The 129,505-nt window shown below is 38.1% G+C and overlaps 6 protein-coding genes and 1 long non-coding RNA gene across 7 annotated transcripts; 3 read left to right on the top strand and 4 right to left on the bottom strand.

Moving 5' to 3' along the window:
* Positions 1–7,881: 7,881 nt before the first annotated feature.
* LOC130555350 (uncharacterized) lies at positions 7,882–9,190 on the bottom strand. Its single transcript, XM_057335471.1, has 2 exons — positions 8,908–9,190; positions 7,882–8,810 (listed from the first exon to the last, which is right to left on the bottom strand). Exons 1-2 carry the CDS (start codon positions 9,188–9,190, stop codon positions 8,353–8,355), a joined length of 741 nt encoding a protein of 246 aa, XP_057191454.1. The 3' UTR covers positions 7,882–8,352.
* Positions 9,191–9,289: 99 nt separating this feature from the next.
* Positions 9,290–30,785, top strand: si:ch1073-416j23.1 (rac GTPase-activating protein 1). The gene is made up of 18 exons (XM_057336816.1): positions 9,290–9,532; positions 10,009–10,151; positions 10,492–10,638; positions 11,193–11,395; positions 11,723–11,859; positions 11,959–12,031; positions 12,169–12,225; positions 18,053–18,151; positions 23,705–23,846; positions 23,918–24,063; positions 25,233–25,394; positions 25,474–25,569; positions 26,010–26,208; positions 27,335–27,440; positions 27,510–27,642; positions 27,725–27,851; positions 30,211–30,322; positions 30,413–30,785. The coding sequence occupies exons 3-18, from the start codon at positions 10,551–10,553 to the stop codon at positions 30,465–30,467; spliced, it is 1,935 nt and encodes a 644-aa protein (XP_057192799.1). The 5' UTR covers positions 9,290–9,532; positions 10,009–10,151; positions 10,492–10,550; the 3' UTR covers positions 30,468–30,785.
* A 193-nt stretch (positions 30,786–30,978) lies between these two features.
* Positions 30,979–38,263, bottom strand: gmppaa (GDP-mannose pyrophosphorylase Aa). Its single transcript, XM_057336931.1, has 12 exons — positions 38,013–38,263; positions 37,642–37,739; positions 37,435–37,538; positions 36,889–37,081; positions 36,723–36,782; positions 36,147–36,277; positions 33,992–34,126; positions 33,719–33,816; positions 33,260–33,306; positions 31,942–32,034; positions 31,667–31,835; positions 30,979–31,580 (listed from the first exon to the last, which is right to left on the bottom strand). The coding sequence occupies exons 1-12, from the start codon at positions 38,050–38,052 to the stop codon at positions 31,480–31,482; spliced, it is 1,269 nt and encodes a 422-aa protein (XP_057192914.1). The 5' UTR covers positions 38,053–38,263; the 3' UTR covers positions 30,979–31,479.
* Positions 38,264–41,290: 3,027 nt separating this feature from the next.
* LOC130555757 (protein lifeguard 3) lies at positions 41,291–45,465 on the top strand. The gene is made up of 12 exons (XM_057336212.1): positions 41,291–41,412; positions 41,764–42,020; positions 42,236–42,306; positions 42,775–42,839; positions 42,943–42,996; positions 43,106–43,156; positions 43,585–43,624; positions 43,998–44,035; positions 44,186–44,273; positions 44,650–44,745; positions 44,850–44,903; positions 44,994–45,465. The coding sequence occupies exons 2-12, from the start codon at positions 41,774–41,776 to the stop codon at positions 45,138–45,140; spliced, it is 951 nt and encodes a 316-aa protein (XP_057192195.1). The 5' UTR covers positions 41,291–41,412; positions 41,764–41,773; the 3' UTR covers positions 45,141–45,465.
* A 2,553-nt stretch (positions 45,466–48,018) lies between these two features.
* dars1 (aspartyl-tRNA synthetase 1) lies at positions 48,019–94,415 on the bottom strand. Its single transcript, XM_057335760.1, has 18 exons — positions 94,265–94,415; positions 91,644–91,746; positions 86,004–86,033; positions 85,841–85,898; positions 81,127–81,219; positions 76,711–76,813; positions 67,073–67,175; positions 66,775–66,855; positions 64,994–65,053; positions 62,140–62,251; positions 59,925–60,059; positions 58,258–58,405; positions 52,446–52,592; positions 52,320–52,362; positions 49,200–49,280; positions 49,000–49,111; positions 48,616–48,687; positions 48,019–48,496 (listed from the first exon to the last, which is right to left on the bottom strand). Exons 1-18 carry the CDS (start codon positions 94,285–94,287, stop codon positions 48,405–48,407), a joined length of 1,596 nt encoding a protein of 531 aa, XP_057191743.1. The 5' UTR covers positions 94,288–94,415; the 3' UTR covers positions 48,019–48,404.
* A 2,644-nt stretch (positions 94,416–97,059) lies between these two features.
* cxcr4b (chemokine (C-X-C motif), receptor 4b) lies at positions 97,060–99,137 on the bottom strand. The gene is made up of 2 exons (XM_057336026.1): positions 99,022–99,137; positions 97,060–98,595 (listed from the first exon to the last, which is right to left on the bottom strand). The coding sequence occupies exons 1-2, from the start codon at positions 99,034–99,036 to the stop codon at positions 97,543–97,545; spliced, it is 1,068 nt and encodes a 355-aa protein (XP_057192009.1). The 5' UTR covers positions 99,037–99,137; the 3' UTR covers positions 97,060–97,542.
* An 80-nt stretch (positions 99,138–99,217) lies between these two features.
* LOC130556108 (uncharacterized) lies at positions 99,218–109,676 on the top strand. The gene is made up of 5 exons (XR_008963182.1): positions 99,218–99,279; positions 101,766–101,833; positions 105,557–105,604; positions 106,981–107,122; positions 109,217–109,676. It is a non-coding gene; the product is annotated as an uncharacterized LOC130556108 (long non-coding RNA).
* Positions 109,677–129,505: the final 19,829 nt, after the last annotated feature.

The following is a 129,505-nucleotide window of genomic DNA, read 5'->3' as shown; positions in this document are numbered from 1 at the left end:
GGCTTTATAGGTAATAAGCAAGATTTTAAAGTTAACGCGATGCTTTATAGGTAACCAGTGCAAGGTTGACAGAACCGGGCTAATATGTTCATACTTTTTTGTACGTGTAAGAACTCGAGCTGCCGCGTTTTGGACCAATTGGAGTTTTTGTAATAAGCCTGCAGGGCAACCACCTAACAGTGCATTACAGTAGTCTAGTCTTGATGTCATGAATGCATGAATTAACTTCTCTGCATCTGACATTGACAGCATATGACGTAGTTTAGATATATTCTTAAGATGGAAAAACGCAATTTTACAGGTGTTGGCGACGTGGCTCTCAAATGACAGATTACTATCGAATAGAACGCCAAGATTCTTTGCTGACGACGAGGGTTTTATGGAACATCCGTCAATAGTTAAACAGTATTCTTGGTTGTTACTTATAGCAGTTTTCGGTCCAATAAGTAACACTTCTGTTTTGTCCGAGTTCAGTGATAAAAAGTTGTTACTCATCCAGTTTTTTATATCGACTATGCATTCCAATATTCGATGGAACTGCTGTGTTTCATGAGGCTTCGAGGAAATATAAAGTTGAGTATTGTGAGCGATAGCTCGGGCAGCTGGAGGCATAAGAATGTCCAAGACAAAGTAAGTCCCGTTTCAAAGTAGGCTTTAATCCAAGCAGTGCAAGAATCCAAGATGAGAACAAAACAAACACGTGAAAGGAAAAAAAAAACTTCAAAGTAAAATAAAATAAACATATTTGCAAACCCATACCTGGAGTAAGCATTTATGAGCTGTAAATTAACATGGAGGCAATCGCCCCAACCATGCGATCAAACATGAGTCCACACTGACTAGCATACCACTGACTAGCACACAACTGCACTCCCAACCATGCTGCATCTAGCAGCCATTTTCAACCCAAGGCCACGCCCCCTGGAATGTACCATTTAGCAGGTAAGAAAACAAATTACATGTGCACTAAATGATTGAATGAATGAATAATGAATAATGGTGGATAATGCCATACATAAACTCAAAACCTGCAAACGCTAATGCTATAACTACTTGCCAAACATTAACACAATATACACTTTCATTACACTCCACACAATTCACATTTAAACATACAATATTCCACATCTCCTTACAATATTGTATGTAAATGTATGTGAGAATGAATCAGTGTGCATAGTTCATGTATAGTCACGGGGCCTCTCCGTGACAAGTATCATCAGCATAACAGTGAAAGCTAACTCCGTGTCGCTTTATTATATCTCCTAGAGGTAGCATGTATAATGCGAAGAGCAGAGGCCCTAAGACTGAGCCCTGTGGTACACCGTACTGGACTTGCGATTTGCGTGACACTTCATTGTTTATTGCTACAAATTGAAAATGGTCGGATAAATAAGATTTAAACCATTTCAAAGCTATTCCTTTAATGCCGACGTAATTTTCGAGTCTATGTAGGAGTGTGCTGTGGTCAATGGTGTCGAATTCAGCACTAAGGTCTAGCAGCACCAATAGCAGATCATTTGTAACTCTGATCAAAGCAGTCTCTGTACTGTGACATGCTCTAAATCCAGACTGGAATTCTTCATTGATGTCATTCCTTTGGAGGAAGGAGCATAATTGAGTTGAAATTACTTTTTCCAGAACTTTAGATATGAAAGGCAGATTCGATATAACGTCTTGGTTATGGATGTAACCTCAGTTCCCTTATGGAGGGAACGAGACGTTGTGTCGAGCCGACAGATGGGGTTAGCTCTTGAGAACCTATCAACTTCTGACTAGTTTAGAAAAGGCCAATGAAATTGGCAAATGAAATCTGCATGCCGGGCTCCGCCCCCGGATATCCGGGTATAAAAGGGACACGGCGTGCTGCATTCATTCACTTTTTGGTCTGAGGAGCCTGAGCATCCCTCGACCGCTGCGGCGGGCGGCCAGCATTGTGGCAAGAAGGACACAATGTCTCGTTCCCTCCATCAGGGAACTGAGGTTACATCTGTAACCAAGACGTTCCCTTTCTGTTGGTCTCTCGATGTTGTGTCGAGCCGACAGATGGGGTTCCTATGGAAAACGCCACAGCGCTGTGCCGCGTCACAATCTCTAGCAGAGCGACACTGGCTGGCCTGGGCGAGTCAGACGTGAGCGCTAGCGCAAAATTGTTACCGTCCAGTGGAGAGGTAGGGGGTCCCAGAGCTTTTGAAGAAAAGGTGGGAAGCCCCTGCCACTGGCCGTCACGGGCGGAGGCCTTGATTCTCTAACAGCAAGAAGCCGCCCGGCACCGCAAGGGCCACTGGGTAAGCATTATTCTCCCCTGGGGGGAAAATGCTACAGAGACCACTACCTACCGTAGGGAGGAATTAGTGGAGACACCAACATGGTCTCACCATCAGGGGAGAACTTATGGGAAAATGTGCGGACTGAAGGAGTTAACCGCAAGGTGGAAGTCCAGCTAGGGAGGTCATGGGTTGCCAAGGTGGGAACCATTCATGAGGATACATCAGACGGAACCGTTCGATGGGGGGGTTACCACGTCTGGGACACTAGGTCCAGTTAGAGCTATGTGGTAGATAACTCAACTGCTCCCCGGCCTAAGGGGGCAGGTCTGCTCTGCTCAGCCCGGGCCCCCAGAAAGTGCTTAGTGATGCATGGAATGCCTGTTCTTTACCCAGTGGGGAAAGAAGGGAGGCGGAATTAGCGCACTGAGGGTTGGGGTGCAGTGTGCAAGGGGCACGCAGTGTCGGGGCGATGGATGGGCCCCCGCATGCGCTGGCATATCAACTGCCTGGAGTCGTTGGCTGTGCTACTTGCACTGAAGAGGCTACAACCTCTCGCGCAGGACAATTAAGTGCTGGTCCGGTCGGACAGCACAACTGCCATAGCGTATATCAACCACAGGGTGGCATTCACACACGGCAGTTAACACGACTCGCCCGACGCCTCCTCCTGTGGAGTCAGCAGGTGATCCGCTCCCTGCGAGCCACACATATCCCAGGCGACCTGAACCAGACAGCTAACGTGCTCTCTCGTCAGTTGACGCCTCGCGGAGAGTGGCGACTCCACCCCCGCGCAGTCCAGCTCATTTGGGTGCAGTTTGGGCAGGCTCAGGTAGTCCTGTTCGCCTCCCTGGACACCACCCATTACCCGCTATGATGCTCCCTGTCCGAGGCCCCCCTCGGCATGGATACTCTAGCGCACAGCTGACCGCGGGACAAGCTGAAGTACGCCTTCCCCCCAGTGAGCCTCATTGCACAGACCCTGTGCAAGGTCAGGGAAGAGGAGCATCAAGTGTTACTAGTTGTGCCGTACTGGCCCAACCGGACTTGGTTCTCAGAGCTAATGCTCTTGGCGACAACTCCCCCCTGGCCGATCCCCCTGACGAAGGACCTGCTTTCCCAGGGGAAGGGTACGTTATGGCATCCCAGGCCAAACCTCTGGAACTTCCATGTCTGGACGGGATGAGGAGATCCTGAGTGGCCTAACCCCTGCGGTGGTTGAGACCATCACTCAGGCTAGGGCCCCGGCCACTACGCGGCTATACGCCTATAAGTGGCGCCTCTTCTCATCCTGGTGCTCTTCTCGAAGAGAAGACCCGCGGAGTTGCTCGATCGTTAACATGCTGTCCTTTCCTCAAGAGAGACGGGAGAGTAATCTCTCCCCTTCCACACTGAAAGTGTATGTAGCCACCATTGCCGCTCATCACGACCCAGTAGCTGGAAAGTCCCTGGGACAGCATGACCTGGTCTTTAGGTCCCGAAGGAGCGCGAGAAGGCTACCGCCTTGTCCGCGCTCCGTACCCTCTTGTGACCTTCATGTGGTCCCTCAAGAGGCCCCCCTTCGAGCCCCTCGGAGATGCCGCTCTTTCTCACCTCACGATGAAGACGGCTCTCCTGATGGCGCTCACCTCCAAGAGGGTAGGGACCTACAAGCATTCCCTGTGTCCACAGATTGCCTAGAACTCGGGTCCGATGATTCTCACGTTATCCTGAGACCCCGGCCCGGCTAAGTGCCCAAAGTTCCCGCCACGGACCCCTAGAGACCAGGGGAGGTCTAGGCTCCCCACCGGGGAGGAAGACCCAACCCCATCCGTGTTGGGTCCAGTACGTGCGCTGTGCCTCTACTGGACCGCACGCAGAGCTTCAGAAGCTCTGAGCAGCTCTTTGTCTGTTTTGGAGGTCAGCAGAAGGGGAGGGCTGTCTCCAAATAGAGACTGGCACACTGGATCGTGGAGGCCGTCGCCACGGCGTACTGATCCCAAGATCGCCCGTGGCCATTGGCAGTGAGAGCACACTCCACCCGGGGTGTAACCTCCTCGTGGGCACTGGCTCAGGACACCTCTCTGGCAGACATTTGCAGAGCTGCGGGTTGGGCTACGCCCAACACCTGCACGAGGTTCTACAACATCCGCGTAGAACCGGTATCAGCCCGCGTCCTGCATGGCAACATGTAGGACCGGCAGCCGGTGAAGAACAGGCATTCCATCACTAACACCTTCCTGGGGGCAGGCTGGGCAGAGCAGCCCTGCCCCCTTAGGCCGGGTAACAGCTGAGTTATCTACCACATAGCTCTAACCGGACCTAGTGCTCCAGACATGGTAACCTACCCATCGGGCGGTTCCGTCTGATGTATCCTCATGATTGGTTCCCACCTTGGTAACCCATGACCTTCCCTAGGTGGACCTCCACCTTGTGGTAAACTACTTCAGTCCGCACATTTTTTTCCCATGAGTTCTCCCCTGACGGTGTGACCATGCTGGTGTCTCCACTAAACTCCTCCCTACGGTAGGAAGTGGTCTCTGTAGCGCGTTTCCTCAGTGAGGAAATAGCGCTTACCCAGTGGCCTTACGATGCCGGGCGGCTTCTCGCTGTTAGAGAAACAAGGCCTCTGCCTGTGACGGCCGGTGGCAGGGGCTTCCGACCTTTCAAGGAAAGCTCTGGGACCCCCTACCTCTCCACTGGATGGCCACAATTTCGCGCTGGCGCTCACGTCTGACATGCCTAGGCCAGTCAGCGTCGCCTCGCTAGAGACTGTGACGCGGCACAGAGCCGAGGCATTTTCCAGAGGAACTCCATCTGTCGGTTCGACACAACGTTGAGAGACCGACAGAAAGGGAACGTCTTGGTTACGGATGTAACCTCTGTTCCCTGATGGAGGGAACGAGACGTTGTGTCCTTCATGCCACAACGCTGGCTGCCCACCGCCACGGTCGAGGGATGCTCAGGCTCCACAGCCCAAAAGGTGAATGAATTAGTGATGGGTCGTTCATGAACGATTTGTTCTTTTTGAACGAATCTTTAAAATGACTCGGGAGTAACGACTGTCTCAACAAGTGATTCGTTCATTTTGTGTTGACTGCGTATGTGCAACATTGTACCAGAAACAGTAATGAAGTTCGTCTCTCGAGTCATCAGGTCCGAGTCCTTTCGTTCTTTTATACCGGAAAGAGAAATGATTAGTTCGTCTCTAGAGTCATCGGGTCCGAGTCCTTATACCGGAAAGAGAAATGATTAGTTCGTCTCTCGAGTCATCGGGTCCGGGCCCTTTTGTTCTTTTGTCAAATGGTAGCTCCGCAGGCAAACCTGCAGCCTGTACCGGAGTCTTTGAGTCCGAGTCTTTAACGTTACGTGACGACTTCCTGGATCATCAGTCAAATGCATGATGTACGTGTTATATGTTGTATTATAGCAAGAAATATAAAATGATCAAAAGATATGCGCAATAAACATCTTCTCTAAAACGTACCGTTCTGTTCTTTTTTCTGTCAGTATATTCATAAATGTTTCTTGTGGATTTCTGCATGTGTTTTTAATTTATCTTAATAACTAACTATTTTGCATAAGAACTGTGCTGGCAAAATATAAACATAAGCAACACTAGTAAAGTCAGTGTTTATGTCTAATGCATATATTACACATGTGATCTAAATAATTGCACATTTAAATGATTTCAATAGCCTATTATTATATACTTTGCAAACTGCATGAGACTTTTTAGTAAAAAACAACAACCTGTAAACCTTATTGCATACCTGGTGACCCAAAATTGTTAATGAATTATAAATACATAACTTTACAGAAATGCTGTCAGGAAATAATTAAATAACTGTTTCTCATAACTTGTCCCTAACTACAATATAAGTTATTTCTTATTATATATCTGATCAAAACTAGCATAAATAAACGTTATGGGGTAATTTGGCTATTAACATGCAACATTGATTTAACTCTGCTCAGATGAACGAAATGAACGAAATGACTCGTTCATTTTGCTGAATGAGATTCAAACATCCGAATCGCAAAAATGACTCGAACTTCCCATCACTAGAATGAATGCGCACGCCGTCTTCCTTTTATACCCGGATATCCGGGGGCGGAGTCCGGCAGGCAAATTTCATTCGCCAATTTCATTGGCCTTTTCAAAATAGTCAGAAGTTGATAGGTTCTCAAGGGCGAACCCCCATCTGTCGGTTAGACACAACGTCTCGTTCCCTCCATCAGGGACATAGTTGCCAAGTCCGCTTATAGTACGCGACCTTGGGCTTCTTTTTCTGTGAAGTCGCGTTAAAAAATCACTTGTTGCGGGTTGCGGGTTTTGGGGCTTATTTTAAAAAATATGGTTGCTTGTTCTGAACCTGACAAGCAGCTTTGTTTCTTTACATCTATGGTCGCTATTTTGTTCAATCCATTAACACTGTCTGCTCGACGGTAGGCTTTTTGTACTACATGCGGCTGAGCATAACATCACAGCACCGCGAGAGCTATTTGAAAGCATACAGAGACTGTACCGACAGAGACGTCTACTGTCGGATCACTCTCGCGGTACTATGATGTCACGCGCCGATTGGTCTGCGCGGCGCCGCAGGAGGTCACACAACATAGAGAAGCCAAGAATGCTACAGTGGTCTCTTCACGTAATCTTCGGCGCGCTTTGGGTAATCGGAGGTAAATATACCAAACAGATGAAATATTCACTTAAAGATAAAAAGCATTTTATAACCGGGCTACATCGTTAAAAATGTTAAAAGTGTAGATCTGCGCGTTTGGCTACACAGCGTTATTCAAGCCTAAGCACGTGTGAATAGCGTAATTTGTCCTCAAACACCGCCTCCTTTCCCCTACCAACTAAACTAAATGTATTAAATCTGTCACGATTAGAATGAAATGTGAAAATGAACGAAAAGTGTTCAGATCTGATCACGGTGCAGCAAAGGTGGAGAGGGAGGGATGACCCTATTTATTAGGCTATAAGGTAAACATCAAACATTTTTATTGTATTAAATAAATGTATTGATCATTGCAGAATATAATTTAAAAAAGTATACATCAAATGCATATAGTTCAGTTTTACTTTATTATAAATGTGTGGCTGTTAGAGCTACTTAAGTGGTCATTATATCTTCTCATTTTCCATCTCTCCAGGCCTATACTGCTCACATCAGAGATTTGCAATTAATTTTTGTAAAATAATTTGTTTGCGTTTTTCAAACAGGGTAGTGTCAGTTTAAAATGACCCAGGCTCGTTCATTAATAATAAATAATTGATAATAAATTACATTGATGATCATGAATAATGTTGGGCTTGTTTTGGGCTTGTTTTTGGAGCTTGTTGCTTATTTGTCTTGCAAAAGTTGGCAACACTGAAGGGAACATAGGTTACATCCGTACATCCGTGAAGGATTCATTCATATTTACACAGCACCACCAAACAGGCTAACTGACATATAGCTATTTATATTATCCAAATCAGAAAGATGATTATTAAACAAATGCGGAAATGTAAATAAATATTAATAATATAAAAATATAATATTAACATTATTATTTGTTTAAATGTTTGGAACTAATGGAAACTGTGAGGCAACAAAACATGATAGGATTACATAATTTTTATTTGCATAGCACTTTTCACCATATGTATTGTTTAAAGCAACTTTACAGAATCATACCTTGATTAAAGTTCCCAGTAAGGAAAAAAACTCTTAAGAACTGATGACAGTCAACCATGTTCACCAATAGAAAACTTATGTTTAAACCTAGGTACTAAATCACCAAACATCCTTGATTATAAACACATATTTCATATTCAATCAAAAGATTATTGAGATTTTTCATTTCACGCTAATAAGACCCATTATTTATATTTTTTGATGCTAATTCAAACGCTATGTAAAGCTACCTGGAACCTATGAACATGGATTACAAATGTACTTCCTCCATAAACACTATGATGATAATTTTACAAGATTAAAAATGGACTACGTTCCTTTTTTAGTATCTCCCATCATAGACTACCATGTTTTTTACTAGCTAAAACAACATTACACCAGGATATATTTGTGGTACTTTTAACATACATGGGAACCTAAGGAATGTTTACTGGATCAACCGGATATAAAGGATTAAGGTATATTGGGGATTTGTAGCAGACAGGACGCTTTTTCTCACAGCATTTTGCACTTTTCCATTTGAATTCATCTTCACGAACCAATGACAATGAAGCACAAAGGCCCATAAAACTGTCCAGTGGCTGCCCATCAGCCCAATGAAAGAAATCTGATGATGGTGATGGTAATGATGTTGTTGATGGTGTTTGCCTTTGCCAGTACCAGTCTGTAGTCATAAAACTAGGACGTAGTCCAATCCAAGCCTCCTCATCCTCTGTTGTGTTAACCGTATTGGCCAAATTCATCTGAATGTCTTCACTTGTAAGACAGGCAAGTTGTTTTTGAAGACTCGTGCAGGGGGCCAGGGCCTCAGCCCAACTAAGACGATCATTTCCGACTTCAATCTGTCCAGGAATCACCACACAGCCAAACTCACCTGAATGCATGAATAAATAAAAAATTAACCATCACAATGATGTGCTTGACAATTTATCAATTTAAGTCTGCATTTGAATTTAACAAACAAAAATTACCTGGTTGATCATTTATAGGTATAGCTGGTCCTCCATAAACTGCCGTGCCAGTGTTTTCCAGTATATAAACGGCAATCTTTGAGCTTGAATGCCAGATAAAGGTCGATGGGTTTGTTAAAGGTATTATAGCTGAAGAGTATTTTGTGCCGGTAATCACAGTCCACTTAGCGAATGTAATATTGTCGTATTGTTTGTGTACATTATTTCTGCTGCCAGTTTCAGCTATCACTAAGGCGCTCTTGATGTCTGAATACAACTGTAGCAGATAGCAGCCAGCAAACATGTTTTCTGGGATCAATTCAATAAAAAGATCTGGACTGATATGTGTATGTAACTTTAGAGACGGTCCCTACATTCACGAATATCGAACGTCCAACGTCAAACCAACTTTATCCCAGTTCTCAAAACTACCGTTAGCTCTCTATAACTTGGTGCAGACAAATAGAACAGCACTTCATTCACGAATGACATTTAATCGTGATCGTTTTCTAAAGTATGCCACCGTTGGTGTGAAGTGCTTTCGTTTTGCTGGAGGTAAACAACTAACTTAGTTAACAGTGTGACGAGGGGTGAACGCAGACAAAACGTTTTACAGTGGATGGGAAAGGCTCCCGCATCATATTATGTAAGCTGCATTTATAACAAAGAATGGCAAAGATGCAGATGTCATATTAATGCACACACCTTTATCCCAACTCTGTGCCGCTGCTGTGAACGCAGCCTGCCGCCGTTTTCATAATAAGAGTTTTAAAGAGGTTTATAAAGTGATCTCGAATTCCTGTACAAATTACATAATTACTCACAATTGTTAGGGGAGCTGAGCTAGCACTTTAGGGTGGCTAAAGCCCACCTAAAAATGGCCTAGCAACGCCACAAAAGTTAGTGGTAAATACACATTGAAACTTAAATAACCCCGCCCTGATATTTAATAAAGTAAAAAATACATTTAAATGCTGTTAAAATCGTTTTTAAAAATGTTAGATACAGGCTATCATACCGTAACGTTACGGTCCCTCAGTTTAATAAAATCGTACCTTTGCTCAGATGACACACGAAACCAAGGCCTTGAGTTGATATAACGTTATGTTTTTCTATTTTTAGAGTTGCTGTCTCCAAAGATGAATGAGTCGGTGAAGGGCTGATGATTTGAGCTGTCAGTGTGCGATAAACACAACGTAAAGTGTTCGATTTCGTCCACCGAAGCTGCGCAGATTTATCGGCGCATGACATCAAAGCACCGCGAGGTAAAATTGCCTTTATTATTCCTAATCGCTCTCGCGGTACTTGATGTCATGTTCCGATTGTCCTGCGCAGCGTCGCATAAAGTTGAACACACCTGTAGTTTATTACTGTAACGCGAACCTGGCCTCGTGTATCACCAGTGGTAAATACTCCGATATTTCACAAGATTATTCATAAACTAGTTTCGTGAGTATTGTACTTCCTTTGACTAGAAGTTGCAGGCTTTACATGATTTATACTTGCCAGTTTCCAAATCGGCTATTTTTGTAAAGGCGTAACAGCTTTGAACGCGTCTCAGTTTTTATAACTGTACATACACAAGCAGACATTTAATGTGTGCAGTTACATCCGTGTAACCCGTGACGCATTAAAAGCGGTTTGATGCGGGATTGTCAGCTGGCATGATCATGGGGGATCAGTTTGTCAGAGAAGTCTTCAGCCTGTGTTTGCAAAGGCTTGCCATAGAAGAAGCTACAAGCTGTGAACTCGGTAAGATTATATTACTTTTATGTACGTGTTGTCGTTTAAATGATAAAAGCAGCAGTGTGCACTTGAACATAGGCTACCTGTCCAACACATTCTGTCTGCTTCTTTAACAATCTGTGGTTAATCTAAATATATCACTAGTTCACAACAAGCCTTAAAAGCTGCAGATGTTTACAAATGCTCAAATTTACTATCCCAAGTAACCTTCAGAAATTACCTCACTAAAAGTGCTTAAAATTAATGTTTAAGTTTCAAATAAGTGGGTTTTGAATAGTTCACCCTAAAAACTTAAATCAAATATTTTAGTGTCGGGTAATAAACACAGTATTCTCATTTGGTAAAGCGTTTGTACAAGGCTACCATATTGATCCACTTTTTATCTTTAGGCCTTTTAACAGCTTTGTTCTAAAATGTGAATAATAATTCCAGAATTATTAAAAACTACCGAATAAGCAGCATTTGCCTTTTGATGCTCTTTATTTTGATCTGCATTTCATGGCTCTGTATGAAGTCATTCTATAAAGGCTTTGACATGCTGCCTTATTTAAATCTACAAGAGTTCATTGAAGTGGTGAAGAACTTTGAGGCTGTCCGGAAAAAATGGCTGCATGCAGAGCTGGAACTGAAGAAACACAAAGAGCTCCTGGTGAAGTCAGATGTGGCTCGATCCGCTCTGGAGGTCAAACTCAAACACGCTCGAAACCAGCTGGACGTGGAGATCAAGAAACGGTACAAAGCAGAAGCGGACTACCAGTGCCTGGTCAGTAAATTACCCTGTTTTTACGCTAACTTTTATTAGCAAACAGCAGTCCAGCAAACTTTGACTACGCGGACATGTTAAGATGTCAATCACTTGGATGTGCCTTCTAAAGTTGAGACTTCCTAAGTGCGGACTTGAAGGAGAACTTCAAGCCAAGAGTTAAGGTTTCCAGTGTGGACAGGGCCACTGTATTTCACGTATATGCGTTCGGTCGTTCACATGGTGTTCATAAAACAGAATTGCTCTGTGGTTTATTGACCATCCAAGTGACAGCTGTGTTAATGAGGGCACTTAGCATGTCTTTTCTCTCATTAATTTATGTGACAGGAGCGGCAGATGCAGTTGATATGTGACGTGCTTGTGCATGACAGCAAATCAAGTGCCTGTCTCAATGATGAACAGAGGTCAATGCTGACCAGCTTCAGTCACAAAGGAACCAGCGTCCCACAGCCCAGAGGAAAACGGTAACCGGACGTGCTACATCCTCTTTCTGTACCACACAACCACTGATTTGTGTCTTTTTTCCCATGATGCAATGCTATTTCCAATAATGTTTTTATCAGGTTATCTGTGATTGATGAATCCTCCTTCCTGTCTCATTCTGACATCAGTTATGACAGAACCGATGATGATTTGGTGAAGTATCACTTTCGTTAATTTTTATTCATGAAATATGATTACTGTTGGATTTTAAAGTGCACATGCATGAAAAGTCATTGAAGTACGTTCAGAACAATTTATTCTAAAAATCATCTTTTTACTGTGATTTCAAGGATTTGGACAGCACTGCATTTGTTAAGCCTCTCAAGTCAAGGGCTCGTGAGAGAAGAGTAGGTAGTACTTGTACTATTTTTTCGCATACTTTCTGGTTTGTGTGTCTTTCTAAAAGCGTTTTATGTTAAAATATGGTGCAACACTTATTTAGTATGTGTTTTTGCTTTGTGGTTGCACCTCCTCTATTTGATGGTCGAGCAGCTTTTCTTTAAAATATTTTTTTGTACGTTCAGGGCTCTAGAGTGCGACCTAATTTCTCAATGGTGCGACTAAAAAAAATCTGAGGTCGCACTGGTGTGACCAGCCGTTCGAGGGAAAAAAAGTCTCTGCGAAAGTCTCCCTGTGGTTCAACAACAGACACATTAGGCCCATATCGTGGTCTAAACCAATCAGAGATAGTGAAGGGCGGACCCCCCTCTGATTGGCCGTGGTCCAGACCTGTAGTGTGTGTACGTTTGAAAATGCTGTGCTGCATTCAGACAGAGAGAGGTATGGAAGCCCGTTTCCGCCAGGGTTGGGAATTTTTTTAGATTTTATAAGTCATTATTATGACTTCGTATCTCATAATAATGAGAAACTAAGTCGAAATTTCGACTTAGTAACTCATAATAATGACTTAGTAACTCATAATAATGACTTAGTAACTCATAATAATGACTTAGTATCTCATAATAATGACTTAGTATCTCATAATAATGAGAAACTAAGTCGAAATTTCAACTTAGTAACTCATAATAATGACTTACTAACTCATAATAATGACTTAGTATCTCATAATAATGACTTAGTATCTCATTATAATGAGAAACTAAGTCGAAATTTCGACTTAGTAACTCATAATAATGACTTAGTAACTCATAATAATGACTTAGTATCTCATAATAATGACTTAGTATCTCATAATAATGAGAAACTAAGTCGAAATTTCGACTTAGTAACTCATAATAATGACTTAGTAACTCATAATAATGACTTAGTATCTCATAATAATGACTTAGTATCTCATAATTTTCGAATTAATAACTCATAATAATGAGTAACTTATAATGACTTAGTATCTCATAATAATGACTTAGTATCTCATAATAATGACTTAGTAACTCATAATAATGACTTAGTAGTCTCATAATAATGACTTAGTAACTTCATAATAATGACTTAGTAACTCATAATAATGAACTCAATGCTAGTATCTCATAATAATGAGAAACTAAGTCGAAATTTCGACTTAGTAACTCATAATAATGAGAAACTAAGTCAAATTGACTTAGGAGTTACTAAGTCGAAATATCTGACTTAAATCCTATTCGCACAGGATTAGTATTATCTGGGGACCTCTGGTCATTTGTAATAATCGCAGAGATTGTCTGTGATCTTAATCCCGTGCGAAAGGCCATGTCTGTAATTTGTCAAGTAAACCCCCACAAATTACCTACCATATTTTGACGAACACCGAGGTCCTGTGATAATATTAGTCCAGTGCGAATCGGCATATGCGATTTGAAATTTTGAACAAGATTTGGCGGGATCGTATCTCATTTTTTCAAGGTTTCTGTGCGCCTTTTCAGTCATCTTTCGCAAAGAATGGAAGCTGCGTTGGAGTGTTTTCACAGTATTTTGGGTGCTGGGTTATGTCGCTACATACCAGACAACAATAATATGGCAGAGAGAAAATATTCACTGTAAAAAAACATGACAGGATCAGAAGAGCGAAACAAAAAAGAAGGAATATATGGAAATGGATGACATGCATGGCAGCATGCGGTAAGGAACATTCTTCTGTTTACATACAACACCTACAACGACAAGACTTTCAAGTAGGGTGTCAACGGTAACGCGTTAACGCATGCGATTAATTATTTCAAATTAACGCGTGAAAAATATTTAACGCAATTAACGCAGCATCCGTTTGTTTTGACATCCTTTGTCTAGCGTTAATTATGTAATCACGCTCTTATTCGCGCGATTTGAAACAGTTGCTTTGACATGTTCAATGAAGATAGACAGCTTCTAAACTGTGGGACGCGGCAAAACGCAACGCGAGGTCCAGCTGGTGTGTACACAATTAATTCAATTCAATTTTATTTATATAGCGCTTTTCACAATGTGCATTGTTCCAAAGCAGCTTTACAGGAGCAAATAAGAAAACACAGAAAGGTAAAACACAGCACAGTGCATGGTGTTTATAGACCAAGCAAGATCATTATAATAAATAATATCGAATAAATAAATAAATGCAGTCTCCCGGTGAGCAAGCCAACACTGCACTGCTCTGCTGTGGCGAGGAACCCAAACTCCAATGCTGAATAATGGAGGAAAAAAAACCTCGGGAGAAACCAGGCTCAGCCGGGAGGGCCAGATCTCCTCTGACGTGTCATAGCTGCACTCAGTGACCCCGACCAAAGCCACCGAGCAACGTCCACGAAGAACAGGGAGAGCCCACGAGCCGCGACCCAGGAAGCCCCACCCGCCGAAACCGTGCAGGTCCAACCCGGTCCCATTCCGTGGTCAACAACAGACAACAGAGGGACAACCAGGGAAAAGTAGTAATGGCATAATTAACTTTATTCCTCTGTTGTCCGACATCGACCACAAAACAAGACCAACCAGACCAGACCCACACAGTCCCAACAAATGAAACGCCCCGAACTACAACCAACAAGCCCCCCCCACTCCCTACAACACCCACCCAGCTACCTCCAATCAAAGTCACTGAGTGCAGCCATAACTTCAAACTGCTGTCGTGTGATGTAAGTTTAGCATTAAATACCAAGTATTGTAAATTTAGCATTTATGTGACAGGTAGTGCGTCTTTGCTCTCGGTTTAGCCCGTTGTACAGTAACGGGCTAAAGGCTGCGTCGGTGAATCTCTGTCAGACAGCGCATCCGTGTTGAGCTCTCTTTCGTACCATGTTTAGAAAGAGGGAAGCGCCTTCACGTCATTTCCGGGAGATAAGTCAGTAAATTCGAGTAAAATCACAGAGTTCACTTATCCAGTGCGAATGCGCAACATGATCACAGACAATCTCTGCAATTATTACAAATGACCAGAGGTCCCCAGATAATACTAATCCCGTGCGAATAGGGCTTTAGTTTCTCATTATTATGAGTTACTAAGTCATTATTATGAGTTACGAAGTCATTATTATGAGTTACGAAGTCATTATTATGAGTTACTAAGTCGAAATTTCGACTTAGTTTCTCATTATTATGATACTAAGTCATTATTATGAGATACTAAGTCATTATTATGAGATACTAAGTCATTATTATGAGTTACTGAGTCGAAATTTCGACTTAGTTTCTCATTATTTTGAGATAATAAGTCATAATAATGACTTATAAAATCTAAAAAAAATTCCCAACCCTGGTGGAAACGGGCTTCCATAGAGAGGTGAGTAGCCTAGGCACGTCAGATAAACCGAGTGGATGTAGCCGCGGATGATGAGAGAAGATGAAAAGAACGATTGACAACTTTTTCGTTAAGAATGTTAAGCCTGATCGGCCTGATCCGTCCGAAAATCATAACCAATGCTCTGACACGCTAGACTGCGACTAAATGGTCTCATTTTGCGACAATTTTTCCTTCCAGTGCGACAAGTTTTTCTTAATGGTCGAACCGGTGCGACTGTCAAACTGATCAATATATAATTTTTGCGTATTATAAGTTTAATGCGCAGAAATGTTATATTGCGCAAGCTGCGCATTCAGTCCATAGTTGCCAAGTCCGCTTATAATACGCGACCTTGGGCTTCTTTTTCTGTCAAGTCGCGTTAAAAAATCACTTGTTGTGGGTTTTGGGGCTTATTTTAAAAAATATGGTTGCTTGTTCTGAACCTGACAAGCAACTTTGTTTCTTTACATCTATGGTCGCTGTTTTGTTCAATCCATTAACACTGTCTGCTCGAAGGTAGGCTTTTTGTACTACATGCGGCAGAGTATAACATCACAGCACTGCGAGAGCTATTTGAAAGCATACAGAGACGTCTACTGTCGTATCACTCTCGCGGTACTATGATGTCACGCGCCGATTGGTCTGCACGGCGCCGCAGGAGGTCACACAACATACAGAAGCCAAGAATGTTACAGTGGTTTCTTCACGTAATCATCGGCGCACTTTGGGTAATCGGAGGTAAATATACTAAACAGATGAACTATTCACTTAAAGATAAAGATCATTTTATAACCGGGCTACATCATTAAAAATGTTAAAAGTGTAGATCTGCGCGTTTGGCTACACAGCGTTATTCAAGCCTAAGCACGTGTGAATAGCGTAATTTGTCCTCAAACACACCACCTCCTTTCCTCTACCAACTAAACTAAATGTATTACATCTGTCACGATTAGAATGAAATGTGAAAATGAACGAAACGTTCAGATCTGATCACGGTGCAGCAAAGGGGTAGGGAGGGATGACCCTATTTATTAGGCTATAAGGTAAACATCAAACATTTTTATTGTATTACTATTAACTACAACTTTTGCCTCAATAAACTCCTAATTACTGTTTATGAGGTAGTTTAGGTATGTTTAGGTATTGGGTAGGATTAAGTGATGTAGAGTAAGGCAATGCAGAATAAAGCATTAATATGTGCTATACACATACGCTACTAATATACAACCAATATGCATGTTAATAAGCAAGTAGTTAATTATGAATTTGTGTACCTTAATATAAAGTGTAACCTGTTACAAAAGTTGTAGTTAATAGTTAGTGAGAATTGCTCAAAAGTCGCTCAAGAGTTCCATGGCTAATTTTAGCACCATGAACATTCTCCAGTAGAGTAAGAATTTCACGATTTGCAAGGCCATGTCTGAAATATTGCTCTGTGTCTAAAATCTGTGAATCACCACAATTCTGATCAAGCAGACTGCACATAAAACAAGGACATACGATCAAAAGCACATAGCAGCATAGCAGACATGTGCAGATTAAGCCAATATTACGAGAAAGTCAGTATGAGAAAGTTTCTCAAAATAATGATTTAGTAAGTCAAAATTTAGACTCAATATCTCATTTTTATGAGATAGTAACTCATAATAATGAGAAACTAAGTCGAAATTTCGACTTAGTAACTCATAATAATGAGAAACTAAGTCGAAATTTCGACTTAGTTTCTCATTATTATGAGTTACTAAGTCGAAATTTCTATGAAAAATGAATATATTAACAAGAAACCTTGTAAAGGTATTCAGTTTGTATTCAACTGTTTGTTTTCCCAACCAAACAGTTGGGAAACAAAACACGTGTTCCAGTATATTGCGCGAGCTCTTAAAGGGGCAGCAGCATAATAAAGATCTGTGTTTATAATGTTCATCAAACAACAACGGACGGTCCCAAAAACACTCACTGATATTAACGGAATTGTGTTCTCTCATAGGAGTCGTTCACAACAAATAAAGGAAGAAAGTAGCTTTAAGAAAGATGTGCTTTAAATATGGTAAAGTGTTGAAAGAGAGTTTACATATACAATAAAAATAATTCAATCATAAACAATGATTTATTAATGTATTAAACACATTTTAATGAAGTCTTTTTTCTTACCTCACCCCATGACTCTTAAAAGAACTTTGTTGACCAGATTGTTAGTTAATCATTTACAAGTCAATATTGCCTATATGGACAGCAATTTTAAAAAAAGTGAACTTGTAAAACTGTGGTGTTAAATGCGATGCGGTCGAAAATTTGGGTGCACCTAACTTTTGTGCTGGTGCACCTAAGAAAAAAAGTTAGGCGCACCAGTGCAAAAAGTTAGTCTAGAGCCCTGACGTTAAAAGCGTTTTATGACCATTTCTCTTATAGATTTATTCTGAAACATCTCTATCTCTATTAAGTGTTATGTTTTGTCTATTTACCATTAGCCTCACTTTATCTCTGTTTAGCGTTCATCAATGGGCCCATGTGTTGGTCCTCCGATGCAGAAACGGGGAAGAGTCAGCAGCCGTTCAGGAGATCTTTTGGGATCAAGACCGTTGGAGAAGGTAGGCAGAAATGTATTATTGCTGCTTTTTATTTGTTGTAGCAGTGTGATTTAAAGGACATTTTGTTGTCAAAACCAAAGAATCGTATATAGACCACTTCGAAAAATGTAAGCAATGCTGATCCAACGCTAAGAACTTCCTGTTTAAGTTTTTAACATTACACAAACGTTTGAACAGAATACAACCAACAGATCATTTATAACCGAATCAAAATGTTACTATCGACCAGGGCCGGCTCTGGGCAGGGGTGGGCTGAGCCCACCTAAACGCCTGTCTTGCCTACCCAATGAGAATAAAAAAATTACACCAATAATTGCAGTATTTTCTATTGGCTGAACGCAACGTCACTCTTCACTCACAGTGCGGTTTTAGTTTGTAACAGAGAAGCATGCTACAGATGGAAGCAAAATACTGGCACACTATTTTAGGCACACTGCACGCTTGCTTTGAGTTTATTATAAACAGCATGTACTGTAAAATTAACTGTGCAGTAATATCAGATTAATTTACTATAATGGGAGTTTTTGCGGTCTTATTTTGTGAAGGAGAAGCAGATTCCACACGATGCGTCACGCAAGTGGTAACATTAACAAACCGCTATTATTTGCTTGCAATATTTAGGCTAGATTTTAACCTGTCGACCGTCAGGAATGACTGAAAGCTCCATCTTCCGAAGCTCCCGCTTCAGAAATCTGTCTCTCCATCTCAAACACCCCAAATAATGCTGCAGGTGGTAGCGAAACACTGAGCAAAAGAGTTTAGTTTAGGCGCACTGCACGCTCACGGACCTCATAAACAACAGCAGATTCAAAGTTCAATCTGCAGTGTAATCAGATTCATTCATTATTTAAAACGGGAGTTTATTGCAAAATTACACAGAAGTCAGTGATCGTTCAGTGATGGGGAATGTTCTTAGCCCGCTTTCTTTATAGGCTTTATGTCCAGTTTACATAACCGCTTTATTAATGCGTAAAACATAAATAAAATGAAACGCACACAATTACTATATAAAGGGCAATAATCAACAACAATTATTTTAATTCTGTAATGAATGCCTGTTTTTATATTTATAACATCATAAACCATTTAAATCCTGCATGTATTGCAGTGTTTGTTGAATTCCAACAAAATAAAACCTCAAGAGTGACAACAGCAATATGAAAGACTGAGAGCATGATAATAAGCTCATTTTAAAAATCAGGGTTATATTTCATGAAACCTTATTTTTTACTTTTTCTAATACATGTACAAGCATTAGTTTTGTGTTGTTTAAAACTAAATATTAACTTGGTTTTTTTTGCGATGTTTCAGCATAAGAAACGCAGATCATCTTTTCTATTGTTTTAACCTGATTTCTCCAAATGTTGTCAGAAGTTCACAGAAATAAACAAAAGCGATAATTTTACTAAAACACATTCTTATCAGAAAAAAATAAAAAATACTTTTGAAATGGTCTCTTAATTTTTCTGCGGCTATATATGTGTGGTTGGGGTATATGCCCACCCAGGATATTTGCTAGCCCACCCTTCTGCACCTGGCAGGAATCGGGCCTGCTATCGACTAACTTAAGAATTTATATGTGAGATTTAAAAATTTAAGTAAATAAAAAATTACCATTCCAAATGTTCATTTAATCAGCATTTCTAGATGTATTGTGGCCATTCCAGTCCAATGTCTGTTGAATTTCAACAAAATCAAACCTCAGAAGTGACAAAGTCATCAAACAGCAATGTGAAAGACTTGACAGCATGACAAGACACGTGAAAACTGATAAAAATCGAGGTTAACACATAAAAATAATTTTTGAACTTTTCCATAAATACATGTACAAATATTACTGTTGTATTGCTTAAAAGTAAAAATGAACTTGGTATGTCAGGTCTGACAAAATACAGAGCATATTTTCTGTTATTTTGACCTGTTTCTCCAGTTTTCATTTTCTGCAAATAAAACAATATTTTTATTAGATTATTAAATTTGGGATATATATTGTGTGTAGTTCACAGAATGAAACAGAAATTATCATTATACCTAAACACATACCTATAAATAGTAAATTCAGAAAAACTAAAAATAATTTTGAAATGGTCTCCTAATTTTTTTCGCGGTTATATATATACAGTATACACTCACCTAAAGGATTATTAGGAACACCATACTAATACGGTGTTTGACCCCCTTTCGCCTTCAGAACTGCCTTAATTCTACGTGGCATTGATTCAACAAGGTGCTGAAAGCATTCTTTAGAAATGTTGGCCCATATTGATAGGATAGCATCTTGCAGTTGATGGAGATTTGTGGGATGCACATCCAGGGCACGAAGCTCCCGTTCCACCACATCCCAAAGATGTTCTATCGGGTTGAGATCTGGTGACTGTGGGGGCCATTCTAGTACAGTGAACTCATTGTCATGTTCAAGAAACCAATTTGAAATGATTCGAGCTTTGTGACATGGTGCATTATCCTGCTGGAAGTAGCCATTAGAGGATGGGTACATGGTGGTCATAAAGGGATGGACATGGTCAGAAACAATGCTCAGGTAGGCCGTGGCATTTAAACGATGCCCAATTGGCACTAAGGGGCCTAAAGTGTGCCAAGAAAACATCCCCCACACCATTACACCACCACCACCAGCCTGCACAGTGGTAACAAGGCATGATGGATCCATGTTCTCATTCTGTTTACGCCAAATTCTGACTCTACCATTTGAATGTCTCAACAGAAATCGAGACTCATCAGACCAGGCAACATTTTTCCAGTCTTCAACTGTCCAATTTTGGTGAGCTCGTGCAAATTGTAGCCTCTTTTTCCTATTTGTAGTGGAGATGAGTGGTACCCGGTGGGGTCTTCTGCTGTTGTAGCCCATCTGCCTCAAGGTTGTGCGTGTTGTGGCTTCACAAATGCTTTGCTGCATACCTCGGTTGTAACGAGTGGTTATTTCAGTCAAAGTTGCTCTTCTATCAGCTTGAATCAGTCGGCCCATTCTCCTCTGACCTCTAGCATCAACAAGGCATTTTCGCCCACAGGACTGCCGCATACTGGATGTTTTTCCCTTTTCACACCATTCTTTGTAAACCCTAGAAATGGTTGTGCGTGAAAATCCCAGTAACTGAGCAGATTGTGAAATACTCAGACCGGCCCGTCTGGCACCAACAACCATGCCACGCTCAAAATTGCTTAAATCACCTTTCTTTCCCATTCTGACATTCAGTTTGGAGTTCAGGAGATTGTCTTGACCAGGACCACACCCCTAAATGCATTGAAGCAACTGCCATGTGATTGGTTGATTAGATAATTGCATTAATGAGAAATTGAACAGGTGTTCCTAATAATCCTTTAGGTGAGTGTATATCGTCCATGGGTCAAAGACGAAAAAGGGGTTGAGCATAAAAACAATAAGTGTAATACTGCTTTAAATGGTTGTTGTTCCAAAAAAATGAAAAAGGTTTCTGTTTAATTTAATTGCATTTTTGTTTTTCTGAAGAAAAAATAAATATATACATTTTCCCTGATTTACAGAAGATGCCCACTAAAATGTCATTCAGTGTAACAATCTTGTCAGGCATATTTACAACAAAAATCAATTTATGACATATTAAAAGACTAATTACTTTCACCCCAAATGCTAATTAGTTGTAATTTTACATTTTTTTAAATTTGCAACTATCCTAGGTTTTGCCCATTTGTCAATAAGAATTTTTTACTCTTTAAAGCACATAAAATGTAATATGCTCCCTTATTCTTTTATATATTTTAATGTACAAGTCAGAATAAGCATGTTGTTTGAATTTGTACATAAATATTGTGTTACACTGAATGACAATGTAACATTATTTCAACCAAATTTTGACATTTTATTCTCCAAAAACTTAGTTGAAACCATAAAGTAGACATTTTACTTACATTTAATGTGCTTTTATGGAATAAATCACTTTGTACATTTTCTTTTGATGGGATTTGACAAATACAGGTGCTGGTCATATAATTAGAATATCATCAAAAAGTTGATTTATTTCACTAATTCCATTCAAAAAGTGAAACTTGTATATTATATTCATTCATTACACACAGACTGATATATTTCAAATGTTTATTTCTTTTAATTTGATGATTATAACTGACAACTAATGAAAATCCCAAATTCAGTATCTCTGCTTGACCAACTTTATGGAGATGCAGATTTCATTTTCCAACAGGACTTGGCACCTGCACACAGTGCCAAAGCTACCAGTACTGGTTTAAGGACCATGGTATCCCTGTTCTTAATTGGCCAGCAAACTCGCCTGACCTTAACCCCATAGAAATCTATGGGTTGAAGAGGAAGATGCGATATGCCAGACCCAACAATGCAGAAGAGCTGAAGGCCACTATCAGAGCAACCTGGGCTCTCATAACACCTGAGCAGTGCCACAGACTGATCGACTCCATGCCACGCCGCATTGCTGCAGTAATTCAGGCAAAAGGAGCCCCAACTAAGTATTGAGTGCTGTACATGCTCATACTTTTCATGTTCATACTTTTCAGTTGGCCAAGATTTCTAAAAATCCTTTCTTTGTATTGGTCTTAAGTAATATTCTAATTTTCTGAGATACTGAATTTGGGATTTTCATTAGTTGTCAGTTATAATCATCAAATTAAAAGAAATAAATATTTGAAATATATCAGTCTGTGTGTAATGAATGAATATAATATACAAGTTTCACTTTTTGAATGGAATTAGTGAAATAAATCAACTTTTTGATGATGTTCTAATTATATGACCAGCACCTGTATACATACACGCACACACCATTATACATATACACATAATGTTGTTGTAAAGGTACAATTTTTTTCAAATGATGTCGTTTGTATTGGTATTGTAGATTCATGTAGTGTGTTTTTTTTCTTTCCTGTCCAGACTACAAACAAATAAACGGGTTTGAATTGGAATATTTTTCTATTTTCCTGCCTGTCTGAGCAAGCCTTTCGAGTCGTTGTTCATTTCACAGTCTGTTAGGTGTTTAAAATCTTCTGCACTCTTGGAAAAAGCAGCTTTTGTCATTTATCACTGAATGAAACATCTCCTGGTTGGTTTATATCTTAGAATTGCTCAGAATATGAACAGACTATTGATGGCAATATAGTCAACAGTAAGCTAAATTTAAGGGACGTGCTGTGTAATGTTAAACTTCTCCTTCAATTTTTGTCTTTCTGTTGTTTGGGGGATCATATTCTGTCTGTTAGGGTGTCATTTCTCATCAATTCGTCTGTTCATCAGTCCCTCAGCCGGCTGCTTGCCATCGTGTTGGCCCGCCCACCATGCTGCTTAGATGAGAACCGCAGTAGACCATGTCTTGACTGTCTCCATCCATAAGACTTGAATCACTCCCACTCAGCTGGCTCTGTTTTCTAAGAGAGAAACTAAGCTATTTGGCACTTTGAGAAAACTCCATTTGTCCTCATTGCTAGGAACATGGACACAAGCTAGATCGTCATGTGGGTCTTGTAGGATGATTGGATTCAAATGGATTTTATGTGTGTTTATCTGTGTGTCTCTGTGAATGCGGTTAGGAAATCGAGACGACCATCGTGAAGGCGTCTGTCACCACTCCAGAGAGCGGAGGTCAGATTCACATGGTAATAGACATAACCCAGGAGACTCCAGAATATCCATCCAGAGCTCTCAGAAATGCACATTTTCCATCTGTTGCTGGTAAAAACCTTAGAGGCCACATTTTTTAATGACTTCTTCCCTTCCCAAACTAACTAGAATCTTCCATTCAGAGCAAACGTCCGTGTGGGCACCTAGTGAAGCAACAGAAACTGAGACGATTGTTGAAATGGAGGTGACCACCCCAGAGCCCGGACTCCTTCAGGACTTCACACCCACTGTGGATAAGACTCTCCAGCATGTGTTCCAACAAAAAACAGTAGGATATCATCCAACGGTGCTTCACAATATGTTTTGAATGAAGCTGTAGATGTAAATGGTTCAATGAAGTGAATCAGAAGTGAAATCTTAATGATCATTTGTGAAATGTGGATTATTCGGTTAAGTGAACCAGAAGTCAAATATGGATGATTCAGTAAAGTGAATCAGTGAAATGTGGATGGCCGTTTAAATCCATCCACATTCTTCGAATGTTCACTTAATTGAATCATTCATATTTTACAAGTATGACTGAAGATTCACTTAATTGAATCATCCGTATTTCACTAATGATTCACTGATGAATCAATTAATGAAATCATCCACATTTTACTAATAATTCACTTAGCCAAATTATCCCCATTTAACTAATGATTCACTTAATTGAGTCATACACATGTGAATTATCAGCAATTCATTATTCACATTTTAATCATCCATATTTGACTTCCGATTCACTTAGCTGAAATATTGTCCGTTTCTCAAACGGAAGGCTTCATCTGTTACTAGAAAAATGTGAATGATTCAATTATATGAATCGGAGGTGAAATGTGGATGATTCAATTACAAATTTCACTGGTGTTTCTGCCTGGTGTGATTCAAGGATTCTTAATTTTTTCACATATATCGATCTTGTAGTGGATATATTATGGAAAATTATTTATTCACCCTCATGTTGTTCACAGCATGTATATGACTCTTTCTTCGGTGGAACATATAAGAAGATATTTTGAGAAAAGTATTTTCCTAGAAAAAAGTCTTTTTTTGGTTTTTGTCCATACATTGGAAGTCAATGGGGGTCAGTGTTGTTGGTTTCCAACGTTCTTTTGTATTCTGTAGAAGAAAGAAACTCATACAGGTGATTGTGAGAAAATAAAAGAATTTGAGGGAGTGGAATCTTTATTGGATCAGCAAAGTTTTTCTATGCAAAATGCTTTTTACAATCATTTACACTGCCTTAAGGGCAAAAAACATGATCGTTACTAAATCATGAATCACTAAATTATGTAAAATGAGAGTGGGAAATGGCCATGCATAAATCAATTCTTTGTGAAATTTTTACACTATTGTTTTAACATTTATACCGTGACAACATTTATAATAGAGGAAATTAAAATGAACGCCTTAAGAGGAAACCTGCATGAAATATCAATATGTTGTGTTTTCAAGGTGATTCGTCCTGAGACATGCACACCGTGTGGAAAGAGGATTCGCTTTGGGAAGATTGCAGTGAAATGCAGAGACTGTCGAGTGGTGAGCCACCCTGATTGTAAACATCTGTTTGTTGAGAAGTGTTGCCCTACAGCACATGGTTCAGCTCAGCCCAATGAGGTATTCACCTTTCATACTGCGCGTCCACATGTACTCTAGAGTTTAAGTGACTAAAATGCCTTTCTTTGGGTTTTTTCAGGATACGTTAGAGAGTTTCGCTCCCGCCACACGTCCACGGATTCCCTCTCTGATAGTTCAGTGTGTTCATGAAATTGAGAGAAGAGGACTTGAAGAGGTGTCTTTGTTTTTTAATAACTAATATCTTAATAATCACACAATATATATCTAAACAGGAATACGCTGATCAAACCGAAAGCACAGGCCCATAATTTGTTTAGTAACTGTGTGATGCATAATGCTCACAAAACAGCAAAGAAATTCTCAAACCTATAAGCGCTCATCTTATTGGCTGATTTTAATATATTGTACCTAAAGTTTCTACATTCTACATGCATGTTTAAGCGGACGGTTCATGGCCTGTTTTTCCACAGTCAAAGTTCTGGATACACATGACTACATTTCGGGGGTCATTTTCAGTCAATGGCTTTATTATGTCAAGAAAATTTAGGAAACATTTTTTCTCCACATTACTACATTCAAACTTTTCAATGCATATAGTTGATTTATAAAAGCATTTTACTAATATTATGTTATGGCTCACTGGTGTGTATATAGAAAGGTATTTACAGAGTTCCAGGAAGTGAACGGATTGTGAAGGAACTGAGGGAGAAGTTTATGTGTGGGAAAAGTCCATTGATGCTCCACAAGGTAGAAGAGATTCATGCTGTCTGCGGACTCCTTAAAGACTTCCTGAGGAAACTAAAGGAGCCGCTCGTAACATTTAAGCTTCACAGGAGATTTATGGAAGCTGCAGGTTTGTTAGTGTCAAATGGTATGGAAATGGTTTTGAAACTGTAATTTTATGCAAACTAAAACAAAAGTTTTACGGCAAAACACGTTATATTCCAAGTCATGTAATACAATGGTTGTGTACAAGCTGAAATTGAAGTCATTGTTCAGTGTAAATCTTTTCTGACGCACTAGTTCTCCAATCCAATTTTGCCTAAACATCTTCAAGCGGATGCACTATCTATTACAAAGCCGCATATGGCAACCCAATGGCGTCTGGCCTCATTGGTCGGCAAAGAAATGTTCACTGCAGTTAAAACCCTGACATTTATGAGATGAAGTCAATCAGTCTGTTCCAGTATACTGTCTGAACTGAGATTCCAGTGTTTACCCTCTAACCCTTTCCACCATCAGGAGACACAAATCATCAGCAATGTCATTCATGGTCCATGCTTGACTTTCAAAACTTTGTATGCTTTGAGGAGTATATCAAAGGGGGCTTGTCTTTTATAAAGATAGATTATACAAAATGCTCACAATTTAGCAGAGGGTGGGTACTACAGCCAGCATATAATGCTTGCCAGGGGCATCGGGACGTATGCTATAGCCTCATTCATTTAGGGCGGATGGTTATTTCCCATTACTTGTGATATAGTTGACAAGTCCCTGATGACTCGGAAACAATCAATGTCGAACGTTATCTCCCAAACCAGCGGTTGTTTCGTTCAGCATTTTAATTTCAGCCGCTGAATGAAGGGTAAGTGGTAGATTTAGGAGCCGTCAGGGTGGTCCTGCTATTATTCCTGAAGTTGTTTTCCATCCCTCATAGATTCCGCATGACTCCGGGGTAAAGTACCTCCCTTTTAAATTATAAATTGGTTTGGATGTCATAGGGAGAGGCATATTGTCTCATTTTCTTGGCCACGAATGGCTGCAGCATGCAAATTAGAGAAGCTTCTTTATAACACACCTGCTTTTACAGGTGATTGCGCACCTGCTTTGTTCCCTACGTAGTGTATCCTTAGAGGAAGGTTGATAAAGTGCTTTAATTCACTTATAATATCTGTTATATTGCACTTAAATAAAGAGCGTAATTGAATCTAATATCACTGCCGACTCTGACACACAAGTTCTCTCTCTCTCTCTCACAGAGATGGCAGACGAAGACAAAAGCACAGAAATGTTGTTACAGGCCATCAAAGAGCTGCCGCAGCCCAACAAGGACACGCTGGCCTTCCTCGTGCTGCATCTGCAAAGGTAGAATTTAAGCTTTTGTGGATTTCTGCAGTTCTGAATATATGTTTCAATAATGTTGGTTTGTTTCAGAGTTGTGCTGAGTCCGCTGTGTCACATGGATCAGAATAATTTGGCTAGAGTGTTCGGGCCCACCATCATCGGACACGGGCTGCTTGAACCCTCTCCCATGACCATTATGAGAGACACGAACACTCAACCTAAAGTAAGCTTAGAAAGTAAATCGGGATGTGATGATGTGTGTTTATTTTGAGAATATTAACAAAATGTTCTCTGACTTGAAATAGGTAGTGGCACGGATGCTGTCCTTCCCCTCAGATTTTTGGGAAGGTGTTCTAGCTGAGGACAAAGATCCAGTCATCCCTCCTGTGGTGGATTCGCATATCAGCAGTGCTGGTCCCAGCACAAGCAAAGGTATATGTATCAGTTGTTATGTTGCTTAGTTGTTGTTTTTTCAACAATGTGTTTATTAACTCTATTACAAATTTTAAAAAATTAAAAAACAACAACCATTTGTTAAGGAAATAAATTATACCCCCAAAAAAATCTCAAAGTCGGACTTCCATTTTGGCATTTTAGCTCAGACAATGAATATACTACATACTTATCAGTGAAATAATGTCCAAGTAATTTATAAATGGCTCCCATACTTTATGAAAGAAGTCCGTCTTAGAGTGAATTATACATGTAAGGTATTCCAGCGTGTTCATGGAACTGGAATACTTTTTTCCATCCTTTGACAGAGGGATGTTTATCACTGTTCCACTGCAACAGAATATTCTTTCATGCTGTGAAAGTCATAATATTGAACAGCCTTTTGTTGACCACAGAGCATACATTATCACTAGACATGCCTAGTAACAGTGTCAGGGGGTCCATTTCCAGGTTAATAATTAGTATCTTTTGCATTTCACATATTCCAATAATTCTGTATCAGGCGGCATGACCATAAACAGTGAGTCAGAGTACCGATTTCAGTCTTACATTTCAGACAAAAGGGGGATAGGGATTTATTGAAAGCATGCCTACGATTGGGAGATATGTGTGATCATAGTATTTTCAGCTGTATTGTTTTCATACAATTACGGATTGATATTGATTTAGCATTTTCCCATACTTCGTCCCAGACCTCCTCATCGATTGGAACTAACAACTCCTTCTCTCATAGTTTTCGAATTCTCTGTGTGTCTATGCCAGTTTGATCGGATAAGTAATGATAGAAAAGACTAATTGAGGCTCTCACTGATGTTTGAAAAAGTAATTTCTCAACTTGGGATATTTCAAAATGGCCTTTTAATGTTGTACTGTTTTGAATATAGTGCCTAATTTGCATATTTTTAAGAAAAATCGGACTTTGGAAGTTTATATTTATCCGTAATTTGTTGGAATGACATTGTTACCATCCATAAACGGGTCTCTCAGCCTTAGCACACCTTTATTAAACCAGGACCTAAAATTTGCATCCATCAAACGTGAAACTGAACTCTCCCCTAAAACTGGGGAGAATACTGAGGTGGTCCTAGATCTACCTTCCAAACATCTCACCAGACACCATGCCCTAAGTGTGTTTAGAGTAATAAACACTTTTTTTTCTCGATTAGAGTTTTGGGTTCCTTTCCACCGTTTGCATACTGTTTTTTTGCACCATTTGCCTGGCCGGGGAGCTGCTTTAGAATTAGAATTTTAAGGTTTTACTTATAATATTGCATATAGGAATTTATAGTCCGTTATATTTGACCTGTGCTTCTCTCTCCTTTATCTTCAATGTGTGCTTTCACTGTGCGTGCGTGTCTGTGTGTGTGCGTACTTGTCTGTGTACGTGTGTGTGTGTCTATGTCTGTGTGTTAGTACGTGTGCATATTGTGTGTGTGGAGAGTGTTTTGTATGTGGGTATGTCTGTCTTCTGTGTTTTCACCTTTTTCTTGTTTTTACAGGTACAACTTTAATTGTTTTGCTTATAGCCAGTATGTCTCATGTACAGCTGCTTTGTAACAATGAAAATTGTAAAAAAGTGCTATATAAATAAAGTTGAGTTGAGTTAATAGGATTAACACAGTTTTCTTTAATAACTTCAAAACTTCTAAAGAACAGCAGATCTTGTAGTGGGTATTTGGACAAGCTTGTTTCAATCTCTAACCATACAGAAGCAACATCTTCAGTTATCCAATCGGAAATAAACCTCAGATGGGCACACAGATGGTATATCCTAATATTAGGTATAGGTCCAAACCCCCCTTTGATCCTGGTAACTGTAAAATTGACATCTTAATCCTTGGCCGCCTTTTGCTCCATATGAAAGAGCCTAACCAACTATTTAAATCTTTCAGAACCTTTTTAGAAAAAACAACTGGAATCATCTGAATAGGGTATAGCAACCTTGTTGCTTAGTTGTTGATGGAGAAACATCTGTATACGTTTATACTGCTTACTAATTCACTTTAATAAAAAGTTGTATTTGTTAACAATTAGTTTAATGCATTTGCTAACATTTAACAATGAACAATACTTCTACAGCATTTATTAATCCTAGTTCATGTTAATTTCAGCATTTACTAATACATTTTTTAATCTGCTAACATTAGTTAATGCACCATGAACTAACATGAATAATTGTATTGACATCAACTAATTAATTTTTTTTATAAATGCTGAAAAGTTATATTTCTCATTGCTTGTTCGTGTTGGTAAATGCATTAATACAGTATTGTAAAGTGTTACTAATTCATGAATATTATAATATAATATTTATTCACTGTTTTCTGCTCTCTCTCAGATAAGATCTTCAAACCTCTGACTTCTCCTGAGTTGAGTAAATACAGTAAAACTACATCTAATGGCTCAATCAAGGGTCGAATCAAGCATTTTGGTGCCGCTTTTAATAACCCGTAAGCTGTTATATTTCTATGTTATATTTCATTTTATCGACCTCGAGTATATTATAGAACTGTTTTGAATAAACACCCTTTCCTTTACAGAAGCAAACCAAGAAATGAACCAGGAAAAAAGAAATTCTTCACATCCCCCAAATGATTTATTGTGCGTGGAGGGTCGTTGCACAGGGACATTTTGTTTTGGTATCTTGAAAGTCTTTTCTACCACTGGTAATAAAGCACTGTAGCACTTTAAAAATCCTACATATATAAAATAACAAAAAAAAATACTGTAAATAGTCTGTCCAGAGAGAATCATGAAGAGACTACACGTTTTGTTTTCTATTTATAAGTATCAAAATTGTCCACGGGTGAATGATGCATTAATATACCAATAAACAATGAATTCATGTTTTGTCTATGAATTTTGCATAATAACCAACTCACAACTTCGCTAAAGTTTGTTTTACGATTTAAATGCGTCTCTGAAAACATGGTTTATATTTTAACCTGTCACAGGTTCATCTGTGCATCTGTTCAGTGCATCTTTATAATAATGAAAATGTCAAGGATATAATTGAATTGTTGATGTGTATCTCTAAAATTAAGAAAAAACGAATAATCTTGCACTGTAGCTATTTAACCATAAATACAAATGTCAAGAACCTCTACAAGGACAGCAGTAAATGTGACCAAAATATAATTTATTGCAGATGTCTGACTATTACACTTTGCTCATACAAAGAGCAGTCGCAAATGCATTAATTATTCATAATAATTACACTATTCCATTCAGATTTTACCATTTGTCTTACCATTTTTTTCTTTACAAGAAATGTTAAATGCTTTAAGAAAATGGGAACAAGCGTGTATATAATGGCTGTTCTGAAATCCCATTTCGATGACATAAGAAATGGCAGAACAAAATCAATACCAATCCCATTTGAGTGGCAGTGTAACAAAAAATGCATTGTTTTTCTGTAGAGGAACTTTTTTGGCATTGTTTTTTATCCCGGCTTGAGGATATAACATCATACAGCATCACACTATAGCATATAGCAGTACAGCTATAAATTACACTCAATCTGGCCAGTAATAATAATAATATTTATTGTACTCTACAATAAACCAGAGGAAAAATAAAATAAAATTAGGCTCGCCATATAATCACACTACAGTATGATCTGGTTTTTGAAGCTTCTGTTGAGGTCTTTGTGTGGCAGGACGATCGAGTTGAGTATGATGACCTCGGATGGGATATTTACATTACAGCCTGAGGTGAAAGTAAACCATCACGTTTGAAAAAATGTGCACTGAATCTGTACTAGTACCACATATTTATCATAATGCTAAACTTACCTAGAATTGTAATGGAGGGTGTTAATTTTCCATCTCTGAAGAGCGTCTCGCTATCGATTTTGGCATACGGGTCATTAGGATTGGGGTCACTAGGGGTTCCTTCCACTCTCGACCATTTGCCAATGGTGCTGTCCCATCCCACAATACTGTTCAACACACAGCTATGATCCTACAGGAGACACAAAGTACACGACTTTGTTTCAAACTCTAATGATTTCAAATAAAAGATAAACAAGCCATAGAGAGTGACCGCTGGTTTACACACACAAACTCACCTGTAAAGTAGCACCATGGAGGATGATGGATTCTCTCACACGAACTCCAGCGCCGATTGTTACTCCTGTTCCTATAGACACGTTTGGACCTAACTGAGAGAAAGAATAACAGCGCAAATTAAACAAATTATAAGCCAAATGCTAGAACACATCATTGGTCCAAACATTTATGCACACACCAAATATAAATGCATATCGGCATCATTAGATTTGCTAAATAAAATAAAAATTATTATGTTTGAAACAGAGAATCTGTGCAACCTTTTACAGTTTTTCTCGATTGCTAACACACAATTCATGGAACAATTCACCATTTTCTGACAACTATAAACACATTCTCAGAACAATACACTAACTTGTGCAAACCCCACGCAAAAACAGCCTCATTTTGCAAAGGTTTAACCATGTTCTCATTCAGAAAACACACACACAATATAATGAACTGAAGTGTCAAGATGTAAACTCAAATAGCACACATTTATGCATCAGTAAACATTCAGTGGCAAAACTGATGACACACCAATCAGAATCTCAGGATAATATCAATAGGAGCTCATCCTAGAATCATCTACTGGGCTTTATACTACTTACAGGAAACATACAGTATAATTACAGTACACACTTTATATGAGAGAAATTTCACTATTCTGTATCCAGTAAACTGTAGCACGTGTACACCCTTTTTTACCTGTCCTGTATTTTTGCAGAAAATAAGGAATACTTTTACGAAATTGGGCCAAAGGTGCAGAGGATGCCATATTTCTTTATATTGCCTCCTATTGACAAATCGCTTCACTGTATTGTTTCCTTTATCTTCTCTGTAAGTCACCTGAATGCCTGGCATGACCAGTTTATATTGTTCTTCCTTTTTTCCTAAAGCTCATTCTTGCACTTTGCTCTATGTGCACTCTTTTATGTTGTATATTCTAATAAACACTAAGCTGTCAAATTATTCTTGAATCCCAATAAGAGGTATTAGAAACAGTGTTTTGAATTGATCTCACCAGTGTCTAAGACTATATTGCAGTGTGGGTGATTTTGAGGGCTTGTGTGTCATGTCTGCAGGAAAAGTTTGGTTTTCAGCCAGTTTGAATGGTTTTGAGAAGAGAGCTTCATTTTGACCCGAAAATAGGATGTTTGGGGAATTGGGTGAGACGTTATGGATTTGTGTTTACTGTTTTGAGAATACGAGGCATAATTTCAAGAAATGTGTTTATGCAATCGAGAAAAACTGTAACATCACCTTTGACCATATTAATAGTGATTTTTCTTTCAACCAGGAATGCATGGGAATGTCACCTTGAAAAATGTAACTTACCACAGCAGTAGGGTTGATGTTGGCAGTTGGATGTATATAAACATTTCCTAAAATTCAAACAAAAGGACATTAAAAAGGCCTCGTATAGCTTTTCAAACATACAGCTGTGGAAAAAATTAAGAGACCATTTCAAAAGACCAAAAATACTGCAAAGAAAACAAGTTCATGTTCACTTTTAAGCAATACAACTGTTATATTTGTACTTATTTAGGAAATGTTCAAAATTGTTTTTTATGTGATAACCTTGATTTCGATCAGTTTTCATGTGTCTTGTCATGCTGTCAGTCTTTCACAGTGCTGTTGGATGACTATGTACCTCCTGAAGTTTGATTTAGTTGAAATTCCACAGACACTGGACTGGAATGGCTGCAATACATCTAGTAATGCTGACTGAATGAACACTTGGAATGGTCTCTCTTTTTTCCGTGGCTGTATTTTATATTTCTATCAGATGTTTACCCCTGATGTTTGGTCCTCCATCTTCATTCACAGCTAACCTCTCTGGATGAGTTTTATGGTACTGGTTAAGATACAAGCGGCTTGCATAGATCGCAGATCTGTACGAAAGGTAAAAACCTTTTTCTGTAAGATCGGCTTGCTTTCATAATAATTCATCAACATTCACTGACCTAATAACTCAACTGGAACAACACATGCACAATAAAACCAGAAGACAAGCTGTACAATGATCAGTGAATAAGGATAATAGTAACGAATAAATCAGAAACTAACCCTGCAGATTTAATTTGACTCCAGAAGCGGTCTGTTTTGTACACGTATAACTTGCTCTGGCCTGCCAGTGCAGTGAAGATGTCCTGCTCCAAGCGGATCACCTCTGCCCGATGCCAACCATTGGACTGCTCCTCTCTGAGCAGAGTACACAACCAGACAATCAGGAATAGATTCAATTCTCCCAACAGTGCAATGGAGACATAAGACAGACACTATGACAGACATACACATTTAGGTAAGATCAATAGAAAATGTGCTTGGGAAGGTAGATGAAGAAGCTGAATTCTAAAGATGCTAAATTCAGGACAACATAAAATTTCAATGACGATACATTGAAAACTTTTGTAATGTGATGATGTCACTAGTGAATCTGACTCAGGAAATAAAACGGTTAAATCAGCAGAGGAGAAATACCAGAAGTCCAAATAATATGAAACTATTACTTCAGAAACTTCAACTATAAACAAAGTTTTCAAAACTGTTGAATGGAATAGAATAGAATAGAATAGGTGGTTTTACCATTGTTTCAGTTTATAAAAGTGTCTAATCATGCTCGATGTCCCACTTGTCTGTCATCACATAACACCATGCTAACACCTGAATCTAGTTTATGAAGCTGATATCAACATCAAACAAGCAGGTCCACTTTTAGGGACGCACCGATCCAATACTCGGGATCGGCGTCGTCGATACGGGACATTTTTGCTAGATTGGGTATCGGACTGACGGGTTCAAACCAAATCTGATCCAGTGCGTTACCCGTGGATGTTACTTGCTTCAAAAAGGACCAACTACCATGAAAGTTCCATGCACTATATTCCAAGGCTTTCTTATGTCATTTGATAGCTTTATCAAGAACAAACCAATAATGACCTCCGCTGGTGCTGTCAATCTCCATTCATCATGCGTGTGTTCGATCACAGTCAGGACGTTACTCTTTCCAAGATGTTCCAATGTTTCCATTATTCTTCATAATCACTAGATAATAGTCTGTGGTTCTGTTTAAAATGCATTTTGCTAGACGGTACTCGCTGAGTGTGTTAGATCAAAGCACTGGAAGCGGTCTGAATGTTGTGCGTTATTCATACTGTACGCAATAACTTGTGCAATAAGCGGATGCATAATGCTGCGTTCAGACCTCCAGAGACTGTGTCGCTGTGTGTCACTTGTCTCTTGCTACGAGGCCGTTAGAAGGCGTTCCTAGAAACATTAATGAACAAACCCTGCAGTAACAGACGAGAGATGTCTGACGTGAGCTCTACTGCTGTACTCCTATTGGTAGTCACTCCCGAAAGTCCCTCATCATTTGCACAAAGATGAGCAAATCTCAACATTGTCGAGTCGCTAGACACTGAAAAGCAGTGCTAGTTGGATCAGGATCGGTATATGCCGATTCTCAGAATTCAGGTATCGGAATACGCCCTTTTCACATGACGTCATGCATCTTCCGTTCTGCCATGAAGCAGTGTATCGTTATTTCCGCTAGCACTCCAGTTCATAAGGTGGCGGTTCCGCTAGCGCATCAGAATGGAGTTTACCAAGTCCCTTGCACATCTGCCACAAATACGGCTAGATGATGTAAAACGTCTTGCAGACAAATTTTCGCTTAAGACAAGATCAAAGCTAGAGAAAGGATACAAATTCTTTGTTTAACAGTACCTGTTTGATTATGAAGGTAAGTGTTTTGTTTTCTTTTTCTGTTAGCGAAGGTGCTGGGATAAGTACTTGAATACATGTTCTGTTAGTTTTTTTCACTGTTGTTAAATTCCAGCGCGACGGCAAAACGGAAGTTCTTCTTCTTGTTGTTGTTGGTTGGAAGATGGATTTTATGATACACTGCTTTGCGAAAAGGCGGAAGTTAAGTGACGTCATTGTGAAAAGGGCCTATTGGATAGGTAAAGGGAAAAGTGGTATCAGTGCATCCCTACTTGCTATAAGCATCCATCACACTTGCTTCTCTTGTTCAATATCAGTACCAAACCAGAGCTTCACACCATGTTCAGACTTACCCATCATATGGATATCTGATGACGGAACAGGACGTGAAGGCAGATATGAAGGAAATGTGAGGGGGAAAAACAAATGAAGAGAACCGAGGAAAGAAACTGATGAAGTATGCATGCACTGTACTCAAGCACCGATTTTTGTCACTCACAACAGCATGTCCTGCTGGTTCTTCTGGAAAACTGTTCCAATGTGCTGAAATATCTCCGGTGTAAACAGGTATATTCCACAGTTGATTATGTCACTCACGAATGTGCTGGGCTTCTCGACATAATGCAGGACCTGGAGAATACATCACGCATATTTATTGTACGGTAATGATCAGGCCCAGACCAAATCTGCTGACGTTTCCAGTATTTTCTGCACTGATTTTAAGGGAAACCTGCAGAATGGATTTAAATATGGTAAAATGTGCTAAACTGAGCTAAGTGTACAAGACACTTATTGGTGACTGAATGCATAATTAATAAGCTTAAGGCATTTAATAAACAAACATACGTGGGGTGATCGATGTGCAGACCTATAAATGATGCGTGTTCCAATTCTGCAGAGCTTTCTACAGATTTCTGCGGGCACAGATTGTGTGTGGGCCAAGAAATAATCTAATTTTTTTGCTTTTATTTATTATAAAAAAAATACATACACTGAAAATTAAATTATAGCTACCTGCCTGGCACCGTAGTCAGCAAAGTGTTTAAAATCAAAACATTTTATATGTATCATTTACCTCATCAGTTTGCTCATTTTCAACAATGCAGCCGTAGTTCAGGGACTGCTTTCTGTTGGCCTAAAACATTTAGAATTAGGTTAGTACACAATTGAGAATCCTTTTTTGCGAGTGGCCTAGGCTTAATCTGCATTATAAATTAAAAGTACAAAACACAAGCAAGTACAGTGGTGCCGAGGATGACAAAACTGTAAGTGTCTCCATGCTCCTTTTGAAAGTCCAACATTTCTGGCAGAGGAAACTCAGAGCAGACGTCTGCATTCATGACATAAAACGCTTCTGGACCCCCTGACAGGATCTGATCTCTAAAGTGATAGATTCCTCCTCCAGTGCCCAGAGCAGCGTATTCCTGGAGATATCTGGAAAAGTCATGAAAATACAGTAGGTATTAATATCAAACAATAAATGCACCTCTAGTCATTATATAATTTAAATTATATATAAACATTTACTGATTTTTATCATTTATATTTTTCTTAAGTGCATGTATGTGTATGAGTTAATAAATACAAAAATAATATGCACAGTACACAGACATGTATGTGTATCTGGGTGCGATTCATCGTTTAACAGCCCTTCAACCTTTTTAAAGAATAAAAATAAACAGTAGGTACTCAAGTATTTTTTTTTAACAAACAGGAATCAGTAGTTATGCAATGATATACAAATACATCATAAGCAGCTTAAATATTGTATGGGTATACTGACTTACCGTAATGATATTTTGAAATCTTGCTGGGCACATGACAAAAATCTGTTTAGCTCTTCATTGGGCTGATAAAAGCCGATGAGTAAGATCTCCTTCATATTCGGGAGCTATAGGAAAACAATCAAACATTCAAATATTTCATATTAACCAAGTGCACAACTTCCCATCAGTATGTCATTCATCATCTGTGTGTGATCTGAACATCTTCACCTTAGAACACGCTTCAATGTGATGCTGCAGCATTGGCACTCCAGCCACCGGAAACAGAGGTTTGGGCACCTCAAAGGACAGAGGACGAAACCTGGTACCTGTATGAGAAGCAGAAAAACACAAGACTCATTTATATAATATATAAACTGTTATATTATAGACTGCTATAAAACACACACGTGCGTAAAAGTCACACAATATCTAATACTACTTAGATCTCCCATTATACAGACTTCCATATAACGTTATACACAGATTCCTTATGGGAGATTGTGAGGTGAGCTCTAACATAATGCACACTATATAACGTTAGTACCAGTTGAACTGTATCCATCTGTTCCACCGTAATAATGTAAGAGTCATTTACTCACCCTTTTGAGGACCTCCGATAAGAATGACAGCCTTCAGCATTTTTATTCGATCCACACGATAATTTTACATCAAACCTATCGTGTCATGTAAACAGACTAATGACAGTAAACAAGCTGCTTTAGTGAATCGCTTTAACGCATAAATACTCTCACATTTTTGTATGTAACATGAGAAATATTACAAAACATTAATACATTTCAAGTTCACATTAACAGCAGTAAAAAATCAGCGAAAGTGTGTGTTAAGGAAGTGCTAGGATGGATGAACAATTTCAAAATATAGGTCCTTTAAGGTTTTTGTGAACAATATTAAAGTCATTAAAGAAAAAAATTAAAAACCATTCTAATAACGCATTAAATAGTATAAACATCTTAAACAGTCCAACATTTACGAACTGAAGTGCGTTATTAATAATAAACTTTTATCTTGTAGCCTGTATGATGACACAGTCTATAAAAAACATGTCAACTGCTCTTGTTCCATATTATTAGGTATGTTCTTTGTATTTGGACATAAACACAAACAAGGTTAGTGAGTTTGTAAATGCCTGTAAATGTTTTACAGTGAGTTTCACAATGGACAGCACGTGTTACCAGTGACTAGAAATGCACACTGACTGACAATAATCTCAATCACCAAAGTATGCTTGAATACAGCTGTTTGAAGAATCCTCAGAAATTATTTAGTGGCAAAAGACAATTATACACATTAAAGTGAATGGCGAAGCTGCGGTTTCTGGGTAAAAACACAATAACGTGTTCATTTCTCAATTAATTTCAATACTTTACTGTTTACGTGGAGTACAGAAAGTTTTGGCTCCAGTTATCGATGGTTATACTTGAAACATTGTCATATGGAATTGTTAAAACTCAAGCTTGTCAAGCATTCATTAACGCCGTGTCTACACCGGCCGCGACCAAAACAGTGTGTCTTTACTATATTACTAATATGCTGCTATTACATACTATTTATAATGGAGGGTTATATGTTGTACTATATCACAAACTTGTTTTACTGCTGTATGCATATTATCTTTGAAAATGTCTAAAATTATGACAAAAAAAGCAAGTGAAAACCTTATTTATTTTTAGATATTATGTTAATTAAATGATATTACCGTTTTGTTTGATGATTCAAATAAAACTCAGAAATAATCTCCATGTCTGTATTTTATTTTCGACTGTTACATGTGTTGTTTTGTTATGTTGCTTGTATGGTAATAATATCCATAACAAATCACTGAACATGCTGCTATCTAGTGGATTCTCCTGAATAACAGGCACAATTACTTTATATTCCACAATTCCATATGACAACAATTAAGTTTAAAGTCTAACTATCGAGATATTAAACAACTAGTTACATGGTAAATTTGTACTCTATGTAGATCATAAACCATTGAAATGTGTTTAGAAATGTAAACGCGATTGTGCTTTAAATGGCCAAAAAACTCAGCTCTCCCATTCACTTCTATGGATTTAGTGGGCTTTTGCCCTCACTAATATAGCGGCGTCGTTGACGTATCCGGGCAGCGGAGCAAAGCTTTGAATGCGACGTCTATGTATTATATGTCTACGGACTAAACCAGTTTTATTCATATTCTTCCAGGCAAAGAAGGATATTGAGACTGGCAAGAGCCGCCTCTAACTCATCTGTACTTATCCTACTGGATCTATCTGCTGCCTTTGACACCGTTAACCACCACATACTCCTGTCGACCCTCAAGGCTATGGGTGTCTCTGGAGTGGTGCTACAATGGTTCAGGTCTTACCTCACAGGTAGGTCATTTAGAGTATCCTGGAGAGGAGAGGTCTCTGAGTCCCAACATCTCGACACAGGGGTGCCTCAGGGCTCAGTGCTTGGTCCATTGCTATTTTCTATATACATGCCATCCCTAGGCTCTGTCATTCAGAAACATGGCTTTTCCTATCACTGCTATGCGGATGATGCACAACTCCACCTGTCATTTCACCCCAAAAAGGTAAAAAAATCTCTCTCACGTACCTTCTCAGGATTGGTTCCACATTTATGGAATGATCTGCCCGCTGCTACAAGATCAGCAGATTCTGTAGCCATCTTTAAGAATCACCTGACTGATCAGTTCTGACTTCTATCTCTTTTCTATCTCTTTTCTACTCTTAGCTCTGTATACTGTGGTAGGCTATATGAGACCAGTTTTCTTTTATTGCGCTTATGCTTTTTGTTGTCCTTATGTTGTTGCAATTGCTTCCATTGTTTCCCTCATCTGTAAATCGCTTTGGATGAAAGCGTCTGCTAAATGACTAAATGTAAATGTAAATGTATTCTGGGTTTTACTGAAGCTCAGAGGCAGAAGAAATTTACTTATCTTGCTAGTAGCCTACACCTGGGAATGTGATGATTGTCGCTGTTCAAATCAATCATAGTTTTTATTGTCCTGTATGAAACCAACAATAGAATATATAAACCTCAAATATGAAAACCTACACATTCGGAAAAAAGCACAGTCATGAATGATTCTAAACTCGGGAAAGATGGTTAAGCTGTTAAGACCCCAGGCAAAAATTTGTAGAGTATGTTTACCAACATTCAGTCCACATTTTATGATTCTAAACTTTGGAAAGATGGTTAAGCTGTTAAAACAAAAATTTGTACAGTATGTTTACAATGTTCAAATACAGCATAATTTACATGCTTATTAGTTATAAGGAAATAAAAAACAAAATTTTACCATTTACAGTTGTTAAGCTGTTAAATTAAACACATAAAGAAAACAACTATCACACTGTTGTCAGGTATAGGCCTATCAGAAATATTATTGATTGATGTTCAAATAAACTGCCATGTTAGATGCTGTGTCCGGTATACTGTCATGAGGAGGGACTTCACTTATACATCATAAGAGCATTCAGAGATGTGAGAATGGAGCAGTTTCTGACTCCTGCAGGACTCTGATAAGCAGGTCTTCTACAGGGCATTACAGACTCAATGCCTTCATGCATCTGCAGAATTATAAGAGGGTGGGATAGGTTAATCTGCGTTTTGTGTTTTAGCGCCATCTCTTGGTTGACTGGTCCTACAACAAGACAATATACTAATTATAACTAACGGGTACTTCGCATAACACCGTGTGAAAAGAACACATCTGCTCGGTCCAAGAAGGGAAAGGGGCACGGTTATGGTAACGCAAGGCGGTATTTTGGTAGAACAAACACAGTTGAGTGCAGAGCAGACACTACAAACTGAAGACGCAGCTCCTCCTACTTCAGTTCATTTACAACTCACGTTGCTAAGTTCCGGCCAATCAGACTGCACGTCACTGCACCCATCTGATGTGTTATTCATGGTGTTATCTACCTAGACAACATCGAGAAGTTATTCGGCACTTTAATTCCGTATTTTCAAGAGACAGCTAAAGTGGTAAGAGAAGTTTTTTGTTATCATTAATATACAATAATATTTATCATGCTTATGTAAGGCAAAATATTCCAAAATATATCGCTTAACAATAATTAATAGAATATATTATTATTGCGTTAAATGAACATATTTATGAATGTTGTTGTGTAACCTTCCTTATGTTCATAAATAAAAAATACGTTATTTAAACGTTTCTGTCAGTTCTACAAGTTATCAGGTTATGATGACAGGAGTGTATCACATAAAAAACACATTTTTATACACGCATCTGTGAATCTAAATTTGAGATCTTGTTGTTATACTTATAAACTTATAAAACAGTTTGTTAACATATATGGCCTGGGTTTCCAGGACCATTACAATGTTAAAGGCAGATCTCCCTCCAAGTTATGAAGAGTCCAGGCAGCAGTCAAATGGCCAACAGCAACACGGAAACTACCCACACCCTCCCTATGGATATCCAGCCCAGCCAGGGGTGTACACGGGCCCGGGACAGCCTGGCATACACCCTCAGGCTGGGCTGTGGCAAGGTCCAGGATATTCCTCGTCAGCAATGCCAACTGCCATGCCCTCTTTCATAACACCAGGAATGTTTTCATCCAACCCCAGTAAGTCTCAGTAGTTGTGTGACTCCTATAAACTTATACCGCTCAAACTGTGCATTTTTTTCTTTTGTTTGTCTGATTCTTATACAGAAATCACTTCAAATTGTGCACTTGTATGTGTGGCAGAGATACTTTTTGCGACCACTGTATATACGACATATATCATTAAAGGAGCTGATGATGTTGTTTGTTTTTGCCTATTCATTGTTTGGTTGCAGGAGATGCCGAGGATGTCTCATCAGTTGGCGTATGGGACAGTATGAGGGTTCGACATGCATTTATCAGAAAGGTCAGACTATATATATATTATAGAATATAATCTCTGTGCCCTAAGGGTTTGATCTTAAATAAAAGTCATGACACAATGAGCAGACACATAACACTTTACAATAAGGTTGTATTTGTTAAGAATAGTAAATGCATTAGCTAACATAAAGTAACGATGAGCAATGTAGTTTTTCAGCATTTATTAATCTTTGTTAATGTTAGTTAATATCAATACAATTATTCGTGTTCATGGTGCATTAACTAATGTTGACAGATATAAATTTTGATTTAAAAAATGTATTAATAAATGCTAAAATGAACATGAACTAAGATTAATAAATGCTATAGATGTATCGTTCATTTTTATTTTAGCCAATACAATAACTAACTAATGTTAACAAATACAACCTTATTGTAACGTTATACCACAAACGCTTTATGTAAAGGTTTTATTGTTTCTAACTATACTGTCTGTGTATGTTTGTAACAGGTTTATCTTATTTTAGCTGCTCAACTTTTTGTCACTGCTTCAATCATTGCAGTGTTTGTATTTGTGTAAGTACAATAATGATACACTTCAGTTCACTATAACACTATGTAAATTATATAGATTATGAATATGAATTGAATGAAATGTCTGTGTATTCTTCATTTACAGTGAACCTGTGCGTCTTTTTGTGATCCAAAATCCTGCCATTTATTGGGCGTCATTGTGAGCTATACGCTACACTACACTACTACATTTTAGTCTGATTTACAGTGTTTGTTCATAGTTGTTTGTTTGATTCATATTGAATTAACATTAACATAGTTTTTCACAGCCCTGTGTATCTTATTACTTATCTTGTGCTGGTTTGCTGTGAAGGACCAAGGTGAGTTCAGTTACAGTGCTGTATATCTTCATATGTGACCCTGGACAACAAAACCAGTCTTATGGGTCAGTTTTTTGAAATTGAGATTTTTACACCATCTGAAAGCTGAATAATTAAGCTTTCTATTGATGTATGGGTTGTTAGGTTACAGTATGATAATATCTGGCGGAGATACAACCACTCACAAAAATAGTTTTTATATATTTAGGGTAGGAAATTTACAAAATATCTTCATGGAACATACTAGGATACTTAATATCCTAATGATTTTTGGCATAAAAGGAAAATAGATCATTTTGACCCATACAGTGTATTTTTGACTTTTACTTAAAATGTTCCGCGCTACTTAGGTCTGGTTTTGTGATCCATGCAGGGTCACATATACAGTCACCTTGCCATCTCATAACCTTCTGAAAATCTGTTTTTAGGAGACGTCACCCATGGAATTTAATACTCCTCCTTGTTTTTGTAAGTAATAATTGCAGTTAATATGCTTTCAAAAGATATTTGGATCGGAGTTTCTCTGAAGCAACATGTGTGTATCATTGTCAAGGTCAAAATTCTGACCTCTGCTCCCTTTTTTTGCATTAAAGTAATGTCAGCTTTGGAAATTGTATTTGGAAATTGAGTGTTTTTGCACATTCTTTATTTAATATGCAATGAAATCAAGTACACATGTCTTTGCGGTATTCTACACTTTATTCTTGCATGCTGTTAGAATTTAAAATAATTCTCGATTCAATTCTTTATGATAAACAATTCTGTTCAGTTCAAAAGCATCTATACATTTTGCAAACTACACATTTGAATTTATTTAAGCATGGATTTTTCTTCCCACCAGACCCTTGCCTTATCCTACATGGCAGGAACAATATCAAGGTGAGGTAAGATGTAGGTATAAACACATTTATTATTATAATATCAGTATTAATATTGGCACACTTATCAATAAAGTTGACATACAATTGGTTTAAAACACCTTATGGATGGAGATCTGTATGCATTGTCTCTGTCTGGTATTATTTACAGTTTCTTTGACACCAAAGCAGTGGTCCTGGCTCTTGGGATAACAGCAATAGTGTGTGTAGTCGTCACAATCTTCAGTTTTCAGACGAAGGTAAGACCTGTTGTGTCAGAACCCACAGGCTGTGATGGACCGAGTAGCTATGAATGTGACTTTGTCCCCCATGTAAAATAAAACCATTGTATTTGATTACAATGATCGTCTGTCTCTTTTTAAACATTCATGCCTTACCGGCTTCCTTCAGACAAACCCTTTTGTTTTTTTGTGCGTTGCTTTTTAAGATGGATTTTAGCTGCATTCAAACAGATCTATATCTGTAATATTTTCCTCTCAGTTCACTTATGAAATCTAAATTTATTTTTACATTTATTTAAACAGTTTTGACTTGTAATTACCAAACATTCAATATGTAGGAGCTTTGACAGTTCTATTTGTTGTTGTTGTTGTTGTTTTTTGCTGTTCTGATCAGGTGGATTTTACCTCCTGTACCGGTCTGCTTTGTGCCCTATGTGTGGTTCTCCTGGTGACTGGCATTATAACATCCATTGTACTTTGCTTTAAATATGTAAGTTTGCAAATAAGCAACAAATAGTAAATTACATAAAGTTCGACAGTTAGTTCAAATCAATCTTGTTGTGGCTTGTTTGGCTGTAAATATCCATGTCTCAGGTACCTTGGCTACACATGCTGTATGGTGCTTGCGGGGCAATAGTATTCACCTTGGTGAGTTTACAAAACACTATTTAATGTTGTTTATTCACTTTCTTACAATATTTAATACTTGATATATATTGATTACCTGTGCTTTTATAGTTTTTGGCTTATCACACTCAGCTGCTCGTTGGAAACCGAGCACACACCATCAGCCCTGAGGAATATGTATTTGGAGCTCTTTCCCTCTACGTTGACATCGTCCAGATCTTTATCTTTCTCCTTTCCGTCACAGGAAGTTCAGAGTAAACGCTAGAGGGTTTTTATTTTTTAGAAAATTGTATCTTTCATTGAGCTTTTTTGATCTTTTCCTTCATAATTTCTTTAAAATGGTGTTCATATCCAGTTACATTGATGTCTGTTATTAGAATGTTTTGAGTTGTGTTGTTTTTAAGTTGCATGTTAAAATTGATTGTCACTTTATTAATTTGCCTTTTATTTAAAATGCACTTTATTTTTCACCTGATAATTTGTGATGATGAAACTAATATAAAAGTGTTTACTAAGACACCTGTGATTTTGTAATGTAGCTATTGTTGTTGTTATTTACCTAACAGGAAATAAAATAGAACAAGCTGTCAAAGTTTTCTGTGGAGTGATTTAAATTAAAATGTTGTATTACAATGGTATCGCAAGGGTTGTGTGTGTGATTCGCAGGGAATGCACTTAAAAGGGCCTTGGAAAAAGGTTTTCTGCCAAACACAGGTGTAATCTTAGCTAAATATGCAAAGACAACTATAAGAAAATCATTTTGGATTTAAAAATATAAACACTCTGTACTACCTGCATTGTCCAGCTGATGGCAGACCTGTTCCTTTAGTTTCATATACAACAGGACCCCTGCCATCATGGTGAACTTTTACATTTCACTGACCTAACAAATTAAATCGTTTATTCGGAATGAAACTAAATTTTCTGAATGAAACTAAATTCTGAGTCTGCATTAGCTCCAAACATTTCCAAGTCTGAATGCATTAAAGGCAAAACAATAAATATTGCACTTCTGAAAAAAACACGTAATATTCTCTGGGTTCTTCTGTTATTCAGCCCTGCGGCCCATCTCAGAGCTTCAGATCAGGAAGTGATGCATTCATGAAGAGTTACATTCGCATATTTTACCAATTTAATGGAGTATGAATAGGAATTCTGCTCTCAGTCATTGTGTTTGTTTACATATGAAGAGTTTGGTTCCAAAATGATATAACTCTATTTTTTTTAAATGATATAACTATTTTTTTTACTGTGCATTCCAATTAATATCAATCAAACGGCAGTTGTCTGGTTTGACATAATAACTCAAAAAATACAGATAATTAACACAACAAACAATAAAGATATGATTTTGAATGAGTTATCTCATTTTGGAGCCAAACTCTTCATTGCCACAGGAGTCTGTGTAATCCTGACACATGGAGGGATGTGTGATCGCAAGTGTAAGCACATATAAAACTATATATACAAAATTTGGTTGAGTGATAATGGCTGATGTATCAAAAGTGTAGCTGTTTCAGGGTGTAACACTGATCTCATTTACAGTGACTGAAATGAAAACCGTGTGCTATATATACATGTTAAAGAACTATAGTGGTGATATATGACAGGAAGTGATGTTATAGTGACAACACTGGAAAATCACAGTTTGCTAACACTAATCACATTTACTAACATGCCATTTTATTCAAGATGTTTATAGATACACTATTCAGTATTCTACACTGTTCCACTTTATACTGTACATTTTACATTTATGTTTCATTTTACAGTATTTTTTGAGTCAGTAATGTCAAATTGCAAAAACAAGTTGTATGTAAAATAACGTAATTTTATTTTACAAAACAATTCTACAATTTTGAGTGTCACTTAAGTGTAGTACAGCTGTATATGAATTATGTATTTAGATAAATGTAGTAAGTTTTAAAATTGTCCAATCTATAATAATAATAATAAATAATAATAATTTGTGTCGATGAGGAAACCAATATAAAAGTGAGCATTTAATTATTATGTCCTGTTTTACAAAAGCTTTTTTCATAAATCTTCATAAATTACTATTGGTCACTCTTCATGTTTGTGTGTGGGTCTTGCAAATATTTAACCCATTTCCTGAAAAGTTTTGAAGTTACAAGGTTTCTATCCAGCAGCAACAATATATTTCATTCTATATTTTAAAGGAGTCATATGACACGGCTAAAACGAATATTATCGATTGTTTTGGATGTAATGCAATGTGTATACACGATTTAAGGTTCAAAAACGCTGTATTTTCCACATAACGTGCATGTTTGTATCTCCTCTTTGCACCGCCTCTCTGAGAAACAGATTTTTAACAAAGCTCATCACTCTGAAAAGCGAGGTGTGCTATGATTGGCCATTTAACCAGTGCGTAGTGATTTGTCGAATACTGCAAGCATGTGACGGAAATGTAATGCCTCTTATCATATTTGGAACATCAGGTTCCAAAGCAATTGTACTGACAGGTACGCCCACCTTACTTACGTATACATTTCTGCGGTCTTAGTCAACTCATACCAAGAACTGACATAGATTTGTGGGGGTGTGGTTACACGAGGCGTTTCAGGCAGGTCTGGGTGAGCATTCTCTTTTAGATAGAATGCATTTTTTGTTCCTACACTTTAAGTTTTGCAATTGTATAGTCTTATACATGCATGGGCAACTTATAACACACCAAAGACACAGAAAAACACGTATTCGTGCCATATGACCCCTTTAAAATATAATCTTTTGTGTTCTGCAGAAGAAGGAAAGTCATACAGGTTTGGAATGACTTTAGGGTGATGTACCTTTAAGGTATCATTTATATCTGTAGCACCGATGGTGCAAGATGAGTCTAATAATCTGGATTAACGGTTTGAATGAACAATCATAAAAGTGATAATAGTCATAGCAACCATCACTAATAACACAAAAAGGTTTTTGCGCCATATGACCCCTTTAAAATATCTACCCCCAAAAAAGTACCCTAGCTAAACATGCTGCGTGGTGTTTGTAAAGATATGTAGTAAGTTATTGTATTTATTCACCATATGTGTTAAAACTATCCCATGTATTTTACATGTCTTTTCATAGAATCACATGATCAAACTTTGAAAGGAACAAACACTCGAAAGACGTATATTATTTGAATTTATTGTGGATGTGCTGTTATTTGTGAAAATCTTACAGTTACCTTCTCTAAACCATAGTGTTTCAGGAACACACATCAGTAGAAAAATCTAGACATACGGTGTAATAAATTTGCATTAATCTTCATGTAAGTAAATCATCTGCATCATTTAACACCGATTCCCTTTCCTTTCCTCCTGATTAGATTCCTTTAAAGCCCTGCTGTATCACACACTACTGAGAAGTATTACAAAAGTAGATTAATGTCGTTCAGTTAATCATAGTGGCACTTCCACGTTCTGGCACGTCCAGAAGACTGATAGCTGGTTGTCTAGGTTGTATTGTGTCAGTCTGGATTGGAAACAAGAGGCTGTCCGGGTGCGTCAATCTTCAAGGGGTCAGACGTTTGGGGTCACGGGGGAACATGGAGGTCTGGCGTATGTTATGCAGGCCGAGGTAAAGCATGGTCACTCTCTCCAGACCTATGAGACGGCAGGTATTGATCAGGCACAAGTACTATATATATTTTTAAATGAGAATTTTAATTCTCAAAAACTTGAACTGAATTAATCTGGATTACAGAAAGGTAAATGTGCGTTACCTATGCCACCACCAGCATGAGGAGGGGCGCCATACCGGAAAGAATCAATGTAAGCCTTGATCTTCTCCAGGTCTATAACAAAAATGAAAATGTTAAAACACAGCCACAAATCAATACAGATGTAGTAAACTGTGCCGGGTGATCAGCTCTACTACAAAAACCTGCTGAGCTGAATCAGACATTCTAATTACGCAACAATATTATGCTGTCTTTTAAGATACCTTATTTCTTTTGCCGGTAAGTAAATCCCAGAATGCACTGCAACACGCTCAGTCACATACGTACTTACATTTCTGTTATGATGCCACTGCAAAAGGTAGCTAGACTACAAGGTGCCTCACTAGGTTAAAGAACACAGCTATTGTGTACTGTTGCTATGGTTACCGATGCCATGGTGCATTGCCCTTTCAGTCAGCAGCTGGGCATCGTGGACTCTCTGGGCTCCAGACAGGATCTCTTCTCCTCTCATGAACATGTCATATGAGTTTGAGTATTTCTGCAGGGAGAGTATGTGAAGTGAACAGTGTAACCTCTGAAAAACAATAGGTTTGGTTCAAGTGGCCAAGGTTTTTAATCAAACTTACAGGGTTGTTGGGATCAGGCATGGTGTAGAACGGCCTTACCGCCAAGGGGTATTTATCCAGCACGTAGAAGTCAGTATCATACTAAAAAAACACAATTACAGACAATAACAGACCATGCAGTAACTAACAATGCAGGTAATAATGTTATTATGGTTTATTACACAGCTCATTTGAATGCTTGATTCTGATTGGCCAGTCGCGACATTCCAAGGGTTGTGATTTTCAAATATTTTCAAATAACAACTGCACAAAACTAATAACACCCTGTAACCCGGATGCTGCAAACCCAGAGGGGCAGTTTAATATTACACAAAAATGAATATAAATATGTCTTTTAATAACATACACTCACCTAAAGGATTATTAGGAACACCTGTTCAATTTCTCATTAATGCAATTATCTAATCAACCAATCACATGGCAGTTGCTTCAATGCATTTAGGGGTGTGGTCCTGGTCAAGACAATCTCCTGAACTCCAAACTGAATGTCAGAATGGGAAAGAAAGGTGATTTAAGCAATTTTGAGCGTGGCATGGTTGTTGGTGCCAGACGGGCCGGTCTGAGTATTTCACAATCTGCTCAGTTACTGGGATTTTCACGCACAACCATTTCTAGGGTTTACAAAGAATGGTGTGAAAAGGGAAAAACATCCAGTATGCGGCAGTCCTGTGGGCGAAAATGCCTTGTTGATGCTAGAGGTCAGAGGAGAATGGGCCGACTGATTCAAGCTGATAGAAGAGCAACTTTGACTGAAATAACCACTCGTTACAACCGAGGTATGCAGCAAAGCATTTGTGAAGCCACAACACGCACAACCTTGAGGCAGATGGGCTACAACAGCAGAAGACCCCACCGGGTACCACTCATCTCCACTACAAATAGGAAAAAGAGGCTACAATTTGCACGAGCTCACCAAAATTGGACAGTTGAAGACTGGAAAAATGTTGCCTGGTCTGATGAGTCTCGATTTCTGTTGAGACATTCAAATGGTAGAGTCAGAATTTGGCGTAAACAGAATGAGAACATGGATCCATCATGCCTTGTTACCACTGTGCAGGCTGGTGGTGGTGGTGTAATGGTGTGGGGGATGTTTTCTTGGCACACTTTAGGCCCCTTAGTGCCAATTGGGCATCGTTTAAATGCCACGGCCTACCTGAGCATTGTTTCTGACCATGTCCATCCCTTTATGACCACCATGTACCCATCCTCTAATGGCTACTTCCAGCAGGATAATGCACCATGTCACAAAGCTCGAATCATTTCAAATTGGTTTCTTGAACATGACAATGAGTTCACTGTACTAGAATGGCCCCCACAGTCACCAGATCTCAACCCGATAGAACATCTTTGGGATGTGGTGGAACGGGAGCTTCGTGCCCTGGATGTGCATCCCACAAATCTCCATCAACTGCAAGATGCTATCCTATCAATATGGGCCAACATTTCTAAAGAATGCTTTCAGCACCTTGTTGAATCAATGCCACGTAGAATTAAGGCAGTTCTGAAGGCGAAAGGGGGTCAAACACCGTATTAGTATGGTGTTCCTAATAATCCTTTAGGTGAGTGTATTAACAAAGATTAAAACCAATTGCCGTGTGGACGTTAATTACTTGACGTCGTTTCCAATCTAAACGGCTTTTCCTCGAGAAGGTTGCATTCGGTAAAAATAGCTAATAAAATATTTCAATTCACGTGTTATGTCCAGTTTTTTCTCATGTGGCAAGAGCGTGTAATAAGCATAGGTGGGTAGAGTAGCAAAATCTTTACTCAAGTAAAAGACATACTAAAAGGAGAAATGTTATCAAGTAAAAGAAAGTCACTATTTTAAAATTACTTGAGTAAAAGTAAAAAAGTATGCAATGAAAAAACTACTCAAGTAGTTAGTTACTTAGTTACTTTGTATCTGATTATATAGGCCTACTACATAAAATTAATATTAACGCCAATATTTTAATATTACATTTTAATCAATATTTTTAATTATCATAAGCAGATATCTTTGCAATATACTAGAGAGACTAAAGAATAGACAAACACAGAAGAGACAAGCATTTCTGTAAATTTCATCTAGTCCTGATGTCAATGTAGTTTACACAACTTATTTAGAATAATAGACCATGTCAAACTAAAGCATGAACTAAACTCAGAGCATTTCCTAAGATGATCTAGAACATATGCAGTGCTCTCTAAATGAAATACACATTTTTGAACAAAGCTCGTGTTTTCTCATGTTGTGTCACGTGTGTGTTGTGAAACGCTCTTACTTGTAAACAAACAGTAAACAGTGAACCACATGCCCATCAACACGTTTTCTTCCTTCTGTTCTTCAAATGTATATTTCTGCAAGCCCACGTCTCTGTGTCTGACAGGTAACGCGCATGTTGCTGTGTCTGACGAACAGGTCGCGCGGGTGCGCGCATATGGCGGGCAATTATCATTGCTGGCAAACAATATGACACATTTGCAGTTTTGATTGTATAGATATAGATTCATATCCACTTCATCCAACGCTCTTTGTGTTCTGCGTGTTCTTAAATTTCGCGCTACGAGGAGTGAGTAATCCTGCTTCAGGTGATTCAGATCGTGCTGCGAACTGAACAAATCATTTGAACTGATTCATTAGACTATTCAAATGGTTTTGCCCATTGTTCAATTAATGCTTTCAAAAGAATCGACTCAAAAGAATCGATCACTCGGGAATGCCCGTAAAAAGAGACGACAACCTTGAAATAAACAACGCGTTTTAAAAAGCATATTTTAAAATGAAGGAACGAAGGAACGTCACGCAATGTAAGTTATGTAACGAAGTAAAAGTACAGATTTTCTATTACAAATTTACTCAAGTAAGAGTAAAATTACACACTTTTAATTTTACTTAAAAAGTACATATGTTACTCAAGTAAATGTAACGAAGTAAATGTAGCGCGTTACTACCCACCTCTGGTAATAAGCGAGATAATGTACAAGCAGCCGGCTGTTATCGCGAAATAAGCTTATTTCTGCTATAACAACCGGCTGCCTGTACATTATCCCTTACTTTAAATATTAGATATTGCAAAACAATGCAATTATATACATCCATTCAATCATTGTCTCTTTTTAAAAGATGTTGTTTTTTACCTTCTCCTTTACAAGACGCCCAAGCAGTTTTTCATTGGGTGTGCTGAGGAAAAACAAAATAACTATTTAAGGCATGCAAGTCTGTTGGAGATTTTGTGAAAGGGAGTCACGAGTCTCACGACTGACCTCAAATCATCTTCATCTCCCATTTCCACCCCAGCAGCTTTGAGCATGGCCACTCCTTCCTTATACTCCAGTCTCAGCGTGGGCTCCAGGAACTTGAAGGGCTCACTGGGGTATTGCTTATTCACTGTCTGGATCTCTGTCTGGAACCTGGGGTGTATCAGAATCACAGAGTTAGAATGAAACAGAAGAGATGTCTAGAATGAGAAGAAGTGTCTGGACTGACTAATTAGTAATATTACAGTTATATTACAATATATATCTTGTAGTATCGCAAGTTCTTCTTTTTATATTTTTTCATAATTTTATTTCTATTCCTCTGCACCCTATTTCTTTACTGTTGTTCTTATTTCTCTGATCTTTCTCTACAGCTGATGTTTTTCTGTAAAGTTGCTTTGCAACAATGCAAAACAGAGAATTTTGATAACAAATTATACTGACCATGGCTGCAAGGATGTTTTAGTTTACTAAAATGAAAACTTTGAAAACGTTTCTATTCATTGAAATCACTTTTTCATTGAAAAAAACAAACTAAACAAAAAATTGAAATGTTGCCTTAGAAATAAACTGAAATACGTTTAATGCACTAAAATTATGATAAACCAAATACTAAAATAAAAATTATGCAGCATAGGAAATAAACAAATAAATAATCAAATAACTAAGGCATGTAACAAAACTAACATAAATAATATATTTTTATATCTAAAAATAAAGTCAAATTTAAAACAATAAAACAAAAAACAAAACTAGAATAACTCTGCATGGCTGTCAATATCCAAAAATGGACAGAAAAGCACCATAAATGTACTGTATCATCATAAATGCGCTATATCCCAATTTTCATAAAGTTATACACATGGATTAAAGTGAAAAAATGTCTTCTGACTGAATTTCTTATAAGGTCAAGTCATATTCCTTTAACCGACACTTTATTTAAATAGTCAAGACCAATATAGTGTTTTAAGGGGAGATGTTTTAAATCGCTTTCATATTGCCAGTTTGCGTATTTTAAAAGCTATTTTTAATCTATGAAAACATTATACTTACATTGACAAATAATCAACCATCTACATAACTTCAGGGCATGGTTTTCGGGGCTTGACATTAAGCGTTGTCATGTGGTTGTCCTTCTGACAAGTACATTTGTCATTCACTTGTCCAAGTACAAAAATTAGCCTACTTGTACGAACATAAAAAAAACTTCATATGAAGTGTCAGTATAATTGTTTCGGATTCTGAGTGCTCAAGTTTGCTTCTAAGCGTTTTACCTAGTGTCTGAAGTTGGTTATACTCTCCGTGATTGCTATAGAACAAAGGCAAGCAGTAAATATTATTAGTGGCAGGGCTGTACGTTAACTTTAACATAGCACTGGTGTTACAAGAGGTTTTGTAGCACAGGCCAAACAGTCGTAGCTAGTGTTGCAGTCGAGACACCTAAACCGAGACCAAGACAAGACCAAGGCAGGCCGAGTCAAGACAAAGACTAGTACTCTCTAAAATTCTAAAAGATCCACATTCAATTTATTATTCATTATTACAGAATCATGCGTTCTAAGCGTTCTTATCTATTATTCAGTAGCAAAATATCACGTTTTCAGATCACGTCAGACTTTATAATACAAAGAAACAAGATCTAATACAAGTACCTTTTTTGCAATCACATCTTGGATATTGTGGACCTTTGTATTCATTTTGTTGACAGATTTCTTCTAGGACATTCCCCCATTCATCTGGCACAACAGTCAAGGCTTAACTTAAGCCAGGACTATGCCTTAGTTAAATTAGGATATTAAAGTCACTTTTAATAAAATGCCTTGGATAAAAATACTGCTGGTGTGCATCTTGAGACAAAACAATGGCAACGACATATTTTAAAATATGTCAGGGATATTTATTTCAAGTTAAGACAGCTCAAACTTTTATTTTAGTCTGGGACTAGTCTTAAGCCTTGTGTGTGAAACCGGGCATTAAAGTTTTACATCCAATCACATTAATAATGTTAACACTAAAATCAGACAATGCACCATCATTTTATTGTAATTCCCACAGTTGTGGTCTTGAAAAAAAAACAGAGACCACTAAATCTGAGACCGAGACCAAAGACCGTTGAGACCGAGACAAGACCATCACAAAATGGTTGAGACCGGACTCGAGAGACCAAGACCGGTCTCGAGTACTACAACACTAGTCATAGCACAAGTATAAAACGTCTGTTGTCATCATTAAAAAATGTGCAAGTGCAGTTCATCACATGAATAACTGACAAATGACATTAATGTTACATACAGATGGATAAATTAAGGCCATATATAATCTTTTTGTTTACCTAAATTTGATTTAATATTTCTAAGTAACGTTACTGTGTTTTTAATTTTTTACTATACAATAGTGGTATATTTGTCCACATTACTTACTGTAGTATATTACAGTATTTACTATAGTAAACTGCAGTAAAATTCCTAGATACTAGTGTTTTTTAACTTTATTATAGTATACTATGCATTTACTCTAGTTTATCAATTTACTACAAGGGTACTACAATTTTCCATAGCACATACTATAGTACACTACAGTATTTTTTCGTCTGAGTGTTCAGTTTAACGGGACTTTTATTTTGACGACTTGTCGGAAAGACGGCGCCCGAGTTAATATGTTTTTGACGATAGCTTCACTCAAACAGTACAATGCTGGTAAAATAAACTCTTAGCAACTCTGGAGATGAAGTTCATGTGTTCATATCCTCATATAGTGCAGACGAAGACAAATCCTAGACCAACACTTGTGTAGTATGTTAAATTGTGCACTTCATTCCCTCAGACACACAGCCAGATGACATAATTAAATAACAGGATTCAGTGTCGGCTAGCGATGCGCTATTGATTAATATCACACACAAACAAGCACAACGACAAACGAACTTCACACAAGCACGTAGCTCTGTCTAATGCACATATTCTTATTATTCTATGTCGCACAGTGTTATTTTTTTTTTAATTCTCTCTTCTCTCGAGCCCTGCTTGTGATAGGTAGCAGGATTGAGTCGGTCTCTGGCTCAGTGCCAGTCAAAGCGTAGAATGTTCTAATCACACCGGTGTGATCGTACGTGTCAAAGGGTTAAAATCATGAAAGTGAATTTATGACATTAAGGACAGGCGGGAACCCTGCAATTGACGGAAATCCGTCGTAGACTCGCTGCAATTAACGGAAATCCGTCGTAGCGACGGAGAACTTTAATCCATGTATACAATATGTTTGTTCAAGGAATAATTTTGAGGCAATTTGACTGTATTCATTTTTATTTTTTTTGCTGGACGGTTCCAAGCAACCCTGTTTGTCATTACATAAAAGCTGCGTGTTGCTTCAAAGTATGGAGTACTAAACCTGCAAAAATTATAAATAAATAAATGTATAAATAAATAAATATATAAACGAATAAATGTAATAATATGAAAATAAATAAAGGAATGAATGGTTTAATAAAACAAAATAATTCGTTTTAGCTATTATTGATCTTAGCTTTAACTTTTCATTTTTTAAATTGATTTATTATTTTTTGTGTCCATTTTTTAATTATTTATTATTATTATTATTATTTATTTTTAGATTATTTTATTTATCATTTCCTTTTATTTTTACATTTATTTATTTTTATATTTATTATCGCATGTATGTATTTCCACTTTTATTTATTTATTCTTGAATTTATTCTTACTTTTCTGTGTCTTGTATGATAAATAGATGGGTTGGTCTTGCCTACTATTGGTTCAGCGTAGATTGAAGCGTTTGATCGATTACTCTTGACTTGTTTTGGACTAACGTCACGTCACTCACTGATCGTTTGCTTCGTGTATAACGTTAAGTAACTATGGCGGGCGCACAATTAGCTAGAGAGTTACAGCATTTAGCCAATGAAGTCGATAACCATGCATCAAATGACTATGTGTCATTCAGATTAGATGCACTTATTGATGATTTATTACAGATTGACGGCGAGATAAATGACAAAGTTCTCCCTCGGTTGTTAGCCTCTTTGCAGCACATTCAAAGTCTGTGCGAGTCAGAGGGTGCTATGGTGGCGTTACAGTTCAACTGGTGAAAATCATAAAGCACAAAATGTAATAAGGTTTAACTACACAGATGAGCTTGTAAACCGAAGTCGCAAGCTAACGCTTTGTCAAAGTGATAGTTATAAGCAGCCTTTCGGTTAGAAAAAGCGTAAAGATTTAATGTAACATGATGTAACATAATGTAAATGAATTGAGACATAGTGAACTTAAGTCACAAGTTAACACGGTAGTAATGAGCATCGTTCTTTCACTACAGGGGCCATCAAATGGAAACCATTCCTTCTAAAAAGACGTGGTTACTAAACGGTACTCGTAAACTACATTTCATAAGAGATAAATAACACAGAGGTCACAAGTTAAGACGGGCATATTCCCTTGATTCATCCAGCTGCATATTGTTGTGTGACATCTTGATATTATTGCAAAGATCCGCAGCAGCTAGCATTGCGAAATAGCTTAGTGTGATTGTTACCGTAGTGACACGCTGCCTCGCTTTATTGTATGGGTACGAATCCCGTGTCAAATCGCTTTATTTATTTTTTCACCTCGCTTCAGCCGTTACGGGCGATCATACCAATAATTTGCAATCTTAACAAGAATGTCAAAATCATGTAACAAGAAAGTCTGTGTTTATTAGACATCTTAATATCAAGTCGTCTTGTGCTTTCAGAATCGACGAATCTGCTGAGGTCGTTCATGCACCTCTTTGGCAGAGGACCTGTAACCGGAACTTGGTCACCACCTTAGCACCCCCTGACTCGCACAGATTTTGAAGAACTTTGTCATTTATCTCGCCGTCAATCTGTAATAAAACATCAATAAACGCACCTAATCTAAATGACACACAGTCATTTGATGCATGGTTATCGACTTCATTGGCTAAATGCTGTAACTCTCTAGCTAATTGTGCGCCCGCCATAGTTACTTAACGTTATACACGAAGCAAACGATCAGTGAGTGACGTGACGTTAGTCCAAAACAAGTCAAGAGTAATCGATCAAACGCTTCAATCTACGCTGAACCAATAGTAGGCAAGACCAACCCATCTAATTATCATACAAGACACAGAAAAGTAAGAATAAATTCAAGAATAAATAAATAAAAGTGGAAATAAATACATGCGATAATAAATAAATATAAAAATAAATAAACGTATAAATAAATAAATGTAAAAATAAAAGGAAATGATAAATAAAATAATCTAAAAATAAATAATAATAATAATTAAAAATAATTAAAAATGGACACAAAAAATAATAAATCAATTTAAAAAAGGAAAAGAAAAGTTAAAGCTAAGATCAATAATAGCTAAAACGAATTATTTTGTTTTATCAAACCATTCATTATTTATTTTCATATTATTACATTTATTCGTTTATATATTTATTTATTTATACATTCATTTATTTATAATTTTTGCAGGTTTAGTCCTCCATATCAAAGTTCTCCTTTTGTGTTACCCAGAAAAAAATATCAGCACTTGTGGTATTTCAAAAGGACGTAGGGCTAGAAAATCTTAAACTTGCTGTAATATTCTAACCACTAGATGGCAGTATTTACCCTTCCTATGACATTACAAACAACCGATTGCCCTTCCTTTCACAAGATTAAGTAACGTCAGTCATTCTAGTGAAATTCACGTGACTTCCTTCTAACTCTCATGTGATTTAATAACAAGTAAAACGGAAAATAGGAAATAGGACTACAGCAATAAGAACTGAGGGACAAGCTGTTAGGGTCCTCACCGGTCATGGAGTCCCTTAAAGATCTGAACCATGGTGTCAGTGATGGAGTCCACGACCTCATGGTAATGGTAATTGAAGGCCATCTCTATATCCAGACCCACAAACTCTGTCAAGTGGCGATGAGTGTTGGAATCTTCAGCACGGAACACTAGGAGAAAAACATTAACCAAGGATTTAAGACTAAGCAGTAAATATAGCTTAAACTCGATTCAAATGTTTCTATGATTTCTGTCTGCCAAATCACCAAGAGCACAATCTTTCTATCAGAGAATGTCATGATAGTGGAAAGCTGAAGATACTTGTGATGGTGACTTTACACATGCACCAATACAGCAGCCCAAAGGAGTACAGACACGTATCCTACACCAACCCATTTGTGAATTTCATTCACTGCAAACAAATGATGTTAGACCTTTTCAGAACCAACTACAGCATGTGCATATTGTTACGTTTATATTTAACTTCACTTCACACTTAAGTGGTTCCAAGGTCATTTTAGTTCTTTTATGAAGCCAATTCAAGTAGAGTTCAATTCACTTCCATTCATACACAAGTATCAGAGAGCAGAAACACACGAATACTCATAGAAGTTTCCTCTTCTAGTGTATAAAACACACCAAGTACACATTTCTGAATATTTATGGTTTAGAGCCCAACCATGCCATGTCACGACAATAATTTCGTAACTTGTTTTATATCAGTTTGTTTAAAGTCCCAGTGAAATAAAAAATTACAATGCCTATTTTCTTCATGAAATATTGCAGCGTTTATTGTAAATAGTTTATCAATGTGGGTCATCCTCTTTTTAAAAATCGTGTGGCCCCATAATCTTCAGTTAAAAACTGAAAATGCACTTCCTTCCTTTAATGACTATCCATCTTAGATGAGGTATGTTAGACGGCTTGGGTGGAGCATCCGTTACTCCTCCCCTTCAACTGTCATTCTGCTGCCAGTTCCATTTCAAAATGCAACGGCTGTTTTTATACATCCAATCAAATTGCAGCAACGCAAGCCACGCCCACTATTTTTCTCATTCAAAATTCCATTTCACTCACTTTTAGAAGTAAAAAGTGAAGATACCCGAGTAAAAGAAAGTACTAGATTTGAGATTGCACTTAAGTATAAAAAGGTAAAAATTATTTATGAAATGTAGTGAAGTACAAAGTATGCTATATGCTTTATAATGTAGTATTATATATATTATAATGTGAAGTAACATTGAAACGTGCCATCCAGGCAGACCACAATTTTGGAAATGTCGTCATGGCAACATAAACTTGTCACATGACCTAACCCAGATGTTTAGTAGATGTCACTTGAGTCAAAGGTTAAGGGATAAATCTTAAAAGTACCTTGTGTTTGTTACACATGTCACCGTGGGCTCTTATGAGTTAAGTCTGGTGAACTTTGACGATTTTGTATCTATGCCATTTATGATGTTCTATTAAACCTTCGCTTTTAAAATCAAGCATAACATCACATTCTGTTGCAAATATTCATTTCAATCTAGTCTAGTCTGACTGCTTTAGCTTGACAACCAAAATATTCACACGTCGCATGAAAAATCTTAACACATATGGGGCTGCTGTTGTTTCTGGTGTTATTATTCAGTAGTCAATTCTAGACATGACCTGCAGCTGAGAACAGCAGGTGTTTTTATCCTTTACCTGGACCGACACAGAAGACTTTGTCAAAGTCGGCACAAATGCACATCTGCTTGTAGAGCTGAGGTGACTGGGCCAGGTATGCACTGGTTTTGAAGTAGGAGACTGTGAAGACGTTGGCTCCTCCTTCACTGGCAGCTATTAAAACACAAAGACAAATATAGATATACGCATTGGTCGTGGGTAAGAGGGTAAATGTTGCGGGCAGAGATGCTGATAGAGATTAAAGTTTGCAGAAGTATGGTCAAAATGAACATTATGTTCCAGCAGGGCACGTACAGATGGGTGTGTGCACCGGATGCGGTGTGGTTTTGGTGAAAGAACATAACAAACGAAGATCTGTGGCGGGTGGCGGAACACACGAATGGCGGCAAAGTTCAAATTCTAGACTCGTCACAACGGTGGGTTCTGATTGGCTGACTGAGGGGCAGGGGAAGTGAGAGTAACTGTTTTCCTTAACAGCACAAACCACATAAACACAATAGAGAGGTTTGTTGAGAGATTGTGTAAGAGCGAGATCATCACTGACGTCACCTTGTGTTTAAAATGATTGGTGGACTAAAAAAGAAGCGTATTTAAGTGGCGGTTGAAGCGTTTGAGCGCTGTCATTTTCGCAATGGACCAACAGTGTCCTGTTCATGACAGGCAATGACTTTCAATACTAAAAAGTGCATTTAAAATGTTTATATTTTGTTTGTTATTTCTGTTTTTCTCCATGCAAATATTTGATTGGATTGATTTAAAGGGACATTTCACCCACAAATTCATAATTCATATAGTGTCTATTTGACTCCTCTCCCGTGTTTTTATTTTTCTTGAAGCCTTTAAATCAGAAACAGATAAAAACTTCAATTATATTATAAGGGCTTGGAACAACATATGTCTAAGTACATGATGACAGTTTCCGTTTTTAGGTGAGCTGTCCCTTTAAGTACCGCCAAAGCTTATCAATTTGCACAGTGCTCGAGTCCACTCAATAGATCTAGGCCTAAACTCTCTTCAAAGACAGCTCTGCTCAAGAATTCCACAGGATCCGATAGCATTCAGTGTCCCCACCATCTCGAGAGCTCTAACATGGGCTGTTATCAATGACTGAGGACATATCTTTTTCATAAACACCAGTTTTTCTTAAGCCAATGTTTTGACAGTGTCGCTGTCTCTTTTAGCTCAGAAATGAAAAAGTATCAATCCTTGAAATTGAAATTTTTAGAGACTGAAGGTTTGGAGAAGGAACAATAAACTAAGTTGGACGGCATGAGCAAGAAATCATTCAGGAGGCTCGGCATGTGAGGACACAGATAAGACCCATGCTGCTCTGTCCCGGCCGCCGCGAATACAGATACTGAGAATGAACACGGAGACAAGATCATTGCCTTATGACACCTCACTTGCTTTGTAAGGTTAAATGAAAAGTTCACCCAAAAGATGAAAAGACAGTCTTTATTTACTCACCCTCCCGTTGTTTCACACCAAAACGCATTTATTTTACAGTGGAATGGGAAATATTACAGTGTTTGAGGTAAATATTATACCTACAGAAACGTAAAATCTAAAGACGAGTTAAACAAGAAGAATTCCATGCAACAAATGAAATTCTTACTTAGAATCCAAGCAAAATAAAAAAAATTAAAATCATGTTTTTTAAAAAACAAAATGAGTTTATGCTTAGAACAAGAACATAAATCTAGCAATGGGTTAAGAAAAATAAACTTAAATTAGGTTTTTCATAAAAGTTCAAGTTTATTTATCTTACCCTGTGGGCAGCATTTGTTTTACTTTGCTTTCTAAGTAAATGTATCTTCATTAAAAAATACTATATACAAAACTCATGGAGACATTTATTAAGCAAGTAAACTTGGTCAATTTTGAACTTGTGTTTAAAGAGCAGATTAAAGAGATAGTTCACCCAAAAATGAAAATTCCTACATAATTTATTCACCCTCATGTCGTTCCAAACCTGTTTGACTTTCTTTCTTCTGCAGAACACAAAGAAAAATATGATGGTAACCAAACAACTATGCCCCCCCCCATTGACTTCCATCGTATGGACACAAAACCACAGAGACATTTCTCAAAATATCTTCTTTTGTGTTTCACAAAAAAAACATGAAGGTGATAAAATGATGACAGAATTATTATTATTATTATAGGGTGAACTATCCCTTTAAGCCTGCTCAGATGTTTATCTAAAGGGATGCAAGAGATTAGATGGTCATACCAGAGATGATTTTGGGAGTCTGGATCTCCACAAAGCCTTTGTTGATGAGAGTGTCTCTAAAGAGCTGACAAACACCTGACTGCAGCCGGAAGATCGCTTGGCTGGTTGTGGTCTATAAGAGAAAAAGATGTTAGTAAACATGTTATATAACTTGTTTGCTTGCATGTGACGCGTAGTGGTGGCAGTATATCCCCTGGTCTGATATAACACCTTTCAGTTGCCACACAGTGACAGTTTTTTAGCGGTTTCAGAGAAAACATATTGCTAGATCTTCAAAAACCTTTTTGTGTTATTAGTGATGGTTGCTATGACAACTATCACTATTATGTTTACTCATTCAAACCGTTAATCCAGATTATTAGACTCATCTTGCACCATCGGTGCTACAGATATAAATGATACCTTAAAGGTACATCACCCTCAAGTCATTCCAAACCTGTATGACTTTCCTTCTTCTGCAGAAAACAAAAGATTATATTTTAAAGGGGTCATATGGCGCGAATACGTGTTTTTCTGTGTCTCTCTGTGTTATAAATTGCCCATGCATGTATGAGACATGTAAAATTGCAAAAATTAAAGTGTCGGAACAAAAGATGCATTCTATTTAAAAGCGAATGCTCACCCAGACCTGCCTGAAACGCCTCGTGTAACCACACCCCCACAAATCTACGTCAGTTCGTGGTATGAGTTGACTAAGACCGCGCAAATGTAAACGCAAGTAAGGTGGGCATACCTGTCAGTACAATTGCTTTGGAACCTGATGTTCCAAATATGGTAAGAGTGTTACATTTCCCTCACAAGCTTGCAGTATTCAACCAATCACTACGCACTGGTTAACTGGCCAATCATAGCACACCTCGCTTTTCAGAGTGATGAGCTTTGTCAAAAATCTGCACGTTTCAGAGAGGCAGGGCAACGAGGAGATACAAACATGCACGGTATGTGGAAAATACAGCGTTTTTGAACCTTAAATCGTGTATACACATTGCATTACATCTAAAACAAAATATAATATTCATTTTAGCCATGTCATATCACCACTTTAAAGAACGTTGGTAACCAAACAACACTGGACCTCATTGACTTCTACTGCATGGACACTACAGAGACATTTCTCAAAATACCTTCTTTGTGTTCCACATACGAAAGGGTCACATACAGGTTTTGACTGACATAGGGTGAATAAATGATGACAGAATGTTTTTTTTGGGGGGTGAACCATCCCTTTAAATCCCATGGCTTGTTGAGGAGAGACCCAACATCACCTGTTCACAGCATCATGAAGCCGTCGTGTACATCTGCAAGCACCACTCAAAAACTTCTTCAGAAAATCAAAAAATCAAGTGTTGTAATACAAATGGCCCCAGCAGTCGAATACATTTGGCCATTTCTGAGAGACCGAAATAAATTAGGTCTTCTTCACAGTACCGAAGGGACGGCGTACTTGCAAAATCAATCTCCCGCAACAATCAAACCTCCCGAACGCTCTGGTCTCGAGCACAAAAGCTATTGAAAACGCTGAGTTCTCAGCCCGAATTTCCCATGAATCAGATGACTCCCAGATGACCCGCGTTTCCTCTTTCTTCATGATTCACGAGTGGGCTCACGTCAATCCTTAAGAAACAATCGCCCTCAATATCAATATTTTGAAGCTTGCATTAATTTGATTAGCTTCTGTTTGGACAGATTCGGCTTTGAGCTGTAGAGGAAATTGTTGTGAGAAGACGGCATCACGATTGCGTGGAGTGCTTCGCTAAATATTTCATGTCAGCCATTCTTCATTTTCTGTTTCAACCTCATAACCACATACTAACCCGCTAAAACTACCTAAACGGGGATTTTAGACCTAATAATGAAAGTACGCATTTATCTGTCTTTGAAACACATAGGTGAGTGATACAAAGGCCTTATGTAAGCAACAACTAACTCCTAAACTGACTGGACTTAAAGGTCCATGTACTGTATGCGGCATTTCTGTCAATAGATCCTCCAAAAAATGACACACTGGACCTTTAAAGTCTTTTGTTTTGCTGTCTAAATAAACTCAAACCCAAAAGGAATCAACACACAACGCAATCGTAACATCCCCCATCCCTGCTGATCTCACAAAGTCAATAAATATCAGTCGGTCTACATTCTCACACACATCAAGATAATCAGTTGTGCAGATACGTTGACAGGACCGTGCGTTACTAGCTTACGCGCCTGAGTGCTCGTACAGTTAATATGCAAAGATGTTATCAGCGGAGTGCGTAAACACGCAGGTTTCAGAAGTAGACCTCACACATCTCTCATCGGGGGCGTGGAGAAAGGAGATGCGTGCATCACTTATGTTCTTGAGACTCTGAAACCGAGAGTACACAAGAAGCTGTTGTCCTGTGGTTTGACTCCCCCACCTCGAGCTCTCAGATTTCTGCTTTTACTTTCTGGAACTTCTTAAAGCCGAGCCGTCCGCTCAGAGCGAGGTGCACTGTGACGGCACTGCCAGATTTCAATCTTTCCGGTGGGTGAGAAACAAGGCCCCACAGAACAGTGTGTGTGTGTGTGTGTGTGGGGTGTGTGCCAAAGAAGCCTTTCATTATGAGAGGTGAGACTGGCAATGCAGGAAACCGTTTATTGCTTCACTGTTTGCTGAAATGATAGTGTGGTGGCAGACCAGGTTTAGAGGTTTGGCAAAAAATCTCCTCGACCATGTATCAATGGTTCATAAATTGAAACATTATATGCTCAGTTTGGATCTTTGTTATTTCAGAATGGCATCGTGTTTTTTACATTTTGCATTATCACGAAATGGAGAGGCGGCGAGGACAAATGATACATCTAAAAGAGAAAAGAGAGATGGAGGCATGCTTACTCTCAGATCAATAACTCTGTTGTCCAGTCTGGTGTCCTGGTTGACCGTGGCTCTGCCTTCCTGAAAGAGAAGTAAAAAAGAAATGTTACTTTCCACCATTTCCCTAATGCCACTGAGAAATCTCAAAGGAAAAAAATGTAGCTGAAAATTCATAGCTGTAAATTCAACATCAAATACGTTCAACACTGCTGTTCTATTGTGCTATATTTTGGTTTATCCCCGACAGTAAAAAATAACTTGAGGTGGGAGGCTCGTTCATGGCTGGTCAGTACACAAGATAAAGACAAATATATTTTTAAACTAAACTCAACATAAAAACTCTGTTCCTCTCCCAGATCTGCCTCAAGGCCCCTGAGAGTTTAGAGTTATCTTTCCTTTAAAGCCCACAGGAGCTCAGGAGGCTAAAATGAGCTGATGAACAGACTACTCGTCCCGCCTCCATAAAATGCTATCAGGCCGGCCTGATAAGACACGAGTGTAATGAGATGACAGTTACTCTGTCTGACAGACGATGTGAAATCCCTCAACGTCTGCAGAGTAACAGCAACTGCAGCTGGTTTGGTTTCCAATGGACACACTGCACCAACATCAGCTGTCTCACACCAAGACGCTGTGTTCTTAATAGAATACTACCATCAGGGTTGCCAGATATGCTATGCAAACCCAGCTCAATATCCACTTAAAACTAGCACAAAACCAGCCCAACGACCCGAGCCCAAATACTAAAACACAGAATATTCCACTCCTATAGCTGTAATGCAGTCACTGTTATGCATTGCACACAATTTCTTATTGAAATAAAATCACTGCATGGAAGCAATCATTTGTTTTCAATGTTTTCATAAAAAACTTAATAGCCTTCTGATTGAACGTAGATGATGAAGAAAGTCCTTTCACCTTTAACCCATAGAATAAAAATAACCCTCAACAACAGTTTAAAAGGAGCGTAATTTTGCAGGAAAAGCAAAGACTTTGCAACCCTGACAAACACTGCTGCTTTTTTTACAGTTTGTATACGGTTCACAGGACGTTTCACTTTTTTGTATGAATAAAATACTTGGGTGGCCTACTACATCTGCCAAAATGATCAGTATACAGTGCGAGAAATCAAGGTTATTTTAGTTTACTAAAATTAAAACTTTGAAAACGTTTCTATTCAATGAAATCAAATCAAATGTTGACCTAAAAATTATTGCAAAAACTTAACTAAGGGAACAAAAATTTATGCTACCTCAAAAATAAACTAAAAAGAACTACGATAAAAATGTATTAATATTGTATAGCAACATAAAAAATAAAATAAATTATAAAATGGCAAAAGCATATACGAAAATTGAACTGAAAATAAATGCTAATTTAAAATATTAATAAAACTAAAATCAAAACTATAATAACTACGAAGAACAGTATATCCCAAAATGCAATGTGCTTCACTACCAGTATGACTAATTTATGTTACTTTTTGACCTTACTACTAAATCCACTAGATCTACTAAACTTCCTAAATATAATAAACTTAAGTTATTTATTAATCAATTTACAATAAGAGTTGTTTATTAAAAGAAGAGGAATCATTCAAATGTTATCTTGTTTGTTAATGTTTTCAGCTACCAATATTAGTGCAGTCTTATCGGCTTTATTTAACCCATTTTGCCTCGGTTAAATCCATCCCACAGAACTGCACAGATTTTGCAATCAGCAAATTTTGTCTCGGCCGATAAATGACCCTCTCACTCACAACAATTACATCATGTAAACTTCATGACCCATCGGTTTCTCACCTCGTCTCCATCTCCCTCAGGCCTCACAGCGTCCTCCAGCTGAAGGGGAAGTCTGGGCTCAGACTGGCTGATCACAAAGATCTGAGTAACAATCACACAGAAAGCCAAGGTGTGTTATAATCGTCTGATCACATGTTTACAGTCATCAGAGAATAGTGTAAACCTCATGTAAACATGGGCACGACTCTGTGTGTGGTCATAAACATGACAAGCCAAGCTTTCATTTGAACTGATTTTAATAGGGAACATTGAGATCGTATCAATACAGTTCCTTCCAGAGATGATTGTCAATGTCTACCCTCTCCACATGGAGCTCTACATCCTGCTGAGAGCAGCTCTCGATCTTCTGGTCCACCTTCTTCACCACGGCCTCAACATCAATGATGCTCTCCTTGGTGAGGCTGTACAGAAACAAACAAACAAACAAAAAAAGAGTAAAATGAAGATGAGTCAGAATTAGGCAGACTGGAATTCAAGTCTAGCAAATTCAATTCAATTCAATTCAATTCAATTTTATTTATATAGCGCTTTTCACAATGTGCATTGTTCCAAAGCAGCTTTACAGGAGCAAATAAGAAAAACACAGAAAGGTAAAACACAGCACAGTGCATGGTGTTTATAGACCAAGCAAGATCATTATAATAAATAATATCTAATAAATAAATGAACAAATAAATAAATAAATGCAGTCTCCCGGTGAGTAAGCCAACACTGCACTGCTCTGCTGTGGCGAGGAACCCAAACTTCAATGATGAATAATGGAGAAAAAAAAACCTCGGGAGAAACCAGGCTCAGCCGGGAGGGCCAGATCTCCTCTGACGTGTCATAGCTGCACTCAGTGACCCCGACCAAAGCCACCGAGCAACGTCCACGAAGAACAGGGACAGCCCACGAGCCGCGACCCAGGAAGCCCCACCCGCCGAAACCGTGCAGGTCCAACCCGGTCCCATTCCGCGATCAACAACAAACAACAGAGGAACAACCAGGGAAAAGTAGTAATGGCATAATTAACTTTATTCCTCTGTTGTCCGACATCGACCACAAAACAAGACCAACCAGACCAGACCCACACAGTCCCAACAAATGAAACGCCCCGAACCACAACCAACAAGCCCCCCCACTCCCTACAACACCCACCCAGCTACCTCCAATCAAAGTCACTGAGTGCAGCCATAACTTCAAACTGCTGTCGTGTGATGTAAGTTTAGCATTAAATACCAAGTATTTATGTGACAGGTAGTCTGTCTTTGCTCTCGGTTGGGGATGGAATTGTCTGCAAATGCACTTAGACATTTAACATGACGTCACATGTCTTTCATTCTGAGATAATTATTAATGTTTTTTACATTGAGATGTGAAGTAAAAAGTCAGACAAACAGCAGGATTATATAAGAGAACTTCAAAAAGAACAAACGTAATAAAAATTGTGGAACAAAGTTATACATACTCCTTCGCAGACTGTATTCTGAAATCTTGAAAAATACAAATGTCATACCCATATTGTACCCACTGTACATTGACATTTCAAGACATGCGGAGATGTGCTGTACCTCACCCATTTATATTTTCCCCTTGACTGAAAAAGAAAACTTTTAAGACTGTGGCAAGAACTTAAAAACCCTGCAACGAAAGTGTTTCACTGTATAATAAAAAGGCTCCTTTTACATAAATATTCTGAATATCACTCAAGAAAGGCACAAAGGCATGAAATAAAAACAAAAGTTCATGAAAACTCATGAGCTCATTCCATTACGCAATAGCAGTTTGCAATTCTATTGTTTCAGACTATTTCTACAGCTTGGCATGCATAGTTCTGCTTTTTACAAATTCACACAAACAGATTTCCGTTGCAAAGACAAACCACATGCTTACACCACTTTCACTTTGTTTGGAACACACTACAGCGGGAAAGTTTACCCCAAAAAATCTAATTTCTCAACTACGTCTTATTTCTATTTATATGTCTATACAATTATTGCTTTGGACAAGTCAAAAATTAAGCCAGTAATGATTTAAATTATAGTCTGTTAAAGAGATTTAGAGAAGTGTTTACCCATAATACAAAACCTGTCATTATTTATTCACCCTAATGTTGTTTAAAACCTGTATGTGTCTATTTGTTCTGTGGAACACAAACAAAGATATTTTGAGAAATGTTCAGTGGTTTTGTGTCCAAACAATGGAAGTCAATGGAGGCCAGTGTTGTTTGATTATCGATGTACTTCAAAATATCTTTTGTGTTGTGCAGAAGAAAGTCAAGTCAAGTCAGATTTGGAATGACATGAGAGTAAGAAATTGAAAGAGTTTTCGTTTTTAGGTGAACTATCACATTATCACTTTTCTGCCCAACATGGTCCATATAAACTAGGGCTGTGCCGATAAACGATATCATATCGAATCGCGATAGAATGTATTTCAAAAACGATGATAAGCTATTGGCATTTTGACTCGATATGGATTAATCTTACAGTCTAACAGAACGCAGAAATAAACGCAACAACAGTCAGTCAGCGTGCAACTTTTATCATGCGCGTCAATGTACAAAGTCCATTTCATACTGCACTTGGCAAAGAAAACTCGACACGAGGAGGAAAACATTACTGGAAGCGGAAACAAAGGTGAAACTAACCTCGAGTTGTCATCACGCGGTTTATCAAGTGACTTATTTTTTTTTCGCAATCGCCGGTTAAACAAAACAAACTTGAGGCGCAATTGCAAGCGAGTTACTTCGAAACTCAAGCACAAACGTTTTTATATCCATCGTTAACATATCTGCTAACATGAGCTGGTGCTTATGAAACAAACCAGCGCTGCCCTGTACAGATTAGAGATGTAATGAAGTGAGTTTGTGTGCACATTAGGGCTGTGCGATTTTGGGAAAATATCTAATTGCGATATTTTTGACAGACATTGCGATTGCGATTTGATTTGCGATTTTAACTTTTCTAATTCAAGCTTCAGCTCAATATTGTTGTGTAGAGCACAGTATGGGTATAGTTACCCTGCTCAAAGAAAACAAAAAAAATGTTTCCATTAAAAACATTACAAAATTCATTTTTGTAGTGTGTTTAGGGCATTATTCAAATAGGGCTTACTGTTGTTTAATTGGTTCCCAACTTCCAGATTACATCACACCAATAGAATCCAAATACCAGTGTACACTATTAGTGACATAGACATAGTTACATAGGCTGATTTATTATTTTTTAAGTATGTGGGATTTTTTAAAACAAGTAGAAAATGTGCTGAATGTTTAATTTCATCCAAGTGAAATTAGCAAAACAGTTAGATAGAATTTACATTTGTTTGAAACGCGGAGCTAGGCGTGAGTTGACACAGGGTGCGCGCGTGCGTCAAGCCTCGTCCATATTGCCAGATGCCCGTGTGGAGCCGGACTCAAGTACTATAAACGTCATTACGAAACAGGCTGTGTGTGCGCGTCAAGTTTAAACGACTCGTCTGCGAGATGCGGGAGACGCGTGAGTATGAAACAGGCTATGTGTGCGCGTCAAGTTTAAACGGCTCGTCCGCGAGATGCGGGAGACGCGCAACGCGGGGCAGAGACATGCGAGTATGACACAGGCTGTGTGTGCGGTCTTATGAATTGGACGGTTCTTTAATATTTATTTGCCTAATATGATCGATCTGACTCTGCAGATGTCATAATAACACACACTCTCTCCTGCCTTGTGTTTGTTTGTTTTTTTAATGACGGACGTTTATGCAGTTGGCTAGGGCAGTGCTGATTAGGCATAACGGAGGTGCGCTCACTCTGTTGGTTAGCAAGAATGCCACTCAAAGCGGGCTTGGAACAGACGCGTTTGCTATTTTTCACATCGCTTCCACATCGCAGCCTCTTGCGATTAGAAAATTGCAACGTCTCACATCGCGATTGCGATTCGATTTCGATTAATCGTTCAGCCCTAGTGCACATTAAAATATTGAACCTTGTATGTAAGATGCTTGCATGATTAAAGAAATGTACTATAGTTTATGCGAGATGTCTTTAAGGTTCACTGAATGCATTGAATGAATCCCACTACTCGAGCAAGACATTATTGCAGCGTTATGTATGTGCGCAGGTGCTGAGCCAATAGCGTTCGAATGTACGCAGTAACGGAGCCCTTTCATTGGTTGAATGTACTGAAAGAACACTCCCTTTACTTAACGAGTCAATTGAGTCAAAATGAGACTGAATGAACTGGTACATGTTGTTTATGGCCTAATATCCTCTGTGTTGCAACAGTGCATTCATTGAATTGAATTTTAACTGGTTAAAGGTTAACTTTTGTTAATAAACTGTATTTAAAATAGATTATTTTAAATACAGTTTTGTAATTAAATATATATCGAAATAAATATCGTTATCGATCAATATAGAAAAAAACTATCGAGTTTACTTTTTTGCCATATCGCCCAGCCCTAATATAAACCCTTGCATAGAAACTGTCATGTAAAAGCCTCCCTGTGTATTGCATAAAAGAAAAGAACTACACGATGCCAAGTACATACACACTAAGCCTTCATTCTTGGTTGAACTATTCCTTCAAACGAAGTGAAATTGAATTGCCAGTCCAAATCCCTGTCTGCCCTTTGAGTTCAAGTGTAAAGACATTCGCCAACTGTCTTCTTGAGAAACAGACGGCAGGAAAGGACTGTGAAACCTTCAGCTCCAATCATTAAAAGGGAGTAATCAGAGACCTAAGAGAGCGAGAATGAGAGAGCGAGAGAGAGACGGCCCGGTCCTTGCCAGCTGTTAAGAGAGCAGTCACATCACAGTGGGATCAGTTCTGCCCACACTGCTCTTCTATCAATCTCCATACAGACACACACCTCTTAATAAAGTCCTGATTGAGTCTAGTAACTCAACACTAAGCTGCCCGTGATGGCTTCTGCATTTCGCACCTGTGTAGTGAAAGGACACGGTTCCGAAGGGAAAGATGAATATAGAGGGGGATTAGACAGACAGCGAGCGAGTTTCAAGTGTACACTCATGAGTGTGGTTGCCCATGCAAAACTCACTGCCACAGCGCTGTGATGTTTTGGTCGTTGTTATGTGGCTGCTAATGTGCTTTCAGTGGCGGTTACTACACTTCTATGCCCTCGAGAGGAAGTGTTGGGTGGTTGCTATGGTGTTCTGTCAAGACAGATGTACTATGAGTCTGGGTCGTCTTCTACCTTTATTTGAACTACATTGAGCTATATAATATTTAAATAATAAAATATCTATTAAAATACTTCTCTATATTTTTCTTTTTCTTTTTTTACAAATATTTACATGTCTACCCTCAAGAGGAAGTGTTGGGTGGTTGCTATGGTGTTCTGTCAAGACAGATGTACTATGAGTCTGGGTCGTCTTCTACCTTTATTTGAACTACATTGAGCTATATAATATTTAAATAATAAAATATCTATTAAAATACTTCTCTATATTTTTCTTTTTCTTTTTTTACAAATATTTACATGTCTACCCTCAAGAGGAAGTGTTGGGTGGTTGCTATGGTGTTCTGTCAAGTCGGATTAACTATGAGTCTGGGTCGTCTTCTACCTTTATTTGAACAACATTGAGCTATATAATATTTAAATAATAAAATATCTATTAAAATACTTCTCACGTGTTGGGTGCTCGATCTATTTGACAGATACACATAATGAACATTGAGTAAATCCTCAAGTCAAACTGGGGGAACGGGGTAAGTCTGTTAAACACGCAGCAACAACTCTTGGCGGGTTGTTTATGTGGCAAACGTGTCATTAATTAAACACCCCCAAACTGAATCACTTTGACTCAACTGATGTTACACCACAAAGGTTTACACAATCCAAAACGATGAACTTTCTCTGTAAAACACCAAATGAGCTTCAACAATCTGCAAAGTTTGACTTACCCTGGGTTTAAGGTTTAAGCAAAGGTGTGCCTTGTCATTTCAGTTACATTAAAAAAACAAGCACACAAGAACCAGCCTTTAAATCAAGAACAATTCCATTCAACTGCAAGCAAGGAAAAACAAGATCAGCAGTGTTGAGAAGAAGCTAGCAACCCCCCAAACCACAGCACTTATCCTAATCTATAACTGACACTGAAACCAAGTTCAGTTTCCAGTCAATGTGACATGACCACACAGAGGATGTTAACAGTCAAGGAATAAAACATCTGACCCTCTCAACGAACATGCGGATTTGCATAGTAAAAGAGATTTGAGGATCGCCAAATTTGATTATTTCAGAAACATTTCACGCAGGAATGCAACAGGACAATGTTCTCTCATTCATAAATGAACCATTAATCCATTCACTAGAAAAGCATCACCAAAACTAAATTTACAGTAAGCTATATTTTGTAGGGCTGCCCCCAAATAGTCGACTAAACGTTAGTCGATGTGAAGGAGGCTTGGTCGAATACGTTTTCATTGGTCGGTTAGTCACGAAAATTAAATAAAAAAACTCACGTGACGTCACGCAGTCAGTATGCGCGTTAAAACGTCACAGCGCTGCGCAGCTTGGTCAGAGTATGACATCAAAAGAAACTATGCCTATGTTAATAAATATGAAGAGACGCCATTTGTTGCTGCGCGATGATGTCAGCCTGACCACAAAAGCACTGAAGATACAACTCGCAGAAGAAATTGACAAGAGATGGGAATTGACCGGGAAATCTCGCGACCAGCGTTTATAATAGGGATGCTCATATTGACCGTTTAACCATTAACTGATTGTTAAAATTTTGACCGGTTAATACTATCAGTAAAACGATTTAAAAAGTATGTTTATTTTAAGTTTAATAATATTAATAATATAATAATAAAAATAATTTAATAATACGTTTTTAAATGACTATTAAATCGTACATGTTTTCAGTTTTCTGTATGGTGAAAGAAAAACATGCTAAGCATTAACTCACGGAGCGTGCAGACACGTGCAACTAGGTGTAAATGCCCTCCGAAACGTTTTCGAGACCGATTAAAATCCGATAACGCAAATCACTTGACGAAACAGGACACGTGTAATTCATCTGATTGTTGAGGCCACCTTTGTCAGGGCTTTACTCCTCCAAACGGAGTGCCACTGGCAGCCTTGCTCAAGCTCAAGTTCTTTGTTTTAAATGTAGACACGGGACAATCGCGCTCACAATGCGCTGTGACATTCTCTGTCTTCCCGGCGTGTCTATGGCTCAGCAAAGCTAATAGCGGAGCTACTGCAAGGGAATCTCGGTGCTAGCCATCAATTTATCCTTTACATAAACTTATCTCATGGATGCTTAGCATCGGCTGCCCGTGTGCTTTGGAGAAGAAAACGGCGCAACCGGTGGTTTCCCTGCCTTCTTTTAGACGTGACGTAAAAATACGAACGTGAAATATGAATAAGTAAAAAATAATGTTTGTATTTTGGGTGGTATAGCAGATCGGATTTATATATGTTTAGCTAAGACTGGCTGGTGGAAAGCAAATGTGACACGCTTCCCGAGGCGTTATTTCTACATTCCCGGGACACCCGTGCCATCTGAAAGGGTGTTTTCTGCCGCGGGTCTAATTGTCAACAAGCTCCAGACTGTCACCACAACACGTAAACATGTTACTTTATTAAATAAAAACTCCAAGCTTTGGATTGAGGTACGCCTGCTATTTTTATTTGATGAAAAAACTTTCTGACGGATATAAACTTTGCCGGTTCTTCTCTGTTTTCGTTTTGTCATATTTTGTTAATTAATTCATTTTTTTTCTTGCCTGTTTATTTTATGCTTTGGATTTATATATTATTTTAGTTTTTCTCCATTCTCCAAAAAGCCGCAGGTTCATGAAAATGTGATAATATGTGAATGCAGGTGCTGTTGTTGATGTATTCGTTATGCTGCTGTTTGCATGTTCAAATAAATCTGTGAAAAAAATGTTTGTATATTTAACGTGTCACAGACCCTCGTCAACTGTAGTTGTGTCTCATTTCGAAGTCTGCGTCCTCCGGATGTCGCATGCGAAGGCATATGCGGCGGACAAACACGACCTCCGGAGGATGCAGCCTTCGAAATGAGACGCAGCATGTATTTTTTTAATTCCAGTTTATTATTAGAATCTTATCGGTTAACGGTTAATGTTCGGATAACAAGTGTCGGTTCTCGGTTAGGGAAATTAACCGAAATGAGCATCCCCAGTTTATACACAAGCTGCAGTCTTAGACCCACGTTTTACTGACAAACGAGAAGATGCATACTCCACAGTGTCGGATCTGGCAGAAAGGTTATCTACAGAAGCTGCGCAATATAGGGATCATGACAGCATTAGTACTAAAGTCTACAGAGGAGGGTGAGCCCGCACCAAAAAGGGAAAAACCAGGCCGAGATATCCATGCTGATGGCCATTTATGAGGAGGAGCATGCAGAAGAGAAGAATGAAATAAAGATGTATTTGGCGGCCAAAACAAAGGTTGATTCGGGACCTTGACATGGTGGCAAAAAAAGAAGAAGAACGATATCCAAAGTTCGCTAAAGCAGCTAAGCGCCTGCACTGTATCCCCTTCCACATCCACACCATCAGAGCACAAATTTTCGAAGGCCGGCTTCATTGTGAATAAGTCAAGAAGCTCACTTCTTCCCAACAATGTGGACAAGCTGGTGTTTCTGACGCATAATATAAAAAAAAAAGATTGATTAGATTTATAGATAGATTACATAAATAGATGTATTCTATTTTATATAATATAGAGGTTGTTTTCATTCTGTTTGGAAAGTTCAGACCGATTTTTCTATTCGTTGTTTCTGGTCAAGACTCATCCGTCAGCTTTATATGGCAGTTTGCGCTGATATTTTTCTTGAATGTTTCCATTTGATTTGTATTTGTTTTGTTTAAATTATTTGCTCCACGTTTTGTTTAAAATATATTTGTTCTAAACCATTTAAGCAAAGAACTTATAGGCTTTTTATTTGTTTGAGTTGTTTTGTACAAACACATATTTGTTTGTAGCCTGTTCTTTTTTATTCTAAGGTTTGGCGTTTGCTGCGTTTATTCGTTCGTTCGTTTTCGTTAATTTCCCTCTTCAATATAATTTTTCAGTTAAGTGTTTTTGCCATTTATTTATTTTTTGCCTTGCTTTGCACAAAGTTGTTTATGACTTGCCCATAGGCCTGTTTTTTTCTTTTATTATTTACTTTATTTGTACTTTTTACTCTTTTTCTACTTAATATTTTATTTTGTACTAATATTTTAAAGAGTTGCCATTTGCGGTATGTTTATTTATTTGTTTTATTTATTTATTTATTTGTTCCCTTTAAAAATAACAAAATTTTCAGTTTATTTTATGTTTACGGTTATTTTGTTGGCAAGTTCATTTGGCATGTAACTGATGTTATAATTTGTATTTCTGTTAATAAATTATTTAAATGTACAGGCAGTCTCCTTGCTGTTTTTCCAACACATTATAATTATAACTGTAAATTATAACTGCAGCTCATTTATGTGTCCGTTTAAGTGCTTAATTTATATTTTAAACGCATTATTATTATGATTTAGCATTTCTCTGTAATATGGAAGTGTTAAAAAACATATTTTCTCAGCCGGTAAACTTAGACTATTCTTTTCATTGTATATATATATACGCAAGTAATTATGTTAATATCATAAATGTGCGATTATTCGACTAATTGCTGAAATGAAGGATTACTAGTCGACTAGGAAAATCTTTAGTCGGGGGAAGCCCTAATATTTTGTGACTTTGACCACAGATGCATAGTCAGACTTTAAAGTAAACGTTACTCTCTGATGTTTGTTGTTTTAAGGGGAATGACCCATTTCAGTGTTGAGGGAAACCTGTATCCGACTGCAGAATCTGAGCTTTTGTTCTTAAGAGAAACATTATGGGTCGCTACTTAATGTGTTAAAATGGAATGAGTCGCCACAACTTCACTTTTCCCACCATTGTTTAACAGGAAACATGGCCAATACTCACTTAGCTGCAAATTTGACCATCTGCTTGCTGGCATGGTCTCCCACAGCGATGAGGGCCTGCACGGTAAACTGCTGGTGACGCAGGACCAAGAAGCATTGCTTCCCTAAAGGAAAAACAACCAATTTAGTATTTAGTAAACAACTTTAGAAAGAAAAATTGTGTTTTTGGGGTAAAAATAATAAGTTGTTGTTGTGGTCGGATTCACAGCACCATCTATCAAAATGAGGATGAGTCAGGCTGCTACTCTTTTGTCATTAGAAACACTTCATGATATTTTCTGCCACACTTAGTCTTCCACGTTGAGTGTTTTTTGAGGACAAATGACTTTTATTTCCCATATACCACAGTACGTTTACCTTGTCCTTGCATCACCCACCCTTTTCTGTATTATACTGTGTAGGTGTTTTGTTTTTTTAAACTGACATGACCTGTTGTATAGCGAGTGTATAAATAGGATAACAAAAGCCGTCTTTCGATGCAATGTTTGTTATTTAAATTTGATCTGAACGGATTGATTAGAAGACGTTATTACTGGACCATCTGTGTGTCAACTATATTGTTAAACTAACGTGGATCAAACGACGGATGTGCAACAAAGTCACCATGTTTTGGGGAAACAGTCATGGCTATATAGTTAGTTTCTCCAAAATTGTTCAGCATTCGGGAAACGCATCTCAAGATGGTTCATTACTTGTTAAAATCGTAGAAGCCCATCCCTAAATCTCTTTGATAATCAAGTTTCTCTTTCAGTGCAATTCTATGTCATTTTGGCAGTTTTATCATCTATCAGGCAAAATTTTACAAGTTATAAAAGCAGTAGCACAACTCTTTTGATTATTATTCGTATTATTAAGATATCGTTCACCCAAAAATATAAATTCTGTCATTATTTATTCACCATGTCAAAGCTTGTGGAACACATTCTGACATTCTGAAAAACTTCTCAGTGGTTTTGTGTTCATACAATGGAGGCCTATGTTGTTTAGTTACCAACATTCTTTAAAAAAAATCTTTTTTGTGTTCTGCAGAATAAAGAAAGTCAAACATCTTTGTAATGACACGAGGGCAAGTAAATGATGACAGAATTTTTATTTTGGGGTAAAAAAAGGACATATTTAGTTTATATAACACTGTATAAATGTTTATACATCTGAATACTCACATTTCATAAATGTGCAATATTTCGATAATTCATTCTGTGTCACAGACACAAAGAAAAAAAGACACAAAGCACAATGGTCTCTTTTAAAGGGCACTTCAAAAACAGCACTACATTTACACTAATCAGTTATCACCAGACCGGACGCCTCTTTAAAGGCACTGTGCACATACTCCTGACTGTCAACAACCTGCTAATCGGACACCTTGAGAGTGAACAAACTTAGATTTGTTTTAAACCTGACACGAATTAGCTCAAGATCATAGACCACCCAAACTCTTTGATGTACCGTGTCTGACAAACAGACAGCTGGTGTTAAAAACAGACCCTTCATCCCAGCAAATCAGGATGTTGTTCTGCTGAAGGACATCCTTTAACCCAAAACACACTGACAGAGCGAAGGAAGCTGGGGGTGAAAGGAGCCTTGACATGGAAGTTATCCCGGAAGGAACACTTTAGTGGTACAGTCATAATACATAGTTTATTCATTACTGCAATTATAAACCAGACGTGTACGTGCAGACCCCTGAGATTTGGAACGCTTCCATCCAACAAAAGGAGGCCAAAAGGTTTCACTTACAGTAAGCTGGTGATACAATTGAACTCCTATTGCCGCCATTCATCGTTAGCATACAAGCGACTACAATGAGTGTTTGCTTTTCATCTGGTGAAAATAGATACCATTTTGATAAGCGTTCAATGGCATTTCAATTCATCCAAATAAAATTTACCACAGATACAGCACATGATCAGGGCACCCATATCCCTCATGTACGTTACCCTTCCGCATTAACCATAGCTGCAAAATAAATATTTGATGTCTTGTATGTTTGTTTATTGGGTGACGACGAGAAGTCCAGCCTTGTTTAAAAATGTTTTTTAAATTTTTACATAATTTGTCAGTCTACCTATTTTTCCACCTATTAATAAAGTTGTGACAACACCGGCAGCTATTTTAGTCCGCTATTTAGACCAAGTCCAATCTACATGAATAGGTAAAAAGTAACAAATCTTGCTTTAAAAAAAAAAAAAATTCACAGACAATGCTTAAGGCTAGTCCCAAACTAAAATTAATGTTTGAGCCGTCTTAACTGAAAATAACTTGACCTGAAATTTCCTCAAATATGTCAGTGCCATTGTTTTGTCTCAAGATGCACAGCAGTAATGTTTTTTACATAAACATTTTTATAAAAGCAACTTAAATATCCTAATTTAACTAAGGGCTAGTCCTGGCTTAAGCTAAGCCCTGTCTGTGAAACGGGGCCCATTTGTTCTTTCTTAAGCTCACATTGCACCAAAAAAAAAAAAATTTGTGCATGTGCAAAGGTTACAATATTCTGTACAGAGTCCAATTTGTCTTAAACGAATGATTGGCTCTTTTTACTTGAAGGCGGGACGTCAGTTACCTGCAGGCTGTATTGAGTGTTGCACTTTTCACCATTCAAGGTAACAAGTTAAAAGTATGTCTAGCCAGTAATATAAATTAAATGATATAATATATAAATAGTTATATTATTAGCTATCCAGACTGAAATCGGAAGTTAACTTCAGGCGATGCGCATGCATCCGAAGTCTTTCTTTAGATGGATTTCACAGTTCAAGTTGATTTATTAAAGAGCAGGTTTCATGAATCTCATAAAATTACCGGCATTTCAGTGTAACGTAGCTTTCCTTCAATTCTGACGATCTGCAAAGTTGTTAGTCCAAAAAGTCCATGATAAATTAAGATATTGGCTTCCAAAGTAAGGAGTCGACTCCGAACCGCCCAAACAAATCGTTAGGCTTTCGAATCTTTTGAGTGTAACATCGATACGTCACAGTGTAACGCATCAGCACAATCCCCGCCTTCCCGCAAAACAGGAACACTCTGACCTGCCCACTAGCACTTCAGGTAGTGTTGCGTATACAACATGTCGAGGGGACGCTGTGTTTTGTGCTGTGAATGCAAATGTACTTTGTTTTCGCTGCCAAAGGATGACGATGTGAAGGATCAGTGGTTACATTTTTTTTTCCACGATACCACTGCAGTACAATTCCAACCTTGTGTAATGTGCTCGTCATTTTACCGACGACTGCTTCTCAAATTTGGGCGAGTTCAACGCAGGATTTGCCAGCCGCTAGACCCTTAAAGATAAGTCAATACCAACTTTATTTGGACTAACAAGCATCTCAGAACCACAAGCTGTAAGTATGATAAATACATTATGTGTACATGTTAAATTGAGTGCTTACAATATACGTTAAAGTAATTGTGCTAATCCGTGTTGTATATTTAGTACAGCTGTAGGTTTCCAGGTAAACAACGTAAAAGTTAACAGTGTTACAGTTTTAATAATCCAACTCTTACCTAATAATGTGGCTGTTATTGTAGACTGTTGTCGTTCTACATGTCGTAGTATTGTACAAACTGTATCCCTTTATCGTTTAGTCACGGTAGCACTTTGCTAACGTGTCTCACATTATGGTTTTGTCAAGTGTGCAAAGTTTAGCTGTAGTCACGATCCCCTTCAAACAAAACGGTTTGCTTGTCATTATTTTAAAAACGGACTGCAACACTATATCATTTTATTATGTAAAGGTGTGTGCATTATCTTTGGAAGCTCGCGCTAACTTGCTCAGTTACTCCTCTCTGTATAATCAAAGTAATGATCAACTTTTGGATAGAGCCGTTGTTGCTCTCCCACAGCTATGACGAAAAAAGATCAACAGAAAACAATAGTCTGAATGGTTTATGAAGATAAGTTTATGAAGATAAAAACTTGTGATATGGTAATACTGATACCATTTTTACACACAGCGTCTTTGTTTACAAAAACCTTCCTGAGATAAGAACTGTGGTAATGGACGTTTTGTTTCTGACACGCAGTGTATGAAGAAAGACCAATCACAACTGATTGGGCCAGTTGGCCAATCGAAGCACACTGGACTCGCGGTAGGGAGGAGCTTAGAGAAGCGGAACATTTGAACAGCTTCGGAGGAATCGTTTAGGGATCCTTGAGAAATGGATAGATACTAAATCCTTATTTTAAGAAAATAGCACCTTTTCTTTACCTTTGATGCATTTGAACATGTTGTTGGGGACTCTAATACAACATTAGGACACTTACAAAAACCTTGAAACCTGCTCTTTAAAGTAAAATGTCATCATGGCATAACTAAAACCCTTGAGCTTTGGAAACAGCTTCCACATGTTGAAACAAATTAAGAAATGCTTGATAACAGTAGGGTTGTTTGTGCAATTGTAAGGAGGAGTTTACCTTTAGCTCTGCTGGTGTGAATTCTGGCACGCACCCAGATCTGCTGCTCTGCCTTCTCGGGTGTCAGGTCCTGGACACGCACCAACGCCCTGTCTGCCTCCGTCCAGGAGAGAGAGAGAGAGTGAGTGAGGATCTCAAAGACATCAAAGAGACCAACAGCCCCCTTGTACACAGATCCACAAAGACATTTACTCGAATTACAAAGCCACTAAAAGGAGAGCTAATAAATATGAAACGTAACAAGCCTCATCTGAAAGGCGACCGTCACACAAATTCTTTGACGTTTTGACAAACGCTATGTCATCCACAGACTATATTATGAGGCGGTGGAGACGGGGCGTTCTCGCTCGGCCCGGTGAAAGCGCTCTGGGCGTTCGCTTAAACCCGATTCCACCCACATGAAAGCTTCGTCTATCTCTGCTCAAGAGAAATGATGGTGGGAGACGACTTTGTTCTGAGCTTAAAAAAACGCAGCCGGACAGTTGGGAGAAATGTAGCCCTTATTCCTCATAGATTTATCTCATAATGTTATTCAGCCCTATTACGTGTGACAGAGTAGTGAGGAATGTCAGGGAGAGCTAAAGGGGACATGAAGGAGATCCCAACATGGTTAGATTATCTCTTAAAATCACACAATTTGACCTTTGCTAACTAGCATTTTTTGGCAGGGAAACTGGTCTATTTTCACCTTGGAGGAGCAAGATGCCGTCTCCAAGTCTTCACTTGTATGCAACCGACCGGATGGGGTTGAGGGGTTCAGTTTCACACTGTATTGATGGTTTCCAACCAGGAATCAGTAACAACAGAGGCCGGGGGGAAGGATAATGTCAATGCATTTTTACGTTTTCAAAACAAAAGTCTAACAATACGGACACAAAACAAAACTAGTTTGCACACAACAAGATCCCTATTTTCAAAGCTGTCTAGGCTGCAAATGCTCAAAACGGCGATGCACTGTGCATTTAGTTCACCCGATTTTAAGCAAGTTCCATTATATACAGGTGCTGGTCATATAATTAAAATATCATCAAAAAGTTGATTTATTTCACTAATTCCATTCAAAAAGTGAAACTTGTATATTATATTCATTCATTACACACAGACTGATATATTTCAAATGTTTATTTCTTTTAATTTGATGATTATAACTGACAACTAATGAAAATCCCAAATTCAGTATCTCAGAAAATTAGAATATTACTTAAGACCAATAAAAGAAAGGATTTTTAGAAATCTTGGCCAACTGAAAAGTATGAACATGAAAAGTATGAGCATGTACAGCACTCAATACTTAGTTGGGGCTCCTTTTGCCTGAATTACTGCAGCAATGCGGCGTGGCATGGAGTGGATCAGTCTTTGGCACTGCTCAGGTGTTATGAGAGCCCAGATTGCTCTGATAGTGGCCTTCAGCTCTTCTGCATTGTTGGGTCTGGCATATCGCATCTTCCTCTTCACAATACCCCATAGATTTGCTATGGGGTTAAGGTCAGGCGAGTTTGCTGGCCAATTAAGAACAGGGATACCATGGTCCTTAAACCAGGTACTGGTAGCTTTGGCACTGTGTGCAGGTGCCAAGTCCTGTTGGAAAATGAAATGTGCATCTCCATAAAGTTGGTCAGCAGCAGGAAGCATGAAGTGCTCTAAAACTTCCTGGTATACGGCTGCGTTGACCTTGGACCTCAGAAAACACAGTGGACCAACACCAGCAGATGAAATGGCAGCCCAAACCATCACTGACTGTGGAAACTTTACACTGGACCTCAAGCAACGTGGATTCTGTGCCTCTCCTCTCTTCCTCCAGACTCTGGGACCCTGATTTGCAAATTTACTTTCATCAGAGAACATAACTTTGGACCACTCAGCAGCAGTCCAGTCCTTTTTGTCTTTAGCCCAGGCGAGACGCTTCTGACGCTGTCTGTTGTTCAAGAGTGGCTTGACACAAGGAATGCGACCCATGTCTTGCATACGTCTGTGCGTAGTGGTTCTTGAAGCACGGACTCCAGTTGCAGTCCACTCTTTGTGAATCTCCCCCACATTTTTGAATGGGTTTTGTTTCACAATCCTCTCCAGGGTGCGGTTATCCCTATTGCTTGTACACTTTTTTTCTACCACATCTTTTCCTTCCCTTCGCCTCTCTATTAATGTGCTTGGACACAGAGCTCTGTGAACAGCCAGCCTCTTTTGCAATGACCTTTTGTGTCTTGCCCTCCTTGTGCAAGGTGTCAATGGTCGTCTTTTGGACAACTGTCAAGTCAGCAGTCTTCCCCATGATTGTGTAGCCTACAGAACTAGACTGAGAGACCATTTAAAGGCCTTTGCAGGTGTTTTGATTTAATTAGCTGATTAGAGTGTGGCACCAGGTGTCTTCAATATTCAACCTTTTCACAATATTCCAATTTTCTGAGATACTGAATTTGGGGTTTTCATTAGTTGTCATTTATAATCATCAAAATTAAAAGAAATAAACATTTGAAATATATCAGTCTGTGTGTAACGAATGAATATAACATACAAGTTACACTTTTTGAATGGAATTAGTGAAATAAATCAACTTTTTGATGATATTCTAATTATATGACCAGCACCTGTATATATATAATCTAATGCAGGGCTCTAGACTAACTTTTTGCACTGGTTGCACTGGTGCGCCTAACTTTTTTTCTTAGGTGCACCAACACAAAAGTTAGGTGCACCCCAAATTTTCGACCGCATCGCATTTAACACCGCAGTTTTACAAGTTCACTTTTTTTTATAAATCGCTGTCCATATAGGCAATATTGACTTGTACATGATTAACTAACAATCTGGTCAACATAAAGTTCTTTATTTGAAGCACAATTCTACAAGAAAGCAGGGCTCTAGACTAACACTTGAGAGAGGTGGCACTGGTGCTACCAAGTTATTCAGTTGGTGGCACCAGCCCTTAATTTGATAGTACCAGAGTCGTGGGGTGAGGTAAGAAAAAAGAATCACTAAAACTTCATTAAAATGTGTTTAACACATTAATAAATCAATTAGAAATTAATACAAATAATTGTTTATGATTGAATTATTTTTATTGTATATGTAAACTCTCTTTCAACACTTTACCATATTTAAAGCACATCTTTCTTAAAGCTACTTTCTTCCTTTATTTGTTGTGAACGACTCCTATAAGAGAACACAATTCCTTTAATATCAGTAAGTGTTTTGGGGCCCGTCCGTTGTTGTTTGATGAACATTATAAACAGAGATCTTTATTATGCTGCTGCCCCTTTAAGAGCTCGCGCAATATACTGGAACACGTGTTTTGTTTCCCAACTGTTTGGTCACGAAACAAACTGAATACCTTTACAAGGTTTCTTGTTAATATGGGAATTTTTAGGTTATTTTGTGTTAATATGTCCGTTTCAGAGTAAGAATGTGTGAAAGAGAACTCCGTTTAGTATTTTGTGCTCTGACTCTCTGGGCGCGCGCATATCTCAAACAACCCGCGAGACCTGAAGGCTTTTAGTGATTATTCTTCCTGAAAGCTGCATTGATACACGTTTGGCTTCTATCAATAGCGACTCACAAATAAATAGTATTTAGCGTGATTTATACCGTTTTGTATGCTTTGCAGTATTGTTAGAGATCTTTATACAATAGTTCAGTGCTTAAAGTTTAAACACGTGTTTCCTGCATTAGCTTCACATGCATACAATACTTGCAACACATTTCGTTATCTTTGCTGTTTTGTACCTTAGCAGGGGAAATTCTTGTATTCTGCATATTTATTTCAGTTGCAAGATTGAGCGCTTCACTCGTCTGCTCTTTCGGTCCTTCGCCTCTTACCCATAACCCGCGGCGCGAATTACGTCTTTGGGGGCGGGGCAGTGATAGATAAGTGAATGGTTTGAAGGAGGGGAGACGAAAATGAGTGACTGAATGCGCAGCTTGCGCAATATAACATTTCTGCGCATTAAATTTATAATACGCAAAAATTATATATTGATCAGTTTGACAGTCGCACCGGTGCGACCATTAAGAAAAACTTGTCGCACTGGCAGGAAAATTTGTCGCAAAATGAGACCATTTAGTCGCAGTCTAGCGTGTCAGAGCATTGTTATGATTTTCGGACGGATCAGGCCTTAACTTAACATTCTTAACGAAAAAGTTGTCAATCGTTCTTTTCATCTTCTCTCATCATCCGCGGCTACATCCACTCTGTTTATCTGACGGGCCTAGGTTACTCACCTCTCTGTCCGACTGCAGCACAGCATTTTCAAACGTACGCACATGTACAGGAATATCTGGACCACGGCCAATCAGAGGGGGGTCCGCCCTTCACTATCTCTGATAGGTTTAGACCACGATATGGGCCTAATGTGTCTGTTGTTGAACCACAGGGAGACTTTTTTTTCCCTCCAACGGCTGGTCGCACCGGTGCGACCTCAGAATTTACCATTGAGACAAAATTGGTCGCACTCTAGAGCCCTGTAATGTTTTTATTTACAGATATTAAGTATGAATTATTGTCGACTCAACAATAACTTCTGACTATGAAGCAACTTTAGAAAATATAAAGATTTTAAACCAACTTGCTGAATGTTTTCAAAATTCAAGACTTGTAAACAAATGGCGTGATGAGACATGCTTATTTGTGCACAGGGGGTCTCCGAGAGGTTCGCTGTTCCTTCAGCCGACCCCCAGCATCATTTCGGTGTAATAGGGTATTAAATACTTAGACACTGACCCAGTTTCTGCCGGGATTGAACCATAGGACAGACCCCATAGCGATCCTTGGCAAAGTCCTAAGTAGAGACAGAAAGAAGTGTGGTGATGAATCTTACAACATAATACGACTGATAACTGTCAGTAAATGTGATATCAAGAGAGGGTAAGTGAACACAACTCACATCCTCATCGGCTTCCTGCTGATCTGCGGCCTGAATCAAAGAGAGGAACTGATTTCAATCAAATGTCAGGCGTTTAGAGAATTACTTTCAGAATGAGGTAATAATGAGCTGTAACACATGTAGACTATTCACATCCTTAGAAAAATATATTCAGATGGTTTCTGCAAACACAAATCGAACTCTGATGGATGTATGTACATTCGAGAGCCAAATTAAAATATAATCAAATATAACATTTCTTGTGCATCCCTGTGGCACAAGTAGAAAAGAAGTACTGTATGTGACACAAACTGCCCATTAGCTCACGTGGTAAGAGCAGTTGATGACAGAACAGGAGGTTGTGGGTTCGGTTGTGGGTTCGAGGCCAGCCTGAGACTGATGATGTTGGTGTGTTCAGAGCTTCTGCTCCTAAGACCATGAGCAGATGGTTTATATCACACCATACAGAATGAAGGAGTTGTGTGGAACCGAGGAGGAAAATACATAATTCTCAATCTCATGACTCCTGACATTTATTCGTTCCTGTATCTTACTTAGAGACCATTGCAATGCAAAGGTTGTGAGTTCGATCCCAAGGAACACACATACTAAGACATGTATGCACTAAATGCACTGTAAGTCACTTTAGATAAGAGCAAATGCATACATGTAAATATAAGTGTATTACATTGTATTACCACACTGCAAAAAATGACATTCTTACTAAGTGTTTTTGTCTTGTTTTGTAGTACAAATATCTAAACATTCTTAAATCAAGATGCACTTTGTTGACAAGAAAAGTGACCTAAGATATTTAGCCTCTTTTTAAGAAGAAAAATATAAGAATTAAGTATGTTTATGGTAAAAACAAACTAAAAAATTTGCCAATGGGGTGAGAAAAATAAACTTGATTTAGGTACTGGAGAAAAAGGTAAAACTTAATTCAAGTTTATTGTTCTCACCCCATTGGCAGATTTTTTTGCTTGTTTTTACCATAAACTTACATAATTCTTATTCTTTTTCATTAAACAAGACTAAATATCTTAGGTCATTTTTCTTGTCAAGTAATTGTATATTGATTTAAGAAGTTTTAGATATTGTACTAAAAACAAGACAAAAATGCTTAGTAAGAATAAAAAAATTTAGCAGTGCAGGGCTCGACATTAACGCTTGTAACGTTAATGTAAAGTAACGTTAACTTGGAGAAAAAAACAACAACAGTGCGACATATATGTCGAATAATAAGAATAGGGGCATTAGACAGAGCTGCGTGTTTGTGTGAAGTGCGTTTGTTGTGGTTGTGCTTGTTTGTGTGTGACCATGTAACTTCTGAGTGAATTATGTGCTCAGTTTGACATACAACACAAGTGTTGGTCGAGGATTTACCTCTGTCTGCACTGTATGAGGTTATAAACACATGAAAAAAAACGTTTATTTTACGAGCGTTTTACTGTTTGAGGGACACTACCTGCAAACACACAAAAACTCAAGCGTCTTCCCGAAGACCCGTCAAAATAAAAGTCCCATTAAATTGAACACTCAGACAAAAAACACTGTAGTGTACTATAGTATTTGTTATTGAAAATTGTAGTGCCCTTGTAGTAAATTGATAAACACTGTATACTAAAGTTCAAAAACACTATAGTATCTAAGAATTTTACTGCAGTTAACTACAGTAAATACTATAGTATACTATAGTAATTTATGTGGACAAATATACCACTATTGCATTGTTAAAAATGAAAAACACAGAACTTAGAAAAATTAAAACAAATTTAGGTAATAAATGTATCCATCTGTATGTAACATTAATGTCATTTGTCATTTACCTGCCTATTCATGATGAACTGCACTGGCATATTTTTTTTAATGATGACAACAGACGACTTGTGCTCAGACTGTTTGGCCTGTGGTACCAAACTTTAAACCTCTGTAGCACCAGTGCTATGTGCAAAAAAAGTTAACTTACAGCCTTAACATTAATACGAATTACTGCTTACCTTTGTTTTATAGCAGTCATGGAGAGTAGGCCTATAACCAAATTCAGGCGGCCAAAGCGGACACTACTTAAAATGCTTAGAAGTAGGGATGCACCGAAACGAAAACACTTGGCCGAAGCCGAACATGATGTGAAACACTTGGCCGAAGGCCGAATAATATCGAACACCGAACATGGTTTTTTGCATTTCTTCTATTTATTAAGCTATTTTTTTCACTATTGCACAAACTGAATAGTCAAAATGTGCTTTTTATAATTTGTCTTGCTTTTCAATAAAATACAATACAACTTAATATAAAATTGAGCAAAACAAAGTAAATTCAAACAAAAAATTGAGCCCTCTCCCTTCATGAATAGCCTATATTAATTAGGCCTATAAGTGACTGCTAAAAGAATGTAATGCAAGTTACTCTGTACCCGTACAACAAAACAGTTCATTAAAAACTGTCATTCCACATTAGGCCTATAAAATAAAAATACGAATAAACTAAAACTGTTGGATTATTACAGGCTACATTGCAAAATGATTTGAGAAAAAAAACATCCAATGCAAGCAATACGCCCTTTTCACATGACGTCACGCATCTTCCGTTCTGCCGCGAAGCAGTGTATCATTACTTCTGCTAGCACTCCAGTTCATAAGGTGGCGGTAATGCACCTGATTTGCCTGATTGGCCTGATAATGCACCTGATTTGCCAACCGCCAGTAAAACTCAAGAAGAAGAAGTTACTTCCGCTAGCGCCTCAGAATGGAGTTTACCAAGTGGCTTGCACATCTGCCACAAATACTAGATGATGTACAACGTCTTGCAGACAAATTTTCGCTAACGACAAGATCAAAGCTAGAGAAAGGATACAAATTCTTCGTTGAACAGTACCTGTCTGATTATGAAGGTAAGTGTTTTCTTTTCTTTTTGTGTTAGCGAAGGTGCTAGGATAAGTACTTGAATACCTGTTCTGTCAGTTTTTTTTCTCACTGTTGATAAATTCCAGCGCAACGGCAAAACGGAAGTTCTTATTCTTCTTCTTCTTTTTCTTTTTCTTCTTCTTCTTCTTCTTCTTCTTGTTTGTTGCAAGACGAATGTTATGATACACTGCTTTGCAAAAAGGCGGAAGTTAAGTGACATCATTGTGAAAAGGGCGTATTCTGACTGATAACCATTTCAGTTCACGTCTCTCCTCCAAACCCCGCCCACAAAAGATGACTGTTCACTCAGAAGGTGTACTCGTGGCCAGGATGCACAGAACATACTTTTACAAGTTGTTTAGTACAGGGAACTGTGTGCACGCGATCACTGTATGATGTCAAAGGATGTCGCGAGCGGCGGGGCTACTGTCAGACAGCCCGCTTCCGTCTGAAGTAAAGTTACCGACCGGTAAAGACGCTTTCATTCGGAAATTTACTTCCGTGTGGCAAGTCCCGTGCTGTGTCTTTCTCTGACACTTTAAAATACTCCAAACACACACACGCACTGCCAAAATGTTTGCGGCAGTAATAAAGCGCACGCGAGTCTCTGTCTCTCTCTCTCTCTCTGTGCTGGTTGCTGCTTGATCGTATCACGAGTCATGTTCAGTAAAATTTATTCTGAATAATATTTCACATATTCGGCCGAACACCGAACTTGCGTTTTTTGCTATTTTCGGCCGAACATTTTCGGTGGCCGAACATTCGGTGCATCCCTACTTAGAAGCAAACTTGACCAATCTAAATCCGAAACAATTATATTGAGAATTCAAATTTTTTTTTATCTTTGGACAAGTAATTTTTGTACTCGAACAAGTGAATGACAAATTTACTTGTCCGAAGCACAACCACATGACAATTCTTAATGTCAAGCCCTGATATTACATTAAAATATATAGTGGCAATCCAATCCAGTGTCTGTTAAACTGTACCAGAAACAAACTTCAGGAATGACAGTTACACAAAAGCAATGTGAAAGACTGAGAGACTGCAAAGACGCATGAAAGTAAAAAAAATCGGCTTATTCCATCATATATTCATTTTTAAACTAATGGTAAACCAATGAGATTTAAGTAATAGGCATGCTGCCATGTTTGATTTTACCGATATTGTGTGTTCGTTTTGGTTTCAAAACTTTCAATATGTTCTGCCCTATGTTTGGACATAAAACTCCACTTTTATGTAAACATCGTTGTGTTCAGCTGACAAAAGAAAGTGACATATGGTTGTGTAATAGATGAGAAAAATTTTTGGGGGTTAACCATTTCTTTTATATGCAATACTGTTGTGTCTGGAATAGTGTTGTCACGATACTGGAATTTCTAACTTCGATACAATACCTAAAAAAATATCGATATTCGATACCATTTTCGATACCACGGGGAAAAAACTTCCATAACAATAAGGCCCTAAATTTTTTACATTTTATTTAAAGTTAAATTAAACAAGATTAGACAATGCGGTATATTTTTACATTATTTATTAATTGTTAATCTGATGTTCATTTTACTAATACATTTATTATTTAAAATCAAAGTTGTATTTGCCAGTATTAATGGACCAGTGCTTACATAAATAGTTGTATTTTTTAACTAACATTTAAAAGAGATTAAAAAAAACTTGAACAAATGTATTGCTCATTCTTTGTTCGTTAATGTTAGTTAATAGCCTACATTAATATGATTACAATTTTTTAATTTGGCTTTTATTCACATTTAATCATTGATCAGCGCACATATAGACAGAAACGCAAACTTTAAACGCATGAACTGTTGCAGAGACTCCGCACTGGACATCTTTCTAACATTAACAACGTTTAACCGGAGCAAATGAGACGAGTGGATGAAATCATTGAACAGCGCACACACATAGAGCGCTATGGTAAACACGGAAGTGCAAACGTGTATCACACGCGAGAACTGTTGCGGAGACTTTACCCACACCAGCATCATTTCAAACATCAACTTAACCAGAGCGAACGAGACGAGTGGATGAAATCATTGATGAGCGCACATAAAGACAGAAACGCGTGCATTAAACATGAGAACTGTTGCGGAGACTCTGCAAGAACATAAACAACATATAACCAGAGCGAATAAAACGAGTGGATGAAATTATTGATCAGCGCACATACATAGAGCGCGATGGTAAACATGGGAAGCGTAAACGAGCGTGCACCAAGCGCCAGATGTGTTACTGAGACTCTGCACTGGCCATCTTTTCTAACGTTAAAACTTTTTAACTGCCCCAAACGAGTCAAGTCTGTGAGAGGAGGCGGAGCTCTGTTGTCACTGCGTTCACGTGCAGTGTGTGTCAACTCACTGTCGGAAAAAAGAGAGAGAGCGGGAACGTACCGTAGCTGGTATCGACACGTGGGACATGCGTATTGGAACCGTCTCAGATTTTTCAGTATCGATACTTATCGAAATATCGATATTTTTGACAACACTAGTCTGGAATGCTCTTAGTGGACAAAACATTGAATCTTTCAGTGATGTCAAATAATGGAGGAATATAAGGCAGCACAAACAGCGCTGAATGATGGCCTAATTTACTCACATAATGGTTTTACATCAATGATTAGACTGATTCTGTATAAATGCTGCTTTGTTGAGGAAGATAACACACTTATAAACACAGGAATTCCCAAACAACAGTACCACCCAAACGCCACCTGTATCTCCAGCCACACACTAACCAGCTTGGCCTGTTTTTCGGCCTTCTTTGCCGCTTTCTCGGCTTCCTTCTGCTGTTTCTTCAGACCTTTCTTCGACTGGCCCTGCGGCTCCTCCTCGCTGGCTCTGAAACAGGAAGAAAGCACATAAACAGCCCTGTCAAACTCCCATCTTGTTTTTCCCAGCTTCCTCCCGGGAAGCTCTTCTGATAGATGAGGGAAAAAGCATTCCAACCTCGGTTCACACACACAGCATCCCGCTGGCTTTTAAATTCGCAGGTTCTTTTATCTATTGTTTCAACACGCCTCCCCCCAAAAAAACCAAGAGAGGCTAAATTAGACTTTCATCAGTGATATTTGGTTGTTTACGCATCTAATGTGATTTAGTTACAGCGGTACAGGAAGAATTATGCTTAGAGGATCACACATGTAACATCTCTCAGGAGATGTGAGAAACATGATTGTAACAATGATAAGCAAGAGACGGATAGTCGGATACACTGTCATCGTCATATATTTTGTCAGCAAAAACATGTCAACATTGTTTACACAACAAAGATGGAGCAGAAAATAGAAACGTTTTCATTTACGTACACGTGACAGCGTATTGACAAAACATCTCAGTTTACAGTTACAAAGTTTACTGATTACCAAGCAGGACAACAGTTAAAGCAAAAACTACAATTACACAGAAGACCCCACAACTGATCACAGGGCAAAGGCTAAAAGAAAAGACGTGTTCTTTGGATCTCAATGACCATTTCAAACTCTCTGGACATTACACGTTTCAGGGTAACAGGGCTGAACAAGCACTCTTTAAATATGGCCATTACCATTCAGTCAATAGATTACCTGGTTTCCTCAGACTAATTCTATTCTACAAAAAGCTCTGGATGTTAAAAATGACAATTCCTCCCATGAATGGCACCATTTAATTTGAAACCTCGAGAGTAACAGGTGGTCAACAACATGAGCAGGCAAAGCCCCATTTCACGCTTTGCCCCCAGACAGTTAACAGAGCTTATTATTACACTTTCTTTACTAATTGCTCCAATGCAGAACAAACTGTGAGTCCTTTACATAGTCTTACTCTTTATCCAACACTGATCTACAGAGAACCACCCAACATACCAGAACCTGGGCAGGCAACCATATGGCAGCCCTGAGGCAACACAAGATCAAGTGCCTGTACACAGCGCTAAGAAAATTTAAACACAATGAATCTGTGAATGTCTTCCACGAAAGACAAGCTGCCAAGTCGACAGCGGTCCAGCCGCGGGCACCGCTGAGACCTCAACCGTGCCAAAGTAGGCAATAAACAACTCTGCTCCCCCCACCACATTATGCATTAACACGTAACAGGGGCTGAGGAAATAAAGGGCCACAGAGAAAGCACGGCCCGAACGGTTTTTGACTGAATTCACGGATGAGAGCATCCCCCAAAGCATCATTGCAATTTCTGCTGGCAGGAAATTGGAAGCGTTGGGGCAGACAGAAAAGAATAAGAATGCTGCCGATAATTAATGGCCTGTGCCAGATTCTGGTTATGTATTTATACATAAACAAGAGGCCCAGGGCAGAGGAGGGACATGAAATAAGTGTGGAGCTTTCAGATGCCCTCCACGCCACCCCAGATGGCAGCTGCTAAACCCAAGAGTGGTCAAATGACTCATCAAATTACATCTTATATATCAATCCTTTTTGTTCACACAGCATTGCTTCAGGCGCACCACAGCCAGTTAAAAGTATCTAGAATAATAACTGTATTAAGTCAACGGCAATTATACAGCCGAAAAGACCTACATATCTGCGGTTTATCATAGGCTGTGCTTTTATGACCAACAAATATTTTGCTTTCACTTTGTGATATAAGTATAAGTGCTGTTAAGTAACCAGAAAGTCAGGCAGTAGAATGACTGCTAATAAATATTTGCATGATTTGATGCAAAAATGCTTTTAGCTACATGTCAATTGTGTTCCGTTTAGTATAAAATAAAATATTAACCTTTAAGAACTTCAATTATGCAGGACAACTTTCTGTATACAGTAGTCTAGTTTGTACTACAACTACAAATTCTAAACATGATTCCTTGCTACATATAGAAATTACTACAGTGGACCGCTACAGTATCACTTCAAAGAAAACAAAAACAAAAATTAAGGGGTAATCAATTATTACTACACACACTATATACATTAACTGTATTGCATTTACAGAAACCTATGCATTCTATAGGCAGCATAAGTAAATAAAGCTGATTCCCCTACATGAAAGCTAAAATAATTAATACATTATTTATTAAATATCCAACTATGTAAATAACAACTTTAATACATACATACACTACTGAAAAAGGGATCTATCATATTTGATATTCTGTTTAATTCAAGCTAAAGTACTTCATGATGACAGGTAACGTAACGTTTGATTTTGCCCGTGTAAAGAATATTCCAGTCCACATAGAGGTTTACGCAGGCATAAAAACTAAATTGTAAATATATCTGAAGATTGTGCAGCTGTCTTGTAAAGATCTCCAAACTGCTGATGCAATCAGATGAAACTCAATTAGCAACAAGAAATGGTAACAACTGCACTAAACACAAACAGTAAACATCCGCAAAAAGTAATCGGATTGAATTCTCACCCTTGAACATTTTCTTTAGTCATAGTTCAGCTGTGGGTGGATGTGGTGAAATAAAACACTCGATGTTTAAGATTTCAGCTGTGCTAATGTGCAGTGACAGTCAATGGGAACGGAGGACATGTGGAAAAGAGGAGGAGGTATTTTGCTGTTACATCATTCACAGCTTCCTCAGTGTTCCGTGTAGAAACACATCGCCACATTAAAGGTTCCTATTTGCCGTTTTATCCGCACGCTCCAGCTTACACATTTTGATAAATAAATATTGTTTGAAAATGTTCATAAATTCCGCATTTAATGTTGCCATGTCTATTTTTGTGATTATTTTAATGGAGCCGTTTCATGTAAACTTCAAAATTCTCACATGTTTTAAATTTTAAGGATCTTGTTCAAGATCTCAGTTTGGACGAATTCCACTTTCAATTGTTAAAATCTTTTACAACCTTTTCAGAGTTTTATATGTATCTATAGCTTCATCATTTAAGTCCTGTGTTTAATAAAAACATCTGTATTTTTCTCACTTTTTGTTTGACATTATTCAAGATCATAAAATAATTAATTTAAACAATCATAAACATTCTTTTGAGTTGTTGACTGTAATGTTTGTTGTGTTATGGGGCAATAAAGTCTTTCATGAGCCATTGATCACAGGAGGTTTGGCTGCATGTCTTCCTCGTCCTAATTTTCCAGCCAAAACAATGATATATTGGTTAATGCAAGTGAGTAAGGGGGTAGAAATAGAATTTGTTTAATCAACTTTTACAGGCCTATCAGGTTTCTGAATGAATTTTCTAAGTTGTAGATGTAAAACAGCAATTAATACGTTTTTTTATTTCATTTCACTGAATTGTTAAATATTCTTTTGACTTTTTTCATTGCACTGTACCAAGGGTAAGCATTTGTAACAAACCCGTGACAGGAATCTAACATATAAAATTGATTACATAGCTGATATAAATCTACACAATATGCTTCTTTCTCACATAATACATGTCCTCCGAAATTATGAAAGGGCTTGTGGATGAGCTTACCCAGATAGCACAATCCATCTGGTTTACGTCTATTTGAGGTCTGCATTTACATCTGCAAGACATCTGCAATACATAGTTTGCTCATCTGCAATACGTCTCGGAGACGTCTGAACATCTGTAAAACGTCTGCTAAAGATCTGGAGATCTGCGTAAAAACATCTGCTAAACATCTTAGAAAGAGCAGCTTTATTCTAAATCATAAACATCTTACAGACATCTTCTAGATGTCTATATGACGTCTGACAGCAGACATCTCTGAGACGTATTGCTGATGAGCAAACGATGTATTATAGATGTCTTGCAGACGTCAAATAGACGTAAACCAGATGTATGTGTGCTATCAGGGTAGCATCTGCTTGTGGCCTGTGGTGAGTTAAAATGGGGTTAGAAAACAGGTTAGCTATTCTTTAGCAAATCTCCAGAAGCTCCTTTTGGTTCCTTTCTTTTCAAATGGCACTTCGGAAACAGGAGAGATAGTCCAGCTGAGCTTAATGGAGTGTTAATGGTGCTACATGGCTTTTGAGGAGAGCTCTCATGCTAATGACAGAACCATTCCTAAACATTTCCAAATGAACAAAATGCACCATTGCTCTATTTCTGGCCTCTTACTGTGAGAGCAGACAGTGAAAAATAACCATAAAACTTAAAGTCTGATGGAGGGTACTTCACACCTCATTGGACCCTTTAGAAATGGTAATTCTAACCCATTGTGTTAAACATGAGATAGATCATTGCATTTAAATCCTTGAGAATATCTATGTCCTGCCCTGGGTTTTATGGTTACTAACTTGGATCTGTTACGTAATTACTATTCATCAAACAACAGACCACAAAATGATGCTTGATATCTGTGTTGTACTGCTAACAGGTTAAAAGTGCACAGGTCACAAAATCTCACGCAAAACATGTCAAGAAAATGAACTGACCATATTTCACTTCAGAATCAAATGTAAAACAAGGTATCGTGTAATTTTTATAGCCATTAACAACTGCATGGTGACATATCTTTACGGCAGCTGAACTCATTCTCTCAATTTTCATTATTTTAGTGCAACGAATGATTCACATTCTCATGTTTTCTTTATTGCAATATGAAGCAATGATAGAAAAACATCATGCACCAGTATATTTACTAGAATGAGAATCATAGAAAATAATGAACATAACAAATGTATGTCAGGCAGTTGAGGGTAATGAGAATTTGGGGTAAAATGTAGTAATTGCCCTCATAATGTCAGTGTCATAAATATGAATCATCCTTAAGTATCCTAACATTACTTACTATTTTTAATTTCATGTAAAATATTTCTGGGACATTCTCCTAACAGGCTTTTTAAGATCCACCCAATAAAATGATAGTTTATTTTATATCTGTAAATAGGACTATACTGTATGTGGCACTATATTTTTATGCTTTCAATAGTTACATCTTGTTAACTCCTTCTGCTTGTTATCTGATACAACCACTGAACTCCCAAGGGGTGGCCAATTCTGCCCCTTTGTATGCTGATTGGTGTCTTGTATCAGATGTTGCTTAAGACGCTAAAGAACACAGATGTTCTTAAAATTACAGACCCTTTCCTCAGCCATACTGTTCAGTGGGAGATCAGGTGGAGCTTTTGTTTTGGTAACTTGACAGACCTTCACTCCACTTCTGCCCTGCCCTTCCCCCTAAAGGGGTGTGGTGTGTGTGTGTGTGTGTGTGTGTGTGTGTGTGTGCAGTCACTGCGAGTTGTAAGATTACACTATGTCAGACATCATTAAAAGTGGTGATTTAAAATTTTAATTATGAAACAAGTAAAAAAGCAACAACTCTGGCATGCTTAAATTACAAACATTTAAAAAAATACAGTGTAAGCTACAATTTTAATAAATATCAAAAAGCTTCTCAGAGAACAGCAAAAGCTAAGTGCATGCATACACACAACAGCAAACAAGGAACTATGTACAAATAATTTACACTACACATTTTAAAGCAAAAGACTATGCAAACGTTTGCTAATAAAAAACTCTGGTAGGCAAGGATACAGACTTTTTCAAGGCTCTGCCTTTAGGTCCGGTAATAGATATTTAAAAGTACTAAGTTAAGTACTACTAGAATTTAAAAAGATTAACTTAAGTACTTGAAAAAAAATGTCTTAACAATTATCAGCAACAAATTGTTCACAAATGTACAAAGTGTAGTAAAGTCTTTTTTTTAATTAAAGCTTAGTTATCCACGTAAAAAAAGTTTTATATACAAAGTGTCCATTAACTAGAGAGTACACTCGATGACTCTGATTCAGTCGATATAGAAGAGATCTGTCCTCTTTTCTTAGTCAACATCTTGTGACCCGATTTACTGCTGATGCTCAGAGCGTTACGGGCAGATTTACTGAACTTGACTCCCAAGAAAGCATAGAGGATGGGGTTCAGACAGCAGTGGAAGTAAGCAAGCGCCTCAGTAATGAAGATCCATTTCTCCAGACTCTGTTCCAGGAAACAGCTGGGAGATATGACGTTCAGCATCATCAGAGTGTCCACCAGGATGCCGGCACAGTAGGGCAACCAGCAGGTGAAGAAGCAAAGGATCAGAATTACGGTTGTCTTTAATGCTTTCTTCTTCAGAGCCTGACCCTTTGAGTTTTTGGACAGTTTGGAGATGATGATACAGTAGCAGGTCATGATGATCAGGCCCGGCAACAAAAAGCCAACAATGATGTGCTGGAAACGGAAAGCGGCCTTCCACACCACGTTCGACTGCTGCGGGTAGGAGAGCTCGCAGATCGTATTTTCGCCAGCGGTGCGGACTTTGGCAAACACAAGATCAGGCACAGTGAGCAGGGTCGCAGGTAGCCAAACTCCAAGATAGATCACTCTCTCTGACAGCAGCTTCCTAAACGCCTGGCTGTTGGTGGCACGAACAACGGCAAGATACCTATCCAGGCTGATGAAGGCCAGGATAAGCACGCTGCTGTACAGATTCAGAGTGTAGATCATGTTGACTGTCACGCAGAGAAATCCCCCAAAATGCCACCCTCTGGCTGCATCCACAGCCCAGAAGGGCAGAGTTAAGACAAACAACAGGTCAGCGATGGAGAGGTGAAGCCTGTATTTGTCAGTCATGTTCTTAGACTTCTTCTGGTAGCCCATCACCAGCACCACGAGTCCGTTGCCAACAATTCCCAGGACAAAAATAATCCCGTATACAGTGGGGAGGAAGATTCTCTGGAATTCATTGCTCTCTGCGATGTCACAAAATCCGTCGAGGATGTCAAAGTCTCCAGACCCGGTGTCTGAGCTGTTATCGTCCAAAATGATGTGCTGCAAAAAAAGAACATGAACATCACGTTATAATCTTTCCCACGTAAAAATGAACAAAGCATGAAAACAGAATCACGGTTTTATATATATAAAAAAACTTTAGAAGTTATTGAAACTACATGCAAAATCTAAACGCCTGACGCCCATAGCGCAGGTTGCGAGACGTGATAAATAAGGAAAACATATAAAACTACGAATTTAGTGAAACATCAGCATCAGTTTTACTAACATTACATTAGTTTTACTAGAGCAACCATAGTCCCCACAGACTTGACGTTTTCAGTGTTTCACTATACGATAAACATAGTTCAACCAGGATATTTGTAGTAAAACGATGTTAACAAATGCTAATCACTTTTACTATAATAAAACCACGGTTCACTTCTCTAAGACATAACGTTTTATATTTTGGTTAAATCAACTTACGTCAAAAAAGTCCATGTCTTCAAACAGACGCGCAAATATATCCACAAACACCTCAGTTAACCGAACTCCAGCACAGAATCTAACTAAATTGTTATACCAGCAGCATTTTAAATAGTCCCCCCGAAGACCCAAAACACGCCCCTTTTATTCGAACAAGCGCGGCGGGGCGTGGCTGACGCCTCCAAACAGATCACAAGTGACAACCGCGCGCAGCCTTCGACGATACGGTCCTTATATCTGAAAGTTTGACTCATGCAGGTGAGAAAAGTAGATTGTGCGCAGACGTTTGTTGCTATCGATGCGTACTGTTTGCAAAACAAGATTAGATAAATTCATAATTCCTTTGTATTTGGTATCTCCCCCTTCTGCTTTTATGACAGCATGCGCTCAAGCTGGCGTTGACTACACAACTTTGCATGTAGTACGTTATCCCAGCATGATTTGACAATGTACATACGAGCATTGTGTGCTTCGTTGGATACAAGGACATGTAACTTTTTGTTTACATGGTCAGTGTCACCCATTATTTGATAGGTATGGTCCGGAGGCTTTATTGGCCTGAATCTTCATTAAATAGCTCTGAAAGTTTTAGAGGCACAACGGTAAATAAAGGAAAGGAAACTAAATTTAAAACCATTATTTAAAACTAAAAAAACTATAAACAATTTTTTGGGAATAAATGCATTACCATAAAAAAATAAACGCATGTAAGTTTAATTACAATCAGAATACAAGAGATACATTCCTGTAGCTTGAGAAAAACAAGCACAAAAGTCATGGGTTCAAATTCACACACGCGCACGCTGATAATATGTATGATTTGAATGCACTGGAAGTCTCTTTAGATAAAGGTGTCTGCCAGCCGTATTTGCATCCATGTTTTCGTTTCATAAGGCACACTGAAGATTTTCCCATCCCCAAAAACATTAATATCCTCCCTAACTTCCCAGCAGTTCTGTTTATGATCTCATCATGTTACTAGGGTTAAAAACAGTGTGAAGGCTGTTCCTTGCGGTCACTTTAGGCTTTGTAGTGTGATTTACTAGATGCCAGGACTCCTATGTTCCTGACTGCAATTTGTTTCGTGCAAAACCCTGATTGTTGAAGGACTCTGAGCGATGAAAGAAAAAGGTCACGCAGTCGCCTCCATCATATGCCTAGACTAACATTTCATGACAGATACAAACTCTCTGTGGCTCTGCTAAATGCGTGCCTCAGCACACTCCCGTTCCTTTGAAACGTGAGATTGTGTAATTTATTGATATTTATTCTTTTAATATCCTATAAAAACATTTTAGCCCTACAATCAACTTATGCTTCAATATCATGGATAGTATGGAGCGTTCTTTTAGTCGATCCATATAAAGTATTGCTTATAGAGATGCTGCACATTGAGTTAGAGCCCTGTGGAACATATACAGATGGAATTCCTCTGCGGCCATTGTGTTATTGTGATACATCAACAGCATGGGCCTCTGGTGAGTAATGGATACAGAACAAAGGTGACTCAGGAAAAATAAAAGTAGACCTAAAAGTGCTTGCTGACAGATGATGACATGAGAGAAATTTGATGTATTTTTTCTTAAGGATCATGTAACTGTGTCCAATAACAATAAACACTTGATCCACCACAGCTTGCAGTTCAGACACTTGTACGTGTAGAGATGTCCTTTAACTGATGATATAAATCCATCAGCAAAGATATTATACATTGTAGCACCTACAGATCTGTCCTCTTAGGCTTATTCATAACAGAACAGGAGGACAATGCAAACTGCAAACCATTACATAATGCCTGCTAGCATTAAAGTAGTCTCGTGTAGCCAGACCTTCATACTGAAGGTCTGGAACTTATCGCCGCTTTCTTTGGCCAAGGCCCGCCCAAGAGGCCATATGACTGACAGGTAAAGCAACCAATCATGTTTCGTTTTGTGCCGCGTCATGTTTAGAGGCGTGGAAATGTCCCCGCCGTAACAAACCGGTGTACATTCACAAACGTGTCAAAAGTTAACAGCAACAAAATGATTATAAGTTTATGCCGTAAACCTTGCATACTTTTATAATTAAGCTTTTAGTTGATCGTGATGAATTCTTATAGCAATCGTTGTAAACACGACAGCTTACTTAGATCAGACGGCTTCGTGTTGTTTCCAGGCAGACCGTTAAAGAACACGGCACGGAAATCTCCCGGAAATCCTGTGAAATTCAACCAATCAGATGACGACTTCGAACATGCTGAAGTGTTTCCAGAAAAGTGTGCCGTATGCATCAGACGTTTAGCCAACAGTCCGTGGGCGTGACGTCTGAGGCTGAGACTAGCATTAATGTGATGTTAAAGGGATAGTTCACCCAAAAATGAAATTATGTCATCATTTATTCACCCTCTTGTCATTTCAAACCTGTATGACTTTCTGTCTCCTGCAGAACTCAAAAGAAGATATTTTCAAGAATGCTGCTAACCAAACAACATCGGTACCCATTTAATTCTATTGGATGGACACAAAACCAATGCAAGTCAATGGGTGTTCCAACATTCTTCAAAATATCTTCCTTTGTGTTCCGTAGAAGAAAGAAAGTCATACAGGTTTGGATGTCACTTTTGGAAGGCATTCTTTTAGCAGACTCACAATAAGTCAAGGTCCAAGGCTATTAGGACGGGGCTGTTTGTGCAATGGAAGACATGGCCATGGGGATGTATTTGGGTGATGAGTTTAAAAACAAGGATTTTTTTACATTTCTTTCAGGTGATGCAGAAATTACTTCATGTCAAACTGTGGGATGTCAGAGTATGAAGAAGTTAAAACACTGACAGGTAATTTCAGGATGAATTATTAACTCTGTAATACCTTCATGTTTTGTTTTCTTTCGATTATATGAGTGAGGGTCGGGAGGATGCGTTTCACTAATCAGATCCCAAATCTCCCCTGTGAAACACAAAATATTCTGTCCTGAGAGCCCTAAACACAATCTGTCTGTAGAACGCTGTCTGTACCGAGCAAACAAAGGATTCATGTGCTTTCTGGATTCTAATAAAAAAATGCAAGGAGAGGCATGGGAGCAGTAGAGAAGAGAACGAGCATGATAATAAGGTGAAAGAATGCAACGGAGATAAAGAAAAAATGTGTAAAGTCTCCAGAGAGTCGACAATGCTTGTTTTTCAGTCACAACTCATTCGTGGCCATCAGCAAGCTAGCTGAAGATTGCATTCATAATAGTATGGGCTCAAGTATCAGCGCTGGTTCACAAGACAGCACTTTCTGAAAAATATGCAACGATACATAATTAATCATAAAGTCAGAGCTTGGGGCTTTCCAGCAATTACAACCCAGCTGTTTGTGTCAAGTGGGTGTTTGATGCTTAATGATTTTCTCCTTTGATCTGACATTGAAAACTCCAAGCTGGCTGATTTGCGTTTTTGTCACCTTGTTTTTCGAAAAGCATTTAAAAGTAAGCGGGGTGTTTATAGATGCTTAAAATATGTGAATTGTCACGGATCATTATAATAGAGAAATGACAACATTCATTTGCATGACAGAAAACCCAGATAATGATCCTCTTTAGTTTGTATTTTGGAGAAAAGGAGCAGTTGTGTTATAAAAGCAGCTCAAAATGAATTCTTAAGTTCTCTAAAACTTCTGCTGAACTTGAACTGAAAAAACATAGGGGCTTTCCATACATCTCACACCTCTGCTCTAAACTGTTAATTAGAGATGTCAGATTTTCTTCTAAACTGGAGGTGTGTTTGTGACCAAGCTGGAAAACACCCATCTTTACCCTAAAATAAAAATGGGTCGTGTTTATTTTTTATAATTTATTACTACAGCTTTCGATTACTCGAATGTCTTTCTTGTTTCAGCTTTGGGGGAGTTTGTTTACGCTGTCTGCAGATCTGCATGTTGGATGGCTGTTGTCTTATTTCTTTCAGCATCATTTGTGGTTGTGTTCTGCATTTTTTCCCTCCCTCCTATCCTCAACAAGAGCTAGTGAAACATAACCGGAGGAATGACACGATAAGATTTGCCCATTCATGTTCTAGCGTGGTATTTCTGAACATGTTTTATAGTTGAATGACTCTACTCATATCATAAAGCATAGTTTCACATTTCATTTTATGTTTTCACATTTTTGTTGGGCTGAGTGTTTTGCATTTATGACATTGAGACATCAGTACTCTGTGCGTTTAGATTGCACATTTAGAGTTTGGTTTGTAACATATCACAGAAAGGGTTAGGAAATGTCTGAACGTAATTTTACAAGATTGTTGAAGAAAAATGATTTGAACAATGGAAATTTTTAAGGACAAAGGTTTGCCTTATCTTCGAAAGGCACCTCTTTAAACTTCCTACTTGGGTGTGGGTGGATGTATTGACTTTTTAAAAGCTCTTCCTCTTATAGCATTAGGTCATGGGTAAACGGCGTTGGGTTTTATATATGGTAGAATTTGGCTTAAATGTGCATTCATAAAATCTTTTTTGTAATTTTACATTCATAATTTAATAACACTAATAGACACTTAAAAATGTTGGGTTGGTTTGGGTCAAATGGACAAACCCAACAGTTGGGTTAAACTAACCTTTAAAATTCTAGGTCAGTTTAACCCAATGGTTAGGTTTGTCCACATTTGACCCAACCATGGGTTAAAACAACCAGTAATAAAAACACACTCACTGATTTTCACAATCCGAAAAGTGGACTCTCACTTTGGCGGTTTTCTGCATGTTGTTTACACGTGAGCGACAGCGAAACCATATAAAACAGATAGTCACATGTTGTACCATTAGCTTCGTGTGTGGGTGCCTGATTCGCTGTGATAATTTACAACAGGAAGTACTATGGTTTGCACAAATATTATTCACTGGCACATTTTCTGGCCCACACGTCCTGACATGACATGAGGTTATAGCTTAGAAAAAAAGAAGCGGGTAATGAAAAAGAAAATAATAGGCAGGGTAAAATGAAATTTCAAATGGTGACACTTCCCCTGGGCTGTTGGGTGAAATTTATATTTGTGATTGGCTCACAGCCCAAACAAACCACAGCAGTGGCTCACGAGACTTAACTTGGATGACATGAAGTCTGAAGGGAAGGGTGTTTTCTGTTTCTCCATGATAAGTTCCTACCTTCTTAACGTCTAAATTGCGGTTTAGTGTGCAACACTGAAGTTGGGCAAAGTAACTTTCTCTGAGGGGTGGCATATGTGTAATGCCAGCCTTGAGCTGTTGTGCTAGTTAAATATCCATTCAGTTCATAACTTAACTTGATTAACACAACAATCCAAATGTCTGTTTAGGTAAAATGACCTCCATTACAATAAAAAAAAAGTAAAAACCAGTTGTTTTATTTATAGACCTGTGTCTGACCTATTAATAAAACCCATTGTCTGCATTCAGCAGGAGTGCAACCGCATTGCCTGTGACAGAAGGGCTGAGAGGTAGTCGCTCCTTTTGCCCTCTTTCAAGTGTCCCCTGCTCTAAATCCCCCCATATGGCCAAAGTGGCTTTAAGTAGTGGAGAAAGGGCACATCAAACACATGCTCGGCTTACTTCTGCTTCACTTGACTCAGATAAGAGGGACGGTGCACCAGATGACAGCTCATAGGACCTTATGAGTAGGCGAATGAAGGAGTCATAAGCACGCTGGTAATGAGCATTCAGGGCTCCCACAATGCAATTCAGAGCTGTTCATTATTTATTAGCCTACAAATGTGGGATTAATCTCATGTCTGTTCACATTTAAGGGTAGTCACTCAAATTTGATAATTCTTAGACCAGTGGGTCACTTAAGTGGTGAATCACAACCCAAAGGTAGGTCAAGGACAACACACAAGTAATGTTAAATAGAAATAACAAAATACATTTAAAGGCGGGGTGTCCGATTTCTCTTAGCCATTGCTGATGTTCAGATCACCAAAACAAACACACCCCTACCCCATCTGTCGCTTTTGTCAGCGCTCGGCTCGGCTAATGTCCGTCCTGTGCACTGTGCACCTTACTGCTGATTGGCTACAAGGCTGTGTTGGTACTCGGCCCGACTCAGTTGTCTAAAGCGTAATTCGGAAATCGGTTATCCCGCCTTTAACTGTGTGATCTCTGTGTGATCTCATGAAGGTAGTAATAAATAGGCTTCATTTTTAAAAGGAAGGAGAAAATGCTTTTCATATCTTTATCGTTGTGTTTAAAGCTGTCCAGTTAACCGCTATTGGAACAAAGTCATTTTTCACTTTATGTAACATTTAGTCTACATTTGCTCTCAAGATGTGTTAGTGCTATAAATCACACCACTTATGCCTTTGTTTCCGCAATTACAAAACGGACACTTTTCCTATTTACACCAGCGTCACACTATGGCTAGTAATGTTGCAAATTGTTGTCCTATGCACTTCATGTTTATACTTTTTGGTTTAAAGATCATTTTTTGTAGCTTTTGTATGTTGCAAAATGTAATTTATTGTTCAATGGGGGTCTTGAAAACTGCTGGCATCTGTGCTGATGCTTCAAACCCTTACATCACTCATTGTATACTCTCATTTCTATAGGAAGCCATAATGAAATCTGGAGTTGCAACATCCAACGTGTAAGATAAGGTATTTATACTGTACATATCGCAAATGTATTAATGTTTTATTATTTTCCCATACTCCACTTATAATGTTGTAACTTCTGTGCCTTTTATACTTCTGTGTAAACATCATCTTCACATTAAACGAGCAACAGCTTTTAGGTTTCACTTACACGTAATTTTTAACTGGCCCATGTTTCAATAACAGCTTCTTTGTGACAGGTTAACAAAACAATCTGTGTAAAAAACAAATGTACAGCACAAAATGTGAAGACCAGTCTGAAATGATCAAGGCAGATGCCACATAAAGTCAGGAGAAGGGCAAGGTTTTGATGTTCTTTTGTCCAAAAGATGTTTTATGACTTTGACTTTATTCACCTTGTAGTCCGCCTTTCCATGATGAAAAGCAGTGGGAGTGGCTTTCCTGATTTTGCCGAGTGAGAGATGTTCTTGGGTCAACATCATTGCTGACCCTGGAACAACATTATAATCAACCAATCAGATTTGAGGAATACGTTTACAGTTCATGTGAACTTTACAACTATTTAGGTATTGCATTCATCATTTCCCTTGGATTTTAGTGATAAGTCATATAAGAACATCTCTCACTTATCAAACATAAGTTTGAGGCAGTGGGAGCACCATTTGAAAATGCGTTTTTAAAATAGAGTTTAAAATATATTTCAAAATTAATGAAGGTGGGGGGGTCTTCAAAAAGGGCTGAGCCTCAAGTTTTAGCAACACCCTTGCTTGAAGCTCTTTTATCTCTGAAGATCAAAGAAAAATTAAGTCCCCACGGTGTACTTCTTTAAATATTATATTTTTTGGAGTAGGATGGTTGCCTTTCCAAACTGAGCACCAGTGCTCCTATAGATTATAATGTAAAGATATTTCTTAAACACTACTCTGACTCATCCATCATGATGGATGCCCATACATGCTTTGTTTTCTCCGAGATCTGGTTTCCTAAGTTCTGAAAGATGAGTCCAGAGCTATGGCCAGCAGCAAGCAGAAAACAAATGATTTTATCTCTGTGCCTCATGCGTGGAGGTGAGAGAGAAAAACAAGCTGTTAACATGCCTTGTTTTTGTTCCTCAATTTCATGGGCCATGATGTATAATGATGGGCCCACAGTGAAACTCTTGGCATAATTATAGGCTTCTCAACTGTCTGAACTTCTAACTGTGATGCCTGACGGCTGTGTGTTAGCAGTACCAAGTATTCTGAATCATTCACAGTAACATGTACATGTATGCATAAACCAGACTTATTCATACTTGTGTACACGTATCAACTTATTGTTGATTTTATACATAAGATTCTAGATTGTACAAAATCCAAATTTACATCTTTTGTGTGTATTAATATCAACAAGTAATACTGTTTTTTTGTACATCAAAGTGTGACACTGAAAGGAGATTCCCATTAAGCCTTTGGGTTGAAAGGTAAACAGAGGACTCCCTCTCCACCCCCGGCTAAAGTTTCCGCCTCCTGGCTTTTTCTGCGGACAGACTGGGATTCTTGCTCTCAGCATTATGGCTTTGTAAGTAATGGCTTCTTAGTTTATTTTGTTTTGTATTTCAGTTTCCTTGTCTTCCTGTTATGGCTTGTTAATTCTGAGATGTCTTCGCTGATAAAGGTTGCTCCCACTGTGCTTACAGTGAAACTTTCTTTTAACAATTTAAAGAAAATCTTGTTTTTTATATGTGCTAACTGCCTATTTAACACACTGTCTTATGTGTTGTTTGTTCAACAGACTGAAATAAGCATTCTGCCCTTTTCCACAACACAAAGAAAGCAGTCAAACCCTGTAGGCTGGGGTCTTTGACAGGCAGTGTACAACAGTGTTCGATACTTGAGGTTATCAGAGTCATCTAAAACACACTGAACATAATCTATCAATGTGAGATTAACATAATATTAGGACAATGAGACTAGAATGTGCGTGTTTTAGCAACAATACCAGGGTATGGGTTGTGTTGGGGGTGGGGGCAAACCTCTGCCCAACCAATTAAGAACCCCAAGACAGTCAAAACAAAGAATTGGGGGTTGGAAGGATGGGTCTTAAAATGAATAGTTTTAATTGTACATTTCTGCAAAACCAATGACTGACTTAGTTACATTGCAATACTGATTCATTATAGTACACAGAACAGTCTATGTGTTGCACATATGCAATTTACACAGTTTTGTTCATTGTTCATTCAAAAGAAGTGTCAACCTGATCTCAGGAATTCGTAACTATTTTACGAGGTGGCTAATTCCTATAAATGTATGAATATTTGAAAAAAGCAATACTAAGACCCCTCCCCTAAGCCTATAACCGCCACTGGCACAAAAGCAAATTGTACAATAACATACTAATAAGATCATACGAATTCATACAAATTATTTACCTTGTATGTAGTTGTGATGGAAGTGTTTACGTTTTGTCGTATCACATCGATCGCTCTAAACATACACTACCAGTCAAAAGTTATATAACACTTTTTTACAGATTTACAAACAGTTTGCGGCAAACGCATCTTTTGATGTAAAAAAAACTACTGTCAGTATTTACCAAAATTTGCAGTGAAAAGTATCGTTGAAAAGGCGTGAAGCTGTTTTTAAGACTGACCTTATTGCATATGCATTTGTAGGGGTTTCCTTTTCAGCTACTTTATGGGAAAAAGAGTATTTGAATAAATCACGCAATGCGATTTACTAAGGTAAGCAGATTGCATTGGTAGTGTGGATATTCTTTAACCACCCAGATATTGGCCACCGTGTAGTTTTTAAAACATCACATTCTTCTGTCATGCCTCATGCACACTAATGTGTTTTGAATTAGCGCTTGGTTTCCATATAACTGTAAGCCCCTATTGTTCACAGCCAAAGTCACTTCATGACACAGACAGTTTGACAAGGGAAATCTTGTTCAGGCCTCTTTATTTAAAGCACAGGAAAGTGCTCTTCACTCTCACTTCAAATCAAATCAATGTCTGATCAATCACAGTCAAAGCCTTCAGGGTGGCAGCAGGGATCAATCTGCCATTTTCCAGGGTGTCCACTGGCTGCTTATATCTGGGTCTGAGGCCGAGGCCTGTCTAATTGAATTAGCAGGGCCGCGTCCCTGGGGTGGCTTCCATCTGGTTTTATATGTAACTGACAAGAAGTGACTTGAGGATACATCAACATATGCAGCTGGTAGTCCGGGAAGAAACTGAACACTAGAGATGCAAAACAAGACATTGTATTTTGCTTCATTTCCTTGGCACGTTTCGTCATGCATTTTGAAGAAATCATGGCAAACAAAGAACAGTGTTAGAAACTCTTGTGATGAAAAGTCAAACAGACTTAAACAGTTTAATAGTTTTTCTCTGATTTAAAGTATTTTTGTGTCAACAGTTCTTTGGTATCCATGGTTGATATTAATTAAACGATTCGATGTTATCAATCCAGGTGATAACAGCAGATGTGCTTCTAGGTTATTACTCAGACTGAATCACCTTTTATTCACCCTCACTGTCAGACAGGCTTCCAAAACTTATTGCTCAACCAAGTTCTGACTTCTTTTGTCTTTGCCTCCAGACACCCATATCCTATTTCTTTGCTTTCCTTTCTGCAGAAGATGGATTATTCTTTTTTTTGCTTTCAGGTGTTCCTGAGGCCATCTGGACCACTTTTTCGTGTTTATCAGGACGGTCTTTAAAAACTGAGCCAGCAAGTCATTAAAATTAGGCCTGTCTTCATTTTGATCATGTTTTCAATGCACTATACCATTGTTGGGGAATGAACAGTTTCTGGAGCAATTGGAGTACAATGTTATGTTTTAGTATCATTATGTTTGTATAAAGCAATCATCTGTTATTTTGTTACTCATTCTCAAAGTCAGGGGTTTGTTGGGTTGGCGGGTAAAAAACCTAAAATTTGGGGGAACTTGTTCAAGCCAGTAAGCCACTGTCTGCCAACCACACAGAATACCATGGCAACCACATAACAATACACAGCCTAACAACCACACGTTTTTATGCATTGTGGGGACTTTCCATAGACGTAAACTCTTTTCTACTGCACAAACTGTATATTCTTTTTCCCTCCCCTAACCGAACCCCAAACCTAACCTTCACAGAAAACTTTCTGCATGTTTACATTTCCAAATAAACATAATTTATTTTAATAATATATGATTCCGCTTGGCTTTATCTGTCGTAAATTCAATGTTGTATACCATTTTTATGCAGACGATGCACAACTTAATCTTCCACTGAAAGTAGGTGATGATGATGATTTAGGTGATTTGATGACTTGCTATCACAAGATTAAGCTATGGATGGCTCAGAATTTCTTACAATTAAATGAGGCTAAAACAGAATGCCTAATATTTGGTTCTTTTACACCTTCTTTAAATGCGTTATCTGATCTAGGTCCTATTGCTTCAAATTTGCACAAGCAAGTTAGAAACCTGATTCTGAGCTTAAATTTGATAAGCAAGAAACTCTATGGTTAAGGCGCGATATTTCCATTTAAGAAATATCGCAAACATATATATATTTTTTTCGTTTGATGATTTAAAGTGTGTTATACATGCTTTTATTATGTCAAGATTGGATTATTGTAATTCTTTGTATTTGGGGATTCCTGCTGTTCTGATGAATTATCTTCAACTATTACAAAATGCAGCATCTAGACTGTTGACTGTTTAGAGTGCAATTTAAGGTTTTACTGTATGTTTTTAAAGCTTTGCATGATCTAGCACCTGAAAATATTTGTATATATTAGTTTTATTCCACGACACGGCCACTGAGGTCATCGCACAAACTCCTATTACAGGTCCCGAAATCCCACTTAAAGAGCATTTATGGTCCAGCTGTCTGCGCACCGCCTGCATGACATAATTTTCGTCATCAGGAGGGTCCGCGGTCGTCTGCACACCCTGTCCGCATGCAGCCCATTTGTTGAGACGGCGTGGATGTGACGCATACAACAGCGCAAACGCGAGAAAAGTGCACTAGTCCACTAGGGGTCAATACACACACAGAAAGTGTGCAGTGTGCTGATGTCGAAGAAGAACGATTCAAAACCAACACGCTGAAACCAAGAACAGTAAGCTAAGAAGCAATATTCTTCTCCATACGGTTTGGATGTGGTTCTTGTCGTCTTGCTGTTTACTCGGATTGTTTGCAATGGCGAATGACTTCCTCCATCATTAATTTGCAGTGGGTCTGTGAATTACGCGACTCAGCACTGCCCTCTGATGGTCTGGTAGAGCACACATACTCATTTGTACTGCGCATGTGTCGAACTCGGACACGGACGCGGGAAGTCAAGTATACCTGGGGCTTTAAAGTCCGAAGGAGACCGGGCCTTTTTGGTTGCGGCACGCCGTCTCTGGAACGACCTGCCCCTGGAAATCAGATGCTGTGCACCACTAGATCATAAATAAATAAATAAAAATAAAATCAAGTACTTTTAAGAGGACATTTACTTGCCCGGGCATTTGGTGTGAGATGGTCTATGTATATTTGATGGTCTTGTGTCTTAGTGCTTTGTCATGTTGTTTTATGTCTTTTGCTGTCTTAAGTTTGGTTATTCTATTTTATATGTTGTCTTACTGGAAAGCACTTTGGTCAACATGAGTTGTTTTTAAATGTGCTACATAAATATAAAAAAATAAACATAATCAATTTGAATCGGTATCAGACATGTCCATTAGATACACATTAGACGAAACCTAACAATATCACAAATCGCTGCCACGAGCACTGACGCATGCGCGTTCGCGTCCATATAGGTGCATTCTTTATTTCATTAACTGCGTGTATACTTCTACATTGCACAGACATGTCTACCTATGTGTCAGTATGGTTGTTTACGGATTTACTACGGACACTACTGAAAACGTATAATTAATGAGAGTGGTCTTGTGCTACCACTCGTCGCCAGAGGCTGCAGTGCAGCTGAACTTCCGGTGGAATAAAATGCGCTTTGTTAAGAAAAATACTTGATGTTTCGTTTTGGTTTTGTTGTATATTAATTTGATGCACTTAAAGAAATATTGAGGAAAACAAACCAAAAATGTGTCTCGTATACGGTGGAATATGTAAAAAAATTCTGTTTTGAAAACAAAAACGAATAAATGAATTATCCGAAGGTACCATATTGGGGAGTTTCATTCTTGCCCACATTTAGAGAAATAATATTCAAGCTGTTAATTCATTTTTCTGAACGAAAAATGAAAAATCCAGCTGAATTCTTGTTTTTCGTGTTTTTGGGGGAAAAAAGAGTCGTATTCTCATTTTTCAACTTTCAATTTTAAATCAAAAAGGACTTGAACGTATGATACACGGATTATAGGGTATGACATTCTTCCAAAAAATCTTCCTTCGTGTTTGCAGAACAAAGACATTTCTACAGGTTTGGAACAATCTGAGGATGGGTAAATGATGACTGAATTGTTATTTTTGGGTGAACTACCCTTTAATACATGCATCTCTTATTAGTACCATTTAGTAGAAAAATAGTTTGGCTATGAATGTCTGCAGGGTCATTAATTCTCTCCCCTTCACTGCCAACCAAATTTCTGCCACTCAACACATTTCTTCAAAAACATTTTACCCATGAATGAACTCTGCCTGAACCTCTTTTCTTGATGTGCAGACCTCAGTGAAACTTCCCCTGTCTGCCTTTACCCCTAACCAGCACTACAGGCTGCTGATGTATGATAAAGGCATCTGAAATTAAATCAATAGCCGAGAACATTGATGAGTCACTGTCACGCTGCCTCTGCGCAGTTTCCCTGTTTGTGTGCTTATTGCGTGAGAGCAGTGGTTAAAAACGAGAAGTGGTGACTTGTTTGTTTCTCCCTAAAGGCGCTGTGAGGTCACTATCAAGCGCGGGTTTACACCGGGCCTCTTTCTGCTGTCAGAAAAAAGAACTTGTTTTACACCATATCGTGTTTTCGAGTTCACCTCGGTGTCACCTGTAATGAGAAGAAGGGCTTATTCATGATCAAGGAAGCCACTTTAAAGCGTGACCTCATGCTCGGTGACATTTCAAAAGCAACCAAAGGAAAGCAAAAGGGCTGGAAGAGCCAGAGGGACTCGTCAAACTATTTATTGATTGTTTTAACCCCCCTGTTCTCTCTAAGAGACAGCAGATAAATATTTAACAATCCTCCACTCCTTGGGACTCAGATGGAGTCTTCCTCATGTCTATTAGAGGGGCAGATGGCGTCTTGTGTTGTAGTGGTGGGGGGGTAGGAGGACAGGAGGTGTGAAGTGTGGCCTGGTCAGAGTGAATAGGCTTGAAGGAGCCACACACAAAGGCAAGAGACAGGGAGATTAGTGACATGACACGGCCGTCCTGAAAGCACACAAGCGGAGCACGGCAAGTGCGCTTTGTTGCTGTAGAAAATGGCAGGGTGACACATCTGGAGCAGAAGTGCATTCAGGGCCTCCCACCGGGCTCAATGGGTGGGAAGTCGGTGTTTTTGGGTGACAAAGGTTTGAGCAAGAGTTAAAGACTGGGGTAGACTGCAAACGCTTGAGAGCAGTTGCATGTTATTAAGATAATACCTTTAATAGAATACAAATACAAGCATACCAAATATTGGGTCAAATATTTTTTTATTACACTGAACAATTTTTTCTTAGTACTTTTCATTATTGAATGCTGACTGGACAACTTCCAGTGAACTGTCAGTCATTGGTATGGCGGTATCTTAAATTTTCTGAGGTAACAGTATCAGTACTTTATGCCTAATATTAATTCAGTTGTACAAACATAAAAAGAGATGAAAAAGATCTTCTCTCAGTGCATCTCTCAGTGTTTCTACTCATCATAGTTTAGTTCGACCATCACTTTTCACACTTTTTGAATCCAGAGCAGAATGACATTCTATGTCAGTTTACCAGAAATGCGTAAACCAAGCAACCGTGCATATAGTCAGTTAAACCTTTAACTGCCCCGTTATACTGTTGAAAAAAAACAGCATATGCTGGTTTGGTATGTTTTGATGCTGGTTTTTGCTGGTTTAAGCTGGTCATGTGCTGGTTTAAGATGGTCCTTAGCTGATCATGTGCTGGTCCATAGCTGGTTTAAGCTGGTCAAACCAGTATCAAAACATACCTAACCAAGCATACGCTGATTTTTTCAACAGGGATCTTGGATTTATTTAATTTGTAGCAATCCACAGGAATATTTTTATGGCTCAGGAGATATGATTGTTTCATTTCAAGTCTCAACTTAGCCTCCTAATATTGCTTATGAGAATTACAAATAAAACAACTCTTTGCCTTGATAAAGTTCTATTTGCACTCAGAGCAGTTTTGAGATAACAAGCTTCAAAGTTTTTGCATTCCATTAGATTTTCAAAAGATAAAACATTTTTGTTTTCTAAAAAGTCCCCAAAACACAGAATAAAGGAAAAACATCACGTAATGTAAATAAGAATAAGACTGTTAATAACTCAATTTTGACAAAAATGTCAGATAGAAATGTATATTTCCAAGGCGACGAATGTTGTATTGTTGAGTATTGTTGATAATGTTGCGTATGGACGTGTAAAAAAGAATAATCCTGGTTTGGGAAAATTTGATAAGAGACGTTTGAGTTTATTTTTAAATCTTCAATAATATTGACCTTTGCAAACTTGACAAATCTGGAAAGTTTGTGACATTGTTGAGATCTCTTCTCAAACAATGAGATGAGATTTCTGATGACAAAAAAGTTTGGACAACAAAAGCCCCACAATTCCACTAATGTCTAGGAGAAAAAATTGAGCTATTAAATTAGTTTACCTTCAAAATGAAAATTCTATCATCATTTACTCGCCCTGTTGTCATTTTAAATGTGTGATTTTCTTTCTTCTGCAGAACACAAAAGTAGATATTTGGAAAATGTTGGTAACCAACCGTTGGTTCCCATTGACTTCTTTTGTATGGACACAAAACCAATGCAAGTCAATGGGGGCCAACAGTTTTCTGTTACCAACAGTCTTCAAAATTTCTAATTTTGTGTTCTGCAGAAGAAAGAGAGTCATACAGTTTTAAAATGACAAGAGGGCGTGTAAATGATGACAGAATTTTCATTTTGAAGGTGAACTATATCCTTTAAAGGGAACTGATATGTGATTTTCATTTAATATGGGAATGGTATCTGGTCTCCACGACCAGGACATGATGATTTATACTTCAACCGTAGACGCCTTACTAGGTTTTAAAACAAAGCAATTATGTTTTGTGTTTGGGCCCATTTCTGATATTTACTGCATCTGGTGCAACTAATCTGACGGATGCTTGTGGTAAGCAAACGGTCCTGATTTTAAATGACTTCATTAAATACATGTTTTTCTGAATTAATGCAAATAATATTTTAGCCAAGCACAGCAAATCTTCTTAAAGAACAAAGATTATATCACATATGCTGTTGCTCCAAACTAATTATCAAGGGTAGGGCGATATAGGAAAAGTTCCACACATTCAGAAATCCAATTTTAAGAGATTTAAGAGGTGTATTCGCAACATGTATGGTTAACTGATTTTATGGTTGAGAAGTTAATGATGTAACATCTTGCTCTTGTTTTCATGCTAATTGTTAATGCTGTGGTTAGGGCAGAGACACATGTTCATTACTGCACTCCAGGGCAAAACAGGGTTCAGAAGTCATGGCACTTTAGTCATAAATCTCCCGCTCTGCCTAGCGCTGTCACGAATAATTTGGCTAACTGAGACAGAGCAGGGTTAGACAAATTTTTTGAGATTCACTTAACAAAATGTGTTTTATTCATAAGGTCACCGAATTGTCCTGAAAGAACGTCACACAATCACTATGTGTGCACTACCATCTGTGAATAACAGCAGAGCAAGATGTTGCGTTTTATTTCTGTTATAAGTGTTAAATTCCTGCTGATGTTAGCATATTTGCTGGTGTTGGTTTTCTTTTCACAGTAGAAAGTCATTTGGAAGAACATCAGTTGAGTTAATGATGAATTATTATATACTATCTATTTAACCTTTATGTTCTGTTGAACATTGTTTTTGTTTGGGGTCAAATTGACCTCAGCAAAAAAAACAAAGTACAACTGAACAAATCAAAATCATTTTCAGGTGTTTACTGCTATACTGTATACACCAATAAGAGCATCTCATCATATCAAAAATGTACTCCTTTTTCCCTTTTGCCTCTATAAATTTGACCCTAACTGTGAATTTGCGTAAAGTTGAATTAGCAAATTATGAAATTATCAAAATAGTCATATAAAAATGATCATGATGAAAATATGTAATGTGTGTCATTGCTAAATGATAGATTATATGATAGCGTTTGAAATTCTCACATTTGTATTTCTAACATGATAAATACTGAAATTTGTTTTGTTATTTTTGCACACACAAAAATGCTGAAACTTGGCTTCATAAACATTAATTTCCCTTTTAATCTATTCAAGTAATTTCATTTAAAACAAAATTAATATTAATGCTAATGTTATATCGGCAGTTTTGGAAGGACCCAAAATTGTACCCCTCTGTTCAAGTCATTGATGGTGTTTGGCTCAAAGGTGCTCAGTTGGGTTTAGATCTGGACTTTATGCAAACCAATCAAGTTTAACGTTAACATGTTGGAATAGCAAAGGGTCCTGCCCAATCCTTTGCTATAAGCACAGTTTTCTAGAATATCATTATATGGAGTAATAACATTTGTGCTCACAAAAATTACTAAAGTAGTCAAACCTGTTCATTAGAAGAGGGCGACTCTATGTCCATACAGTGTACAGAAATAAAAGTGCTTCACGATGCCATAGATTAATTTGTTTTTGTCTAAATGGTTCCATAAAGAACCTTAAACATTCTGTTTTACAAAAGGTTCCTGAGAAAAGGTTCTTCAGATTATAAAAAGGTAAGAAAGAGATGGTTTTTGAAAGAATGTTTTACTGAATGGTGTGAAACCAAAAATGGTTCTTCTATGGCATCGCTGTGAAGAACCTATTAAGCACCTTTACTTTTAGGGGTGTTGATAAATAAATTACAAAAAGTAATTTACATGTTAAATATGTTTTCAAATAATAAATGTCCTTAGGGTATCTCAGACGTCAAACATGATGTCTTAAGCAGTAAACTCATCTCACTGCCTGTCTCCAGATTAACAATTAATATCAAACAATACCGTGAACCGTCACCAGGTGTCACTCCATACACCTTTACTGAAGATCCCCCAATCTTTGCTTGTTTGATGAAGCTTGAATCAAAACATGTTTTAAAAGACTTTAAAATTTCACAGTTAATCTGTGACCACATAGTTGAGGGCTATTAAAGATGGCATATATCAGTGCTTTCATCAAAGATTAATGAATCGCAGTGTTTCATCTAAAGATCGTTCTCTTTATCCTTCCTTCCCTCGCTTGTACTTTCTCTCCACTGAGTGTTTTAGAAGTTCTCACGGTGTAGAATTTCATATCCAGTTTCTTATACTGCAAGATTTTACCTTGCAAAGCTTTACTTTGAGACACGGAGCAACTCATTTAGCATTAAGAGTTCAAGACCGGTTATTCAAATAAGACTGATTGAAAGGTCAATGGGTGTAATCTGTTATGGCACAATTTAAGTTAGAGATGGTCGGGTGAGATGCAACCCGCTACACAGGGCTGGCTCAAACTCCCACGCCCACCTCTCTTCTCTAGTCAAGACTAATACGCTCTCTCTGGTTTCCCTCAGAAGAATAATTGGGCCTCCTGCTTGTTTTATCGTCGCTCTCCAGATCATAAATCAGTACGAGGGATGGTGGCGGTTCCATGGTGCGGCTCCACTCCTGCCCTACAGCCATAATGGGAGTTGCTCTTCTGTGACATGCAGTATTCCCATGTGTCCGTGGATATGGATCCCAGGGTGAAGGCTGCCACAGGATACAAAAGATGGCTTGTATTATTGTGACCGAGTGCCCAAAGGCTAATTAGGCAGAAAAAAGGAAGAGAAAGCCGGCAAATCAATCACGCAGACGCTGCTTCTAAATAATGAATGACAAAATAATGAATTTTTAAAACATTTTTGTTTTCTGTTTTTCTTTTGATAATGTGGTGGAATAACAGGCCTCTCTTAGTGAGAATGTTGAAACCAAAAGTTGACACTCTTTTAAAGAACACCGTTCTTAAAGTCTCTCCACTTATTTGAAATGTTAAGGCGGGCCAGGTAAAGATGATTGACGGGCAGCATTTGGCCCACGGGCCGCCAGTTGACTAGCCCTGCCCTAACCCACACCCTAGCCCTAACCTTACTCTAACCATCTAAACTACCCATAATTGTTAAAATTGCCTAAAAACACGGTTGTGTGATGACGTCAGACTCGAAACACCAAGGATTTAGTGAGCAGGTTTACTTTGCTTATAAGAATTAGGGGTTTGTTGTCAAATGGGCTTTAAGTGTGCAAAGCGCAAAAATGTAATTAAACCAAAACTTGTTTGTTTTAGTAATGATTTTGCTTGGTTCAAATACATCTTAAATAAGAATTGTTTTATAAATAAATCTAAATTTACAAATTAACTGACACAAGTGTGATATTTTAACCACTGTAAGGTTAACAAGTTAACACAAACACACATGGGGCCACGTGGTTAGTCGTTGGAGGAAATTAATTAATTATATATTTTTATTATATACATTTTTGCTGTTATATGAATTGCTTTGTGTTTCATAGATAGTTTAACATTTATTAACAGCTAACATGTGCTGTAAAGGAATATTAAAGAGCAGGTTTCATTGTGACTTACCTCATGTAGTGTGACAACATGCCCCCTATGTTGAACTATGGTTGGTCATGTGCCTTGCCTGGGGTACCAAGTCAGCCAGGTGTGGCAGTGATGCACTTTCAAAAAAAAGGATCAACATAGGCTATCTGTTTTTCACTTACAACAACATTAACCTTCATTGACAATTGTGGAGTTTAGAATATTACTTCTTCATTTAGCATTTTCTCAACCTCCCGTTGGCATGTATTAGGAAGGTTTAAAGATCATTAGACCCAATTCTCCATCGACTTAATGGAGAAAATAAATCCCTTCTTATTAACAAAACAAGCAAGCATCTTGACTGTGAGCTTTCAGTGTAGGTTTTAGTGTGAACGATGAGATTCATTTGTGTCAATCAGGAAAGAAGAAACATTACAGCTTACAGGAAGTCATTCATTCTTTCCTACTGGTGTGAACTTTTTCAAGTGCCCCTAATTCAGAAGCACAATTTGAGTTTACAGATTAAAAAGTCGAGCAAACAAAGAAGCAGTAAACCACTAAACTCAGGTGAAATGTTTAGCTGCTCGGAGTGGGATGTTCTGGTTGGCTGCAGGTGTTTCTCAGTCATCAGAAAGTCATAAAGCAGTGACGGCATGCTTGGTAATTTAGGAATACAAATTGAACAAGCCTATGTTGCAAAGAAACATCAAGCAAGGCAAAGGAGCATGGCATAAAACAGATGTAACAAAACCGAGAGCAATAAAGAAAACTCTCAAAATGGAAATGACTTGCACTCGATATCTCTGGCAAGATGCAGTTTAAACCCACCCGTTTCGTTTCATCTCAGATGGTACTATTTATCAGACGGGATTGGGGGATAAATGAAGGTACTCGAGGTAATTTTCCACCGTGTTAGACGTTAAACAAAAACATGTAAAATTATCCACAGAGACTTCCAAAACCGTTTAACCTGCAGTTATGAAAATTACCCGGCGTGGGAGGCAAGATTTTTAGGGGATTGTTGATACATTACCGCTGTTATTATGCTATTTGCTTCACTGTTAATGCATCATTTTTATCTCATATTCTCCATGTTTTAATACTCATAATTTAGATAAAGCTCTCTCATTTGGACTTGGATCCCTTGAGACACTTTACAGAAATGTAATGACACCCCGCTACCATAATTATTAACCACGTGTGTTTACAGCGAGGACCACTTAGCATTTGAATGAAACCATTGATCTCAATTGGTCCAGGTTGTTTGTCAGGTAAATGGATTTACACAAATCAAAGCAAATAGATGATTGTTCCCCCGCTGCCAGCGTGTCCAGCGGCCATTACACTTTGCGATTTGTTTATTCAGAGCTTACAAAAGGACTTCAATTGCCACACCACTGCTGATGTTAGTGCTTGAGACGACAGTCATTTCACCTGCCATACAATTCAAGTCAAGATTCAACTCTTTGTTTTTTATTTACAAATCGACATAAAGCCCCTAAATGAAGAATCAAATGATGAAGACGCAAACGTGCTAGAGCAGGTGGGACATTAATCTGAGTGAGATGGAAATGTGGCTGTATGCAGACACCGTACAACTATTCTAATAAACAAAGCGCTCTGTTTCCCAGGTAATGCTCCTCAGCTCTTCCACTTCAATAAATGGCTTTACGTTTCTTATCTTTGGTCCGGGAAGAGCAGAGAGGGTTTAATTATTATATACTAACACGAAAAAGTCTCTGCTTTGACAGCACTCTGGTTAAATATTTCCCTTGGCCATAGGTGAATTGCGAGAACTTTAATAGTGGGGAGGATTGGTGTGGGCAGGTCTGGGGACTGGAAGGTCTCAGGATACCGGGGCCAAATTGACAAGCCCTTCTATGTTGGCTCAGTCTTCATTTACAGCGGGATGATCCTCGCAAACCCTGGTGGCAGCCAATTTACTCTAGGACAGATGATTGTGGAGGGGTATATGGAGACAATGTTTTCCCACAATCCCTCTGGTGTGTGCTGGACAGATCTGAGACCTCTGCTACAGAAATGATATCCTGTTTTTTTCTTTGGTTGAGGAAATGTTGAATCAACAGTTTCAAAATGTGGAAACTTTGAGTCAAGTGATGATTATGAGGTCATTAGTTTATACCAGATTTCAAGAGAGGTCAGTACAGTACATCTGGGAATGGAAATTACATATGTACATACTGTATGGTGTATTTTTTCCCTTAATATTTTGATACATGTGTGCTTTGCCTGTATGATGAGAAGAAGGTGCAAAGGTCTTTGAATTAATTGTGTTTTGTTCAACCACAAAAGGACAACATCACTTTTAAATGTTCTCTTAGTTTTCATTTGTGTTTTCCTCCAGTAAATTCAGAAAGGTTGCGTGCTGATAGCACAAGCATTGCTGGTCACCTGTATATGTTGTGTTTTGGATGCCAGAGCCCTGAGCAGATGGCTGAGATTAGTCAATTCCATTATTGCATAGAAATCTTGATGGTCTAGCTTGCTAGATCCGAAATTAGAGGGGATTGTGAAATATAAATAAAGGTGTTTAAAAGGTTCTTCACAGCGATGCCATAGAAGAACCATTCCGTCAAAGGTTCTTTAAAGAACCATCTCTTTCTTCCCTTTTAATAATCTGAAGAACCTTTTAATTTTACCACAAAAAAACACTTTTCTTAAACAGAGAGCTTCTTCAGATGTTAAAGGTTCCTCATGGAACCATTTAGACCAAAAAGGTTCTTCTACACTATTAAAAAAGGTGCTTCAAAAGGATGCCATAGAAGAACCTTTTGGTTCCATTAAGAACCTTTAACATCTGAAGAACCCTTTTGTTTCACAAAAGGTTCTTTGTGGCGAAAAAGGCACTTCAGATTATAAAAAGTAAGAAAGAGATGGTTCTTTAAAGAACCTTTGACTGAATGGTTCTTTGTGGAACCAAAAATGGTTCTTCTATGGCATGGCTGTGAAGAACCTTTTAAGCACCTTAATTTCTAAGAGTGTATGGCGTCGTGAAGCACCTATTTTTAAGAGTGTACTTTTGTTAAATTATGGGTAAAAATAATGACAGTGTGACCAATCTTCATACTTTCCTTTATTCTTAAACAAATGTGTAAATTCTTTTTAGTACTATCATTTTTATGTTTTACATGAGGGTGATTTCTAGAGCTTTTGGAGACTTGTTATCTCCTTTTTCTCCGATTTCTCACCTAGAAAGACTGTAATCTCCTGTAATCTTACCTTGAATTTTAAGCGTGATCTAAATATTGTCATTAACTGCTCAGGTTTGCCAGTATACCAAAGTCTGCAATCAATATTTAGACACTTCATTATTAATTTATTTCTTTGTTCGCTGAGACCATATATCATCTGTAGTATTTTGTTGGAGCAGACAACAAAGCAATCTGTTTTGGGCAGATACTCATTCCGGACATCTACAGAAAGAATATAGGCCTAAATGCTGGTCTGTCATTCAAAGTAGAAGAAATGTACAATGCTAAACAAGCTGTAACGTCATATGTGAAGTAATTCTAAGTCCCCACAACTGAGAAAATATACTGGTGAGTAAATGTCCTCCATAGACTCTTTCTTCTGTGGAACACAAAAGAAGATATTTTGAGAAATGTCTCTGTATGTTTCGTCCGTACAATGGAAGTCAATGGGGGCCAATGGTGTTTAGTTACCAACATTCTTCAAAATATCTTCTTTTGTGTTCTGCAGACGAAAGTCATGCAGGTTTGGAATAACATGAGAGTTAGTTTTGTTATCTTTATTTATTTTTTCTAGATTCCTGTATTTGTTTTTTACAAACTCCAGAGGGAAGTAACGCATACAAACATGAACTTGTCTGAGGTTTGGAATAACATGAGAGTTAGTTTTGTTATCTTTATTTATTTTTTCTAGATTCCTGTATTTGTTTTTTACAAACTCCAGAGGGAAGTAACGCATACAAACATGAACTTGTCTGGAGCTAACAGCTTGAATGGTCATTTTTAGGGTTGCATCCCAGGAGAGGACAACAGTGTCCAAATCATTTTTACCCACAGACTTCCTAGCTGTCTGTAACAATTTGAATGTTTCCACAGTGCCTGATGAAACCCTCTGTGCTTTGTTTTCTGTGTTGTTAGATGTCAATCACACGAGCTGATCAGTATTCGGAATGATGACTTCTCCTCCACTGGGTCTGATTTTCAGCTCCTGAGTCAATTACTTTTCATTTGTCTGCTCTGAATTGCTGAAGCCATGTTCAGCTGCGGTTCCTCGTGCCTCGCCATTGTGTATCGCTCAGAATTGAATTTGAATTGAGGTGGCAAATAGGATGTTGAATTTGATTTAGATTTCAATTTAAGTACAATTAAAATAGAATGACATTTGAAGAGTAGTGTAGATACACTCTAAAATTGTTGTGTTAAAACAACACACGGATGTTTTGTTCAGTTACAGTAAGGACAACACATTAATGTCACTTTTAACACAACTTGTGTTTTCCAGACTCCATTTCACTTATTACAGACAAGATCAACACAACATGTGTTAAAATACCATATAATGTGTTAAACACAAACAATGTGCTAATACAGTATTAACACATCCTTGTTAGTGTGTAGATGTATACAATTAAATGACATTTATGGATCATGGAGGAAGAATTATATATTATATAAATATATATTTAGGAATTATGTTGTGACTGAAAAATCTCAAATCTGTTTTTTTAGCATCTTTAAAGTAGGCATCCTTTGCCTAAAATGTGCATTTTAGCAGCTTTTTGTAGTATTACCCTAGGATGCTTTTTATTGAGAGAGTTCCCATTTTTTTCTGGGCTCTTATTTGACACTTTTTCATTATTTGGTCTAAGTCATCCATTTGAAAAACTTTTGAATGCAAGTTTTGTTATGTAGTGAAAAAAATTCGTATATTTTGGCAGTTATATATTTGTTCGCATAACTAATTTCAAATGTTCAGACATATGTTTTCAGATCAAAAGGTTTTAAAGGTCAGGTAAAAAAACCCATTAAAGCAAAGTGATGCTAAACTTTGGTGGTGGTATAAAAAAAGATTGCAATAGCATTATTTTGTTAATTTTCACATTTGCCAAAACCATTAACAATACAGACCAAAGTTACACATCCACAGAATCACATACTGTAGATAAATAAATAAATACTATTAAGTTTTCTTTTGCATGTATCGCATGTGTGCTACACTATTATGTTTATCTGAGAACAATGTGGTGCTGTATGGCACAATTTAATCTGTATGGCTGTGAATGGGAAAAACATCTTTGCTATATATTCTATAGGCTATAGCTATTTACATTTACATTTCGTCATTAGCAGACACTTTTATCCAAAGCGCCTTACAGAGAGTTCATGGAGCAATTAGCGATATGTCATACAGGAGCAATAATACAATAGGTGCCAATACAAAGTTACTAGTTTCAGCAAAAGCTAGACCAATACCTGTTGAGAGAAAGAGAGAGGGTTAGTGTTTTTTTTTTCATTTCTTTTTTTTCTCATTTGTCTGTCAAGTATTCTCAGAAGAGATGGGTTTTAAGTAGTTTTTTGAATGTTGTGAGCGATGTGACCGGACTGAGTTAGGAAGAATGTTCCACCAGGAAGGATTTGTGAAAGAGAATGGGCGGGAAAGTGATTAGCGATAGCTATTATGTTGCTATACTGTATATTCTTTGCTATAATATTGTTTGGCCACTTTGCGCACTGCCTATCAATCTAAACCAGGGCTGTAACGTTACTACAGAAAAATCGGTCTATGCTACAAATAAATGTAATAGTGTAGCATACGTGCAATACAGTTTGGCAGGTGCATTAGACAGAGCTGCGTGTTTGTATGAAGTGCGTTTGTCATTGTGCTTGTTTGTGTGTGAGGTTAACTAACGGCGCACCACTATTTATTTTCGTTTTGCTATTAAAACTTGTTTTCCGGCTGCATCTAGTCCATTGATCTGGAGCCCTGATCTGCGCGATGCGGGAAAACATGGAAGGAATCACGAAAGCAGAATTCTACTATTTAAATACTGTATGTCCTCTGCTTTTTCTGTGTGTCTATAGTGAATTAGTTGCACACTTTAACATAATACAAGCGTGACTCGTGGATTTGTCTGTATCTTACTATACAAGGACATGAACACATGAACTTCATCCACAGAGTTGTTCTAAGTGTATTTTAGGAGCATTTCACTGTTTGTGTGAAGCCACTGTCAAACACTGCCTGAATCCGAAATGGCATACTTAATGAGTACGTACTCAATTTCAGTAAGTACTTACTTAACGAGGGCTAAATGGGTATGTAATGTTTTGCCTGAATAGGTGTAGTATGAATGCGATCCGGCCGTTGTACGCCATATTGACGTGATTATGTGACGTAATTCTTCTTCTGTTCCTTTTCAAATTCAATGGCGGGTGGAAACTTACATTTAAGGTGCATATCCGCCACCTACTGTACTGGAGTGTGGGCCAGAGATTAGCCATGTGATGTAATGACAAGCGCAACAACTTAAGTTATGAGAGACAGGTTGCATTAACACAACATGTTTTTTTTACAAGTGAACAACACATGAAGCTTTCAATTTTCTCCAAGTATAGCACATTCAGAGCTTTTTATTTTCATGTATTTTCATTTTTACCTTGTAGGGCTATATGCATTTGATAAAAGTAAACAATTAAAAGTATTACAGCAGCTTTGTGATTTTGCAAGTTTTCTCAGTTTAATTTAGACAATAACAGGCCCATCCACACTTCCCATTGTGAAGAATGATTATGCCAATGGAATGTTATTTTTGTAATAGAAAAATGCTTGACTGTAAACTGCTGCTAATTATTCTTTTGTCTGTATTCTGCCTATTGTTTGATGTCTCTCATGTAGGATATATTGCTCTAATATGGATTCTATTGTAGTATTAAAACAACCTGAGAAAATCTCTTCTGTGGTGTTTTTTATGTGCTAAGTAAAACTAACATGGACGTTATCCAAATGTTATCCGACCACGCTCTCGTTTAACGTTCACTGTCTCCTCATCTGTTCTTTTCTTTCCTTGTCCATAAAAGCATGCCATTTTTACACGTCTCGTCATTTTTCGTTTGGATAAAGAAGTAATTTAATTTGAGTAATTATTTGTTTAGGGCTTATTTGTGTTTTGTAATTATTCGTTTATGAAAGTTGATTAGAAAGTTTAATTGTGCCAAAGTGTATCCGTTAAAACCACCTGATTAAAATGATCTTGTGAATAATTATCATGTATTTTGTTGTTGTTATCTGTGAGTTAAAAAAAACATTTAAGCAATATATAATATTGTAAAGGGCAAATATACATATTTATATTTAAGCATTTGGCAGACGCTTTTATCCAAAGCTAATTATATTGCATTGTACTATACATTTGTTTTTGATTATGTGCAATCCCCTGGGATCGAACCCATGACCTTAGCGTTTCTAGCACCATGCTCTAACCACTGAACCACAGGAAAGGACATATAAAACACAAACGTAAATAAACTGCTAAAAACAAGCTCAATATTAATGCTTGTATTTAAATAAAAAAACAGAGCACAGGAAAGGACATATAAAACACAAACGTAAATAAACTGCTAAAATAAGCTCAATATTAATGCTTCGTATTTAGATAAAAAAAACACAGAGCACAGGAAAGGACATATAAAACACAAACGTAAATAAACTGCTGAAAATAAGCTCAATATTAATGCTTCGTTTTTCAATTATTTGAATTAAAACTATGCACAACATAAAACACGGTCAGTTTAAGAACAAACCAAGGTCAATATTAATGTTACATTAGCTTTACAATAATTAACAACATGTTTAATTGTACATGAAAGTCGGCTGAGACTTTTTTGCGGGTTGTGCATGGTATTCTGTCCAGTGGGCTCATGGGATATAGAAGTATCTCAAGTATCCGTTGCTGAGTGCTTCAGAATCTGGGCGGAACCAGTAAGCCATCCGGGAATTTCTCGCCTACTCTTTTATGAATATTGAAGATTCGGACATACTACTCTGTTAAAGTACTGTTTTCTCCTACTACATATAGGTAAGTAGGCATATTCGGACGCAACATTAGTATACGCACATCCAAATCTCTCGCGAGAAATATTCCACCACCCAGGTATTTCTCGCCTACTGTTTTGTGAATAATGACGATTCGGACATACTATTCGTTCGCCTACTGCTTTTTGCCTACTATAGGAAGTATGCCATTTCGGATTCAGCCACTGAAGCTCAAGCGTCATCGCGACCACCCACCAAAATAAAAGTCAACTTAATTTGAACCAATGATAAAAAAATTGTAGTAAATTCACTATATATATACTTTAATACACTATAGTATACTTTAATATTTACTATAGTAATGTTCAAATATACTATAGTACACAAGAATTTTACTGAAGTCTACTGTAGTACTATAGTACACAGTATTTTTATATACAAATATACTTAGAGCGTTGAAAATACAAAACTCAAAAAACAAAAAAATTGAAAAGGAAATTTGGTTAAAACTAAAAATTATATGGCCCCAATTTATCAATTAGTATAAGGTTAATGTCCTTTTTCAGTTGCCGGTCTATTTATGTGATGACCTGCACTTGTGTTTTTTAAAAGATGATAACAGGCATATACTTGTGTGCTACAACTGTTTGGCCGGTGCTACAAAACTTTAAAATTCTATAGCACCGGTGCAATGTGCAAAAAAAGTTAACGTACAGCCCTGAGCTATTATCTTTTACTGTCTTTCCATGTATAAGAGATAGTTCTGAAAATTCTGTCATCATTTACTCACCCTCAGGTTGTTTCAAACCTATATAAAGTTATTTGTTCTGCTGAACAAAAAGGAAGATATTTGGAAGAATGCTTGTAACCAAAAAGATCTCATCCCCTTTAACTGTCATAGTCGGGAAAGTAAATACTGAGAGTCAATAGGGATGAGATCTATTTGGTTACTGACAGAAAATATCTTCCAAATATCTTCAATTGTGTTGGGAGAGAGGACCCAAACGCAGACAGTGGGTAAGGGGTATTAACAAGACATTTATTGACATTTATTAACAAAAATACAAAACAAAGACCCACGTGGGGGTAACATAACAAAACAGGGGAATCTACAACAGGACAGGACTAAGACAAATTACACATAACAAGATTAAGATTAACATAAACATGAACTACACATGACATGACTAGACTAGACTAGACTAGACTAGACTAGACTAGACTAGACTAGACTAGACTAGACACGGAACAGGCACTCACCATACAAGTGACACATACACGCACAATGAACCAGCACAGGACAGAGAACAAAGGGGCATTAAATAAGGGATCAAATCAAGAGGGGACAGGTGTAGGGCATGAAATCAATAACAAGCAATAATGAGGAGATGAGAGGGCGGGAACAGAGACGAGATCTGGAGAGAGCATGTGGAAGGCCAAGTGGGCCAAAATGTTTCTCTCCACATTAAACAAGAAGTTCTGCCACAAGATCAAGAAAAGCAAGACAAGATGGGGCAGAACCATGCCATACAGGTTTGGAACAATCAGAGCGTGCGTAAATGATGACAGAATTTCAATTTTTGGGTGAATTGTCCCTTTAAGGTATTCTTTGTAAAGTCCTAACTTCTTGTACGGATCTGAAACATATATCACTGGCGTGTAAACTGGCATCAGTTAAAACAGTTGCTGATGCTCTTCTTAAATAACCAGTGGCCACAGATCCATTGTCAGTTATAGACCTAAACCTCTTAGACAGGTTCACTTCATCAATTACACTCTCATTCTATTCATTTCTCTCCAGGCTATGATCCTCCATATTAGCCCATGTCTCTATGCTAATAGTCTGTCATATTTTTAAATGGCAGCTATTTGTTAAGCAGGAAGAGATTGACTGATGATGTTTACAAATTCAGCAGGTAAGGTTTGAAATTATCGTCTATAAATCATGCAATGCAGCACTTCTGTTCCTTGAGATCATTCGATAAATGTGTCTGCCAACTTGGAGAGCAATTGTCCCTGCCAGAGGGAGAGATCCGCACAGACTAGTCAGCTCTCTGTATTCGGAGAGATTTATAATTAATTTGGACAGTTTCCAGCAATCTGCTAGTGTCCCGGGCTGCTTCATTTCTTACCCGGGAGAGTGACGGATGAGACGCGGCCAGATTGTCACTCCTCTGTATGAATTGTGAGCTCTGAAAGGCAAGCGTTAGCTAACCCCTGCGCATCGCTTTGAATCCCGGCCAGATTTGACAAAACTGTTCATTTGAAAGTGTATGCAAATGGCAGGCAATTGGGCTTTCCTTGAGCTGGTCCTCGTGGAATGTGGTTAAAAAGCTAAACATTATTTTGATCTTCTGTCCGCTTCAACTGTTTAACAACTGTGTGTTGCTTGACAGTTAGAATTAGGATTTGATTCAGGGTTTAAGTGAGGAAATTGTGCATTGTGTGTCCCATTTTGTATAATGAATGAATGATTCCTGCAGTTGTAAATATGAAGTAATGATTTTCAAATGAGTTTCCAGATTTTCAGGTCATGACTGGAGGATGGAGGAGCTTTGAGTATTGAGAACCATTAGTGATTCCCACTGAAACAGGCCGTTAGGGTGGGACATACTGAGTGAATCCACCTCTTTCAAAAGTAATCAATAGCTTTTAGTTTACTTTATAGCCTAAAATTTGATCAGAAGTGCAAAATTATGTCGTACAATTTGTTGATCCATATAAGTGAGATACAGTATGTTTTGAATGCTCATCTTGTAAATGTGAATATTGATTGTTTTGCAGCACATTACATTATAGATATCATTAAGTCTAACATGTTCATATTAAAGCCCAAAAAACTTCAATTTTGATGTCATGGGGACCTTTAAGAATGAAAGTCTTCATTTACTCACCCTTAAGTTGTTCCAAATCTATATAAATGTCTTTCTTCTGATGAACACAGAGAAATATATATGGAAGAATGGATATAACCAAACAGTTCTTGGCCACCATTGACTACCATAGTAGGAAAAATGTCTTCGTTCTGTTGAACACACAAAAAAGAAAGCAAACCGTTTTGGAGCACTTTTAACTACCATTGTCAGTTTTCCTACTATGGTAGTCAATGGTGGCCAAGAACTGTTTGGTTACAAGCATTCTTCCAAATATCTTTCTCTGTGTTCAGTTTATGCAGATTTGGAACAACTCAAGGGTGAACTGTTC

The sequence above is a fragment of the Triplophysa rosa genome, linkage group LG6, assembly GCF_024868665.1.
Source record: "Triplophysa rosa linkage group LG6, Trosa_1v2, whole genome shotgun sequence".
NCBI classification, from domain to species: Eukaryota; Metazoa; Chordata; class Actinopteri; order Cypriniformes; family Nemacheilidae; genus Triplophysa; species Triplophysa rosa.
The sequence above is the reverse complement of the archived record's forward strand: the minus strand, read 5'-3'. Positions and strand labels throughout refer to the sequence as shown.

Excerpts from the sequence above, each read along its gene's own strand:
- LOC130555350 (XM_057335471.1), bottom strand. The coding sequence starts at position 9,190 with ATGTTTGCTGGCTGCTATCTGCTACAGTTGTATTCAGACATCAAGAGC. Across the intron at positions 8,811-8,907 it reads ACCTATAAATGATCAACCAG|GTGAGTTTGGCTGTGTGGTG; the intron begins GTAATTTTTGTT and ends TCATGCATTCAG.
- si:ch1073-416j23.1 (XM_057336816.1), top strand. The coding sequence starts at position 10,551 with ATGATCATGGGGGATCAGTTTGTCAGAGAAGTCTTCAGCCTGTGTTTG. Across the intron at positions 25,395-25,473 it reads GTTCAGCTCAGCCCAATGAG|GATACGTTAGAGAGTTTCGC; the intron begins GTATTCACCTTT and ends GGGTTTTTTCAG. Across the intron at positions 30,323-30,412 it reads GGTGCCGCTTTTAATAACCC|AAGCAAACCAAGAAATGAAC; the intron begins GTAAGCTGTTAT and ends TTTCCTTTACAG.
- gmppaa (XM_057336931.1), bottom strand. The coding sequence starts at position 38,052 with ATGCTGAAGGCTGTCATTCTTATCGGAGGTCCTCAAAAGG. Across the intron at positions 37,539-37,641 it reads ACATTGAAGCGTGTTCTAAG|CTCCCGAATATGAAGGAGAT; the intron begins GTGAAGATGTTC and ends GTTTTCCTATAG. Across the intron at positions 33,307-33,718 it reads TGGAGGACCAAACATCAGGG|GAAATGTTTATATACATCCA; the intron begins GTAAACATCTGA and ends TTTGAATTTTAG.
- LOC130555757 (XM_057336212.1), top strand. The coding sequence starts at position 41,774 with ATGTTAAAGGCAGATCTCCCTCCAAGTTATGAAGAGTCCAGGCAGCAG. Across the intron at positions 42,307-42,774 it reads GACATGCATTTATCAGAAAG|GTTTATCTTATTTTAGCTGC; the intron begins GTCAGACTATAT and ends TGTTTGTAACAG. Across the intron at positions 42,840-42,942 it reads ATTGCAGTGTTTGTATTTGT|TGAACCTGTGCGTCTTTTTG; the intron begins GTAAGTACAATA and ends CTTCATTTACAG.
- dars1 (XM_057335760.1), bottom strand. The coding sequence starts at position 94,287 with ATGACTAAAGAAAATGTTCAAGG. Across the intron at positions 85,899-86,003 it reads AGCAGGAAGCCGATGAGGAT|GACTTTGCCAAGGATCGCTA; the intron begins GTGAGTTGTGTT and ends GTCTCTACTTAG. Across the intron at positions 76,814-81,126 it reads TCACACCAGCAGAGCTAAAG|GGAAGCAATGCTTCTTGGTC; the intron begins GTAAACTCCTCC and ends TTTTTCCTTTAG.